The sequence below is a fragment of the Micropterus salmoides genome, unplaced genomic scaffold (assembly GCF_014851395.1).
Source record: "Micropterus salmoides isolate LMB-PRFRI ecotype aquatic unplaced genomic scaffold, ASM1485139v1 Ms_hic_scaffold_20, whole genome shotgun sequence".
In the NCBI taxonomy this organism is placed as follows: domain Eukaryota; kingdom Metazoa; phylum Chordata; class Actinopteri; order Centrarchiformes; family Centrarchidae; genus Micropterus; species Micropterus salmoides.
The window spans coordinates 31056777-31200955 of record NW_024041151.1 but is presented as its reverse complement, the minus strand read 5'-3'; the positions used below and the strand labels follow the sequence as shown (position 1 = coordinate 31200955).

Sequence of the window (144179 nt, the reverse complement as noted above, 5' to 3'; positions counted from 1 at the left end):
AACTAGGGGATTAGGACCAACTATAGGGCACCAACCAGTCACAGAATGTAGTTTAAGCATTACTTTTGTCGTTTTCCCCCTCTGGCCAAGGCTCGCTGTCATCTGGCTCGTTCTTTGGTCAGACCCCCGGGTGCTTAGCACGCTACCTGGCTCCTTGAGCAAATTTTAACCGACGGATTGTCAGGAGTCCCTGACTGACTGGAGGTTGTGGGAAAGACGCTTGCAGTAACTGGTTTGGCGCTCTGAGTTCGGGTTGTTGTCGCTACAGCTCAGTGGAACACACTCCAACTTTATCATTGGAGCAGCGGCTTAGTTCAACCCGAGATGAGGATTGAAAGAACTTTCTGGGTTAAAAGTTGCGTAAAATGGTCGGATAACTTAAAACAACAAAATCAAATAAAACACATACATTCGTCGTAGGTTCGCGAGGCCCAGGGAATATAGGCTAGCAGTGGCGTGGGGTGGGGTAAATTTTTGGGGAAGCCAAGTGAAAGGGGATGTCCTTTTTGGAGGGCAATTATCTAATGCATTGTGCTATTACAGTGCAGGGTATAAATTTATCAAACTTTAAAGATGCGCACTATCTGTTATCAATACACACGCTGAAAGTTGCCTTTACCGAGACTCTCTCTCTCTCTCTCTCACCCACCCCAAATAGCATACACAGCCCGCTGCTTATGGTGCAGGTTAAGAATAAAAGGAGCATTCACAAGCTCAATCAGAAGATGATTGAAGACATTTGCATAATAGCAGTGGTGCATGTATCAAATAGGCCTACATATTTCTTAATGCTTGGCCAAATGTTCATACAACACAACATCACTGAAGACTAACAACCGAACACCAGACGGACAGAGTATAGACAATTATTCAGGTAGCCTAGCCTGGCCCAGTGCCCTGTGGCAGGTGCTGTCTCTGGTGCTCATTATCTATGCGTACACAACCGCAGTAAAAACAATATGGTTACTTCAACTGACTTTTCATTCAGCAGCTAAATCCAGGCAAGCAAAGCAAAACAAACATAACCACACCAAAAATCGCACAAATGGCTGCAGTTCAGTTAAGTTCAGAGAGAGAGATCTAAAAAGGAAGGCCATTCTCCTGTCTGTCATGGTGGCAAAGTGGTCAATAACCAAGTTACAGAATTTCCCACTGGCTTTTCATCCTCCGCAACAACAGTCAGTCGAAGTTTGGCACTACTATCTAGCCACACTGTACGGATATAAGTTTCCTCAGTGTCCAAAACCCCTTTTTTCTCTCCACACACAGCTCCAGTTTTGACGTAGGTCTTCCGTCAGATTTAATCTAATGTTGCAGCTGTAGTGATAGTTTAGTAAAACTATTTATTATAACTAAAAACTCAAAATCTCCATCCTCCATAACCGCACCAGCTAAAGTTCCTAACAGCTCCCGTTATTTCATCTGAATGACGTTGATCGCGTGCTGTGATTTGATTGGCATGAAGCCAGACAGCGGCTCATCCTGACTAATCACAGTTGGGCATTCTGTGGGGAAATAATCAGGTGAGCCAGGGCTGCGTGGTACTTTTGATGTTGATGGTAATTTGTGGTTGGAAAGGGGTTTTCATGCCCTTTTGCTGTCCTGGAGAGTGTCTTCAGTGACACCTTAACGGTGAGACTGGTTTGGATAGTTCCTGAATAACAATCCTTCAGTGATGCATGTCTGATTGTCTATGCAGGTCCTTACCATGGGGATGTCTCTAGTTTGTATATCAAAGGCGAAGGAACCCCCCCCCCCCCCCTTTGGCAGAATCTGATCTTACCTCATCCTTGAGGTGAGAGGCTGGTTGATCCACTACAATTGCAGTAAACTAGCTGGCTCAACTTCCCCCAGGTCTTTTGGCTCATATTACCCCATCGCTGCCATTTTAACAAAACTGTGTCATCCAGCAGTTTAAGGGTAATGTCATGCTAACAATATAACCTCATATTGTAACTTCCTAAAGCACTGACACATTTCTCAAAGCTATCTGTATTTGTTCAGACACAAGAATCAGGACTCCTTGAACATAAAAAAAACACTTTGAAAGGCAAAACAGTTTTTTGAACTTAAATGTGCTTATCACTTATTCCATGGGCCTCTCTCCATCACAGGGTGAGTAAAACAGATGACTCAAAAATGTGTGGTCACATAAACAATTTTGTCTATGGTTGCCGAGAAGCCAGGGGTGGCTCAACTTCTCCATAGGCTCAAATAACCCCTCTCTCCCCTACTGGGTGATGAAAGTAATTAGTTACGTTACTCGTTGCTTTACTATATATTACTTTCACAACCCCCTCAAACAAAGCAATCTCTCCTGAACTCTCGACTTTTTAACTAATATCATATTCATAACATCAGCAAGGATTAACTTAATGCCACCAGATGAAATAAAAAATAAAGCAAGAGTAAATCCTAACTTTTGAACTACTGTTTTTCTGCACATGTATTTATAAGAGCAGTATTCAGTGTTTCCAGCCCAAGCATCACTGGCAGATGCGACCAGAGTTTCTTTCTGAGTTTCACGTTGCTGTGCTGCTTCTGCAGATGCATCAATAAAATAGCGGTTGAAAGCCTTTTGCTGGTTGCACAAAGTTCACAACGGACGACAATTTTCTTTGCATGTTAGACTGTGAGACCATAATCGCAGTAGCCTACTTACAGCCAACTTAGCTTCTTGGCTAACAGCTGACTTGAACAACATAAGGTCACGTCAAGGATGGTGCGTTCAGTAACAAAGTAACGCAGCGTTTTGCTAAGTTTTGTCGGAGCTGACCTCAGCCCTGGAAGCCCGCTGCACAATGTTTCGAGGAAACTAGTCACTCAGTCTGGAAACCGTAGCAAACCAGTGCAAAACTTTTGGAGCTTGAACTTTCCCCTGGTTCACCAGCATGGGAATGTCACCAGAGACACCAGTTTTATTTCGTATAGGCTTCGCCATCTAAGGCCATCGCTGTTGGTTTACATCTGCGTGCGCCTGTGTAGCACTGATAAATTTTGTCTACACCCACCCACAGCGTGGGCCTCTCCTACGTCCGCACCTTGTATTTATACAATGGTGAGACCCAGCCATCAGCTCCCATTTTTCTTCAGCACTGAGCTGCCTAAAGATCAGAAGATCTGCCTAAAGAGCAAAAGATTTCCAGCTGGGAAACAAGTAGAATGATGTCTTCCAGCAAGCCGGCCAGAACGGGGTGAGACGCCGCTACAACCGGTGTCTGCCACATGGGCTACATCGTGCTGGGTGATCTCCAGAACACCTGCCCTGTACAGATACTCTTCACTGACACTATCCTTCTGTGCATCCAGGGGTAACCATTTGTTCACAGAAGGCAGGCTGTGCCATATGAGCCCACGAAAGCGGACATTACGGATGGGGTACACACTATTGCCACTCCTCAGCGAGACCACCGCGGCCCCAAGAAGGACCACCAGCACCACGGTGGGCCTGAGACTGCTGCAGACGCAGCTCCCTACACCGTCAGCTCGGGCTCCCAAGGTGCCAGGGGTGGCCTACTCACGTTTCACGTTCCTGTCATCCCAGAACACAGGAAGTTCCTGCGCCTCTCTTTGCGGGGCGTCCAGTACCAGTAAAACCGCCTGCCATTCGTTACTCTCTGGCCCCACGCACCTTCTCCAAGTGCATCGAGATGGCCTTGGAGCCACTGCGACGGACGGGCATCAGAGTCCTGTTTTACCTGGACGACCTGCTGCTGCTGGCACGGTCCCGGGACGAGGCGTTGGTGCAGACGGCCAAGCTTGTTGCACACCTGTCTTGCCTGGGGTTTCACGGTGAACTGGGAAAAGTGCTCCCTTTTCCCTCCCAGACACTCACCTACCTGTGCGTGGTGCTGGATTCCTCTCCTTCCTGGATGGCTCTCCCAGGAACGTGTGGACTCCATGTTGCTCCGCCAAGGGTGGTGAGGGCGCTTTCGGTCGTGAGGCTTCTGGACCTCGTGTCAGCAGCTCACGTGGTGGTCCCCCCAGACCACCCGCTCATATATCTTGCCATTGAAGATATCTTGAAGAACACTGTTTAAGAATTTAATCTGAGTCCTTATGTCCCCACCACTTCAAACACAAAGTACGTTATTTGGATGATGCTCGCTCATGAGTTTAAGTGTACAAGCACACGCCTGGTTGCAATCTTAAAACCGCACTGCTAGTGGCCGCTGAAAACTACATAATGCCCCTTTAAGTAAAGGATGGGCCATATCCTCCACCACCAAAACCTGCTGCTACCTGAATAAAAAGCCCAAGAAAACCAGCAAATATTTACACACAAGTGAAACCAATTAATTTTTGTCATCAATTATCAAAACTACTGTTATTTCCTGCAGATGGACTCGAATAATCGGGAAAACGCTCTAATCCTGATGTCTGATGGCATGATGGGGGGGGGGGGGGGGGGGGGGGTGTTACTAAATTGAACCTTCTCCTTCCTGATGGGAGTAGCCTATGCTCTATAGATTCACTTTACGGAAATATGTTCGTCACAGGGAAACAGATGGAAGATGGAGGCAATCACGGCCTTCTTGGTGGAGGTTTGAAGCGTCACTCTGTTAGTGCTGCAGACGCCATGGAGGCAGAGAGAGAGAGAGAGAGAGAGAGAGAGAGAGAGAGAGAGGGTGTGTAGTGATTGCGGTCACATAGATGTGGATGGTGCAGCAATCCACCAACGATGTGACGTTAGGGAGGAGGAGAGAAAAAATCTGCGAGTCTGACCAATAAGGCGGATATTGCAGTTTTACCTTTTGCACATGTCGGATGTCGTCATTGGGAAACCACTATCGCACTGCCTCACATCGCATCCCTGTGAAAAAAATGGATAAGCACAGACTGGGAGTCCGGACTGATCCGGTAAGACATGGAGCTTTTTATTTGCAGTAGCCTACCGTGTTGTCGTGCTCTGTACAGGGCTGCTAGACACAGGGAGACTCGGATCAGAATATACATTTAACCCCACTAACAGCAGCCATCGTGGTGGATTGTCTCCCCTAATAATTTCTGTTTAATTTGACATCGCTGCGACGGTCATACAAACTGAGCAAGATATGAATTGTACACTCAATTTTTGGATTTGTGCACAGCAAATCGCATGTAGGCCTATATATTCGGAGCTTGCAAAGCGTGTCGTTCTGTTTGTGACTGCATGTTCTGAGCACAGGGGTGCATTGGCTGATAATGGACAAATGTGTTCCCATCCTCGAACACTGACATCATCCTCATCAGGATCGTGGCTCTAGGCAGCAGCTTTTCATGCAGCAGCAGTCAGGATATACTACGCAGTGTTTCCAGTTCAGCGCATCAATGCGACGTTCGTTCAGACTTGATGCATTACCCTGCCACCCAGATGCATTTAATTTCAAATAAGACAGGCCATAAGCACTTCACTGTTGCAGGGTTACAGAGATTGCATGGGCTGTTCTGTCATGAGAAAACTGTCAGAATAACATGGCCAGATGCTGCAGGGATGTACAGAGGCCACAATATGTGTGCAGATATGTGTGCAGATAGATGTGTGTATTATATACAGCTACAGCAGTCAATTTTATAATTAGAATTTTTGTTTAACATAATTACAAACGTGCATTAATTTACATTTATAGCTTAATTGAATTACTACAATTCAATTACAAATCATTATTTTGTGACTTTTAGCTTTTACACCACTATCATAAATACAAATTGCACCTTTATGGTAAAATAGTTGCTTCTGCCCATATACCAGATGAACAGCCCAAGTGTTCAGTTGATAATAATATGAAATATACAAAAGCGGGAAACCCTCAAAGGAAATTGCAGCAGAGGCCAAACCCAATACAAATCTAATGCCTACAAACATATCAATCAGGGAGTTAGTCACTTCAGTTGATTCTTTTAACTTTTTCTACATTTTCTTATGACTAATTGTGAAAAAGCTGGCTCAATGACCCATGATGTACTTTATGAAGGTAAAATTCACCTCAAAGCCCATAATGACATGCTGATAGCAATGTTTTGTCATAACCAGGTGTGGATAAATGCCTGTGGAGAAGAACACCATTGTAGTTCTTGAGATCCCTCTTGTATGTCACCAAGTCACACACAAAGTCACTATTTCAATCCAATCAAATATTTGTTGTGACATTACAATCTGGACTATATGTTGGCCTGACCAGCAAACCAACTAGTGCACTACGGTTAGGTGGCATAATAATACAATGGTAGCAACCACCCGTAATTCACTGCTAAAAAATATATTAAACCAAGCTAACAGTGATGAATTGACTCTCAGTATAATCTGTTTTCTCACATGTGAGCAAGTGTACATGCACACTAGTATCTTGTGAACATAGAGTAAGCTCTCTCTTATATCTCTGTAAAACTCTTATCAGTCTGCTGTCCGTGCAGTTGTGTCTTTGACTCGTCCACATATTTGCCAATCTTGCATGTCTATAGTCATTTCAGGAGCTGATGATAAAGTCTGCATTAAACACTGCTGCAATAAACCCTGTTTGCAGGGTTTGGTTTCTTCATCTCATCAACAGTAGTGGAAAATGAGAGCAAGAAGTTTATTCTCTATCTTTGTTAGCTATGCCAACTCATAGATCATTACATTTTTATCATCATATTGTTTGTTTTTCTGACTAGTTACTACATCATTTGAAGTTGAATTCCACCAACATTTGCAGACATATTACTGCTGATGCACATTAAAATTTCTCAAAACCAAGATAATGACTTACCAGGTTCCTGTAGCTTTAACGGGACACTCCTGAATATATTACACTGTGATTTTACTTGAAGAAGGTTGATACATCCTTTGAAGTGTAAAAATTATTGCAGACATTAGTTTCCGCTGACTGTGCTACTCCACTGGAGCGACTGTTGTCACAGGAAAAACAGCTGTTTCTGTATTTTGTTTTCTTGAGTATATAGCCAATGTATGCGGGAGTTTATGTACAGGTGCATGATAAGATTTCCTGATATATGAAAATAATGCTTAGTCAGGGATAAGGAATGCCCAATATTTAACTATAAAGTACAAGGCAGATTTATTTATCATTTTACAACACAGGTTAACAATGAAATTAAGTTTTAGTGCCCTTTATGCTACTCAGTAAAAGCAATTTATATACAAAAATTATATACAGTAGATAATAAGTATAAGAATAAGAAATAAAGCAATTTTACACTGAGCAGTGCTGAGGATGAATAAGGGAGTCTCACATCTTTAGGCTCTGCAATCTGATGGTGCGGCAGCAGAAACTTCTATATCTCTTCCCAGAAGGCAGCAGGGTGAGCAGGCTGTGACTGGGTGGGGACTGTCCTTTAGTATCCTTTGGGCTCTGCAGACACCTCACCTCACCAATATCACTGATGCTCAGGAGATGGGTACCAATGATCTTCTGAGCAGTTTGAATCACCCGCTGCAGAGCCCTCCGGTCCTGGGCGGTGCACATCCCATGTTAGTGATGTTTCCAGTCAGGATGCTTTCTATTGCTCTATTTCCATGCTGCCGATGATGGTGGTGTCGTCCACCAACTTCACAACAGAGTTCTCTCCATGTCGGGGGATTCAGTCGTGGGGTGTACAGCGTGAACAGGAGGGGGCTGAGCACACAGCCCTGAGGGGCTCCAATTTTGAGCACTACAGGGACATGCTTCTCTGCAGCATTTTGCAGGTCTGCAGGTTTTTAGTACAAGGCCGCCAGGGATATTATCAGGCCCCGCAGTTTCACTCACATTCACTCTAAGTGGGACTCTTCTCACATCTGCTGTGGATACTGAGAGTGGCCATTGTTCTGGAGGTGGAGTAGACTTTACAGCTGGCCCAGTGTTGATGAGATCAGAGTGAGCATGCTGCTTTTGTGACCTGTGATATTTTTGATCACCTGCCACATATCTTTGGTGTTGAGGTCTCTCTCCAGTCTCTGCTGATGTCTCGCCTGACGTCTCCACTCCTTGATGCCAGCTTTCAGTCTCTCTTGCGGTGCTGTAAGCTTCTTTATCACCCGACCGAAAAGCAGTTTTTTTGGCTCTGCAAAGAGCCCTCACCTCTCCATTCATCCAGGCTTTCTTATTGGGGAATGATTGTATTGTCTTAGTGGTTACCACATCATTAACATATTTGCTGATGTATGATGTCACTGATTATGTACATTCCTCCATGTTGATGTGGTTCTCCTGGGTGGCGGCCTCTCTGAACATGTGCCAGTCTGTGCACTCACAACAGTCCTGTAGATCTGCTGTAGCCTTATCTGTCCAACAATTCCATATGTGGTAAACACTGTCTATCTCTACATTGGAGCGCGAGTTGAGCACCAAGCTTCACTGATGTAAACACAGAGACCTCATCCTCTGGTCTAACTGGAGTCTTGTGTTCTCTGCCTGTCAATTGCAATAGCTTGGATGTTGTGGTACAGCCAGGTCTCAGTAAAGATGAGGGCACAGCACGAGGTCTCGAGGTCCGCTGCACTCGATCCGATCCCTGCACTTCCTTTTCCTACATGGATTAGTGTTCTTCTGTCATAAGTTATATAAAGGCTAACAAATTATAACAAAAATGTAGTGAAATGTAATTGGCCACCACATCTGCATACATGGTTCATTAACTATCAATAACTTGTCCACATCATCCCCTTACCTTAACAAAGTTTTTTTAGCTCAGATATTGTTTAAAATGTGGTAATTGAACATTGTCCAGTATCAATATTCCGTCTGACGATAAGGTTACGGCTCTGTTCGAAACAGAAGTCAGTTGCCTCGCTACTGTAATAGATAGGTTCCTCAGAAGGCGTAACTTTCGAGTGAAGGCATTTCTATGAATATTGGTTTCAAACAACCTTTTATTTATTGTTTTGAAATAGGCTACTAGAGATAGGTAATATTAATGGCGTTCACATTATCAACACTAGTGTTTTCCATAGCCAACTAATACATCCCTTTTCCTTTACCTCAAGTAAACGTAGCTCAAGTTCGGCAAGTAACAGTCACTGACAACTCACAGTTTCACTATGTATCACTAACTACGCTGAATCAATCTTCCTTCGCCATGTCTGTGTGTGGCTGTGTGTGCGTTTCTCTCTGGCAGAGCAGCGATGAAAGGCAGCCTCCCTCAGGGTCCTAGTACCGGACCACAGGAGGGATTTAAATTATGAAGCAGAAGAATGAACCAGAAGTATTATTTTAAGTCAATAAATACAAATTCTATTGTATTATTCTATTGTATTTATCAATTTTCTTGCTTCTCTTTGTTGAGTACATGTCTGCACTGTAAAAAAACCCAAATCTAATAATTATTTTTCTTATTATTATTTGCGGGGGCTTAGGGCCATGTTAGGGTGGCTTCAGCCCGTCTAAAATAGGCCTAACGATGTCGATGCTGACGTCGCAGCCTTAATGGGACAATGGTGGCCATCCACCAACCATCCACTACTCCATCCATCTGGACCATTCAGGGTTGCACGGCATTCATCAAAAAAGACTGTTTGAAAATTATTCTTCATGTATTTCTGAGCGCACTGCAAACATTTCTGTTTGTGAGCATTGGTTAGGGGTAGCCGAATAGTAGGTTTATACACAACTGTAAGTTGTAGTAGTTTTGATTTAATTGGGCCCACCTGGCTAACTAATCATCAAAGATGTCTGAGATTGATTTCAGTGATCCAAAGACCCTGAAGTCACAAAACATGAGTTTGATTGAAAAACTAAATATTAATGTTTATGACCCTTAATTCCAATTTGCATAATAATTGGGAGCGCGGTGTATGGGTAATAGACAGGATCGAGTCAGCATCAAAGCTGCTTTCAAAACTGACCGTTACGGGGACTGTTTGAAGGCATCTTATGAGACAGGAAAAGATCGTTCGATCCGTTCAGAACAGCACTCGATGTCAAATATGACGGCATCACCTGAATGTGTTAATTAGCAGAATGAGACTAAAAATGACTAGAAGGCGAGTTTTTCTCCCCACAGAGTTCAGGCAGCCTCCCAATGCAGAATCAGTGTGCCAAAGTACTAACTAAAGCAACAGGAGTGTTTATCGCTGTGAATATGCAACCCTACTCTGTCATAGAGAATACAGGATTTAAGCATATGGTCAAAGTGCTTGAGCTTGACTACAATATGTTTTCAGATATGCATTTTAGTCGTTGTGTCTGTCCTGCAGCCTATAAATAATAACAAGCTGCAGCTGTTCAGGATTTAACAGATCAGAATCAGTGGATGGAGCATTACTGACATTTGTTATGTCTTTTGTTATTTCTTTGTTCTTATTGACCGTATGCCAGTATTAGAATGCTGTAACTGTTACAGTAAGAATTATGGCTAATGTGTCACTGTTACATTTTTCAAAATAAATGACAAGTTATGTCTACTTTTTGTGTTTTCCCTGCTGTATGTAAACATACCAAAATGTGACCCCAAAACACATACTGAACTGTGATTTCCGTTTACCGTTACATCATTATTAAAAGCAGAGATTGGGATGGTGAAGAGAATTGCATATCTAACAGTAACATCTTTCTTTTTTTAATCATAACCATAATCTTTTCCTCACTTTGACCAAGTGGTTGTGTTTAGAGACTACATTATGTGTGAAAAAGCATTGGAGCAACAAAATCAAAGACATCATTAGACTCATGAGGAAATACCTCAAATGGATGTGGGAAATGGAGGAATTCAATACTTTTTTATTTAAATAGCACTAATTCATAACAGAAGTTATCTCATTGCACTTTTCATATAGGGCAGCTCTAGACCGTACTCTTTGTAATATTATTTACAGAGAAGCAACAATTCCAACCATGAGCAAGCACTTGGTGACAGTGGCAAGGAAAACCTCCCTTTTAGCAGGTAGAAACCTCAAGCAGGTGTGGTGTCCGAACGATAATGCTGCGATGATGTGTTGAGAAGAAATCCGCTTGACACTGTTCTTGATTATAAAAGTTTATTACATCAAAGAATTCAGCATCAATTACAAGCTCTGCAGCAGCTTGGAGAGTGACCCAGCCCGATGGCCACTCTGTCTCTCTGTACATTGAACACAGCTTATATAGGACATGTTTAGGTCTCTGCTAAATACCATATAAGGGCACAGTCCCTTCATACACACTAACCTCTACTCCCCCTACCACTGGGTCAGAGGTCAAATTTCATAGTAGGGTTCACTCTTTGCACACCCATCAATCATTACTTCCCCTTAAGGGTTCACTGTGCCTCTCTCCAGCTCTGAGTCAGTGGTCAAGTTCTATAGGAGGGTTCACTCTTTGTACACCCATCAATCATTACTTCCCCTTAAGGGTTCACTGTCCCCATAAGGGTTCACTGTCCCCAGCTACAGAGCATTATGTTAAACTGTAATGGTCAAATGCACATATGTTATACACCACACAGGAAACAGCATTTTTGAAGCTGAAGAGACAGCTAGCCACCTCACATGTAGTGATAATCTTCCGTCAAGAGGCCGATGAGGCACTTGATACTAGAGGCTACTCCAATGGATAAAGAATACTAATGAGCCAAAAGCAAACTGATAGATCACACAAACCTTTGTGTACCACTGATGTGCAGGGATTTTATGCTTAGAAGGAACGAGACACCCTTGCCTTCATCTGGACATGTGAGAAATGTCTTTTGTCCAAAGAAAGAACCAAAAATGTCAGGTGGGTTTTATTTGTCCATGTTTGCCTCCAGTGTAACACAAGATAACATTCAGCAGCATCTTTTTCCAGAAATCCCAGTCCTGTTTACAGATATCACTGTAAACTGTTTTCACTATAACTACATTCTGCTGAAGAAATAGTCCATATAAAAACAGGGGTTATGTGGATTGTTCAGAGAAACAGAAACAGTTTCTGAAAAGAGATCTTTCTGTTGAAAATTTTAACTGTAATTTAAACCATGGTGTCTGAGATAGTCCTTATAATATCTCCTGCAGGTAACTGAGGGGACTTACGATATATACGATATATTTCTATATGGAAAGTGCAATGATATAACTTCTGTTAAAGGCATGGGCCGGTGAGATTTAGACTGTATGATAACCTTAAGCAAAAAATCATGGTTTCACAATATTGCGGTATTGTGTTTACAGCTCTAAAATGTATTATGTGTTTATTTATAAGCAACAGAATATACCACTGCTGCTAAGAATAATATCAAATAACGCCATTAAACTGATTATTGTTATTTCAGTGTTGGTGCACATAAGCAGAGAGAGAGAGAGAGTCTCGCACACACACACATACACACACACCTGTCTGTTGTATGGTCTCTCTCCATACAACAGTGGAAAACACACCAGAATCAGCAATTTTTTTGTTTGTTTTTTTATGACCGGATATTTAACAGATGTACACAATGGTGGAAGACTTAAACAAAAGTATAGATGTGCCTACTCTGTGAAGTAACGTCAGGGGTGAACCTAGCTGATATTAGCTAGTTAATTAGCCATGTTATCTGAATCAGTAGTAAGCCAATAGTATTTATTTCCCCAGAGCTAAACATGCCAACTCTCTTAGCTTGTTGCAAATGTTTATTTTAAGATAGTGTTACCCTGAATTTAGCGAAGAGTGCTCCTGTAGATGGGATATCATATTTGTTGTATTGCCTCCGTCTTTTTTGACGGGGGAAATGTTCAGGGGTACCCCTCCTTTGTCCATCCTACACACAGGTGACTGACTGCTCTCACCAATCGGAGGGGGAGGGGTCGTGTTACTCTTTGCTGCACACAACCTGTGGGATTCCTGCACTCTCCGTCTTTGATGAGACATTAAAAAAAACAGCTCATACAGCAGGAACGGTATAACAGACAATTTTAGTGGTTTTGAAACCTCGACTTTTTCATACCACAGGATACCTTGAAACCGGTTATGAATTGGCGCTATATAAATAAAATTGAATTGAATAGAATTGAATCTTGATCCTGTAATTTGGGCACTGATATAAGGCAAGGCTGGACTGCCAACTGCTCAAACTGAGCACATGGCCCCAGATAATCATTCATGGCGTGGCAACTCATGAAAATTTGATGAATTGTTTGGAAATGTGCTACAGTCTATCATCTGCTGGCATTTAGACAAAACTAATTATGGGACACAATCACAGTGGCTTCAGCTTTGGGCATGGTGGTATCTACCCATGATAGCCTGTCAATTTTGGATACTGTGATAAAAATGTTGGTCAGTTTTCTGTTCATATGATGGGAAAGACAGGGAAAAATAGTAACAACACAATACTGATATTTTGTGGCACCACTCTTGTAGCCAAATGTTGAAGGGACCTGAATAAGTCAATTTCATATCCTCTCTGGCTTGAAAGACCAAATTATTCGACCATCAACTAACAGCTTCTTTTTTGCGTGTTATAGGTCACAGAACACTAACAAAGCATAGCTCACTAACTAAATTATAATGGAGCTTGCTACCCATTCTAAGCATGTTGCTGAGTATCCTTTCTGATTATTCTTTCATTTGACAACTATGACGTTGATTTTGTTTCAATATTAAATGTGTTAACAGATCAGCAATCTGTGTGGAAATGTGTAATCTGTAAAAATAAAACAATTTACACAAACCAATTTACAAAAAAGATTTATAAACTCAAATTTTTATATTTATAAACAAAAATGTTTTGCAAATGTAAAACACATCTGCAGATTCACAAAAAAATCCACAAAGAAAAAATATCTGTGTATATATTTAATTAATTTAAGAATATCTTCTGACATTTAGAACTTTCAAACAGGCATTTGTAAAATTAAGTTTTAATATACAAATCATTGAAAAGCTTACCGCTCTTGTTAAGGCAATATCCGCGTTGCTGTTTCCACAAACAAACCATACATGCAGACTGAAATTCAACCGTGCTCTTGTGTTGGGAGATGCAGCGATTTACACCAGCGGTGAGAAATAGTATAAATTATGCACTTGCTTTGTTAAGGTGTGAGTAGTATGTGGGGTAGGCCTTTCGAAATAAGTGGGTTTTGAGCAAAGTTTTAAAGGAGGATAGGGACTCTGTCGTATGGATGAATAGAGGGAGGGAGTTCCAAAGGTGAGGTGCACAATAGCTGAAGGCTCTGAACCCCATTGTGGACAGAAGGAATCGAAAGTAGTGGGGAAGAAGAGGATCGGAGAGTTCGGGACGGGGTGTAGGGCTGAAGGAGTTCAGAGAGATAAGGAGGAGCAAGATTATGGAGTGCTTTGAAGGTGAGAAGAAGAACATTAAAATCAATACGGTATTTAACAGGAAGCCAGTGCAGTTGTTTTAGAAGTGGAGTAATGTGGGGCTCTGGTCTACTACACTACTACTACACGCCATTGGGCTTGTCACTTCCATAGAGGCCAGATGGGTTGGCGTTGTTTCATTCTGATCAGGACGCTGGCGTACTGCTGACGACTGCTGAGAACCAACTCTGATCATTGGCAGCTCCATTTTGAGAAGCGTGAAGTTAGCGAAGCCAGCAGCCATAGTTAAGTGCATCCCTGGTGCCAGAGCGGGCGACATTGAGTCTTATTTGAAACTGCTGGCTAAGGATAAACGTAAATACAGTAAGATTGTTATTCACGTCGGCGGTAATGACTCCCGGTTACGCCAATCGGAGGTCACTAAGATTAATGTTGAGTCGGTGTGTACATATGCAAAAACAATGTCGGACACCGTAGTTTTCTCTGGACCCCTGCCAAATCTGACCAGTGATGACATGTATAAGCCGCGTGTTTTTCAAAAGAAAGTGTGCTGTCGAGGATGACACCAAGTCTCTTGACGTGGGAGGAGGAGGGGACAGTGGAATTGTCAATGAGGAGAGCGAAATTTGGACATTTTGCTATGGTGGATTTCGAGCCAACAAGGAGAACTTCAGTTTTATCACTGTTAAGTTTGAGGAAGTTTTGAGTGAACCAGGTTTTAACTTCATCTAAGCAGTCAGTCAGAGAAGACGGAGGGAGCATAGATTTGTAGATTTGTAGGTTTGGTGGACAAGAAGAGCTGGGTGTTATCGGCGTAGCAGTGAAATTGAATATTATATTTCCTATGAACAGAACCAAGGGGAATTAAATAAATTATAAAAAGGAGGGGACCCAGGACTGATCCCTGGGGAACACCACTGGTGACTGGGGAGGGTTGTGATTAAACATTTTTAAGTTGTACAAACTGAGTGCAGCTAGACAGGTATCTTGTGAACCAGGGATCAGGGATGTGTTGATGATACCAATGGAGGCTAGATGGTCCAGGAGAATATTGTGAGAGATGGTATCAAAGGCAGCAGTCAAATCGAGAAGGATGAGTATGGTAAGAAGACCAGAATCAGCAGCCATTAGTAGGTCATTGGTGCCCTTGATTACCAACCAGATTGAAACTGTTCATAGAGGTTATTGTTAATGAGATGATTATGGACCTGCGCAGCAACAGTTTTTTCTAAGATTTTTGAGATAAGTGGCAGGTTGGATATTGGTCTGAAATTATGAAGAAGAAGGTACTTTTATTGTCACATACACATTGCGAAATTCATTCTCTGCACTTTAACCCATCCCTCAAGGGAGCAGTGGGTAGCCGCTGTGCATCGCCCAGGGATCAACTCCAGATTTTTATCAGTGCCCGGTCAATTGCACTGACTGAAGAACCTAGCATGTTTTTGATCGTGGGGGAAACCGGAGCACCCGGAGGAAACCCACGCAGACACAGGGAGAACATGCAAACTCCACACAGAAAGGCCAGGACGACTGGGGTTTGAACCTGCAAAGCCACAGTGCTATCCACCGGACCACCTTGTCGCCCAAATTATTTAGTTCGTTGGGATTTGCACTAGGTTTCTTTATTACAGGGGTAGTAGTCGCAGTTTTGAGAGAGGAGGGAACATGAGCAGAAATAAGAGTGGATGATGCTAGTTGTAAGAGAGGAAAGGGAGGGTAGGCAGATTTTAGCCACGTGGGTAGGGAGAGGGTCAAGCTGGCAGGAGGATGACTTGGATTTCCGGACATTTCTGCATAAGGTTGGGAGTAGGAAACTACATAATAAAGTAGAGGGGGGCGGGGGGCAGAGGTAGGTGGATAAAGTGCACTGTTATGTGAGGTGGGTAGCTGTTGATGGATATTGTCAACTTTGGTTTTGAAAAATGACATAAAATTATCACATTGAGAAATTCAATACAGATGGGGTGGAAGATTATTCGGAGGTTGTGAAATTGTATTAATTGTGGAAAACAGGGCCCTTGGGTTACCTTCGTGAGATGATATCAGATGTGTAGTATTTGGTTTTTGCTGCAGAGAGAGAATCCTTATAGTGCAGCATGTGGCTGTCATACATGTCATTGTGTATGGCTTGGTTGCTTTTTTGTAGAGGCGTTCCAGGCGGCGTCCTTTTGCTTTTAGCTGACATAGAACAGATGTGTACCATGGAGCAGAATGAGTAAAGGACACTGTTCAGGTTTTCAGAGGAGCATGAGTGTTGAGGAGATTGTAGTCCGTCATTATACTATGAGACCAGATCATCAGTGTTGGCTGATTTATCTAAGGTGAGATTGTTAATTCCAATAGAGAAGGCAGGTAGGTCAATGTTCCTGATGTTAACGAAATTATGGATTTGTTTGGATTTGTTTGGAAATGGTGGATTCGTTTTGGGTAGTGGTAAGTTGACATTAAAAGAAATTAACTTATGGTCAAAGATGGACAAGTAAGATGCAGTGCAATTAAAAGTGGTTAGACCAGAGAAACAGATAAGGTCTATGATGTGTCCTTTGTTATGAGTGGGAAAATCAACATACTGTTGTAGTCCAAAGCTATCCAGTGCTGAGGAGACACTCTCCTTTGTGAGAGTGTTGCTACTATTGTCCATATGAATAATAAAATCACCCAGAATAATGACATTGGGGGCCATGGAGCAGATGGATGTTAAAAATCGGAATTAAAATCGGTTAAAAAAGTATTACTGCAAGACTTGGGTGGGTGACAGATAGTGGCTAATATGGTAAGGACTGGCCCATTGATTTGCAGGACTATAGCTTTGAATTAATTGGAGGCAGGGATGGTGACTGGGGACAGTGTCCATTTGTCATTGTAAAGCATTGCAACCCCACCTCCTCAGACGTGCAAGCTAACATGGGCAAATTGTCGAGAACTGGCTTGATTCCCGTCAGTGGTGTAAAATATGTATCCATCCATCCATCCATCTTCATCCACTTATCCGGGTTCGGGTCGCGGGGGAAGGACTCATTCCCTACCTGGAGTTGGCACTCCACCGGTTTCCTGCTGAGAACCATGGGCACAGATTTAGAGGTGCTAATCCTAATCCCAACCGCTTCACACTCACAGCTGCTAACCGATCCACACCCAAAGCTTTTAGCATTTCTGGGTGGATCTCATCAATCCCTGGGGCTTTGCCACTGTGGAGTTGTTTGACTACCTCAGTGACTTCCACCAGGGAAATTGACGAGAATCCCCCATCAGCCTCAAGCTCTGCCTCTATTAAAGAGGGCGTGTCAGTCGGATTTAGGAGTTCCTCAAAGTGTTCCTTCCACTGCCCAATTACCTCCCCAGTTGAGGTCAGCAGGGTCCCATCCTTACTGTACACAGCTTGGACGGTTCTCCGATTCCCCCTGCTGAGGTGGCGGCAGTTCTCCAGAAGCACTTTGGTGCCGACTGAAAGTCCTTCTCCATGTCTTCTCCGAACTTCTCCTACACCCGCTGCTTTGCATCTGCCACAGCAGAGGCCTGCCAGCCTTTCAGGCCTGTCAGTACCTTGCAACCGCCTCTGGAGTCCACCACGGTGTTCGAGGGTTACCGCCCCTTGAGGCATCCAAGACCTTGAGACCACAGCTTCCCGCTGCGGCTTCACCAATTGAATCTTTGAACATTGCCCACTCATGTTCAATGTCCCCAACCCTCCACAGGGATGCCAGAAAAGCTCCGCCGGAGGTTTGAGTTGAAGATCTCACAGACAGGGGCATCCTCCAGACGTTCCCAGTTCACCTGCACTACTCATTTGGGCTTACCGGGTTTGTCCAGAGTCTTCCCCCACCCCCTGACCCAGCTCACCACCAGATGGTGATCAGTTGACAGCCCCTCTCTTCACCCGAGTGTCCAAAACATGGGGCCTCAAGTCAGATGAGATGACAAAGTACAAAATTGATCATCGATCTTTGGCCTAGGGTGCTCTGGTACCACGTACACTTATGAGCATCCTTATGTTCGAACATGGTGTTCGTTATAGACAATCCATGACTAGCACAGAAGTCTAACAACAAACACCCACTCGGGTTCAGATCAGGGGGGCCATTCCTCCCAATCATGCCTTTCCAGGTGTCTCCATCATTGCATACATGCGCTCTGAAGTCTCCCAGCAGAACTATGGAGTCCCCTACTGGAGCCCCATACAGAACTCCATTCAGGGTCTCCAAGAAGGCCTAATACTTAGAACTGCTGTTTGGTGCATATGCACAATGTCCACAGAGTTCCCCCCCCCCACTACCCGAACGCGCAGGGAGGCGATCCTTTTGTTCACCGGAGTGAACTCCAACGTAGCAGCGCTCAGCAGGGCACTTGTGAGTATTCCCCACATCCGCCTGGTGCCTCACACCCAGAGCAACTCCAGAGAAGAATAGGGTCCATCCCCTATGAAGGAGTACAGTTCCAGAACCGAGACTGTGCGTGGAGGTTAGCCCCACCAGATCTAACTGGTAGCACTCCATCTCCCGCACAAGTTCCGGCTCCTTCCCCCACAGAGAGGTGACGTTCCACGTCCCCAGAGCCAGTCACTGCTGCCCAGGTCTGGTCCATCGAGGCCCCTAACCTTCACCGCCACCCATGTGGCAGTGCTCCCAACCCTTGTGGATCTTCCTATGGATAGTGGGTCCAAAGGATGGAGAGGGGGATGCCATATTGCTTTGTCGGCCTGTGCCCGGCCGGGCTCCGTGGCAAACCTGGCCACGAGGCACTCGCCGGGGAGCCCTCCCTCTGGGCCTGGCTCCAGACGGGGGCCCCGGGCTTCCTCCGGGAAGGGTCTCTCCTCCTCTTCCTCGGTTTTTTATCAAGCGTCTTTATGAACACTTCTCAGTCTGGCCCCTCACCAGGAGCACTAGGCTCCAGACAACACAGCCTCCAGGCTCACTGGGGCACGCAAACCTCTCCACCACAATAAGGTGATGGTTCCTGGAGAGGTAAAATATGTAGCTGGATTAATTTCACGTAGCCTAGTTATTCTCCAGTCTGTGGTTTAGATTGTGGTGTAAAATATGTAGTTGGATTAATTTCATGTAGTTACTCTCTTTCTCCAGCGCTCTGTTTTGGCTTTGTTGGTTACCTTCATGAGACAAACAGCTGATCACTAATTGGCAATAAAACAGTAGCTTCCAGCATAGAAGCTCAGATCAGACAGCTAAACCTTTACTGCCGTAGTAGAAAAATGTGTCGTTGGGTTGTAATTTCATGTAGTTATTCTCCAGCGCTGTGTTATGGCTTTGCTACGTGGACAGAAATGTGCCTTTACCTTTGTGAGTCAAACAGCTAATGAAATTTTTTGGCAATAAAACGGTAACAGCAGTGAAGCTCAGATCAGCAGCTAAACTTCACATTTTACTGCCCTGTTCGAAAACATGTATTTATTTTTACTGCTAATGGTGATAGATAACAAGATTTACAGTTATCTCACAGCGCTTTTCATAAAAGAGCAGGTCTAGACCATACTCTATGATGCTATTTACAGAAGCCCAACAATTCCCACCAACAGCAAGCACTAGGCGACAGAGGCAAGGAAAAACTTCCTTTTAAGAGGCATAAACCTCAAGCAGAACCATGGCTCAGGGTGGGCGGCCATCTGCCTCGACCGGGAGAGAAAGAGAGAGAGAGAGAGAGGAACATAGAGAGAGAGAGGGCAAGAGAGAGAGAGGGCAAGAGAGGAACAGAGAGAAAAATTCAATTCAATTTCAATAAAATTTTATTTATATAGCGCCAAATCACAACAACAGTTATCTCACAGCGCTTTTCATAAAAGAGCAGGTCTAGACCGTACTCTGTGATGATATTTACAGAAGCCCAACAGTTCCCACCAAGAGCAAGCACTAGGCGACAGAGGCAAGGAAAAACTTCCTTTTAAGAGGCAGAAACCTCGAGCAGAACCATGGCTCAGGGTGGGCGGCCATCTGCCTCGACCGGTTGGGGGTGAAGGAGAGAGAGAGTGGGGGAGAGAGAGAGAGAGAGCAGGAGAGGAATAGAGAGAAAAAGAGAGGGATGTAAGGAGAGAGAGAGGGGAGGGAGGCAGCCTACACAATATACACACAGAGGTACAGACAGTGAAGGTGATGTTGCTATAGACTAAATGAAAAATGGTACAGATATTTATAATAGTGTTAATGGTAACAATCGTAATGTTAATGATTATAATAACAATAATAACAATAAGACTAGCAACAATAGTCGTTGCAGCAGAGGGTGTCGAGCAGGAACAGGGGGGCAGCAGGTGACCCGCAACCACAGATCCAACCTCCAGAGCCAGAAAACCTGCAGGAAGTGATAGGAGAGAGGAGAGAGACGAGAAAGCACAAGACTACCAGAAAGGGGAGAAGTTGTGTTAGTAACATGCAATAATGGGATGAGGTTGCATACAGAGGGAGAGAAAGTAGAGGAGAGAGGAGCTCAGTGCATCATGGGAAATCCCCCAGCAGTCTAAGCCTATAGCAGCATAACTAAGGGATGGTTCAGGACTCACCTGAGCCAGCCCTAACTATAAGCTTTATCAAAGAGGAAAGTCTTAAGCCTACTCTTAAATGTGGAGATGGTGTCTGCCTCCTGAACCCAAACTGGAACCTGGTTCCACAGGAGAGGAGCTTGATAGCTGAACGCTCTGGCTCCCATTCTACTTTTGGAGACTCTAGGAACCACAAGTAACCCTGCATTCTGGGAGCGCAGTGCTCTGGTGGGGTAGTAAGGTACTATGAGCTCTTTAAGATAAGATGGTGCCTGACCATTAAGAGCTTTGTAGGTACGAAGAATGATTTTAAATTCTATTCTGGATTTTACTGGAAGCCAATGCAAAGAAGCTAAAACAGGAGAAATGTGATCTCTTTTCCTGGTTCCTGTCAGAACACGTGCTGCAGCATTCTGGATCAGCTGAAGAGTCTTAATGGACTTTTTCGAGCAGCCTGATAATAAGGAATTGCAGTAATCCAGCCTAGAAATAACAAATGCATGGACTAGTTTTTCTGCATCATTTTTAGACAGGATGTTCCTGATTTTCGCAATATTACGAAGGTGAAAAAAGGCGGTCCTTGAAATTTGCTTAATGTGAGACTTAAACGACATGTCCTGATCAAAGATAACTCCAAGATTCCTCACAGTGGTGCTGGAGGCCAGGGCGATGCCATCAAGGGAAACTATGTCTTTAGATAATGCGTCACGGAGGTGCTTAGGCCCCAGAGCAATAACTTCAGTTTTATCTGAGTTTAACATGAGAAAATTACAGGTCATCCAGGTTTTAACATCCTGAAGGCACATTTGAAGTTTAGCTAACTGATGAGTTTCATCTGGCTTGATCGATAGATATAACTGAGTATCATCTGCATAACAATGAAAGCTTATGGAATGTTTCCTGATAAAAAGAGAGGGATGGAAGGAGAGAGAGGGGAGGGAGGCAGCCTATACAATATACACACACAGAGGTACAGACAGTGAAGGTGATGTTGCTATAGACTAAATGAAAAATGGTACAGATATTTATAATAGTGTTAATGGTAACAATCGTAATGTTAATGATTATAATAACAATAATAACAATAAGACTAGCAACAATAGTCGTTGCAGCAGAGGGTGTCGAGCAGGAACAGGGGGCAGCAGGTGACCCGCAACCACAGATCCAACCTCCAGAGCCAGAAAACCTGCAGGAAGTGATAGGAGAGAGGAGAGAGACGAGAAAGCACAAGACTACCAGAAAGGGGAGAAGTTGTGTTAGTAACATGCAATAATGGGATGAGGTTGCATACAGAGGGAGAGAAAGTAGAGGAGAGAGGAGCTCAGTGCATCATGGGAAATCCCCCAGCAGTCTAAGCCTATAGCAGCATAACTAAGGGATGGTTCAGGACTCACCTGAGCCAGCCCTAACTATAAGCTTTATCAAAGAGGAAAGTCTTAAGCCTACTCTTAAATGTGGAGATGGTGTCTGCCTCCTGAACCCAAACTGGAACCTGGTTCCACAGGAGAGGAGCTTGATAGCTGAACGCTCTGGCTCCCATTCTACTTTTGGAGACTCTAGGAACCACAAGTAACCCTGCATTCTGGGAGCGCAGTGCTCTGGTGGGGTAGTAAGGTACTATGAGCTCTTTAAGATAAGATGGTGCCTGACCATTAAGAGCTTTGTAGGTAAGAAGAATGATTTTAAATTCTATTCTGGATTTTACTGGAAGCCAATGCAAAGAAGCTAAAACAGGAGAAATGTGATCTCTTTTCCTGGTTCCTGTCAGAACACGTGCTGCAGCATTCTGGATCAGCTGAAGAGTCTTAATGGACTTTTTCGAGCAGCCTGATAATAAGGAATTGCAGTAATCCAGCCTAGAAATAACAAATGCATGGACTAGTTTTTCTGCATCATTTTTAGACAGGATGTTCCTGATTTCCGCAATATTACGTAGGTGAAAAAAGGCGGTCCTTGAAATTTGCTTAATGTGAGACTTAAACGACATGTCCTGATCAAAGATAACTCCAAGATTCCTCACAGTGGTGCTGGAGGCCAGGGCGATGCCATCAAGGGAAACTATGTCTTTAGATAATGTGTCACGGAGGTGCTTAGGCCCCAGAGCAATAACTTCAGTTTTATCTGAGTTTAACATGAGAAAATTACAGGTCATCCAGGTTTTAACATCCTGAAGGCACATTTGAAGTTTAGCTAACTGATGAGTTTCATCTGGCTTGATCGATAGATATAACTGAGTATCATCTGCATAACAATGAAAGCTTATGGAATGTTTCCTGATAAAAAGAGAGGGATGGAAGGAGAGAGGGGAGGGAGGCAGCCTATACAATATACACACACAGAGGTACAGACAGTAAAGGTGATGTTGCTATAGACTAAATGAAAAATGGTACAGATATTTATAGTAGTGTTAATGATAATAATCGTAATATTAATGATTATAACAACAATAATAACAATAGGACTGGTAACAATAGTTGTTGTAGCAGAGGGTGTCGAGCAGGAACACGGGGGCAGCAGGTGACCCGCAGCCACAGATCCAGACTCCACAACTCCAGAGCCAGAAACACCTGCAGGAAGTGATAGGAGGAGAGAGGAGAGGGACGAGAAAGCACAAGACTACTGGAAAGGGGAGAAGATGTGTTAGTAACATGCAATAATGGGATGAGGTTGCATACAGAGGGAGAGAAAGTAGAGGAGAGAGGAGCTCAGTGCATCGTAGGAAATCCCCCGGCAGTCTAGGCCTATAGCAGCATAACTAAGGGATGGTTCAGGACTCACCTGAGCCAGCCCTAATTATAAGCTTTATCAAAGAGGAAAGTCTTAAGCCTACTCTTAAATGTGGAGATGGTGTCTGCCTCCTGAACCCAAACTGGAACCTGGTTCCACAGGAGAGGAGCTTGATAGCTGAACGCTCTGGCTCCTAGTCTACTTTTGGAGACTCTAGGAACCACAAGTAACCCTGCATTCTGGGAACGCAGTGTTCTGGTGGGGTAGTAAGGTACTATGAGCTCTTTAAGATAAGATGGTGCCTGACCATTAAGAGCTTTGTAGGTAAGAAGAATGATTTTAAATTCTATTCTAAGCTAAGACAGGAGAAATGTGATCTCTTTTCCTGAAATCTGCATCTCCATAAAGTTGGTCAGCAGCAGGAAGCATGAAGTGCTCTAAAACTTCCTGGTAGATGGCTGCGTTGACCTTGGACCTCAGAAAACACAGTGGACCAACACCAGCAGATGACATGGCACCCCAAACCATCACTGACTGTGGAAACTACACACTGGACTTCAAGCAACGTGGATTCTGTGCCTCTCCTCTCTTCCTCCAGACTCTGGGACCTTGATTTCCAAAGGAAAGGCAAAATTTACTTTCATCAGAGAACATAACTTTGGACCACTCAGCAGCAGTCCAGTCCTTTATGTCTTTAGCCCAGGCAAGACGCTTCTGACGCTGTGTCTTGTTCAAGAGTGGCTTGACACAAGGAATGCGACAGCTGAAACCCATGTCTTGCATATGTCTGTGCGTGGTGGATCTTGAAGCACTGACTCCAGCTGCAGTCCACTCTTTGTGAATCTCCCCCACATTTTTGAATTGGTTTTGTTTCACAATCCTCTCCAGGGTGCGGTTATACCTATTGCTTGTACACTTTTTTCTACCACATCTTTTCCTTCCCTTCGCCTCTCTATTATTTGTGCTTGGACACAGAGCTCTGTGAACAGCCAGCCTCTTTAGCAATGGCCTTTTGTGTCTTGCCCTCCTTGTGCAAGGTGTCAATGGTCGTCTTTTGGACATCTGTCAAGTCAGCAGTCTTCCCCATGATTGTGTAGCCTACAGAACTAGACTGAGAGACCATTTAAAGGCCCTTGCAGGTGTTTTAAGTTAATTAGCTGATTAGAGTGTGGCACCAGGTGTCTTCAATATTGAACCTTTTCACAATATTCTAATTTTCTGAGATACTGATTTTGGGGTTTTCATTAGTTGTCAGTTATAATCATCAAAATAATATATATATAATATATAATCATAAAAGCAATGAACACTTGAAAAATATCAGTCTGTGTGGAATGAATGTATACATTATACAAGTTTCACTTTTTGAATGGAATTACTGAAATAAATCAACTTTTTGATGATATTCTAATTATATGACCAGCACCTGTATGGCTGAAGGTTTAAAGAAATGTGTTTTAGCAATTGTGAAAAACTGCAATAATAGCAGTATCTGAAATATAAGCAGGTGAAAGGAGCAGCCTAATAACAGCAGGCTATGTCAACACTGTGGAAGTGCCGTAGCAGCTGAGCCTCACCGATGTAAATACGCAGCCGCCTCCTCTCGCCCGGCTTTGATTATTCGCTCTTAATTACTATCGAAACGTCAAACCTCAAAAAATGACATTTGGGCCAGCTCTACTATTTTGCCAATTATTGACACATGTGAAAACCCTTTTTTTTAGTTTGCAGGTCAATCAGAGCTTGACCCCTATACCCCTATGTAGGCCACAGGAAAACATTTGGTTTTGGCTAACAGTGGAGGCTTTAGAGGGTTGAGAATTAGGGTAGGAAGAGGAGTACAAGGTTGTAAAGAAAGAAGAGGAGGATGAGGAGGTTAATAAGAAAGAGGAAGAGAGGGCATGATCAAGTAGGATAAGGGAGAAGGAGAGAACTGGGAAAAGGAAGAGGGAGGGGAGTCAGGAATATAACTGATGAAATCGTCTCGGGTTACGTATGTAACCCTGGTTCCCCAAGAAGGGGAACGAGACACTGCGTCGGTTACGACACTATGGGAACGCCTCTAGGCGTAGCAGGTCTGAACGTGAATGAAATCACTCCAATCCTATTGGTTTGTTGCTAGAACGGTAAGGTGTGACGGAATAACCGGAGGAGTATAAAGCACACCTGTACACACTCATCATTAGCTTAAACTGTGAAGCAGGCGCTTCAGGCGGGGAGAGAGGTGCGGCGGGCCGACGCAGTGTCTCGTTCCCCTTCTCAGGGAACCAGGGTTACGTACGTAACCCGAGACGTTCCCCTTCGAGGGAACTCGAACTGCGTCGGTTACGACACTATGGGAACGAGATACCCACTAAACCGTGCCGAAAACCCCGACTGCCCCAGTGTGCAATAAAGTGGCACGACTAAGAGGAGAGCGCACGAGTGCCAGGTGCTGAAGGAAGGTCAAGACTGTAAAACCGAATGAATGTGTGCGGAGTGGCCCAGCCAGCCGCTACACAAACATCCTGCAAAGAGGCCCCAGAAAGGAGGGCTCGAGAGGCCGCCATGCCTCTGGTAGAATGAGCCCTCACAGCCACAGGTGAAGGCAAACCGCGCACCTGATAGGCCAGGGAAATAGTCTGAACAATCCAGTTGCTAATAGTATGTTTGGGTGCAGGGAGCCCAGCCCTGGGGGACCCAAAATACACTAGCAGCTGGTCAGCCTTCCTCCAACGGGAGGACCTCAGAGTGTAAATACAGGGCAGAGCAGATGAAGTCTCCTGTCCTCTGCCGTCACATGAGGTGGAGGATGAAATGCCTGCAGCACTGTGGACCCTGCCGCACAAGAAGGCACTTTAGGGATGTATCCTGGACGAGGGTGCAGGATAGCCCTAATATTCCCCGGGGCAAACTCCAGGCTTTGCGGGGAAACCGAAAGCGCTTGGAGATCCCCCGCTCTCCTCAGAGAGGTGATAGCAAGGAGAAAGGCCATCTTGAGGGTCAAGTGCTTAGCCTCAGCTGACTCCAGGGGTTCGAAGGGGGCCTCAGCCAACACCCCAAGAACCACCGCCAGATCCCAAGTGGGAACCTTGGACCGAGTCGCAAGTCTCATCCTCTGGGCACCACGGAGGATCCGTGTGGACGGGGCCCTGGAGCTGAGGAGGGTCTCAACAGCTCCGGCTGTTAGACCCGCCTCTAGGTACTGTGCCCCCTCAGGGGCCAGACCCACAGTCGCCATACGGCGGGGAAAGGGTGAAGAACCCGGCCCTGCGCCTGGGACAGCAGGTCTCTCCTCTGAGGGACCCGCCACGGCGGGCCGTCCAGGAGCGACATGATGTCCGAGAACCACACCCGGGTTGGCCAGAACGGGGCTACAAGCAGTAGGCCAACATTGTCCTGGCGTGGAACACCAACAACATCTCGAGACAGTTGATATGCCACTCGGAGTGATGCACCTGCCAGGATCCCCTTGCAAAGCGGCATCCAATCCTCTGATTTGGATGTGCGTCACGATGGCGGGGATGATGAGCATCTTGAACCTGAATCTCCTCAGAGACCGGTTTAGAACCCGCAGATCCAAAATAGGGCGCAGCCCTCCGTCCTTCTTGGGTACTATGAAGTACCGGCTGTAGAACCGGCGTCTCTGTCTGGGGGGAGACACGTTCCACGGCCCCTTTCCTCAGCAGAGTCTGAACTTCCTGTCCCAACACCGGACCTTGCTCCGGGCGGACCACAGTCCAAACCACCCCGTTGAATTTTGGAGGGCGGGTTTTGAACTGTAGTCGAAACCCATCTATGGCAGTGCGCAGGACCCACGGAGAAATGTTCGTCAGGCTCCGCCAAGCGTCTGCAAAGTCTGCCAACGGAACCAGCCCCTCGGGGCTGGTGGTCGGTGTCTCGTGTGATCTTCTGGTGGACCCCTGAAGCCCCAGAACGGCAGGGGAGAGCCGCCGAAGATCCACGGTGAGTGAGTCAGAACGGCGCCTGACTGCAGACCCTCGGGGCAGGCAGTACAGCGTGGACTCGATGGTGGTAGGTGCGTCCCAAACGTGTAAACGGCGGGATAACATCACCCGGGGGGGTGCAGGAGGGGAGAAAGACTCCCCTACCCCGGTCTTGAGGACCTCTTCCCTGAGCTCCGTCGGGACTGGATGACGGTCCTCATCGCGTCTCTCAGAAGGCTGAGGTTGAGAGCGCCGTCTCGCTGCCCCAGCTCCTCGGGGGGGCCCCCGAGAAGCGACACTCTCGCTAGGAGCTCGCAGAGGGAAAGGACCTACGCCTGGCAGCCTCAGCTGCCTTGGGTCCAGACCGGCGAGGGAGGTACTGGCGGAACGCTTCGCCCTGCGTCTTAACGCTCCGTGGTTCTGCGAAGCTCCGCCAGATCTTCCTCAGAGGGACCACCCCTCTGAACCATCTCCTGGAGCAGGTCGGCTTGGTAGGCTTGAAGTACCGCCATGGTGTGCAAGCTCGCACCTGCCTGGCCCGCTGCCATGTACGCCTTCCCCACGAGCGTAGATGTGGTGCGACATGGCTTGGAGGGTAACGCCGGCTTCTCCAGGGAGGACGCAAGTCGAGGGGAGAGATAGCTCGCAAGCGCATCCTCCACCCGAGGCATCCTCCCATAACCACGGTCCCTAACCCCCATCACATTACTGTAGTTCAGTGATCGGGGTGTGGAAAGTCGTGTAGAGAAGGGTCTGCCCCATGATTTACTACGCTGAGCACGTCCGCCTCCTCGGAGTCGGATTGCTGCAGCGTCTCCGGATCCAAACCGCGAGCGGGAGAAGCCGAGAAACGGGCTCCCGAACGAGGAAAGGAAGCGTCGGAGCCAGCGGATGAAGGTCGGGAAAAAGCCTCAGCCGTCCCGAAATCCTCCGACAGATCACGCTGTGAACCCCATGAGTGAAGCCGCCGGGCCGCCTCAGCGGCCTCAGGGCCCGCGCCACGGGGAGAACACATCCGGCCATCCTCAGAAAAGAGAGCCATGCTGTACCTCAGTACCCGCACAGAAAGGGCTTCGCAACGGGCGCAGGCAGCCCCCTCGAGAGCTGCCCGGGCGTGCTCCATCCCCAAACATGAGACACACATCTCATGAGAATCTCCATCCGTGATGTACCGAGGGCAAGGAAAAACACACACCTTCTGTACATCTGGTTGCCGGACATGCTGGTAGACTTCTTCTTCAGGTAAGACACACTGCTTGTAGGACTGGAGCTTTCTTCAAACAACATACAGAGCGCCTGCTGAATAGAAAAAAGCTAATGATGAGTGTGTACAGGTGTGCTTTATACTCCTCCGGTTATTCCGTCACACCTTACCGTTCTAGCAACAAACCAATAGGATTGGAGTGATTTCATTCACGTTCAGACCTGCTACGCCTAGAGGCGTTCCCAAAGTGTCGTAACCGACGCAGTTTGAGTTCCCTCGAAGGGGAACCCCCTGACTATGGTTGACCAGGTCAACCATGGAATGTGCTTGAGGGAGGCTGGGCAACAGATTACACTAACAAGCGGTAAGTAACTGTGGGTGCTGTAAAGCACTGGTTCTGGTTCAGTAATATGCACTGTAATGACAAGGATATGTCGCTACTGTAAAACCAATCAAATGTTTTTACAGAATTACAACAAAACCAGTATCTGGTGGACCAGGTTGATTGTTCACCACAGAGCTGGAAATCCATATTGTATATATGGTCATTGCAAATAACTGCATCACACTCAGAGAGCTATAGGACCACATGCTGGCAGATAACACAGTCAAAGAGTGAGTGTCTGCATTGGGTGTCCCTTTCAAAATAAACTCAATTCATGTAAAACACACATCCATACTTTACACATTTGGGCACCAGTGTGTATGTGAGTTTTATTGTACTACATGCCTGACAAAACTTTATTGCAAACTGCTATGCCCAACACACAGAAAACACAAGGTCACAAGTGTTTTTTTACTATTTTTTACTATAAGGTCACAACTGCATTTTTACTATTAGTACTTAGTTGCTGCTTCGTGTGCTTACTCAAAGACACTTGTGTGTACTGTATTGATGCAAAAACACAATTTTTTCAAAGAGTTTAAAGTGTTTTGCAAGAATTTTTGGCTTCTGAATGGTTTGTTTTTTTGGTGTAGCCATAGTTTCATAAATTCACTGTCATTAAAGTATTTTTATCAATAGAAGGCAGTATTGCGATACCTTTCTATCAGTGTACAGTGCAACGTTATTAGTTAGTTAGAGTTTGTAATTTATTAGGTCACGTCCATCAGAATAGTTCAGGCTGAGGCCTGTACTATGAAGCAAGTTACCCAGGATATTGCAATCAAATCAAAGGTTATAATCTAAATTAGCCCAGGTTTTCCCAATCTAGCCGTTAGTGTGTTCACATAACTGGGGCAGTGTTTGCAGCATATGACCAATTGCAGACATGGCAGTCTACTGGCAGCAGAAGGATAATTTCAGCTTTATTCTTTCAGCTGCAACCCCAGCGGTGTGAAAAGAATTGATTGGTCAGTAGACGGTGCTTTTATACTATAGACTGTATAAAACATGGACATAGTGTCCATGACGTGGTTTCTGAAGCTCAATGTGGGTGAAAATGTGAAAATGGAGCGGGTGCTGAGAAGTTGTGGGCCAGAAAAAATGAAGAATCTAGATGCAGATGCTGTCAAATGTGCAGCAATCACAGATATGTTTGCTGCAGCTTCAACATCTATGCCGACAGGCAGAGGAGCAGGTGTGTGAGAGGGAAGCCAAGGAACAGAGTGAATAGGAGGAGTGTAGTTGAAGCGGTAAGCAGGAGGTAGCATGCATGGAAACGCTGACTCTCAGGGGGGCACAAGGAGGTAGTGCGTGTGCCATGCCATGATGACGGTGATTGATGATTCATTAGTCAAAAACCCTCAAATCTACGCTTACGTGATTGGCTGAAGTGGAAGGAGCCATCTGATTGGCTACAGATAATTTCCTGCATGCATGCATTTTTTAATTCAGCCATGGCAGGGGAGTCTCAAAAAACCCACACAAATGCAATGAAGTGTATAATGTATGTTTGACAGTTTGTACATAAAATGTAACAACATCCAAATATATTTTTACTGAAAATTGCAAATACTTTTAAATACATATATGTGTGGATTTAAATTTAGTTTATGTAAAAACAAGAAAAATTTTGCATGCATCAGAAATACATTTTCATAATCCTTCTGTGTGCATTCATTCATTAATATTGAGACTGACTCCATATAATTTTCATAGTAGGCAGCAAGAAAACAACTGTAACTTTATCTGCTCTTGCGACACTCCAATTCCCCATCTCCCTACTCTCTTCAAGTTGGCACATATATGGCTTGGGAACTGAGCTGCCCTCCTTAAAACTCCCAGTTTAACCCCTTGTTACCCTCTGCTTTAGTTAGCTAGGTTTGCAGAGTGGGAGACCATTCACAGTCAAAATTACAATATAGAATAGCAAAAAATGGTACACATAAGATGTGTAAATGTAAATATATCAGTATGAATTAACTCTGACACTCTTTTTTCTAGGGTGTTCAATGCCAATAGTGCACTGATAGTTCAGTGTTATAGAAATTCCCACAATGCACCATGAAAACAGTGTTCACTATGCTCATTGACCAAGAGTAACACTGCTACAAGTCCACTGTAGAAGTGACATCCATTACTGATAGTCATTCACTATCTCTTGAAAAAGGGAACAGTTTGAGCCATTACCCAGCCCTTAGAATGTTCCTATTCCAGGTGCTACTGATTGGAGAAATGATCACAGGCCATCCTCAAATAAAATTAGATGTTATTTTTAACATTTTGAACAACAGTGTTTTTTTATTGGTTTGACTCTATAATTACAGGAAAATGGAATTGTCACCTTTTGTCTTTTTAAGACTGTGAAGGATATTCTGGAGACACTATTACTGGAAAGTGTAACTAGCACTTATTCCAGGAGTGTCTGTTGAAATCATTCTGACAAGAGATGTTTCAGTATAAACCAATTTAATGCATAGAAAGCTTGAAACATTTGTTCTTCATGACTACAAAATAACATCAAGAACATCAAAAAAACATTTCAGAGTTAGGAAATTATACCAACTAGACCCCAAGTAGTACATACACTCCAACTGGTCTGGCAAGACGCATGTAAAACAAAACAGAATTAATAAATGTTTGGTGTATTTTACTTACAGCATCAGCAGTGTAAGCAAATGTGAGTGGATCTTCCCCACCGTGTAGATAAACAGTCCCTACAGGAATACTAGTTCCTATGCAAGCCAGCTGAATTTGCTTTGGGCTACTGTCCACTCTAAGATGGTGTTTTTGGTATAAATAGTCAAGGGTGGATAAATATGAAAACACCAACTTACATTTTAATGTGGATAAGGAAAATAAAGCTTTTGGTAAAAGGTGAAATAACCTACTCAGACACAGTCATTAAGAAAACAACTTTCTATCTCCTCTAAACATGTCTATGATCACTCATTTTAAATGTCAGTATCGCTTATCACACAGTCTTCAACTGGTACTTTTACTATACTATTTACTATATGGTCTTTTGTGAGATGGCGACATTGGCACAGCAGTCTCAGATTTACTGTACACTTTTTAATAGATAGTGTTCAAATCATTATTTTATACTTGTTATTAACATAATTGCTTTTAATTTAATGACTTATGGTGATTCATGACCAACATGACCAAAAATATATATAATCTTCAACAGATTAGAGTGGACATCTCCATCACTCTTACTATTGCTACAACTATTACTATTGAAATTAAAGAGTAACATTTAGTTTATTTTACACTTCCTGGCTTAGTCATGCTGAGCTATTTACAAGCATGTTAAGTGTGACATTGACACAACAAGAGCACATGTTGGGTTCATTTGAGTCTGCTCTTCAATAAGGTTTGATTAAATCACAGATTCCTCAGGTTCTCAGTTATTATAAAGACATCCCTGGATTTTACAAAGTGTGACTGATAAAAGCTGCATGTGCTGAGAAACTCAGGATGGTCACTCGGATGATACTCTGATGCATGTGTGTCCCAGTGAGTTCCTTCTGCAGAAGACTTGAATAAAATTCACAGAAAGACAAGTGTTTGCCTAAGCTGTCTATTTGAAAACTCGAATTGCCATCACAAATGGTAAAAAAATCTTACTCTAAAAAAAACTTTAAAAGATGCTAGTTGAGCGGCCTGTCCAGGTTGTACCCTGCCTTTCGCCCGATGTCAGCTGGGATTGGCTCCAGCCCCCCGCGACCCTGTACGCAGGATAAGCAGTTGATGATGGATGGATGGATAGAGATGCCAGTTGAGGTTACAGGTGGGGATAATAAGTGATCCCAGCCTCTCGCACTCTATATATTTTATATTTTACAGTCTCCTCTCCATGTTGTGATCAGGTTCAACCCCACTTAGTCTTTTCAACAAGCCCTATTTTATATGTTGTCTTCTTGTCAAGTTGCAACCACGGTGACCTGTCAATCAGGATAGAAGCGAATCGTATCTACTACACTGTGTACATCTAACCAGCCGTGAACTTGTTTTTGGGTGCTGTCTGTGTTTTGAGTCTAAGAGCTTTGACTAAAGTTAACTGAAGCATTTTGGTATCCAAAAAGTGCCTTTTTCTGCGTTGTACTAAAAGATCCATCCATCCATCCATCCATCGTCAACCGCTTATCCTGCATACAGGGTCGCGAGGGGCTGGAGCCAATCCCAGCTGACATCGGGCGAGAGGCGGGGTACACCCTAGACAGGTCGCCAGTCCATCGCAGATCATAGTTAACATGAATTGAAAAGTTAACATGCACCTTACTAACAAAACCTACAGTTATGCGGTTATTATAAAGATTTAAGCTTCACTATCACATGTATAGAAGTACAAACGTGTGTATTTGTGTTTGCGTCTGTGAATGCTGTGCTTTCAGTCTTGTCTGTAGCCATACTTAAGAGTCAGGGAAACAGGGATACTCGTCATTATATAGAACATAGACTGAGTTAGATTAAAGTCAAGAATTTGGGCCTTGACTTTAATTTGGGCTAAGACTTGACAAAATGAAAAAAATACTCGTAACTGGACTTTGACTTAAATACCAGAAACTTGTGAATTCTGATGGTCTCAATGCCCTCCTCTGGCCCCAACAGAAAGACTCTTGGCTTAGCAGCAGCATATTTGGAGACACATGGAGCAGAGGTTCTGACATCATTTAGTGTTTCTCACCAAAATGCGTTGTGTGTAATCCTGCATTGTTTATGTTCATACTTGCTTGCTATCTGTCTTCTCCACTTCTTCTTTCCTGCCTTTGCTGGCGTTGCTATCGGTCTGGCTGCACTACCACAAACAACTGCCAAATAGTGGAACAGTGCAAAACCGTAGTGCATTGCCACATGCTCTTACATGTGATACAAACAACATGAGCTCTCAAACATACTGCTCTATAACGCTTGGTCAAAAACTCACTGATTTTCACTGTGAAGTTGCAGACCTGTAGGCCAATTAGTACGTTGACATCAGGCTACACAGGTAAAGTTGACTTGTGGCAGTCTCAAGAGACACTTGAGCACTCTCAAGATCAGTAATACTGTACTGCTTGGATGCCTTTTGTACAGATTTAGACTCATGTATTTATATTTGGCCATACTTTTGATGCCATTGCCGTCATTGAAGACAGCACGAAGTCAAAACTCATCAGAGAAACTTATTTTAGCCTTCAAAGGAATGTCTTGTTACAGAGAAAGCCATTTGAGAAATATGAGATGGATCTCAGAATAGTTTCATTCTTTCAAAACCCATGAGTATTCTTTGTTTTTGTAAGTGAAGAAGCTGTGAAGCTGTGGGTGCGTTTAGTGTGGGTCAGTTTAGGTGAAAACAGATTACATGTCATTACATACATACATACATTACTTATATTAAATGTCACTGACAGAAATTCTTTGTTTATCTCTCCAGGCAACATCAAAATTAAAGCAACTTGATGGAGAAAACTAGAGGAGTCCCTTTAAGATGACACGCACAGACCCGCCTGACATACTGGTATCAACTGTGCATCGAAATATAAAAGTGGTCCCAATTTCTTCACACTACAAGTCGTTGCAACCCTCCAAACAATGTGATTATATAAATTACAGCACAGTGGATGACAGTAAGAGCAAAGTCAATAAGAGGCACTGCCGTACCTTTGACTATAAGTCATTGGAGTACCCCAAATCACACAAATACTCAATGGAGTCTCCATACAGGAAGGCTGATAGGCATGCAGCCAATCCAGATGTTGCCTGGAATGCCTTGGGCCGACAGCAGAGATACCGCTTTTCTGCTCCGGACATTTTCAGCCATAGGTTAACTCCTCAACCAATGGCTGCAGAAATGGCCAGTGAGGTAGTTGTCCCTGAACAAAAAAGAAGGACCAGGTCAAAAAGTGCCCCTCGGGTCCAGACCAGTCTCACTCCTGTGTCTTTTGAAGGATCTTCATCTTCGGGAAGAAAGGGCAGGGAGTCCCAAAGGGCTCCAAAAGACTCTCACTGGAGACCAGAAGTATCACCGCGTAGGGAGTCTTCCTATGCAGCCACTAGGGCTCATATGCATGAAGTCCATCCCATTAAGTTGCAGCCTCAAATGAGTGACAACACAAAATATTCACCTAACTACGCTGCTGATAATTTTGAGGATGGAGGGCTGGATAAACCAGCAACTAGTCCTCATGTCAGGTGTCGGGTGGACATCAAACCCGATAACGCTGCATTACATCATTCGGGACGGAAACAGGCTACACCTCAAGTGGACATACCCTGGCAGAGGCACCACAGTGGGGGGAGTAGGAGTCTGACTGTGCCACGTCATTTCTCCTACTCTAGAACACCAACTCCGACTGATTCATTAGGTACAGAGAGTAGGCAAGCTTATCAATATTCCCGCAGCATGCCAAATAGTTACTTACAACCAATGGAGATTCCCTTGCAAAGAATGCCATCAAGTGATTACTATGGTAGGGAACGAAGAGCTCATTCCAGTCCTAATGTGCCAACCAAGTTCTTTTATGCAGATGATCCAGGGAGATATGTTACTACTGCTCCTCCTCAACCAAGTTCTTTCTTTCATGATGAACGTTACACACCAGGACAAACATATACTCCAAAAGTGCAATATGTGCAAGATCCAAGGACTCGAATGGTGCATGCTGTAGCTACAAGACCCTCTTATCCCGAGATGGAGACCTATCCATACTCTGTACAGGCAGGGTATCCCAAACCATATGCAGCAAATGAACCAGGGCCATACATTATACAGACACCTCCAACAAGAATATGTTATGGGGATGATCCAAGGTATTATCAAATACAGACTGCTCCGCCAAGGTTTTATTATTCCAGCGACATGTATGCAATGCCACCAGAGCATCATATCCCAGCAAGGGCGTATTACACAGAGGGTCGAAGACATGCTAAAGTCATTCAGGCACAAACAGATGACTGGTATGGCTCAGACGCATCTGGTTATTCCACCAATCCTGCCTCATATGTATCTCAAGTCACTCCAACCAGAGTTCGTCAAGAGCCTGTGTTTACACCCTGGTATGCCAACCCATGTGTAGAACTTCAAAGAATTGGCACAGATTCCAAATCGTACTCAAGGTCCTGGGACAATATTCTTAACTCTCGTGTAGAGAAGGAACAACCTCTACCTGTACAGCGGGGTCAGAGCTATGATGATCTTCTTGAGTCCAGGAAGCCTGCAGCAGCCACAGGTGACAAACCACAACCAGTGGTAGTCAATCTCTCCAGCTCACCAAGACGCTATGCAGCCTTATCAATGTCTGATAACTCATTAATTGACAAAAGCCCAACAGAGACATCAAAGAGCACTACTAGTAAACTCTGGTTTGTCACACCTGAGATAACAATCACTGATAATGACATTCGACCAGGAAAACTTAATAAGGCTGAAGGACGTTCTGCCAGTTGGGACATTCTTGACACCAGAAGCACTGAGGGTCAAGAACTGTCTCAACATGACTTTCGCAGCTCAACCAAAGAGAAGACACGTGACAACTCTTCATTACAGCAAAGCCTTGAACAACTTGATGAGCTTCTGGCAGATCTTGTCACTGATTACAAGCCACCCAGTAGAAGGGCAAGTGAGGACATTCTGGATCAACTAAAGAAGTTAATTGATGAGGAAGAAGCAGTATCTCTGTCCAGAAAGAGCTCAAAGGCAGGTATAGAGGAACCAGCACCTCTTGACAAGCAGCCAACCTCAATAAGAATGAATCCTGATGCTTTTCGAGACATGGACGGGGCCAGTGATGCAATGAAGAGTGCAGATGAGTGCTCCCCAGATCAGAGCCCAGATGAGGATGATACAATGATGTGCTCTAACAACAAATGCCGGAGGACAGAGACCCTGTTCAATGCTTGCCTATATTTTAAATCCTGCCACAGCTGCTACACCTACTACTGCTCCCGTAACTGTCGGAGGGAGGACTGGGACATTCATAAAGAAAGCTGCCTTTATGGAAGAATTGGCAGCACATGCCGGCACATCATCAAACACTGCCGGGAGACTGTTGAAGTCCACAAAGCCTTCTCCCGTATTGCCAAAGTTGGCTACCTTTCTCGAGGTAGAGGAGTTCTCTTCCTTGGTTTTCCAAACCCTGCATCATCCAGTAACTTCCTGCAGTATGGCTTGGATAGTCTACTTATGTCTCCGACATACCTGTCCCTCAGAGAGCTTGAAAGCTTCAAGGACAATCTGGGGGAGTACTGTAAAGAGCTGCAGGAAGCTGGTAAAGAGTACGACCCAAACGAATGTTTCATCTTGAATGTATCCATTGCTGTTGGTGAGCAATTGCCTGATGGGCCATCACCAAGGAACCAAGCTCCAACTGTCAGAAAATATGCAAAGGTAGCACTCGCTTCCTTCAGCCCTGAGAGAAAGGTTCACAAGAAAGAGAGTGACATGGAAACGCTGATCCTCACACCACCCCCGGGAACAGCAGATATCGACAAAGAGGGAGAGGAAGGCAGGAAGGCCAGGGAAATCTGTTTTATTAATATACAACGGGAGTTAAGGATTCGAGGGGTTTTCCTACGCCATGAATACCCACAGGTGTATCAGCAGCTCTGTGAGTTTGTGGAAAGTAATAGAAGGTTCATACCTACAACTATTTATCCTATTGATAAGAGGACCGGTAAACAGTTTATGTGCATGATTATGGCTGCCTCCGAGCCCAGGACGTTGGACTGGGTAGGCACCCCACATCTCCTTGATGACATTATTTAAGTGCACCTTTTGTTGTAAATATATATGTATAGAAATACATATATATTGTTACACATATTTATATATCAATCCAATTACAAACATTTGTAGATAAGTATTTTGTTAAAAATATATAATAAGAATAACGCTTGGCCAGTATTATTCTTTTTCAGAATATTCCTGTCAGGTGCAGAATGAGTACAGTGCATTATTTATTTTAATCTTTTTAACAAGTACATACTTTTTATCCACCCCGAGCCATTTATCTGTATTCTGGTCATTTACTGTTATAAAACATTCAAACATTCTGATAAACTGATATTCTGGTATTAGATTTTTTGTAGTTTTTTTTGTAATTATCAGCAACAACTGTTATGTTTTTTGAAAACTAGTGAGTACATCTAATTTTAATGGTATATCAGGCAGAAAATATTAAACATTATTTTCTTAGCTACTTGAATACTTTCTATGCAAAGTTGCTTCTTGAGTTAAGTACCACAAGTTAAGTTGTTTATATTATATTATATCATATTATACACATCTGTAAAGAAAGTTTATATTAATATTGAGATAAATTATTGAAATATGTGGTGGCAACAAAAATCCTCGACAGGAAAAATAATGAAAACTGAAAAAGTTGTGCTACTTGAAACATCTACAGAAAAACAAGCACAACATTTATTGTTTCTTATGTAGGAAGGATATAGTTGACGTGGATGTACTTATCGTTAATGTTTTCCTCTTCAAGTCTACTTTGGAGAAAGGCTAAATTCAGAAGTTCTTTAATTCTGCTCTGCAGAATTGCTGGAGCACTACTGGACTTGAAAGCAACAATTGATGTTGAAATGGTGCCAGTTACTAGCCACGCAGTAGATGTTGGCCTGTTGGCCTGGTTCAGTTTTAAACACTGTGAATAGTGAGAGTTACCTTCTACAAAAACAAAACTTGCTATAATACCAAGAAATCATGCAATTTCCTATAACACTTAAGTTGAAAAGTTGTATTTTTAGATATGTTTAAAAATAAAAATGTATGAATTAGCAGCAGGATTTATTGTCCTTAGAACAAGGTGAGCCAGATTTGGCACAGTAGCTATATGGTACATAAATGCTTGAAGAAGACATTAGTTGTGTATTTGTGCTGCACTAGGTTTATTACATGTGTGATTTATATTGTCTGTTTTGATTTTAGCAAAACAGAACCATTGTATTGCTCATTGGTTGCAGAGGTTTTAGAAAGAATCAATGCAACTTAGCTATGTTGCATCATCTCTCCAAATACAGTACATTTCTTTATTTTGTTTTTGTAGTGTCCTAAATCCCAAATTTCCTGCCAGCATATTGATGATGATTTGAAACTTACAAACCTAGTCTCACTGGAACTTTATGTATGTTTGAAATACAATGCTAATATCCGAACTACTTAAAAATGGTTTGACTGACTCCATTTAACAACTGACTCAACATATCTTAAAGACGTGAAGGAGCATTCATCAATCGGTCCTCAGTAAAGGTTGAATAAGAAGTTTTCTCCCAGTCAATCATTGTTTTCCATACAAACCTTTTCCCTGTGACATCAGCTTTCCTTAAAGTTTGTAAGAATGAACAGTGGAACTTGAATCACATTTATATATTTGAAACTCTGTTTCACTGAGTTATACTTGTTTGGCTGAAAAGTTGCTGGCTGCATGTGACTGTTTTCTATGCTGTGATCTCATTTTAACATGATGTTGATGATAGCAACTTGCTTGATGAATGGTCTTGTGAAAGTGAAAACTACTATGCTGTGTAAAAAATAAAGAATTTTCCATTTTTGTCAGTCATTCAAGTTTAAAAACATGTCAAAGACAATGAAGAAGAGACCTCACTAAAATGTTCAGATAATCCTGTTATCTTGTATTTTTTATACATTCAACATATGTGTCATATGAGTGTGTCTATTTATAAACCATATCTAATAAATGAAATGGGAACTCTGGTTGAGGCTGTCTGCCTGTTCCTTAGGTGAAGTACAACAACACTGTGTCTGTCCAAGCAGTCAAGTCCATCATATTTCTTCAAAGGAGTGGACAATATCATGGTGTTGAGAGATCTACTGCAGTTTTTAATGGACAGAGGGCATGGCATGCAACACAGCACAGTTTTATTCAATACTTGGTAACCATTCTGTTACCAAGTTGTTCCTGCAAACCACCTCTTGACTTTGAATGATTATTAAAGAAAATGTACAAGCATTAGGTTTATTACATGTGTGATTTAATAAATGATAGAAGTTAAAGTAATTTTAAATTTAAGTAAGGTGTTTCAGCACAATTTGTCAACACAAAAAATCTAAAGCCTCGCTATTGATTCTACAGAGGCTTAAATGTTTATTACACCCCAAATCCAAATGTGTTTAACTTTACCCTGAAGAAGGCTGGATATAATAATCCTCCGGAATAAGTTAGTGATATCCCAATTAGGATATTTTTACTTAGGGGTGTACTCACTTTTGTTGCCAGCAGTTTAGAGATTAATGGCTGTGTGATGTGTTATTTTGAGGGGACAGTAAATTTACACTGTTATACAAGCTGTACACTCACTACATTGTAGCAAAGTGTCATTTCTTCAGTGTTGTCACATGAAAAGATATAATCAAATATTTACAAAAAAGTGAGGGGTGTACTCACTTTTGTGAGATACTGTATGTGAACCCCTAGGCTAATGACTTCCCCAAAAGCTAATTGGAGTGAGGAGTCAGCCAACCTGGAGTCCAATCAAGGTGTTGGTTAGGGCTGCCCTGCCCTATAAAAATCACAGACCAATTTTGCTATTCTCATGCAGTGGGGTCTTAAAAAGTCTCAAAAAGTCTAAAACAAAAAAGTCAAAATATCAAAATCAAAATTTTAGGCCGATGAAGTATTGTGTTCTAGGTCTTAAATAATTTTAAACAGGTCTTAATTGTTCTGTGTCGATGTAACGCTACCTGTAATGCTCATTGAAATGCTCCCACAACGCTTTAGACATGACAGGTGCTGTTACAGTGCCTTGTGTGTGAGCGAGCAAATGTGAGAGAGAGAGCGACAGAAAGTGATGGTGAAAGTTAGTGGAGGAAAAGATTAGCAGTCAGGTGACAGCTCTGTGCCTGTACACATGCATCTTGATAGACATTACAAAGAAAGAACGGTGGGATTACGTGGAGTTGCATATTTATTTATTTGTTACTAATAAGTTTACATACATGCTGTATTGATAAAGCAGGGCCCACTTTGCAAGCGCAGAATAAAATAAGTTTGCTTCACCTCTGCTGCTCCATCCTAGGGGAAACACTGAATAGTAATTTCAGTAATTGCAATGTTGCAGCCATCACATCTTTGAAGCTTTAGCCAGACACAATAACACTGAGGAACAGTTGGAAATAACTTTATTTTCTTCTGGGAGTACATCAGAATGCTTTATTTACAGACATCACCTTTTTCTTCCCTTTTGAGTGTGCATGTATGTGTTTTGGATCAGAGCCAACACTAAGAAGGGAGGTGCTCTGGGTCCTCCACACAGTGACTAGTGTAGTGAACCTACACTTTGTGAATAATAATATTGGGAAATATTAATATCATAAACAATCTTTCAAAAGGGGCAATGCCTAAAAATCACTGTCCACCACAGGCTTTTAGGATTCCTTGGGTATAGCTTAATAATTACAACAATTAGTTACTAGTGATCAGTTAGTTATTGTTAAATCAGTTTTCATCAGTCAGTTTAATCAATCAGTCTCAATCTGAGAGGAAGTTCTCTGTGCATTGACCGGGATTACCTATTAAAGCAGTACACTCACACATTTCTGGGATCAAAGTGGATATTTATAAACCAACTATAGTGAACACAAGTGAGAGTATATAGGGATATAAAGTAAATAAACAACAATGATTAAGCAACAACAAGAATGCAATAAACGGAAGACAGAACAAAATTAATAGGGTTCGATGTAAATGCAGTTTGGCTATTGTGAAAAGAATATGAATCTGAGGAAATACAGGAAACAAATGGACGCAGGTTCTACGGCAATAACTAAGTTTATAATTAGGCTATGGGTTTCAGAGCTAAAGGACATCATGCTTGATCACACAATGTCGAGTTTGTTGCATTGTTGTTTCCTCAGTCGTCTGTTGCTCAAAAAGGCCCACGGCTGGCGGTCCGGTCAGTTTCGTTCACGGCCTCTCAGCGGGGCTTGTCGAGCCGCACGCCTAGAAGCACGGCAAGAACAGGGATTTTCAGGACCTGTGTGTTAAACTTTAATTTAAGAGTAATGTCTATTTGCTTGTGTTTTAATCATATCTCTTTTTACAATATCAACACTTCTTAAATGTCATAAACAGTTATATATTTCTTAATTTCTAAGCAAAGAACTGAACTGTTACAGTTTAACAACACAATTTATTGTAATCATAGCAGATGAATAAACAATTCCCAGGAGAATATTGATTGTTAAATGTTCTTAATAAGAAAATATAAGAAAGTAGTTGAAGCACGGCATCAGGGTAAACAATAAACACAAACAGGAAGATAAATGAGCACAAGGAGATGAAGTTAAGAGCACTTCAAATTAACTTTAACCTATGATTCTTTAGCTTTCAACATAGTTTCTAAACCTGTAAACAGGGTAAATAAACTGCTCAAAATTGAAGAGGAGAGGGCCACTCCCTAACTTAACAAAGACGATTTAACTAAAAGAAATGAAACAAGACATGTTTATAGTGAGAGACACAAATTTGAGGTTGTGTCCTCTTCTCCAGCCAGGACCTTCTGATCAGTTCAACATCAGCGCAGCTCAGGGAGTGGGCAGCATTTGTTGTAAGTGTGTGTGTTTGTGTGTGTGGGTGTATGTTAAAGTCCCAGTTTTATGGCTTCTGACTACTCTTGTGGTAGAGAACCAGGGCAAGAGAAGGGGGTGTCTGCCTTTGATGTGTGCAGGACTGCAGGAGTAAGGCCGGGTTTCCGTGGTTACTTGACCCTCTTGTCCTCCTGGAAAGCATCTGCAAGTGACACCTTTGCAGCCAGAGTGGCCAGAAATGGTCCCAGAATAAACATTTAAGTTTGGTATTTATGCAGGGGTTCTTATCAAAACATCAAAGGCTGTGTCCTTCCTTTGAAGGACAGAAAGGCCAACTCTGTGGGTCAGTCAGATCTGTAATAAAACACAGCTCACCTCACCTTAATATGAAATATGTGTCCACTGGTTGTACTCTACACTAGACACCAATCCTATAACACAAATGAGGAAATGAGACAATTGTTTCGAACGATGTTTCCATACTCTGACATCACTAAATCATTCCCGTGCGGGAAAGATAAAGATGCCTACATTATGCGCTTTGGAATAGGCTTTAGCAAGAAAAGAGTTGCACACGGTAGCTCCACTTTAATCTTGAGAAGCTGCAGAGCTGCAGTCTCTTTTCATTCAACTTGTAAATTTCCAGCTAAACTGAGGCTTTTTGAAGACCCTTTTCTCTCTCTCTTTCTCGCCTGTCATTCACCGGTCTTGTACAGACTTTTACGTGCATTACTGCTACCGACAACTGCATGCACGTAGCGTTCCCCGCGGGTCTATTTCAAGTAGCCGGCTATTTAAAAACGATAACATATTCTTTTGTAGCATGTCTAAGCTATGAATTTTAGTAAATTTATGAGAATTAATACCCAATTAAAAAATATATTAATCCATAAAAAGCTCTCGTTTAAAAAGGGCACCATCGGAGTTGTTATTATCCTAGAGTCTCCGGACCTCTAGGTAGCTTTTAATAATTATACAATTATTCACCAGTGATCAGTTAGTTAATAATTGCTCAATTATCTTAAATCAATCAGTCAGTCTCATATCTAAAGGGTCAATTCTCTTGGCAGGGACGTAGAAATAGTCAACACACACAATTCCTTGGTTACAGTGAATTTATTAACTAACTAAGGTGATATAAAAAGGTGGTTAAATACATCAGGGAAAATAAGCAATAGCTAAACAATGAGAATGTGAGGTTCGATTGTGGGAAGCATTTGACTCATACGGCAGAGGAGAGCTAATGAAAGTAAGCTATGAGTTTAGGAGGTAAAAAGACAATATTAACATTATGGGACATCCCTGATCACATAATGCTTGTTGGGTCTTACTGCTTGTCGACGGCCTGCTTTTGGCCTGTTGCACGGGTCCCACGCTAGCTGCCCGATCCTGGCTTTTTGCTAGGGATTCTCTGGGGTTCTCCGTGTCTGATTGAAGAAAAACCTCAAAGGTTGGCCATCCTCCGTCTGGCAATTCGGCTGTTTTCAGGTTTCCTTCGTTGCCTCTGGCGAGACCACGTGCCTTGGTCTGACCTCGGTGAAAAAGCTTAAAAAGGAAACTTGGTCGTTCCTGAATTGGACCAGTGTAACTTGTAGGACTGTTTAACGGACTGATAACTTTAACAAAACAAAAGTAAGAAAATAAAACAAGTAAAGTTGCTGGAACTGAGGTAAAAATCGATGTCGCGGCACGTCGCGTGTGTAGCTTCAAGCGAAACAAAGACTTCGTTGCGCTGGTCGGAATTCTTAGGGTGTTGCCGGGAGAGGCACGCTGGACGCGTGCCGAAGCGTCCAGAGAGCAGAGCGGAAGACAAGAGGCGAAGAGGAGCAGAGAGTCGCTCTTTTGTGGTCTGGGGCGTGGTTCCCCCAGGGGGCGTTTCCGGTTTCCTGAGGGACTGCCTTTCTAAACTTTTAATGTCTATAAAAGAAAAGAAAATCTATTTGCGCGTATTATAATCAAATATTTTCCACAATCAAACCTCAATGGTCAAACAGTCGTACCATTCTAAGTTAAGCATTTGGTAACAGGGACACAATTGTCAAATTATTGGTCATCATAAATGAGTGACATTTACATACGATGGTATGTATTACTTATTTTGTCCACTTGGGGGAGCTCAGGTTACATGAGGAAAGCTTAGATTAATCCAGAACAATCTTTCCTTAGGAACTGGGGAATTTAGTTACTTAGCCTTAAATTCAAGCTGGCGATTAATAGAGTATAGTATGACATTTCTTTATCATCATTTCTAAAGGAATTGTGTGACAAAGTATTGTGAAAAAGCATTGGTTACACATAAGATGAAGGAGTGTCCTTAATCTTGCTGAAAATAAAAACACTACAAAAGTTACTTATTTAGATTCTTTTCAGCAATAATATCAACAACAGATAGCAACAACATTGTTGTGGTGGCAGCCCGGCTGACAGTGAGTGTCCTGGTTTTTTCTCCTTTTTATCAGTTTTTCTGCCTTTTCCTTGGTTTCCTGTTCTCTGCCTGCCTCCCTGTGTTTTCTCCCCTGTGTGCTCTCTCTCTCTACCTCTGCTCCTGAGCCCAGCCAACTACCTGCACCTGCATCTCATCAGCCACCTCGTCAGCCTGCCACACCTGCCAGTAATCACCTCATGCCTGCCTGTATTTCAACCCGGTTCTCCACACCATCCTCGCTTGATCGTCGTTGCTCCATACCCGGTGCCACCCCCACGTTCAGGCTCTCCTGTTTCTTGTTTTATTCTCACATTTTCCCGGTGCTTTGTCTCTGTTATCTCTAACCCTGTCTTTCTGTCTGTTTCCCTCCCAGGTACACTCACCCTCGTCCTCCGTTCAGTCGACTGGTCTCATCCTTCTCCTCCTCGGACCTCCCCCACGGCGTCCTCCCTGTCCTCCCACCGTTCCTCGCTACCTCGGCCCCAGTGTTCCCCAGCTCCCTGGCCCCCAGGCTCCTTGGTTCCCAGTGCCAGTGTTTCCCCGACATCCTCCTCTCCCTCCACTCCAGTCCTTCTCACCCTTTTTCCCTCAATAAACCTCCTTCCCTCAGAGTGCTGCATTTGGGTCCTCTCTGTCCACACACCACACGACCTCGTAACAAACATGGTAACATTACTACTCAAATAGAGGCAAACGTAATCAAGTAACTAAAAGATTATTTAATTAAACAGTTAATGCTTTGAGTCTTTGGAGACTGCAGTCTTTGTTTACATAAAGTTCGGGACTGTCCTGGATTTTGTCACTTAGGCGTGAAGGGGGTATCCCTTTGATGGGGTAATGAAACACAGAGCAAGGTCAGTTGCCACGGTCACATGTGTGGGGGGCAGTTTAGGGTTTCCTGCCCCCCTCTAAAGGGGAGTTCTGATAGGCTGTTCAGGGAAATGCTAATCGCTGGTTAATGTCCCTTTTGTCAGTTTAACAGTCAGGCACCGCGTTATCAGGCTGTAGAATCAAAGGTGCCAGTTTTACGATCAGGCTGCTCAGGAATAGCATTTAGAGAAAGCAACCTTTCCTCCCCCCTTCTGTTGGGGTCTCTTCAGCCGTCTGTGGAGGGTTGATAATTAATCCCCCTGCTCCTCTCTGGGAGAGGAAAAGAGGAATTTGGAGTAGCTCCAAATTTATTTAATATAAAATGCACAAATCCACACTGTTGTCCACTACACTTTATATGGTTCATCAATGGTGATAAATTATCCGAAAGTTCCGCAAGGTGCGAACAACTTGGAACAACACCGTAAAGCTGGGGCTCTGTCTCTTCAGCAAGTGTTCCTCCACTGCCACTGCACACATACACGCTATGCTTACACATGCGTACTAACGACCTAGGGTTAGGATTTATTCACACTTCAAAAACATTTATTGAAAGTTTTATTCTTTTTACATATTTATTTACAGCATTAAACGCTGAAATGTATATTGTAATAGGCTGTATATTAACTTATTGGGAGAAAATGGCATGATCGAATCAGGCTCCGCCCATTTAAGCTATTATTATATATATATATATAAGCTACTATTAGGGGTCAGCCCTAGTATAAATATAAAATAGGCAAATAGAAAGGATTGTGGGTATGTACAACATTTACATTATTAAGAGTTATTATGGTGAACAAAAAAGGAATTAATAAATAGCAGCAGAGAATATTGCACATTAATTATTCAACAGATTGTATTCCACAAAAATAGATAATAATATTACAGTCCAGTATCCATGTGTCAGACACTTAGAGGGAGGAGTTATAAAGTTTGATGGCGACAGGCAGGAATGACTTCCTGTGGCGCTCTGTGGTACATTTTGGGGGAATGAGTCTTGCACTGAAAGTGCTCCTGTGTTTGAGCAACACGTCATGAAGTGGGTGGGAGACATTGTCCAAGATTACATGTAGTTTGGACAGCATTATCCTCTCTGACACCACCCGCAGAGAGTCCAGCTCCACCCCCACAACATCACTGGCCTTGCGGGTCAGTTTGTTGAGAAGACCTAAGGTTAAGAACTGTTGCCTTGCATGAAGCTGGTATGTGTTACAAAAGTATCTCTAAAAGCCTTGATGTTCAAAAGTCCACGGTAAGGCAAATTGTCTATAAATGGAGAAAGTTCAGCACTGTTACTACTCTCCCAAGGAGTGGCTGTCCTGCAAAGATGACTGCATGAGCACACTGCATAATGCTCAGTGAGGTTAAGAAGGATCCTAGAGTGTCAGCTCAAGACTTACAGAAATCTCTGGAACATGCTAACATCTCTGTTGACGACTCTATGATTTGTCCATTGCTGTCCAAAAAAAACATTGCTGCAAGTCTGAAGTTTGCAAAAGAGCACCTGGATGTTCCACAGCACTACTGGCAAAATATTCTGTGGACAGATGAAACGAAAGTTGAGTTGTTTGGAAGGAACACACAACCCTATGTGTGGAGAAAAAATGCACAGCACACCAACATCAAAACCTTCTCCCAACTGTGAAGTATGGTGGAAGGGGAATCATGGTTTGGGGCTTCTTAAATTAAATTATTTGGCTTAAATAATTGAAACCAATGAAAAAATCTAATTTTCTTTTACAACTTATGAACAGTGAAGTCTGTAGATAATCCTAAGTAAGTTGGATTGTTTTTTACCCAGCCCTGTTTCTGTCCCCTTTCATGTCTATTGTGTATTCTCTTTCAGTCTCTTTCTCCAGGGACCTCAGTGGGACTCGACGGAGCCTCAGACTAGGGATGAGATTACCCCCTGTCACTGTTCTGGGCACTGACCTCCATCAGTACCACATCCCTGCATGCTTTGCCTTCAATTTCACAATCAATAAATCATTTAACTTCCTTAGGCATGGCTGTTACAGCTGTGTGTGTGTGTGTGTGTGTGTGTGTGTGTGTGTGTGTGTGTGTTCAGACAGAATGTAGGCCATGACGGTGAAAGAATGTAAAGCAGAAAGGGTAAAATAGAGCAGTCCTCATTCGTCTGGCTGGGCATCAAGCCCTCTTTTGTGACTGCTGGCAGTCTGGCATGATTGTGGAGGCTCTCATAAGTTCAGCACTGTAGTTCATTCAAGATACCACCTCAAGTGTAGGCACAGTCTATACAAGTGCGCTGAAAGCCCACCAGTGAATGTGTGTGTGTTTTTCACACAGAATGTAGGTCATGTGAGGAAAAGACTCTAAGGCAAAAAGGGATAAGAACACTGAGCCTTTGTTTTGGCGGTTCCCTTTACTGTGGGACCGCTAACTGAATGGACAGAATAGATTTATAAAACTGTTGAATAGCTATATATGTATTTATATATATAAAGAATGTGACATTTTTTTAAACCTGTCCTGCCCCGCAGCCTGGTATGCAGTATGAGGAGTTGGGTACCATGTTGTGCCAGACAGATTTTACTTTAACAAGATAGTTTTGATATACCCCTTTGTCTGTTTTATTATTTATTGATTTGTCAACGGGCACAAACACCACACAAACAGACACCACAGAGAAAAGACAACACCTGCAACACCTGCACGAGAACGGGGAGGGGGGCTTGGGGCAAAAACAAAACAAAAACAAAGACACAACCTGCCGAACAGCAGCAACAAACAGCTAACAGAAACAGTCAAGCAAAATAAATAAACAACACAGCACAGCCATGAGAGCTGGAATAATAACAATTAATTTAAATAAATAACTTATTGAAAAGCATAAAGAATAGATCTACCTGTAACAACCCTGGACAACTTAAACTTGTTTCTGTGTGTCTATGTGTGAATGTGTGTATGTATGTATAAGCTTGTCACATAATGTAGTCGTTAGTGAAAATAGGACGCCACAACAGTGCTGCAACGCACCCAGCGTCAGGCAGGAAAGAACCCCGGCAGCCAGCAGGGGGCGGCCAAAAGTAACAATGTGCCGCTTATGTTTAAAGTGAAATTATACGGAAGTTGTTGTACATTTGTACATAATACCACCTGAAATTGATAGACCACACCTGTAGGTTAGTGACCACAGCAAAAATATATCACTGTCTACAACATAATCTTTTAAAATCAGGTTTTTCTGAAAAATGGTACTTTCGCCCCTGCTCTCCCCTACTGTTCTGTTTTGATCTGATGGGGGTTCCTGAAGCTTCTTGCATGTACTGGATCATTAAGGCAAACTACTGTTTGAGGATGATAAGGGTTGGTTTCATGCGCTGCTCTTGAGGTGATGGAACCTCCACTAAATTGTTGGAATCATGTCATGGTTTGTGAAGTGTTGTGTGGTGGAGTGGAGATAAGGTCCGTGGTAACTAAGGTGCAGTTATAATTGGAGGGTAGTTGCAACACGGGCACCCCACAACTAGAGATTGGAACTTGTAGTCATTTTTAAAGGTATTTAAACATATCTGCATCCATTAGTTTTGGTCTGGACTAATAGATAGATCTGTCTCCCACTTTAAGAATGGGAGGAGAGAGACTGAGCTAAATTAATTAAAGTATAATGCATTATAACCCTTGTGTGCTTCACAAAAATTAAGGAGCCTATGAGATTCATGATATTATCTATATACAAATAAATTTATTAAAGTATAGCGTATTATAATCCTTACGCCTTATAGACTTGAAAGCAGATAGTGCAGAGAGTCTTGCTTTCTTGGAGATGAGTTGTTATTTGTATGAGAGTGGAAGTGTTTTCTGGGGTGAAGGTATGTTGTTGATTATGCGTGACTTGTGTTGTTTTCTGGGGTTTATCTTTTCACATCGCCCACCATTGGGGCCACAGCGGTGCAATCACGTGTAGTTCTATGAAACACCTTAAGCATTATTAGTTACCCAAAAGTTTCAGAAAGCTTCATGTGCCAAGTGCTGTTTTCTGGGTTCTTTTATTTAACAACGGCCGCCATAGGGGCTACAGTACTATAACAACAAATCTGAGCCAACACAACATCTCTTAACTAACAGATTCATCTGAGTTTACAAGAATTTGTCTGCAGCACATATTTGCTAACAATGTAACAATTGTGCTTTAATAGACCAGTTGAGAATCAACTGTAAGAGTTGTATGCAATAGCTTGTCATTATTTTGTCCGGTCACCAGCCCCATCAAACTCAACCGTCCCTTCACTAACGGTTTCAATAGTAAACTGCCATAGGATTGACAGATACCGATTAAAAAACATTATATTCTAACCAGAAACATTTAAGAAAACATAAATTACAAAGTATATTTTGTATTTCATACAAATAGAAGGTTTTTCAGTAATTTTTAACAAAACTCCACCGCAAAGCATCACGGGATGTCTGAGGGACGGCCTTTAATGTTGATAGGCTGTACTACATTGCGGGTGTGTCAGCCTCTGTCTCTTACATGCAGTAACATCTAGTTGCGAGATTGTGATGTAGAGGAGGGAGGGTCTACTGAGATTCAGTGTGGATTTATGTATGCTTTCTCTTAACTGTCTTATAGTGGACAATTAAACTTTCTCAGTAACAAAATGAGTAACATTAGTTTCAAATGCATGCGTGGCTTTCATTCTTGATTTAAACTCTCAGTAACAAAAGTTTCAAATGCCTGCGTGGTTATTTTTCGTTCGTGATTTAAACTCTCAGTAACAATAGTTTCAAATGCCTGCGTGGTTATTTTTCGTTCTTGATTTAAACTCTCAGTAACAATAGTTTCACACATGTATCACATACGCATGATGGGATGTTCCCGGTACTATTTTGGATTTGCCCGTTTGAAAAGAGAGTAAACCAAATGCATTACATCTGTGTTTAAACATGTATTTAGGTTACACAAACAATCCACTCACTTAACAACGATGGCGATGAGTTAAAAGAAATAGCCTGTGCCTTGTTGTAAACAACAATGAAATATGCAGATGAATATGCAGAACAGGGGTCTCAATTATAAAAATGTCCCCACAAACCTCGCTAAAAGTGTACGTCCAAAAGACAAAATGGCTTACGCCATAAAAAATATTCAGACTTATAAAACCGTGCATATGCACCCTTGTAAGCTTGTTCCCTTTTTAAATCACAATCAACTTGAAATGTGGTCTATGTGAGGAAGCGCCATATCCGATCCCTTCAAACGCTTACAACTGTCTATAATTGGTCGAGATTTAACTCAGTGGTTATACTGTCATATAACACAAAACAGATGGCTCTCACAAGATGTTTACAAACGCGTGTGATTATTTAGCGTTCTTGTTTTAAGCTGATTATGCATGAGGAGACCAAAACATAAGGCTCTCAAGGAGACGTCAATCGATATGCATATTATTACGGGGTTGATATTATAGCTTTGACGGGTGCAAGAATAGGATACGTCCCCCACATCATATAAACATGTTTTCTAGTGATCCATCCTTAATGTGTTGTGTATGATTTCTGCGAAGTTTCTCATGGAGGGAGAGAGTAATGCGCCCATCAACCTGTTGAAAGCAGGCGCCTGTCGGCCTGCGCTGAAAGAGCGAATCTTGAATGTAGAAAACATCCGTCTGATCAACGTAATATCAGACACGGGGTAAATCCGTTTTTTATCTTACAAGGAGCAAACGGTAGTGAGAAAACAAAAACAGATGTCTCTCACATGATGTTTGCAAATGCGTGCGCGAGTGTTTATTTATCGTTCTTTTTTTAAAACTCTCAGTAACAAATATTTCAAATGCATGCGCTTTTGCACCATAGGAAAAGAGGCTCCGTGGCTCTCCTTCCTTTATAACCGACACTCACACAAGACGGGTTCCCCTTCGAGGGAACTCGAACTGCGTCGGTTACGACACTATGGGAACGCCTCTAGGCGTAGCAGGTCTGAACGTGAATGAAATCACTCCAATCCTATTGGTTTGTTGCTAGAACGGTAAGGTGTGACGGAATAACCGGAGGAGTATAAAGCACACCTGTACACACTCATCATTAGCTTTTTTCTATTCAGCAGGCGCTCTGTATGTTGTTTGAAGAAAGCTCCAGTCCTACAAGCAGTGTGTCTTACCTGAAGAAGAAGTCTACCAGCATGTCCGGCAACCAGATGTACAGAAGGTGTGTGTTTTTCCTTGCCCTCGGTACATCACGGATGGAGATTCTCATGAGATGTGTGTCTCATGTTTGGGGATGGAGCACGCCCGGGCAGCTCTCGAGGGGGCTGCCTGCGCCCGTTGCAAAGCCCTTTCCGTGCGGGTACTGAGGTACAGCATGGCTCTCTTTTCTGAGGATGGCCGGATGTGTTCTCCCCGTGGCGCGGGCCCTGAGGCCGCTGAGGCGGCCCGGCGGCTTCACTCATGGGGTTCACAGCGTGATCTGTCGGAGGATTTCGGGACGGCTGAGGCTTTTTCCCGCTGGCTCCGACGCTTCCTTTCCTCGTTCGGGAGCCCGTTTCTCGGCTTCTCCCGCTCGCGGTTTGGATCCGGAGACGCTGCAGCAATCCGACTCCGAGGAGGCGGACGTGCTCAGCGTAGTGGACGATGACTTCCGGGTGTTGGGGCGGCGTCATCAGGTGGCGCCCGACTATGACGAGCTGCTGGAGGTGGTGACTAGAGCCGTTGCTAAGCTCAACTTCAACTGGCCACAGGAGGAGCAGACACCACAGGCTAGTGGTAAGCTTGATGAAAGGTTTCTTAAGCACCACGCGCCACCTCCACACCGGTCTCTGCCATTCTTTCCTGATTTACATGATGAATTGAGTAAATCATGGGGCAGACCCTTCTCTACACGATTTTCCACACCTCGATCACTGAACTACAGTAATGTGATGGGGGTTAGGGACCGTGGTTATGGGAGGATGCCTCGGGTGGAGGATGCGCTTGCTGGCTATCTCTCCCCTCGACTTGCGTCCTCCCTGGAGAAGCCGGCGTTCCATCCAAACCATGTCGCACCACATCTACGCTCGTGGGGAAGGCGTACATGGCAGCGGGCCAGGCAGGTGTGAGCTTGCACACCATGGCGGTGCTTCAAGCCTACCAAGCCGACCTGCTTCAGGAGATGGTTCAGAGGGGGGGTCCCTCTGAGGAAGATCTGGCGGAACTTCGCAGAACCACAGACCTGTCTCTCCGGGCCACCAAGGAAACGGCCCGCTCTATTGGTCGATCCATGTCGGTTCTGGTGGCCACGGAGCGTCACCTATGGCTCAACCTCGCGGGCATGTCAGAGAGGGATAAGAGCTGCCTCCTCGATGCACCGGTGAGCACGGCGGGCCTCTTCGGTGACGCGGTGGACTCGGTGGTGGATCGGTTCCAGCACGTTAAGACGCAAGGCGAAGCGTTCCGCCAGTACCTCCCTCGCCGGTCTGCACCCCAGGCAGCTGAGGCTGCCGGGCGTAGATCCCTTCCCTCTACGAGCTCCTACCGAGAGGAGAGGAAGCAGAGTGTCGCTTCTCGGGGCCCCCCCGAGGGGCTGGGGCAGCGAGGCGACGCTCTCAACCTCAGCCTTCTGTGAGACGCGATCTGAGGACCGTCATCCAGTCCCGACGGAGCTCAGGGAAGAGGTCCTGAAGACCAGGGTAGGGGAGTTTTTTCTCCCCTCCCGCACCCCCCCCACCCCCCCCGGAGGCCGACCGAGGTCCCCTCCGCCGTGGCAACAGGTGATGTTATCCCGCCGTTTACACGTTCAGGACGCACCTGCCACCAACGAGTCCGCACCGTACTGCCTGCCCCGAGGGTCTGCAGGCGGACGGCATCCCGACTCACCCACCGTGGATCTTCGGCGGCTCCCCCCTGCCGTTCTGGGGCTTCAGGGGTCCACCAGAAGATCACACGAGACACCGACCACCAGCCCCGAGGGGCTGGTTCCGTTGGCAGACTTTGCAGACGCTTGGGGGAGCCTGACGAACATTTCTCCGTGGGTCCTGCGCACTGCCATAGATGGGTATCGACTACAGTTCAGAACCCGCCCTCCAAAATTCAACGGGGTGGTTTGGACTGTGGTCCGCCCGGAGCAAGGTCCGGTGTTGGGACAGGAAGTTCAGACTCTGCTGAGGAAAGGGGCCGTGGAACGTGTCTCCCCCCAGACAGAGACGCCGGCTTCTACAGTCGGTACTTTATAGTCCCCAAGAAGGACGGAGGGCTGCGCCCTATTTTGGATCTGCGGGTTCTAAACCGGTCTCTGAGGAGATTCAGGTTCAAGATGCTCACCATCCCCGCCATCGTGTCGCACATCCAATCCGAGGATTGGTTCGTCACGATAGATCTACAGGACGCCTATTTCCACGTCTCCATCCGTCCTTCTGACAGGAAGTTCCTGAGGTTCGCCTTCGGGGGTGTGGCTTACCAGTATCGGGTTCTTCCATTCGGCCTGGCACTTTCCCCTCGCACATTCACCAAGTGTATGGATGCAGCACTGGCCCCGCTGAGGCTCCGGGGCATCCGGATTCTCAACTACATCGACGACTGGCTCATCCTGGCCCAGTCTCGAGAGTTGGCGGTTCGGCATCGAGATGTCGTTCTGGCTCATCTGCGGCGTTTAGGGCTGAGGCTCAACGCAAAGAAGAGCGTGCTGGCGCCCACCCAACGGACTACGTTCCTAGGGGTTGTATGGGATTCGACAACGATGCGGGCACAATTGTCTCCGGCACGTGTCGACACCATATTGGCCGCCGTGAGAGGGGTGAAGTTAGGCCACGCCGTCACTATGAAACACTTTCAACGAGTGTTGGGTCTCCTGGCAGCTGCGTCCAGCGTAATACCATCTGGACTACTGCACATGAGACCCCTGCAGTGGTGGCTAAGGAACAAGGGTTTTTCCCCGAGGGGAAATCCTCTCCATCTGATTTGGGTTACGCGCAAGTGTCTTCGTTCCCTATCAGTTTGGAAGGAAACTTGGTTCCTGTCCCAGGGGCCCGTGCTGGGAGGGTCTTGTCGCCGGCTGGTTATTTCGACAGACGCCTCCCTCACGGGCTGGGGCGCGGTCATGGACGGCCGCTTTGCAAGGGGATCCTGGCAGGTGCATCGATCCGAGTGGCATATCAACTGTCTCGAGATGTTGGCAGTGTTCCAGGCTCTAAGGAGTTTCCTGCCCGATCTCCAAGGCCACCACGTCCTGGTTCGTTCCGACAACACAGCGGTGGTGGCCTATCTGAATCACCAGGGCGGTCTGCGCTCGCGCCCTCTGGACAGACTGGCGCGTCAGATCCTCCTGTGGTCCCAGCAGAGGTTACTGTCGCTCAGGGCGATGTATCTCCCGGGGACGCAGAATCAGGGAGCAGACCTGCTGTCGAGGCAGGGGCTGAGGCCCGGGGAATGGAGACTTCACCCCGAAGTGGTGGAGCTCTTGTGCGAAGAGTTCGGCCCCATAGACGTGGATCTGTTTGCGTCTCAAGAGACTACGCACTGCCCGCTATGGTTTTCTCTCGTTCCTCCAGCCCCGTTGGGTCTGGACGCCATGGTACATTCGTGGCCAAGGCTACGTCTGTACGCTTTTCCCCCAGTTGCTCTGCTCCCGGGGGTTCTGGAGCGGGTCCGCCAGGACAATGTTGGCCTACTGCTCGTAGCCCCGTTCTGGCCAACCCGGGTGTGGTTCTCGGACATCATGTCGCTCCTGGACGGCCCGCCGTGGCGGGTCCCTCTGAGGAGAGACCTGCTGTCCCAGGCGCAGGGCCGGGTTCTTCACCCTTGACCCGCCATATGGCGACTATGGGTCTGGCCCCTGAGGGGGCACAGTACCTAGAGGCGGGTCTGACAGCCGGAGCGGTCGAGACCCTCCTGAGCTCCAGGGCCCCGTCCACACGGAGGATGTACGGCCTGAAGTGGAGTGTTTTCTCCACTTGGTGTAGGGAGCGGTCGGTGGACCCTGTTACCTGCCCGGTGGTTCAGGTACTTGAGTTCCTCCAGGACCGGTTCTCTGCTGGTCTTTCCCCTTCCACCCTCAAGGTGTACGTGGCAGCTATTTCGTCTTTCCACACCCCTCTGAGGGAGGGGTCCTTGGGGAAACTTCCCTTGGTTGTACGTTTCCTCCGTGGTGCCCGGAGGATGAGACCTGCGACTCGGTCCAAGGTTCCCCCTTGGGATCTGGCGGTGGTTCTTGGGGCGTTGGCTGAGGCCCCCTTCGAACCCCTATAGTCAGCTGAGGCTAAGCACTTGACCCTCAAGATGGCCTTTCTCCTTGCTATCACCTCTCTGAGGAGGGTGGGGGATCTCCAAGCGCTTTCGGTTTCCCCGCAAAGCCTGGAGTTTGCCCCGGGGAATATTAGGGCTATCCTGCACCCTCGTCCAGGATACATCCCTAAAGTGCCTTCTTGTGCGGCAGGGTCCACGGTGCTGCAGGCATTTCATCCTCCACCTCATGTGACGGCGGAGGACGGGAGGCTTCATCTGCTCTGCCCGGTCAGAGCACTGAGTATTTACACTCTGAGGTCCTCCCGTTGGAGGAAGGCTGACCAGCTGCTAGTATGTTTTGGGTCCCCCAGGGCTGGGCTCCCTGCATCCAAACATACGATTAGCAACTGGATTGTTCAGACTATTTCCCTGGCCTATCAGGTGCGCGGTTTGCCTTCACCTGTGGCTGTGAGGGCTCATTCTACCAGAGGCATGGCGGCCTCTCGAGCCCTCCTTTCCGGGGCCTCTTTGCAGGATGTTTGTTTAGCGGCTGGCTGGGCCACTCCGCACACATTCATTCGGTTTTACAGTCTTGACCTTCCTTCGGCACCTGGAACTTGTGCGCTCTCCTCTTAGTCGTGCCACTTTATTGCACACAGGGGCAGGCGGGGTTTTCGGCACGGTTTAGTGGGTATCTCGTTCCCATAGTGTCGTAACCGACGCAGTTCGAGTTCCCTCGAAGGGGAACGTCTCGGGTTACGTATGTAACCCTGGTTCCCCGAGAAGGGGAACGAGAGACTGCGTCGGCCCGCCGCACCTCTCTCCCCGCCTGAAGCGCCTGCTTCATAGTTTAAGCTAATGATGAGTGTGTACAGGTGTGCTTTATACTCCTCCGGTTATTCCGTCACACCTTACCGTTCTAGCAACAAGCCAATAGGATTGGAGTGATTTCATTCACGTTCAGACCTGCTTCGCCTAGAGGCGTTCCCATAGTGTCGTAACCGACGCAGTCTCTCGTTCCCCTTCTCAGGGAACCAGGGTTACATACGTAACCCGAGACGTTCCATGCTCAAACAAGAATCCCGACATTCTAAAATCTTCCACCGCCCATTCAAACTGAGGCGCCCAACCCTTTCGGCCCAGAAAATCAGCCAATGTTGTTGGGGGAGTCTTCTTTCTAGGAGCCATACTCATTGCAACAGGATCTATAACTATACGTCGTTTTGGAGTCATTACTCCTAATTGATTACCTGTGACGTGTATGATTGTGATGCTGCAAAGATGGCGCTGTTGTTCTGCACGAAGATAGCTCTTTCCGATACGGATTCGTCCCAAAAATCATTCAGTCACACTGTTCCACGCTCTCACGGTCAGATGTAAGTCAAAAAACTAGCCCGCTATATATATACAACCATTGCTAAAGCCACTCCCAAATATCCACTTTTAGAGGATAACACCGGACATCCCGTATACACAAACCCCCCTTTTCACACTCGTCTTCACCTTTTGGTGATCGACCCCCACCACCGCTAATAGAGGATAAGGCCGGACACGCCCTAATACACACCCCCATTTTCACACACCCATGTCTTTGTTGTTCAACCTTGCTATGACCCCAAACTTTTTTTTTATTAATTAATTGTTTCTATTATAATTTTTTTCAATTAATTTTTAATACATTTTTTGATCAATTAGATTTTGATTAATACATTTTTTTATTAATCAAAAATGTATTCACGTGCATGACTGTTACGCGCATTATGCACGTGCACATGCATGCACTTTGCTGGCATTTATTTACTACTGTGATTGTCTCTCAGCTGAAGGTTGTGAGTGTAGGATTCCTTTTGAATTCCTTTAATATTGTTATTTTGTCTGATAGCAGTTAGTGGTTCTATAAAAACAGTGAATAGTGAGGGAGAGAGTGGGAAACCCTGCCTTGTACCCCTCTGGAGACTAAAGCTTGGAAAAGTATGATCATTTGTCCTGACAGAAGTTCTTGGAGAACTGTATAAGATTTTAATCCAGTCTATGTAAGAGTTTCCAAATCCAAATTTATGTAAAGTAGCAAATACAAATTTCCAATTTACCCTGTCAGATGCTTTCTCTGCATCTAATGTTTCCAGGTTATGAATATTGGCGTGTTCTATTACATTAAGTAGCCTGCATGTATTGTTGGTGGAGTGCCTGCCCTTAATAAATCCTGTTTGGTCAGAGTGTATTATACCAGGAGTGACCTTTTCTAGCCTTCTTGCTAGGGTTTTGTAGATGATTTTAAGATCTGCATTAATAAGTGATAACTGAATGGGAGTGTGGCGTCTTTGTCTGGTTTAAGGAGCAGGCTGATATTAGCCGAGTTCATTGTTGGAGGCAACATGCAATTCCTCCTAGTTTGCATTACCATCCTATAGAATATGGGCGGAAGTATTTCAGCAGGAAAACCGTCTGGCCCAGGGGCTTTATTATTCGGAAGATGTAAGAGAGCTTCATGGAGTTCAGCCATTGAAACAGGTGAATCCAGAGCTCTGATTTGTTCGTCATCTAACCTTGGCAAATCTATATTGTTCAGAAATGCATTGATGTTAGAGCTAGATGGATCAATTTGTGTATATAAGTTATATATATATATATATATAAGGAAATGATTAATGAACTATTCAGATGTACATGCATGCGCTTATATGTGATTCAGACATAGGAGAGAACTAAAAGTGACTTTAGACAGTAGGAAAGAGCTAAAAGTGCAGCGTTATAAAACCATATACTGTAGGTTAAAAGCAGGTTAAAAGCAGTCGGAGGATGTTTTGAACATGATGTTGTGAACTGTCTGACAGTATTTTGTTGTGTGATGGTTTCAAACTAATCTCTGGAGGTAGCCTATTTTTTGGATGTGTACCTTCAGAGGTATTTATATTTACAGTACTTACGATAATACATGGTAAAGGTAATTTCCTTGCCTAAAATGTGTAAACTCTGTTCAGTATTTTTTGGTTGTAATTTAATGGAATGTAATGCTGAGAGATGGAGAAATGAATCACTTTATAGTAGTGATTGATGTCTTGCTTAAATGCTACCTGATAAAGTTATAAATCTTTTGGTATAATATTTAAGAATGTAAATGCTCAATTTGGGGTTCAGCATCTTGCCCACACTTTGACATGCAGGCTGGAGGAGCTGGGGACTGAACAGCCGACCTTCCGATTTAGAGGGCAACCCGATCTACCTCCTGAGCAACAGCCACTGGAAGAATCTTGTTGGACAACAGGTAGGTAGGTTTATTGTTAAAACATAACAAGTTACAGAGTGAAATTGAGTTTTGTAACTCCCTTCTGCTACATAGCAGACAATATACATTAATACAGAAGCTTTTATGAAAAATGGAAATGAAAAACAGAAATAAACTATCATCACTGGAGCAGTGCCGAGGATGAAACTTATGTATCTCTTCCCAGAAGGCAGCAGGGTGAACAGGCTGTGGCTGGGTGGCTACTGTCCTTTAGTATCCTTTGGGCTCTGCAGACACCTCACTGATATCGCGTTCAGTAGAGCCCTCCGGTCCTGGGCCGTGCACATCCCATGTTAGTGATGTTTCCAGTCAGGGTGCTTTCCATTGCTCCTCTGTAAAAGCTGACAAGAACTTGGTGTGGCACTTTGGCCTTCTTAAGCTTCCTCAAGAAAAACAGTCGTTTCTGAGCTTTGTTCACCTGCGTGGAGATGTGAGATGACCATGTCAGCTTCTCTGTGATGCTGATTCCCAGGAACCTGAAACTGTTCACCTGCTCCACTGACCACTGTAGACAGGAGTGTGTGTCTTTATCTCCTTTTTGCTGACGTTGAGCAGTAGGTTGTTCTCTGAGCACCACTCTACAAGATATACAATTTCCTCCTGATATGAAGCCTCATTGTTGTTTGAAATCTGGCTGATGATGGTGGTGTCATCTGCAAACTTCACAACAGAGTTCTCTCCAGGTCGGGGGATGCAGTACAGTAACAGGGTGACGATATTGAGTTTTGACAAACAGGGTGAAATCTTATTTGAATAACATTGACTGTGATGGTTTATCTGATTTATTCTGTACTATACTGTATGTGCAGAATGGTTGTAGCTTAGAGGTCAACTCTTTGCTGGATGCAGTTGGCGAGCCAGTCCCAGAGATGATGCACCCTGTATGGGATCAGCTGCTTCGGATCCCATTCAACAGGACTGACACATCAGATTACAGGACACTGGCAGATAAGAAAGATCCTACACACATTCATTATCCTGCCTGGGTGAGATACAAATTACTGAAAGACAATGGACACTTTTTAAATTTTTATTTTTTGTGAAACAGAGTACGGTCTAGACCTGCTCTTGTACGAAAAGCACTCTGAGATAACTGTTGTTGTGATTTGGCGCTATATAAATAAAATTTAATTGAAAGCTCTTGTTGGTGCACTATGAGAGTGTTAAAGGCACTGTAAACCTGCCCACTGTTCTTTAATCACACAAAGTCTACTTCTTTCCCCTACACTACTCCTCAGAACCTAGGTTAGTAAGTTAGCTAAAGTTCTACACTAGTGTTAAATATTCTACACCTGCCTTTAACATTCAAAAACTATGCTACGGGGCTTTCCCCAGTACGTTGAACTATGATGCTGAGTGGCTCCCAAGTGCGTTATAAAGTGACATCAAGGGGTCTTGACCATTGGTCCATATGGGACGACTTGGGAGTGAGAACGGGTTGGGTTGTAGATGGTTCATTTTATATCAACAGTTGTACAGTTTATGCAGCAATGGTCTCTCTTGTTGTTGATGTGTTTTTTATGAACGAATGGCTGAAAGGCATTTTTTAATAAATAATGTGTTCTGTATATCACTTTGTGTTGTGTCCTTTTCCTTTTTCTGTTCAGATGATAACTGATACTTGTTACTATATCCTTTGTAAATGCTTTGTAAGGTATAGAAAGTCCTCACTTTAGATGAGCTCTCAAAGTACTTCCTAACAGCTAGTAAATGCTTTGTAACTACCTGAATTAATCATGAAATACTGTATTAACAAATTTTTAGAGAATATCTTTTGACTTTAAATTTCATTTGTAAATTCTTAATGATGCTGCCTATGTGTTCCCATTTTCCAAACCCATAAAGGTATAACACACAGTACAGGCCGACTCACAGTATTATGACATCTAGGCTACTGTTTTCAGTATCAGCATATTTTGACTAATATCCCCTATCAAATAATGCTCCCACTACAGACTCATTTTATATTGCACTCCATGTGTACTGAGATGGGGAGCATGTTGAAATACTATATTATAATATCTTTATTTGAGAGCTCCGGAGTAGCGTATTCAGATTATTTCGATATTGCTGACGATCAGCCACTGTCTCAACGGCATGCCCGACAGCAAGGCGCACAGATTACTGGGCGTGGAAACAGGCCACGCTTGATGGTCATGCGCATGCGCAGAACAGCTAAGTAGCACAACTCGATAGATAGCATACATCGACAGAACACCGGGAGCTTCAGCGGATTTTGGTTACGCTTTTGATGGTCTCCTCTGGGGCTTCTTCCGCCTGCTCCGGGATGTCCGAGATGGCCAGATTGTCCCTCATACGTGTGCCTGGAGATCGATGATTGTTTCTTATGTCCAACAAGAGCCGTGTTATTCCCTCCGTGAGGGATTTAACCGAGAGATGATGGGCGCTTGTGCAGTGCTTGAAGTGGAAAAAAATAGGTGCCAGTACACCCCGCCCCCACTATCCTCATCCTCAAGGTGAAACTACTATAACATTAAATGCAAAGTAAAATGTTAGTATAATATTAATAAATTTAAAGGTCACACTTTATTTGGATAGTCTGCCTACCTGTCATTCATTTAACTAATGTGAACTTCTGGTCACTAGCATATCTGGCAACCTGCACTAAAGCTGGACAAGTACAGATGTTATAGGTGGATGGAACTGGACTGGACCATGAACTCTTGTTGAACCGCTGTATGGTCTTGGCCACCGTGCTGTAGCTCAGTTTCAGGGTCTTGGCAATCTTCTTATAGCCTAGGACATCTTTATGTAGAGCAACAATTGTTTTTTTCAGATCCTCAGAGAGTTCTGATCGTGCCGTGAGGTGCCATGCTGAACTTCCAGTGACCAGTATGAGGGAAATGTCAGAGTGATAACACCTGCTCCCCATTCACACCTGAGACCTTGTAACACTAACGAGTCACATGACACCAGGGAGGAAAAAATGGCTAATTGTGCCCAATTTGGACATTTTCACTTAGGGGGGGTCCTCACTGTTGTTGCCAGCGGTTTTGACATTAATGGCTGTGTGATGTGTTATTTTGAGGGGACAGTAAATTTACACTGTTATACAAGCTGTACACTCACTACTTTACATTGTAGCAAAGTGTCATTTCTTCAGTGTTGTCACATGAAAAGATATAATCAAATATTTACAAAAATGTGAGGGGTGTACTCACTCTTGAGAGATACTGTAGGTATGAAACATGGAGGAACAAGGAACAGGAATAATAGACACTGAATTAACAGGGATTGATTCCACAAGTGAAATGCCAATTCTGACCGTCCTTGTGATTGGGGGTTGATGACAGAGGTTAAGAAGAGTGATTAAGAAGCGATAGGTTAGAATGGCTTTAGGATTTCCCTTGTGCTTCCCATCAATCTCTAAGCTGCTGAACGGTACATTGAGTTTATTTCACAGGTTAAAATTGAGTATACAAAATTGAGAATTTGTATTCAGGTATTTTGGTGCCCCAGTCTAAATGTTTGTGCTACACTGGAATATTTAAACTTTCTACGGTTCTTCCTGATGATTTTATATATGATTTCATACACCTGTCTAATCAAAGAATCTTGAAGCCAAACTTGGATTTTAAATCTGTCCATCCATGATATCATGGACAACATAACAGATTGGGTAGTACTCCAAAGCACAACTTTCATTTTATGAAGCACCCTCAGAGACTTGATGTGAGGAGAACACCTCACAGTACATATGACAAAAGGTCTGTGAGGATCAGTCTGCAAGTCTGGAGGACGCACATTTGGATTTAGACAGATTTGTTGGAGAGATATCAGGTAGGCAGTGGGATGAGGCCAGGAGACTATGACAGCAGGCCTGTCTTCGCACCTTATGATGAGGTCAGACAACATGTACCAACTACTTTGTCTGAAGCTTTTAGCCACAAATCCAGGAGGACAGCCCCACACATAGCCATGTTTATAATAAGGTGGTATGTAAAAACCAGTGCCCAGTTACACCACTGGCTGCTGAACAAAAGAGAAACCAAATGCATATAAGCCAAAATAACTGATACACATTTGACATAGAAATTTACAGAAGCACATTGTTTACCACAAAGAGAGACATTTCCACACTATTATGAATTTCATACATCATAAAATGACATCTTGTAATTAGGACAAAATGACTACACTTATACTTCAGATGGTTCCTGCATCGAACTATGTAATTTGTCCAGTACAGAGTACTTTTTAAATCTTTAGCAAATTACATTGTTGTTAAGTAGTTGTTGGTGTTTGATTTCCAGAGGAATTTCCTTGAATTTGCTTGTAAAATCGGAATGTACACTTACTTTTTCCTGAGCTTTCGACCGCACCCACACTCTTTCTCTGATGATAGTTACATATGCATCTACAACCGTCACAACATGACTAAAGCTCCAGACATGTTGGTTGAAAGCCCCGGAAAAAGTGTAGTTGAGATTCTTTTTTAAGTTTTTGTTTGAAGCTTCACGCTCAAATTATACAGTTCTTTATGTTCAGCTGACAGATATTCTCTAGGTTACATAGCGAAGTGTTGACAGGTACTCACAAATTACCTCTTAAAAAATGTAATGAAGGCATTGCACAAACGCATGGAAGTAATGGCTCAAGTTAACCCTTGCTCAGTCACTTCTACAGATGATTCTGTTCTGTTTTTGCTTTGTTGCTGTGTGTTGACACATGAGAACTTCGTTCAAAATCAAGTAACATTAGGCTATTTACATTAGCCAAACAGCAGAGAAACATTGGCCGGGTATATAAAGCAGTGAAACAGGTGAACAATCAATAATGTGTATGTTAGAAAGAAGCTGTGTTGCTTTGATTTGTTTGGTTCACAAATACGCACCAACACTACAACGGAACACAGACTGGCCACTAGATGGTTCTAAGAAAACTGGCTGTAAAGAGCGAAGGAGAAAATCTTCCCTCTTAGGGAGGTAAGATATAAAAGTATAGATCAGATCTTTACATTGGAAAAAATACATTCCAAGAGTTATTGCTCACTCTAATTATTCGTCCTCTCTATGCTGTAAGTGACAACAGCCAAAATCCACAGTTCTCATCCTAAACTAAAAGTGCATTCTAAAGTTTAGCTGCAGCAAAATGAGACTTTTGCTGTCTGAATTAGTCAAACTAAATGGTTATCTTCTAGGGATGGGGAAGCATACCATTTCAACAAATCTGAATCTAGCTCCGAATCTGCTTAGGAAATCCAAATCCTTTTGAATCCCTTGTTGAATGTTTTTGGGTAGTTTGTTTGGTGGGGAATGAATACATCACAAAAGAAATAGAACAAAGTCATTATTATTATTATTAAGATTCTAATGTGCTTTCACCACATAATCAGTCCCTGTGACATTCATTAACCCTGTCCTGACAAATCTTTCCTTTTACTGCTCCTCACCGCTGTTACAGCTGCAAAAGTAAAAACATCTCAGTGGAAATAATATTAATTCTACTTCATTCTGCAAATATCAACCAAATAAACTGCATATTTTTCTGCATTCACAAAGTACTGAAGGTGAAATGGTTGTTCCAGGTCTGTATCAGAATGCAGTGCAACATACGTTCTTTACTTTAACATGATGGATGGTACAGAAATATTTAAGCAGGGACTTGTCATTGCTTTCTTGTTGTTGTGCATACACTTCCATGAATATTGCATTTGCAGTTGTTTGGTTGTCTTTGGTGAAGTATATCCACACTTTTAAATGTTTCAGTCAAGGCAGTATCCCATGTCTTGTTAACAGCTGTGTGACTGAGTTAGCACGTTATTAGCTTCAGCATATCATTCCTGCACAATACTGTGTATTTTGTCCCCCACTTTTCACCGTACAATGTTGTCACTTTACAAAGGGATTGCTTTACGGCAAGTATGGACAGAAGGAACAGCAATCGGTTTCTTGCCAATACGCATTGTATGTACCCTGTTGTGACATATGGACTCAATGGAGATTTGACAAGATGTCCTTCACAGTAACCTGAACCCTAAAAAATAAACTGGCTATACCCACCACAACACAAAGACTCAGTCACCCAGTGACACAGGCAAGTTGAGAAAGGTTCACATCAGATATGCCATTTCTCTCTGATATAACTTAAACAGGCTACAGGGGCTTGAGAAAGAAAACTGATGTGTCAAAATCACATCACTGGCAAATAAACTTTTCTGATGTACCTTATACAGTGGCAGAGAAAATAACTGGCCAATTGGAGCTGAATACAGAAATGATTAGTTCCATGCAAACACACTTGTTAGCTTCAGGCTCAGGAGCAGCAACAGACTGCCGGCTTTTTTCTATCTGTATGTATTAATGCACCACATCAAACGTGTAAGCATTTCCTACCTTAACAAACATTCATAAAGGGGAGCATGTTCAAAACTGCATTGTTTACTTGCATGTTAAACTGGCTGTCAGTGTTTTCATTGCCTTTGCTGGAGCATTGCTATTTATTGGTGTGATACTGTTTATCAGTGAAATAGTCTGAACTGCAGACAGGAATGTGTATAGTGCCACTTTCATAGCAATACTAGTTGTAACAAACAAACAAAAAACTCCATAGGATACCTTAAGGCTTCAAAAGACTTATGTCTGAGGGGGTGTGTTGGTCTGATGGACAGGTGTCTCTGCCTTTCATACTCAGCTATGGTGCTTGCTTGACCAACATCAGTTCCACCACGATGCCCAAATGTTGCTTTTCTAGCTTATAAACGGTGTCAACCAAAAGCTGTGTTTTCTACAGTCTGTCAGGTTCACTGTTGGATGAGAAGGAGTTTGAGCAGGGACAGAGGATAAAGACAGCATATATCCAAAGCATTTAGTAACATCCCTGTGTATGGAATGCCATTTATATTATAATATTAAATAAATACAGAAAAAACAGAACCGGACTCAGCAGCAAAGCTAACTGAGCTAACTAGCAAACTGCAGCTACAGTTAGCTGTTATTTTAGCAACAAGTTAAGCTATCTTTCCACCAGGAAACTCTGTAAACCACAGAGAGCTGAGTCAAAGCAGGATGCCAGGGGTGCCAAGCACTTAGCTGTGTCCAATATTTCTGCTTTGGTCTGATTCTGCGAGCTAACCACACCCCATTCATTTAAATATAACAGTAATAAATGTGGCATTAGGAAATAAAAGTCCCCTGATATAAATTAAACTAGTCCTTTGGAAGATGTCCTATTTAAAACTAAACTATATTGTTTAGTGTATATATATATATATATATATATATATATATATATATATATATATATATATATATATATATATATATATATATATATATATATATATATATATATATATATTCGGATTTATATTTATTTATTGCCTAATTTATTTATTTCAGGCATATTTATCTATTTATGTATCTATTTAATATTGACATAAATGGCATGTGTGCTGGGTGATGATTTGTCCCCTAAGATACATTTTACCAAATGATAAGCATCATTTTTTAAAAATCCTAACAACATGCGGTGATCACATCCTACCAAATGACCCTGAATCAACAGTGTTAATACGCTCAGGCGAAAATGGTAGTTAGTACTAACACAGTCTAATACAACATCCCTGCTAAACATCCCACCTTTATGAAGGATATAATTCAGTTTGTGTTGAAGCTGTTTTAGCTGCAGTTCAATTGTATTGTGTTATAAAAAGAGGTGTGAATCAAAGGTGGAATCAACCCCTCTAAAACAGTTCACTGATTAGGGTGCTTTTTCTTTTTAGCTAGATTTACTTAATAAACTGTCAACTGAGTACAGATTCAAGGCAGAATATATTAATGTGTGTTTTAAAAATCCAGACTGGGCTATTTCATTTCTATATCATCATTATTTCATTTCCTTTCTTCTCATGTTGTCACATTTCTTTAACAACAAGATGGAGGACAGAAGCAAAGATTTAGCATGTAGCTTTAAATTGTTTGTTGTGTGTACATTGCTGCCAAAAGTCTTTTTCTTTTTTAGAAAAACAATAAGTTAGTTTTTGCTTGTGGACTCTTTGCTCTTGGAGTTTCAGAGGCTTGCCCCTCGCTTTGCTGAAGCAGAGACATCTTCCTTGTCCGTTATCTCCACTTCCTGTTTGCCCACTGCTGTCTGTGTATGAGACTTTCAGGCCTTGTCTATGTATCTGTCTGTGTGAAGACAGTCAGACATGTGGCTGAACAGCTCCAGTCAGTCTACTGGCCTGTCTTCTTGTCCTTCTGGAAACTGAAGCTGGTCCGGCGGCTCAGTTTCCGCTGCTTCTGGGCAAAGTAATCAGCCCGAGAGGTGCTGGCCCGGGACTCCAGGATATAGTTCACCTGAAAATAAGCAGTAGGAAAAATCAAGACTTTACACCATCAAAAAAATCTCTGCCAAGGTAATATACTCTAAAAAAACAAAAACAAATTAGCACCTGCCGCCCCCGGGTACATTGATGACAGTGGTGGGTGAAATCATTGGGTTATACGCCAACAGACAAATATATAACAGAAACACACATGTAGTAGTGTATTGTGGTGTTCGGGCGCATGCACCTGCGACTCTGTCACGCACACACCAGCTCAGGGAATATCTGTAACAGAGTTTCAAACCAAATACAACAGTCCGGTCCAGTCTGTCCAGAGTTATAGCCAGTGAGCTGCTTACCAGCAACATCTGCTGGCTATGGGGGAGGTGGGACTCCGGTGTTCTACTGGAGAATAACTTGGCTTGTCTATTAGAGGTGTCACTTGGTTTTATTTTCGTTGGCCAACTTGTGTATTTTTTTTGTTTGATTGCTGGAATACAGAAAATGAGGTTTTTGATGAGAGATGGAGTCTTGTGAAGATCTGAACTGAGATAAGGACTCATCAATTGGTGGTTGAACTGTGGGTTTTGTATTGAGCGCTTACTGAATTACTTACTTACTCAGTGTGGTGAACTTACTATTTCTTGTCGTCTGTAGGTAGGCCTACCTGATGATATATATTTTTTAATGCCATGACTTGACTGTCAAATTATCTTGCTCTGAAATTATTATAATTTGATACTTCTTCTCCATCACTGCTCATAAAACAACTAATTTAACTCTGTCCCTTCCTAACCTCCTTCCTTCATATCATGGCTGACATATAGCCTACAGTAATAATACCAGATTAATCGTGCATCGATAATTCCTTTTGTGCATGCAAACATGCAAATGTTTTTGTTTAAATATACAGAACATTGAATGACATTATTATCATTAAATGATGCCTAAATGAGCTCAATGTTATTCCTTCATTTAGTGGCAGACAAAAAAAATTTCAGTGGAACAAAGTGGGGCAGTACATCAGTTATTAAAAAATAATCGCATAGTGAATTGTAATCACAAAATTGGTTAAAAAAAAATCATAATTAGATTTTTCCCAAAATCATTCAGCCCTATTTTTAAGTGTCTATTAATGTGTCAACAACTACAACTGATCCTATGTAGCATCTGACCTGGTTTTAAACAGTTAATGAATGATTGACAATTTAACATAACTCCGTTGTAATTATATAAAATATATCTTTGTATTTTTAACATAAAATACTACATATTTAAAGTTGCAGGAAAAAAAGTACTTTTGCATAAATCGGTCATAAAATGTGATCTGATCTTCATCTTAGTCACAACAATAGACAAACAGAGTCTGCTTAAACTAATACCACACAAACAATTATATGTTTTCATGTTTTTATTGAACATACTGTGTAAACATTCACAGTGCAGGGTGGAAAAAGTATTAAAAAAAGTAAGAAAAAGTATATTGTATTATATTACTGTATAATATTTTTTTTTATGTCCAGACTAAGTCTAAACTAATAGAATTTTCCTGAGACATCCAGCAAGAACTCACCTTTAGCACTATTTCATTGACAGTAGCAGCATCAGACTCGAAGTAGAGAGGCTTGTAGTCATGGTTGCTGAGATAAGTGAGCTTAAATATTGCATGACCTGTAAAACACAGAGGTAAAGTATGTTTCATGAGGCAGAACTGGACAACAGAAATGATGCACTGATCAAGCCTATCACCTCTTCCTGTCTGCAAACTTTGTCTTTGTGTGATCTGAGAGGTAAACCATGAAAGTGTCTGACCTCCACAAAGCTGAGGAAGACAACTGGCTGCAGGGATAAAAAATTGCAAATATTTAAGGCTAGAAATGTTTTGAGCTGACACTAAGGATCAGTCCTTGGGCCAATTATTGAATCAGTATCAGCTCAAATAAACCAGATCAAATGCAGATCCTTCCTTTACTGTACAGTGCTTTGTCCACCTCATCTTGCTAGTGTGTTACCAAAGCCAACTCTAAAATGCAGCAATTCATTGCATGTGAGAGTGAAAACTGAGTGAACGAATGTTAAAAAGAAATGATTAGGGTGCACTGGTGAGTTCCTCTGACTTTTGACACAGAGGTTTGCAAAATACACGGATTAATTAAACTCCAACACTAACAAATATGTATCTCTCCTCTGTGTTGCCAAAAATCACAGTACAAAACATTCAGCTCGCAGATTCTCATTTTTAGCTCGGGCTGACCACCACTTTCACCAGTTAAAATGGCAGATATCACCGGCGGCACATCATATCTGTTGATCATTCTGTGAATATCTTAATGACCGAACAAAAATGGGTCGGTGTGTTTGTGCTCCCAAAAATAATTTGTGTTGCATTAATATTTAGATTAAGTAGCTCGTAAAAAATTGGGCAAATTTAGCAGCTATAGCTAAAATAATTCAATGTGCCAGATACTTAAACAAGGTTTAGATAAAGTACTGTAAGTAAGAACTGAAGTCGGCAGATATGCAATACACCTGGCTCATGTTAGGGCCAAAAAACTTCCTCATCCTTATTTAAGGGTCCCTATTTATCATTTTTGCAGCTGTTCTGGAGCTTTCAATCATTTCACATGGTGCTGATCGTTGAGAGCTGATCATTCAGAAACTCTTTTGGTGCTCAGGAACAAATGGAAATGTAAAGAAAAGGCTCAACTTGCTTCTATGAAATGTCATGCGCAAGTTCTAGAACTTCAAAACCTATTCATAGCCCAACTGTGACCTTTTTTCTGCTGCATGAAGATCATGTAATATGAAAAAAAGTTCAGGTGTATGTTTTTTGTGTTTCGCTTTTTCTTAATTGTAGCATTTGTCCTCATGCAACCCTCTGTAAAAAGTTATGTAGAACCAATCACTTCTAAGCTGTGCTGAGCTGACAATTATATTGTCTTTGTGTGCAAACATGTACTGAGGAAGAAAATGGACTGCATCAGGGACTACAAATATCATGTACAGATGTGGAAAGTAAACCCCTGTTTCTGTGGTCCACTCACTGGGGCTTCTCTCCTCGACAAGGTCACAGGCACAGAGGTGGTCCGAGTCGATAGAGATGGGTTTCTGTCGAATCCAGAACTTAGTACTGGCCTTCTGATTGGTGACTGGATCAATCTCCACTTTCTCTCCTGAAATGCCTGAAGAAACAGTGTTTTTTTGTCAGTTCATGAATGGAAAACATATTTTATTCAGCACTCACTGTTGGACAGAGTCAAAAAGCACAGTTTGTTTTAAATCTTATAATGACAAACGTACTACATACTATTGCACTCCAATATCACAGTTTCCTGCTATTTCCCTAATAATGCAGCGTGTCTCTTGAGATGGCAATGTCACTTGTATCTCATACGTCAACAGCTATTGGAGTTATTGTTATGAAATTTGGTACACACAGTCATGTTCCACTCTTAGAATACTTTGATGATGCCTTGATTTTTCATCTAGCACCATGATCAGGTAAAACTCTAAGTTTGCACCATGAATTTCAAATAAAAGTATATACAAAACGAACTGATCACTAAACTGTTCAGTTCAGAAGGTGGTCCCACACCTACTTTTGGAATTTTGTAGAGCTCAGCAATGGGTGAGGTTTTTCTAATTCATAGTGAATTTGGGGAAGTTCATCTAAAATATCATACAAGCTCATCAATTAGTCATCACTTACTCAAAGCTTTTCCTCATGTGAAGGTGAAACCTATTGTTTGAAAAGAATGCTTGTCCTGTGGCCTGTACTATGAAGCAAGTTCAACATACCCAGGATATCTTTTCATTATCTGGCTTCACTAACCCTAACAATCGAGATCAGGATACGTGGTCACATGAAGCTGGTTATCAACTAGGCGAGTTAACCCAGGGTTTCCCAATCCATACATGAGTGCGTTCACATAAAAGGGGCGGTGTTACATATACAACATATGACTAATTTGAAACATGGACAAATCTACTGGCAGTAGTGGTGTAAAACGTATTTGTATTGAGTAGGTTATTCTACTGTAGGTCATTTTCCACCTTATTTTAGTGTTTATTCACTACTTGAATCTGCTCCCTTTCTCTTAACTTCTCTTATCCCCACACTCACACACACACAAACACACCTGCACCTCTGGTCTCTCACTGCAAACATTATTTGGTGGGTCACCAAATATACTTTGGCAGCTGTTAAAATACCTGGGAAAACACTGTATTTAAGGTTAGCACAAGTTGTAGGCCTATATTTCGAAAATATCACATACAACAATTATATTGTCTTTGAAGATGTTTCATTTTCCATCTTATATAATAATAATAATAATGATAATAATAATCGGGGAAATCGAGGTCTCAACCGAACCATGGATTTGGTGAATCGTTACACCTGTCCATCCAACTCACTTTTAAAGTCACTTTGAAAATCTTATTCATTTATTTAACGCACTCAAATTTTCCAAGCATTGTTCCAAAATAACTTCAGCAACAAAAACCCTTTCATGACATACCAAACTGCTCAAATAGTGGCTGAAAGACTAAAAACTCACTACTTGCGCCAAAATATAAGAAGGTGGGGCGCTAATTAACCACACTCACACTATAATATAAGAAACAAATGCCAATTAAGTAAAATAAATAAATTCACATTAACCTTAATTTGAATATCAAACTACAGGCCTATGCTAATAATATTCAGCCTATTTTAATGGCTGTGTCAGGCTGTCGTTAAACGGACTTGGACTTGACATTTTAAAGCGGTGAGTAGGCTTACTGTCACATCTTAAAAGTATAACAAGTACTGTAGCCTAGAAGGCTTTAGTGCTTAAATCAGTCTCTGTAAGTTAATATTGCTATACAAACGTTTCCCCGCATCATGCAGCAAACATAAAAGCAGCCTATAAATTATTTTTATGTCTTCTACAGTACATGTATCTTCAGCTGGGAAGGATGCTGACCTTTGACCTGGGAACTGGTCTTTTAGGACCATTACTTAGTGTTTTAAAATATAGGACTGCCAACGATATCATTTACCTGCTTACAATCAATTACGTGAAAAATTTCCTGGCAACATTTTTTGTGTAACTTTTGTGAGCTGGAAAATGATTACACATCTGAGTTTAAAGCCTGCAGTAAGCAGTGTGTACCTAGCTGGACATCCGTGGTGAAGCGCAGCTTGTGGATCATACTGATCTTGAAGGACTTATAGTGGTGACTGCTCAACATGTCTTGGACTGTAGTGATGTCAATAGGAGGGTCTTCCTCTGAACTCTCCTCACCCCTGGAGCCTGAAGACAGCAATCAAAGAAAGCAATCAAAAAAAACTAAAATCTAAACTTTAATCTTGATTTAAACCCATTATCTACATTTTATGAATAGAGTTGCACAAAATACAATCACAATCTCAATTCAGCCCTCATTTCTATTTGACAATTGTAACAAGACGGCCAGTCTGCTTTGTTCCCCTATAGGAAAGGGGGGGTTGAGTGTATCACCCACAGAGCAAACCGTCTGCTACACAAAAGGCTTGTCCACTCCTGAAGTGCTGGGTGAGGGAATCCCCCAAATTAACTAACTGTAACTGACTTTACTTTAAGCTATTAAAGTAACACTGTCAAGGAACTTAAAATGGCCAGAAGCCATAAAACTGGTGTCTCCAACACACTTGCAATGTAAATCCTGACCTCGTCTTTTGGTTCACATCATAGTATTAAACTGATTAGATTGGCAGAGATTGTCATAAAACTCTACAGGCATTGTGCTTTGAAGAGGACACTCCCAGGCTCTTCCATTCTACAGTCTCAAAATCTATTGTAACCAATTTGCAAATGTGAAATGTTTAAGGGATATTGTACAGAAAATCAATGTGTTATCAGATCCATTTCTCATGTTTCTAGAATAAGAATTGAATGAACTAAGAATCCAAAAGTAACTAGAACTGCAAGCAGTTGTGATAGGGATTCAAGCCTCCCAATGCCCGCCGTGCCTGACGACAAGGGAGCGGAGGCCGCGGGCCCAGGGAGCGATGAATTTGATTCCTGATGTAATGTGAAAATAGTATGTATTGAAATAACATTTTCCTGCATTATTCAATTTGCAATAAATTAATGTATGTCTATAGGAGTCATCTGATATCAATTAACAGCGCCACCTTGTGTCCAATTGACACCAAATTTCATACAGCCCCTCGGGAAGGCATGCCACATAACGTCCCCAAGTTTGGTGTACATTGGACATCCCTAAGCTAAGATCTGACATCACTTCCTGTTTTTTGTGTTCGGTGTGAAAAATGTTAGCTTATAATTTGCACAATTTTTTGCAGATCAAAATTTCCTTAACAACCTTTTATCAGTTTTGTCCATGCAAAGTTTGGTGTCGATTGGACTTGTGACTTCGGAGCAGTTCATTAAAATAGGTTTTTCAGTTTTCGCGATTTTGCAAAAAACGTCATTGCATGTCCACATGGATCCGGCAGTATCCCTTAAACATGTAGATATACGGTTAATGAATGTCCAATGTAATGCAATGGTAGTTATGAGGCAAAATGTCCTTTGATTGAAAATTCCATTCAAATGAATAGCATTTTCCCACGCTATTTCAGCTTTGATTATAGCGCCACCTGAAGGTCGAATTGCACCAAATTCATCAGGGGCCCATGGGGATCCTTCTGGATCCGGACCCAGCTGTCGTCCTCTCCGGACCTACAGCCAATTTATTACTGAGAATTACTATCTCGTGACGGAGTGTTTCTATTTTAACCTGCGCAGCTTTTCTAGCATTTACTGTACTGGTTTAGCGGCCCAGGAAACACACAGACCAATTGAAATGTTTTCCAATCGTCTCTTGTGATGCTGCTCAGCCAATCAAATCTGTGCATTCCGATATGCACTCTCATACATTTCCAATCCTAGCTGACAGGACAAGCTAGAGCTCACGCTTCTCACTGAACAAGAGAAAGTAGGGAAGTGGTAGCTATATAAGACGGAAAGAAAGAGAAGAGTAGGTATTAAAGCTGTTCATTTGTTAAGATGTGTTGTTTATTATACAACTGGTGGAGACTACCCTTCAATCACTTCAAGCTACACTTTATTTTTTTCTGAAATTAAGCACTTGATTTTAAGATGCCCATTTAAAGAACTTTTCTTTAAATGCAGCCTTTAGTTTACTTAAATTTAGAAATTATTATTAGAGTATTTATTTATTATCCCTCCAGTTTGATCTGAAAACTGACAGTAAATGTTATTGAAATATTATTTGATTTGACAGTAAATTGTTGACTAAAAACCTATGTTGATACAACTATACAGTGAGGAAAATAAGTATTTGAACACCCTGCTATTTTGCAAGTTCTCCCACTTAGAAATCATGGAGGGGTCTGAAATTGTCATCGTAGGTGCATGTCCACTGTGAGAGACATAATCTAAAAAAAAAAATCCAGAAATCACAATTTATGATTTTTTAACTATTTATTTGTATGATACAGCTGCAAATAAGTATTTGAACACCTGTCTATCAGCTCGAATTCTGACTCTCAAAGACCTGTTAGTCTGCCTTCAAAATGTCCACCTCCACTCCATTTATTATCCTAAATTAGATGCACCTGTTTGAGGTCGTTAGCTGCATAAAGACACCTGTCCACCCCATACAATCAGTAAGAATCCAACTACTAACATGGCCGAGACCAAAGAGCTGTCCAAAGACACTAGAGACAAAATTGTACACAAGGCTGGAAAGGGCTACGGGGAAATTGCCAAGCAGCTTGGTGAAAAAAGGTCCACTGTTGGAGCAATCATTAGAAAATGGAAGAAGCTAAACATGACTGTCAATCTCCCTCGGACTGGGGCTCCATGCAAGATCTCACCTCGTGGGGTCTCAATGATCCTAAGAAAGGTGAGAAATCAGCCCAGAACTACACGGGAGGAGCTGGTCAATGACCTGAAAAGAGCTGGGACCACCGTTTCCAAGGTTACTGTTGGTAATACACTAAGACGTCATGGTTTGAAATCACGCATGGCACGGAAGGTTCCCCTACTTAAACCAGCACATGTCAAGGCCCGTCTTCAGTTTGCCAATGACCATTTGGATCCCTACTGTGAAGATGTGGGTGGTAGCATCATGCTTTGGGGGTGTTTTTCTGCACATGGGACAGGGCGACTGCACTGTATTAAGGAGAGGATGACCGGGGCCATGTATTGCGAGATTTTGGGGAACAACCTCCTTCCCTCAGTTAGAGCATTGAAGATGGGTCGAGGCTGGGTCTTCCAACATGACAATGACCCGAAGCACACAGCCAGGATAACCCAGGAGTGGCTCTGTAAGAAGCATATCAAGGTTCTGGCGTGGCCCAGCCAGTCTCCAGACCTAAACCCAATAGAGAATCTTTGGAGGGAGCTCAAACTCCATGTTTCTCAGCTACAGCCCAGAAACCTGACTGATCTAGAGAGGATCTGTGTGGAGGAGTGGGCCAAAATCCCTCCTGCAGTGTGTGCAAACCTGCTGAAAAACATTTGACCTCTGTAATTGCAAACAAAGGCTACTGTACCAAATATTAACATTGATTTTCTCAGGTGTTCAAATACTTATTTGCAGCTGTATCATACAAATAAATAGTTAAAAAATCATACATTGTAATTTCTGGATTTTTTTTAGATTATGTCTCTCACAGTGGACATGCACCTACGATGACAATTTCAGACCCCTCCGTGATTTCTAAGTGGGAGAACTTGCAAAATAGCAGGGTGTTCAAATACTTATTTTCCTCACTGTAGGTCATGGCACCAAATGATAACAAGTTAGTAGTTATGATGTCCTCCGGTTGGCTCTGCCTCAACTGTCAATGATTTACAGAGTTTCCAGATAGCTTCATTTGTTGCTAAAGTAACCGTTAGATTGGTAACTGCTAACCGCTGCTAATTGTAGCTGTCATTTATTAGTTAGCTCAGTTTAGCAACAAGTAAGAAATTCCACACATCACAGAGTTTGAGTGGCCGGAAGACATAAGTGGGGTTAACTGGATAATATTGTCTCCTCAACAGCCTATTATAACAAAAGTTTTTGTACAAGTCATAAAGTTGTGGTTTTGTACAGTACAGTTGGGATTACTTACTGTTTTCTCTGACCAGGCAAAATTCCAGGGTGCTCTGGCTCTCCAGTGTCGAGTCCAGGTCTACTGAGACGTTTGGCTCCGTCTGCTTCTCTAGACGATACATGGGCCCTGTTGGAGAATGATGGAGTCAACATACTTTAGCTTTTCTTTTCTTGTTCAAATCTTAAAGTTGGGTGGGAGACAGCTCTTATCCTTGTTGATGCTGTAATAAATAACATAAATAAATAAGAAATGTCATTAATGTAGGGCCCTATGATTTCTGCAATGTTGAAAACACAGATGGAATCATGGAACTACTACAGCAGTAACTAACAAACCTTCCCAGATCTTGGGCTGCGAGATCCAATTGTCCCCCTCACTATGCCTACTGGGAGATACTACACAAATGATCCTACCAAATATACACACAAATCCACTACACATTTCTCTAGCTGTCGCTAACAACGTGATCTTTCAAGACCGGAAATCCAAGAATCACAGATTAATTTACGTACATAACATATTTCATTAGAAACAGCTTACAAAACATGCAATAAATAAGCCTCTATGGAACCTGGGATCCATACTTAACCTTCTTTAACTCAAATCCACCAAGATTGAGGCCACGTGGATATCCAGACCCCAGCTATAACATCCATTTCACCCTCCAGACTGAACTGGCACATTCCCCCTCCTTCTCTGTTCCTATATTCTATCTCTTTCCCCCCCTTTTACTTTTCTTTCTCATATTTTATACTCATAACTATTATCATACTATTGTTCTACTAACAGAATCTAGTTACTTATATAACTGTTTAGTTACACGGGTATATATTACATACAGGGCTCCAGACTAACTTTTCTTACTAGGAGCTCTATAGCCCCTAACTGAAAATTTTAGGGGCACAGGCAGAAAATTTTGGGCTGCATTTTCCCCATTTTAACAGTGTTACTTATTGATGCTTCGGTAATTGAACCAGAAACTACAATGTGCGGTTTTATTTTAGTTACACTTTAATCTAGTTTACATTTTAATTGAATGGGGTTTAACAAATGCACATAAGATATACCTTTTTTAATCCCTGTGGGGGATATTCAGGTTGTGGCGATGCCATTTAATTTTTGTAAGTGTCTCGGCATTTTTCATGTTTTTAGATGCTGTTGTCCCCACATGTAGTAGACCACATCTAGTGCAGTAGATATAGTTCATGGTGTTTTTGCCAAATCTAAGCCATGTAAACTCCCTCAGCCAGGGGCGGACTGGCACAATTATTCAGGCCGGAAATTTGAATCCATCCCAGGGCACCCTGTTCACGCAAACCACCAGACTGCTAATGTTGGAGACTAACCATATTTGTTGATGTAACAGGTACCAAACTAGGCATAGACGTGACTACTATGTTCATCTGGAAAGTTATCCACATTATAAAATACAAACATTTGTGAGTGACCATTAAAGTAGCCTATCTGAACAGAGATTTTATGGTAGGCTATGCTATGGCTATGGGTGTACCCTTAAATATCAGGAGACCTGATAGATATAGATGATGGCATGATGACAGATGTCATAATTGTTTACTTTGGCATTAGTCATTAGTAGAAAATATGATGTTATTTGTTTAAAAACTGTATATTCACATAGGTTTAGACTATTATCAATACAATGCGTCAATGCATCCTGGCTCTGGATAAATCTACATCTGTCTACTGCATATGTACAACCCACAACCTGGAGGAGGAAGTAGTATAAATGACTGTATTAGTATAATATTATAACATTAAATAAGAAGTATAATGTTCATTTAATAGTATACTGTTAGTAGGGCTACGCTATTTGGAGAAAAAGTCATGTTGCAATTATTGTGGACAATATTGCGATTGCAATGCGATTATAATGGAACAGATGGTCCTATGAGTCACCTTCAAAAACACTTTCAAATTCCATGACTTTGAACTCTGTGAATAAAACATTGCATTTAGGGCTGGGTATCGAGTTCAATACTTTTTAGGCACTGACCGAATTTCCCCAGTACCATTTATTATCAAAAAAATGTCTGGTCTTTCCGTACCAAATTTCGATACCTAAAGGTTCTTGTTAACGTCAATGAGCCAATAAGCATGCAGCATGCCTGATGTGCCCACATCTAAAAGTGATTGTAACTGGCTGTGGTGATGACGTGGAGAAAATCAAAAGTGTGGCTACATTGCACCAGGCTTGATGCAACAGCACACGATGAAATATTTGCATAAGATCAAAATAGCAACATAAGATAAAAGACCGGCAACACGACATATTTGGTGAAGCCCTGGACTGTGCATGGAATAAACTTAAGAGCACAAAGTTGCTTCGTCTTCAACTGCAAGAAGACAGAGCAGTCATCGTCTCAGCGCTCTACTGCCACCGAGCTTGCTTCAACATGACCACCATACTAACAGTGTTGAGCAGCAGCGTCGCTACAAGTAGCGCCGTTACTAGTTTAACTACATTTCTCAGTAGCTTGATGGTAGCGTTGCTGTTTTCTGAATCAAATCAAAGCTCTTTTATTGACTGAGTAGCGTCAACACACGCTACATTTCCCCAAACATTTCTGAAGGATCAGTAAGTGACGTCACCGACGGTGACATCCCGTACCGATCCTTGGGCTGATGTCTGTGTCTTTGCTGCAGGGGAATAAAGGACCACGTGATTGAGTTTACTTTCTATTGTGATAGTTGTTGCCTGGCCACCTCTTCCTCTAGTGAGGAGGAAACTTTGATGTGTAGTGGCAGAAACTTGTTTCTCTCTCTTTCTCGCCCATTGCCATGAATGTTTAGGTTGTTTAGGTTGCAATGTTGCCAGAGCACAAATTCACATATAAACAATAACAAATATATAATTAACAATGAAATGACAATGAATGAAGAATAAGGAATAAAAACAACAAAAACACAATATAGGCCTATGTTAAAATGAAAATATGTCTTGCTTTTTGACAAGCAGTAGAATCTTTCAAAAGGAACAATTATTAAAATTACAAACAATATTAATGATACTAATGTGATAATTAAGTTACTTTATACAAACAACAATAGTTCTCAGTTTGTTAAGATTAAAATTGGTATCGAATAAAGTATCGTTCAGGAACCGGTATTGAAGTTGAGGTATCGTATTGATATCGAAAATCTTTGAACGATACCCAGCCCTAATTACATTACCACTAATTAACCCACCACAGTTTTATTCTTAAGTTCAGAATCCATTCAACTTACTTGTAGTTTTTAAATTGTTGCAGCTGGCAGGCTTCCTGCTCTTCAGAGGCACAAATATTTCTGGCAAAATAAAAGGTGGAGGTATCTGTTTTAACATCAACAGTTACTGGTGTAACAACAGCACTGTTCTCCTGATCTGGAATCTTTAATCAGTAATTTTAACCATTCTACTCTCCCTTTGAGTTTGTCACTGTGGTTGGTGGTTGGTTTCTAATTTATTAAGTACTAACAAAAAAAATTCATAACCATTCATGAACAAAAAAAACTGTAGGCTGTAGTTTTTACTCGCACATCGTAAATCATTTCTCTGGTTCGCACGCATCCATTTTAGGGGCAAATGCATGTGAAATACTCTGATGAGCAACGCATCATTTGTCCTGAACCCCTCGCGCTACTTTTCTTCTTCTTGTTGTTTTATTGGTGAGTGCCGTTGACTTCCCTCCAGAGCTGTTCTACATAGTGACACCGGCTTTACCGGAGGGGAACGTTGCAAACAGCAGGTATAAATAAACGGGGGATTTACGTGGAGATACAGTACGGCCAAAAGTTTGGACACACCTTCTCATTCAATGCGTTTTCTTTATTTTCATGACTATTTACATTGTAGATTCTCACTGAAGGCATCAAAACTATGAACGAACACATGTGGAATTATGTACTTTACAAAAAAGTGTGAAATAACTGAAAACACGTCTTATATTCTAGTTTCTTCAAAGTAGCCACCCTTTGCTCTGATTACTGCTTTGCACACTCTTGGCATTCTCTTGATGAGCTTCAAGAGGTAGTCACCTGAAATGGTTTTCCAACAGTCTTGAAGGAGTTCCCAGCGATGCTTAGCACTTGTTGGCCCTTTTGCCTTCACTCTGCGGTCCAGCTCACGCCAAACCAACTCGATTGGGTTCAGGTCCGGTGACTGTGGAGGCCAGGTCATCTGGCGCAGCACTCCATCACTCTCCTTCTTGGTTAAATAGCCCTTACACAGCCTGGAGGTGTGTTTGTGGTCATTGTCCTGTTGAAAAATAAATGATGGTCCAACTAAACGCAAACCGGATGGGATGGCATGTCGCTGCAGGATGCTGTGGTAGCCATGCTGGTTCAGTATGCCTTCAATTTTGAATAAATCCCCAACAGTGTCACCAGCAAAGCACCCCCACGCCATCACACCTCCTCCTCCATGCTTCACAGAGGGAACCAGGCATGTTGAATCCACCCGTTCACCTTTTCTGCGTCGCACAAAGACACGGCGGTTGGAACCAAAGATCTCAAATTTGGACTCGTCAGACCAAAGCACAGATTTCCACTGGTCTAATGTCCATTCCTTGTGTTTCTTGGCCCAAACAAATCTCTTCTGCTTGTTGCCTCTCCTGAGCAGTGGTTTCCTAGCAGCTACTTGACCATGAAGGCCTGATTCGCGCAGTCTCCTCTTAACAGTTGTTCTAGAGATGGGTCTGCTGCTAGAACTCTGTGTGCATTCAGCTGGTCTCTAATCTGAGCTGCTGTTAACCTGCGATTTCTGAGGCTGGTGACTCGGATGAACTTATCCTCAGCAGCAGAGGTGACTCTTGGTCTTCCTTTCCTGGAGAGGTCCTCATGTGAGCACTTGATGGTTTTTGCGACTGCACTTGGGGACACATTCAAAGTTTTCGCAATTTTCCGGACTGACTGACCTTCATTTGTTAAAAGTAATGACGGCCACTCGTTTCCCTTTACTTAGCTGATTGGTTCTAGCCATAATATGATTTCTAACAGTTGTCCAATAGGGCTGTCGGCTGTGTATCAACCTGTCTTCTGCACAACACAACTGATGGTCCCAACCCCATTAATAAGGGGAAAAATTCCACTAATTAACCCTGACAAGGCACACCTGTGAAGTGAAAACCATTTCAGGTGACGACCTCATGAAGCTCATTGACCAAGGGTTTGCAGCGCTATCAAAAAAGCAAAGGGTGGCTACTTTGAGGAATCTAAAATACAAGACATGTTTTCAGTTATTTCACACTTTTTTGTAAAGTACATAATTCCACATGTGTTCATTCATAGTTTTGATGCCTTCAGTGAGAATCTACAATGTAAATAGTCATGAAAATAAAGAAAACGCACTGAATGAGAAGGTGTGTCCAAACTTTTGGCCTGTACTGTATGTTAACAGGAGAACACCGGGAGAGAACACTAAAATGCGGGAGAAGCCCAGGAAAGAGGAGGGTTGAGAGGTATGCACATTATGGTGGTAGCTAGCTAGCTACATGCTAAAAACCCTCTAGGTGTGTGCAACACAACAAAAAAACAACGCTGATCCGCTGTTAGCTACCATCAAAAAGCTATTATATGGCAATATCTTACTGACTACATTGACCCGCCAATGTGACGGGTAGCCTTCCAACATTTAGCCGCCAAACGGAAAATCCATCCACATCCGCGCTCGCTAAGAGTGTTAATTTCCACCCCTGTGCCCCGGTATTCCATAATACTTTGAAACCGCCCAAGCCTTTTCTGTAAGTTAATCACATGGATACTATGCCAGTAAAAAGACGGAAATCATTATTCCAACACAGCAAAAGTTGGACCTTGACTGAGAATGTGACAGAGAAGAGGAAGAATCTCAATAAATATGGTAAATACTAATCAATACTAATTTAAATGTAAATGAGACAATAGTGATCTCCTGGCTGTTTGTGTGAGGATTTACACTCAACTGTGTGTTTGTGTGTGTGTATATCTAGAGGTTGGGAGGGTTGAGTGGCTTCACGTCCATTTTATACGTCTGCGTCAAGTCTACACCATAGATGAAGGTGTAGACTCTGTGCCGTTGTGAGTATTTTTACTTGTGTCTTGGTATCTGCAATTATACCAACAAAACCCTAGTTGGCGGTAGGATGTCTATGATCTACTGTGTTGAGTTTCTTCTTCTTTGTTGGTGTAGGCTACAATAAACAATGGTGACTGTAACTGAGCAGATCATGTTGGAGTTGGAGGTGATCGATGTTGAACAGTTACTTTTAGTGAAATTACTAAAAAGCAGAAACGGGAGGTGTTGGAGGAGATGGTATGTATGACCCTTGAACCAGTTGAGGCAGAAGACAAGCCACAAATGTGATGCTACCAAGCCGACTATGTAGTTACATTTTTGAGGAGGTGTGCGCCAGGTTATGGTGTAGGGTCTGCGGCTACGCGTAGGCTACAGCCCACCTATGGTGTAGATACGACGCACAAGTATATGGCCTTTAGGTTGCCATGTTAGACTCACCTTCAGACAATGCTATAAAGAGGTAGAAACAGTATTTTGATGAAAAATGCAACTTCAGTTTCATATATTGTCAAGAGCCAGTTCAAACAAGAATAACTTTATAAAAATAAATTTTTCTATGTAGTCCATGGTGTACAAGGGTGTACCTAAACGCACAGTATGAATATGCTATATGAGAGAGAGCCAAACAAACTTAACACATTTAAACACAAATGTATTGATACATGGTTATATTAACTGGAGAAAGCAGTAAATAATCCAAATGTTATTACCTGAGCCTTTCTGTGAACCTTTTCTCTTCTTGAGTGCTTTCTGGAGAATTTCCTTCATTGTTACCTTCAGACTGTCCACGGGAATTAGAGAGAAACCATGAGCAGCATTTCTAAAATGGAAAAAAGTGGAAAAGGTTAACAATGCCACTGTAGATTTATCTCAATCATTCAGACTCAATACAAATGTAGTAAACAACACTCCACTAGACCTGGAACAGTACAGCTGAAGACACCTGGCTGTCCATCTTAATGGCTTCTTCAGTTCTGACTGAATAGACATATGGGCCTCTAGTTGCATAGCAAGTAGCAGTGATGGAAACCTGGTGGGGTGTGTGTGTGTGTGTGTGTGTGTGTGTGTGTGTGTGTGTGTGTGTGTGTGTGTGTGTGTGTGTGTGTGTGTGTGTGTGTGTGTGTGTGTGTGTGTGTGTGTTTTAAGCCCCCAAAATAGGATGTAAGCAAATGTGGAACAAATCTTTGTAGCTACAGTGAAAATATATAATCCTATGTCTTGACCTCTTGTACAGGACTGAAACAATATAACATATGCATATACAAACGCTCCACAAGAAGTCTAATAAAGTGTTTCCATTTCATACAGAAAAAGATGAGAGTACCATGAAACAGCAGGCCAAATTCTGGTAAATAATAAAAATTCAAAAAATACAGAGTGTGCATGATGTGGATATTGGTTGAATATATTATTGGATATTGGATAACTGGTTAATTGAAATTATCAACAGACACACACAGCTGTGTGTTAATTTGTGCCACAGCCATGAAGGCCTGCAGTATATGACAGATTACTAGGACTGGGTGTTCTGCCTTCAGGTTTAGTGAATAAGTACAAAATAGAGCCCAACTGATTTATTGGCTGGTGATATGAGATAACTGCATTTAAATCGGCATCTGCGTTTATAACACCTGATTTATGACTATTAAAAAAGAAACAGAGACAGATCCTTCACTCATGTCATTAGTGTTGCATAGTTTGCCCACCAGAGGGCGCTCTGCAGCTTCCCTGTAAACAACACTTCTGCACCACAAAAACCACAAAAGAAAACAATGGAGAGTGGCTGTGTTGGCAGTGAGTTGGTCATTTGGCATGTTCATTATATGAATTTAATTATAATAAAAAACAGCCCCAATCACTTCTCCTCTCCTGAAAACATTACTTGCTAATGTTAATCCTCCAATTTTTCGTGTGTTTAAGGCTATGCTGCTGACAAACATGATTGAAGATTTATTTCTGAAACAGTGTGGCAGTTCTTGTGAACAGTCCTATCATGTCTCTCTAGTTCATCATTTCTAAATATTTACATTGCTTACAGCATATAACACTGCCCGTTTAAAATGGCTAAATTAGCCACAAAGCTAATGCCAAATCAGTGGAGGAGCGCTAACGTTAATGAGTGGTTAAACTGTAGAGTTTAATTTGTTCTGAATATCTGCAAACTGTTTGTCTGTACTTGCAGTTGATGTGTCTGAAATGATTAAACCAGACCAGACCTATAAATAAATGTGAGCTCAACAAGTATCTAACACGGCTTCTTGCCAGACAAAGTTATCCAGCTCCTCTTTCAAATGTGAAAGGTATTAGTTCTACTGTAGTTGAGTGAAATCTCAAAGTTGCAGGTCCTCGTTGTAGACAGTCATGTAGTATTAGATGCACTGAACAGCAGGTCACTGCATCATAGAGAGAATTAGAGCCATATGATGGTTGAGAAATGGCTTCTTGTAGCTTTGGTAAGAATTAGTGCTGGTAAAGGGATAAACTAGATGTGAATATGCTACATTGAAAGTAGTTATTATAGCAGATTATGTGTAAGGTAAAATACATGTTTATTCTCTCTCACTCTCTCTGTTTACAGATGGCTGAAAAAGTTGCACATTCTAGCAGCAAAAATTTATTGATATGCAATTGTTTACATGTTAAGTTGTTGAGACTGTAATCTATTTTATTAATATTATCCATTTAGGAAAAGGTATTATAGCCCACATACAGAACAGCTTTCAATATCGGCCTGTTCTAAGTGTAGTTTATACAAGAAAGAGGCCTATTATCCAAATAATTTTCAAAATCAATATCGGCTCATTAACTGGCTCTTTTTCACTTTAATATCGGCATCGGCCCCCAAAACCATATAGCCCAGGCTCTAGTTATAAACATGATTTTCTACAAAATATTTTTTTCATTTAACAAATGGAGCCAATAACTGCAAATGTCAAGTGCTTTGTACACATACCACCACATATAAGAACTCATATACTCCACATACTCCAGTCTAAAACCGGCAAATAATTTTTTTTAATCAGGAACAATCTGATCAAAGAATAAGTAAAAAATAGTGATTTTGTTGCGTGGTGGATAATTCGAATCGCTGTGGAGAGTCCGGTCAGGACTCTGGGTTTGCCTTTACAGAGAGAGGCTCCAATAACCAGGCATCCCTTTATTTTCTCTTTAAGGTGAATACAGTACTATCTACTGGCAATGATGAGATTTGTAGTTTCTGAAACCATAAACAGAATACAAATAATACATCAATAAAAGGTATACAGAAAATACTTACAATCATACAATATACCCTTTATCTATGTCACCCGTAATATCCTTATAAGCATAACACATACTTCTGTTTATATATAATTTTTTTAAAAGTATATTCTGACTACACAGTTCTAACATGCATACAGTATCCATGAACAGTGACACTGAACAATAAATACAATCTATAGACTTCTCATTCGAACAGAAATGGGCTGCTACACATTTAACATAGCTTAATACTGTCAACACTCTAATTATACATCTACTTAGTAAATGCAGCAGCAACAAAGCAGAATAAACTTATGGTTTTATGGACGCACAAATCACTCTTGAACTGATAATATACCAAACTCTGGTGTTAAAGTTTCTCCCTGAGCTAGCTTTTCTCCATGCTGCAAACAATCTGGCCTCTCTCTCTTCCTGTTGCTGGGCAGAATAGAGCGTGTGCGCCCCCTACTGGCCAGTGATTGGCTACTCATTCCCTAAAGCCTTCCAGCAACAGAAGGCCTTTTTAACAATAAGTAAACAAGACCATTATCTCACCATACTTTCAATGATAACCTTAATACTTGACAGTTTATGATATGACATTTCAATAGGAAATGTGAAGTTGACGCCCGCTGTGTTGAATTTTGGGTAACTGACAGCATTTTGTTTATGTCGCCATGTTTTTTTTATGCACACTATGTAGGACTCAAGAAATTCCACATCATATTGAGCTCCTGGAAGAAATCCATGCAACATGTCAAGAAATGGATAAGACCGCTAAGACACAGCAACAGCACCTCGAGGACAGAGCAGAAAAGGGTCAACTCTCCCTTGCCCACACTGTACTAAAGTATTGTGGATCGCGGATCGGCCTCTACAGCAATCTGAAGAGCCAAAAGTAGGTGGAACAATAGTAAGAACAGCCATAACTACCTCAAGTGACTGCTGGTGATGGGTTTGTGTGTTTTTGTGTGTATATATATTTGTGTGTACTACTGTTTGTGCAATTCACCTGTGTGTGCCTTGTAATAAATACCAACTTTCACTGTTAAATAACAAGCTATCTCCACAGTGAAAAGGTTTTAGACCAAATTTTTAAAAGTGTCACAATCAATCAGATGTGCCGGTGGCGTTCCACAGCGTATCAGTCAAAAACTATTTTGGCCCATCCAAAATTTTAATCCCGATATGGGCTACAAAATTCAATCACAGCTGCCAAAAGGGCATAAGTGTGTGAGGCTACACTACCAGATGAACTTTACACCTTTTATGCTCGCTCTGATCTCCTCAACAAAGAGTCAGCTGTAAAGTCTACTCCACCTCCAGAGGACCGGCCCCTGTCAGTATCCACAGCAGATGTGAGGAGAGTCCTGCTGAGAGTGAATATGAGCTGGGCCTCATAACAGTCCTGGCCGTGTACTAATAACATATGCCAATCAGCTAGTTGATGTTGTTACTGACATTTTCAACATCTCACTGTCTCAGGAGAGGGTTCAGCCACCATCACTGCAGTACCTAAAAAGTCTGCAGTGTCTAGTCTGAACGACTACCGCCCTGTGGCTCTCACCCCAGTTCTGATGAAGTGCTTTGAGAAACTGGTTCTTCTGCACATAAAGAACAACATCCCAGCCAGCCTGGACCCTCACCAGTTTGCTTTCAGAACCAACAGATCCATAGAGGACACCATCTCCACTGCCCTCCACTCAGCCCTCATATACCTTGAGAAAAACAACACCTACATCAGAATGCTGTGGATTTCAGCTCAGCATTCAACACAATCTCTCCTGAAACTGATCAGCAAACTCAGCACTCTGGGTTTATATACAACACTCTGCAACTGGATACTGGACTTCCTCACAAACAGACCCCAGTCAGTTCTTATTGGCGGACTCACCTCCTCCACTCCAGTGCTCAACACCGGATCCCCCCAGGGCTGTGTGCTCAGCCCCCTCCTGTTCACACTGTACACCCCCGACCTGGAGAGAACTCTGTTGTGAAGTTTGCAGATGACACCACCATCATCAGCCAGATTTCAAACAACAATGAGACTTCATATTGTATTCAATTCATAACCTTGCAGAGTGATGCACAGAGAACAACCTACTGCTCAACGTCAGCATAACTAAGCAGCTGATCATTGATTTTAGGAAAAAGGAGAAAGACACACACTCCTGTCTACATCAGTAGAGCTGAGGTGGAGCAGGTGAACAGTTTCAGGTTCCTGGGAATCAGCATCACAGAGAAGCTGACATGGTCGTCTCACATCTCCACGCTGGTGAACAAAGCTCAGAAACGACTGTTTTTCTTGAGGAAGTTTAAGAAGGCCAAATTCCCACGCCAAGTTCTTGTCAGCTTTTACAGAGGAGCAATAGAAAGCACCCTGACTAGAAACATCGCTAACTGACATGGGATGTGCACGGCCCAGGACCGGTGGGCTCTACTGAGCGCGATATCAGTGAGGTGTCTGCAGAGCCCAAAGGATACTAAAGGACAGTAGCCACCCAGCCACAGCCTGTTCACCCTGCTGCCTTCTGGGAAGAGACAGACAAGTATCTGCTGTTGTACCACCAGACTGTAGAGCAGCTTCTTCCCCTAGACTGTGAGACACTTTAAATTACTCCACCATGTAAAATAGTTTTATTTCTATGAAATATGTATCCACCCATTAACTGTATATTAATTTTTGTTTCGTTTGTTTTTGTGAGTAAAATGGAATTACAACTTCATCTTGTTTTACAATCCTGTGTTGTAAAATGATAGAGCAGTGAAGCTCGTTCATATCCAACACTGTAGTTGTGTTTGACTTCTCTGCTCTTCCCAGGTACTGACTCCATCTTCTATGACATTGACAGTGACACCTCTCTGATAAGTCTAAATGACTGCTTCATGGCCACTCCAGATGTAGGCTCCTTGCAGGTTCTGGGAAGAGATACAGAAGTTTCTGCCGCCGTACCACCAGACTGCAGAGCAGCTTTTCCCCCAAGCTATCAGACTTTATACTCAAATTCATTCTTAGCACTGCTTCATTGTATATCATTTATTTTTGTTTACCATTTTAATAAGTGTTTTTTATATTAATGTATGATGTTTGCTAAGTAGCAGAAGGGAGTTACAAACTCAATTTCACTTTACAACCTGTAATGTGACAAATAAATCTACCTTGTAGGTAACACCACAAGCAGTATGGGGCAGGGAATTAAATCTGTCACGAACTAAAGGAAAACCACGAATGAGACTGCGATCGGAAACACCATCCTACCAGACAACCTCAACAGTTTCTCTGCCAGAATCTGGCAAAGACTGAACAGAAATATCTCCTCAAAATTCCCCTGTACCATAGGGAGACTGTACTCCAGGTGACTCTCAGACACACACAGGTTCTAGGAAGTAGGTAAATTCCCAGGCAGCAGGACCTGATGGACTGTCACAGTGAGTCCTGAACGCCCGTGCGGCGTCTACAGATATTCTAACTCCTACCTCACACAGGAAACAGTCCCACAGACTTAAGTCCTATGACAGAGTCGTGGTTCCTAAAAAGCCAAACACATCCACAATGAACAATTATAGGCCGGTGGCCCCTCATATCACATCATAACCTCTGTGGTTCTAGATATGGTGGATACCTTACAGTTTGCCTACTGGGTGGCTGTCACCATCCCCAACATTGATGAAGCCCAGCATTGCAAAATTTTGATTCTCTTGAACTCCTGGGGACATTTTACAATCTACCTTTCGGAGCTGGATCATGGTCGGGTGTCTCCTCTGAGACAGGATTGCTGGAAATACTGCCAAAGAAGATGTCCTGGAGACTCTATGGCTATTTCATTGTCATTCTACTGCTCATCTCTGTAGCCATGTCCATTACCCTCAGCAACGATAGCCGTATATGGGTTGTGTATTTGAAAATTAAACACAAAATCCCTGTCACCAACATTATCAACTCATCTATACAAAAGCATATTTTCACAACAGTATGTTAGTCAGCCATCATATTACTGGTTATCTCTAAAGCTGCTGAAAAGTTGTAATCTAAATACTGGTATTACCACCATTTACCAGTCCAAGTTTGACAAAGTGGTGTTTGTGGGTGCAGTCTTTCTTGATCTCCACAAAGCATTTGACACTGTCAACCATGATATTTCCTTTCAAAACTTTGTGATTAAATTTTTTCTTAAAGCTACAAATTCTTGGTATGTCATAGAGTAAATATACAAATGTATGCTAACACCACCATCATTATCTACATTCATGTAAAAAGTGCAGAGGAAGTGGCAAATAAACTTACATGATTAATGGAGAAAGTGGCATATGGCTTAATCTCTCCTGCCTCAGCCTAAACGTGGAAAAAAATGATAAAAAGACAGAACATCCAATCCTATCCGGGGGCCTTATTTTTAACCATTCCTTGCGCACAAAAAAGGCCAAAATGTATGTAAAAAAAAAATTTTACGAGGAAATGTGCGTAAATTTTGACCCATGTTTAAGAACATTTTGGACAATGGAGAAACTGGCGACGCAGATGGTGAGGTGGTGAATTGAAGCCACACTGTATAATGATGTCGCTCACACATTTAATTTCACTTAATATGAAATGTTAATTATAAATCCACCATTACAATTTGAAAAGATATAAGCAACATCAAATCTATATTATATTTCATCAGCGCTGTCTCACCATCACATTCCCCACCCCCAGAGCGCAGAGGAGAGGGCCGGACTGTAACTGGGCGGTCACCTCGACTCCCCCGGCACATCTTCACCACCTGCACATGGATTGTGTAGATTAGCAAAGTCTGGAAATACAGCCAGCTCTCGCACAACTGCTCCACTCCATATTCTCATCATCAGTCCTAATATATAGGCGACATAATGTTCACTTGTCAAACCTTCATCTTCAAATGATGTGGGGGATATCACTGATTCATGCCATCAGTTTGGCAAGGTGTGAAGTAATCAGTCGGATTGCTGTAAACATAAATACTGCAGTGACGCTGCATAATGCTGGCTGCACTGGCACTGCAGAGGACAACACCAGTGGAAGGATTAGGAGGGAACAACTGTTCAGGGACAACAAAGATTGCCTGGCCCATGATGATGACCGATTTAGACTGTCTGGAGCTGTGCTCTTGGATCTGTATGCTGAACTGGGTCCAGCAATAGACAGACCAAGCAGTCAGAAGTGCGCCACCCCGGTACAAATATATGTAGGCTATAACCACTCCGGGGTTTCTGGCAGCCGGCTGTTAGCAGCAGGAATTGGCCAACATGTGTGTTTGACATGATCAACAATATCTAATTTTTACCCTTTCTGCCTAAAGCCCCTTTTGGGATTAAGCCAATATCATTCTGTTAAACTCACTGAATTGTCTTTTGTTTGTGACCCGCTGCTGTGGTCATCAAACAATCTGCGCTTTCTAACCTCCACCTCACAAGCGCCTCCATTTCTGTGTCCGGAATAAATATTTGTCTTCCTCTTGGTTGTTGTTGCTGTGGTTCATGGTAAGCCAGCTCATTTATATAGTCCATATAAGGTATGTAGGGGGTGAGATATGTGGCTGATTCACATATGCATATGGTTCAATAGGGTTGTACTTAATTACTCTCTTAATTAATTATGGGTGTGTTTTGGGAGTAACATGCAATAAACCAACAACAGTGTCCTCTCCCTTTCCCTTTAAAAGCCAGGTGCCCTTTTACCTTGGTGCATTTCTATTTAAATGGTGCATGAATAGTATATTATAAAAACCAAAACAAAATACAAATAAATAAGTGTGAGAGAGAGCTCATGTGGAAGAGCGAGAGAGTGAGTGTGCGTATGGACTTAAGAGTCAACATGATCTAAAAACTTTCTTTGATCACGAAGCCTTATGTTACTCTTCAGCTCGGTGGTTAATATATGAAGTGTATCACACTGCAGACTGGTGTCACAAACACAGACAGAGGCTCCTCTCCTATGAATCTCCATTATAATAAACTATGATCATACATCATAGACATATCTGTCTTCCAGGTGATTTCTTTATTGTGTGTTGTATTGATGTATGAGTGTTTTCTGTATGGATTTACTATAATGATTAGAGAGGCTGCTGTCAGTGCTTCCTGACAGATTCTGTCAGAGTGTCGGGAGATTTAAATAATCAATGAAGTTATGCTGCTGTACCTCGTGCTTAAATGCCTAGTGTCTTTCTTAATGGGGAGATGATTCATCCTATTTCACCCTCCGCAACCCACCAGCTATTATTCAGAATGTTCATTTTTAATCACCAGACCCACCCGATCTGCAGATATAAATGTGATCTCGACATCACTGGAACCCACCTATTCATAGTTTTCAGACACGTGACATACCCTGGAGGGCAAAACAACGGACCGAGATAGCGGATCACACCGGACTCCCGCTTAGAGACGCCACAAAAGCTGTTATTTTTTATTTGGATCACCTCTCAACTCAAGAAAAAGATAGACGATGGACACAAACTGCAAGTGTAGCACTTTCGATCCATATACAGCACCTAATGCCATATTTCCACCATTAGAAATCGCCAGGTCCCTGCCAGCGCTCGACTGCAGTAATGTTTACGTTTACCTTGTAGGGAATCCCTCACCTAACACCGCCCAGGCATGTCTCCTCGTCGATTAGTGCATCCCAAAGCACAACAACCATCCAGCATTTTGGCAACGCAAAAAGCAACAAACTCAAAGTAACACTGTATCACTTGCTTCCTGGTTGGCGGGCAGCGGAAAATAACGTCTTTTTTAACCTCCAAGGGACTTGGAGGGTTTTCCTTGGAATGTGACATCACGTGAAAACTATGAATTAATCTTAATACTGCACCACCGACTGACAGGCCAGCGTGACCACCCTGTACTCCACAAGAAATCTTATTAAAAAATAAATAAATCACCCACAGCTTGGCCCCACCTCTTTAAAGCAGGTCATTAAGTTCTGCTCTAAGAACAATAGCCAAGGACTTCAACTAAGAGCAACTGTTTCATCCCTTTAAGATCTACAAAATTTGCCTTTTCAGTCAGCCTTTTCCATTAAAGCCACAAACAAATAGAACTCTCTCTCAGCCCATTTCAGAACTACCCCAGATGTTAATTCTAAAAGGAGAATCATGAATGCAATCATCAATTTACAATTAATCAAACAACCACAACACTAAATACCATTCGCGCCCTCAGACTATGAACACAGTGAACAGTAATTTAATGCTTGTTGTGTGTAATGTGCATGATGTCTGTATTTTTGTACACCTGGGAACTGGGGATGAGCATTTGCTTCTAGCATTATCTCTATATAATGCATCAGATTGTATTGAAATATGTTTATTATAAGTGGTCCCTGTCAAATAAACTTGTAGATAAAAAAACTGCCATTGCCTCATTGCACAACCTCGGGGGAGTCAAATTTGACCAGAGAATACCACAGATGCTATAAATGTGAATAAAACTCTCACAATTCAATGAAAGTAGTGATCATTAATTTTATTTGCAAAGAGCCTATGGAACCATCCGTGAAATTCTTTGGGCAATTAGATGAAAGAAACCCAGACTTCTTATTGATAACATTTGAAAATGGGTCAAATTTGACCTGTGAACAACAGGAAGGTTAACCCAAGTCGGCACCAACGGCTGTTACCACAAGCTTGGAAACCTTAAGAAACCCACCACATTCACATATTGACCCTCAGTGGGTCTTACTTACATTCTGACAAACAGCGACTGTCTGGAAGCGAGGCCAGGGGAGGAGTATTTTTCCACTAAGGCCAGAGTGCTGAAACCAAACTTGTGGATTGGCTCATTGGAGTCTAGTGGAGGGAAGTCCGTGTCCACTTCGCCATCATCCTCAGCAATGTGGAGGCAGTAGGCGTTCACATTCTCACTGTGGAGACATGTGACAGACAGAAGAAGAGTTTGTTACACAGAAACTGACATTAAATGAAACTGGTGTTGAAATGTGTTTGTACTCACTTGAGTTTGGGTTCTCGTCCCTCGCTTGTGTACTGCCAACAGATGAGCCCAATGAGGTCGTGGACGCGGGCGTTGGCGATGGTCACCACTGTCATTGGATGTACTTTCTCCTGAGCCATCTGCATTGAGAGGTAGACGTCTATCTTTTTCGTAGCAGTTGTGCCAATGTGGCCCTAAAAGGTGAAGAGACCGAGAGCACATTATGCAGAGGGAAACCCCGATTACAGGAAAAAAAGGTATACAAAGTAACAACATAAGCTACCTAAAACTTTAGTTTTTTCTCTTAGGTGGGCTTTCTTACAGGATAAATCAACAGTTAATCATAGTATGATGCAAAACATTCCACAACATGACATAAGAAACAACCATTACATTACAAAGATTCTCAGAGGGTAGAGTATACTGAAGTGTGCATAATGTGTGAATTATGTGTGAAGTGTGAATAATTGGTGGAGACGATAAAAAGTGTAAAAATATACCTGCCGTCTAAATTACGGACTTCCTGTTGAGCAAACTCTTAAAAGAAACTCAATGAAACAGAACCAAATCTCATGAAAATCAAATCAGTTTTATCCCAACCATGGCATGTGTTGTTTGGGAGCACTATAGAGCCCCCTGACCACATCCAAGCCCAATCACTGCCCAACTTTGTGTGTGCAAGTTTTCGAGCATCCTCAGCCATTCAAAAATGAGTAACAAAAGTAGAAAAATTATAATAATTAGGGCTGTCAAGCAATAAAAAAAAAAAAAAAGTTTTGTAATTAATTTATCAAATTAATCAAAAATGAAAATGAATTTCATATATCAATATTTGCAGACAACATCTTTTGTCCTGTGTCACCCACTGTAGCCGTCCTACGCTGTTTGAAGGGGGGAGGGATTTCATAGGGCACTAAATATGAGGTTTTGTATTGCTCCATCTCAACTCCTGTGATTGCTCATTAGACATGGGATTGTTCCTTCCACTTTTGAACATGCTGTGGTTCAGCCTCTTATTTAAAAACCCAATCTAGACCCTACAGATTTTAATAATTTAAATGATCTTAAATGATTCTGTCATATATTGGAGAAGGTCATTCTTTCTCAACTCTCCTCATTTGTAACTAAAAACAATGTGCTAGATAACTTTCAGTCAGGTTTCAGGGTACATCACTGCACAGAAACAGCACTGCTTAAGGTACTGAATGATTTGTTGTTGTTTGGTGATACTGGAACCTTAGCACTGCTTTTGACACTGTTGATCATGACATCCTTCTGGATCACCTCCAGCAAAGGGTTGGTATCCAAGGGTGTTGCTCTACAGTGGTTTCAATGGGGCCAATTTTATTTTTTTTTGTATATGCTTCCCTTGGGCTCCATTCTCCGTAGACATAATATATTATACAACAGTTATACTGATGATACACATCTGTACCTACCACTGAAACCAGGTGATTAAAAGTCCTTGCAGTCCAATTTTAACTGTCTAAATCAGGGATCAGGAAAATAAGTCTGGCAGCGGGCCAAATTTTTTTCAAGCCGTTACATGGAGGGCCAGAACAAAGTAAAATTATTTCAAATCTCGGAATACTCGTGTGTACGTTTAACACAATCAGTACTGTGCGGTACTCCCGTTAGGAAGGTTGTAAGATCAATTCCAATTCCAAATAACTGTGGATATTTTTTTCCCCCTCCATGTGCTGCAATGTGTGTGCATTCCGGCGTTTGATCCACATTCATAAACCTATGGACACTTATTTTCATTTTCCTGAGGAAATTCAGAGGAATCCAGTCACACTATTACTGACGGCTTTTTAAGAGGTGTGTCAAGCAAACCAGAGTCTCGAATGTCCGCTTTTATTTTGAAGGCACAATCAGTAACTGTAGCTGTCATGACTGAGATCTATTTCAGCACCAGCTGCTATCAATTTATTTATTTTTATTTTTCTGCTATCAAACCAATCTGGACGCAGGCCTGATATTATTGCTGGCGGGCCGGCTCTGGCCCGAAGCTCACCTATTGCCGACCACTGGTCTAAATGATATTAAGCGTTGATGGCAATAAACATTTTCCAACTAAATGAGAATAAAACGTAATAGAAGAGAAGTAATATTATTTGTCAGACACAATTCGAAAAATCTGGGCCCCTTGTCCATAAATGTGCAACCCTTTGCTAGACATTTGTGTTTTATCTTTGATTCGCCATTGAAATTCAACAAATAAATTCTGATGTTAAAGGCAGCTTTTTCCATTTAAGGACCACAGCAAAACTGAAATCCATTCTCTCTGTTAAGGACTTGGAGAATGTCTTGCATGCTCTTGTATCCTCTTGAGAATTGGTTACTGCAATTGACCATTCGTTATGCCCCGCCCCCCTTAGTTACTGATGCTAAGTCCGACAAACTGTCGGCGCTGCCACTGTCTATTACTGCACTCTCTGGAGAAATATTGTCAAATTTGTTGGAAAAAGCGATCTCAGAAAGAAGCAGACAGTTTTGCAATTGCATTATACATTTGAAGGTTGTATTCAGTCTGTCAAACTGAAACATAGAAGTTAAAGCTTACTGATCACACAGTACAAGTGAACCACCGCATCCCCCGACGACTGAGACAAAAGACAACGATATTAAGGATCAACACTGTTCCTGTACAGCTGGGTAGGCCTCTATTCATTATTACTATTGTTAAAAAGCAGAACAGCGTTTGACCAGATCTTAGAAAAATACAGCCAAAAAAGCTAGAAAACAACTCTTTTTTTCATATGAGTCAACGGAGCGCAGCCATGAAAGTGTCGGACCTCAGTTAGACAGAGTCCTATACTGCGCTGTGATTGGCCAGCTGTGTATTCAGGGCATGGCTTAGCGAAGGGTCAATTCCTTTTACTGTGGCATCTGTCACTTGTCATTATCACAGTTGCAGCTTGTTCAAAATGCAGCTACTAGATTGTTGACTGGTACAAGGAAGAGGAACCATATCCCCCCAATATTGCCTGCTTTTCACTGGTTACCAGTCAAATATAGAGTCAGTTTTAAGGTGCTGTTAATTGTTTTTAAAGGCATTACATGGACATGCTCCATCTTATATTTCAGAACTCCTAACTTCACTGTTCTAGACCCCTCAGATCTAGTGTTAATTTTTGTCAGCCAATTTAAAATTTAGTCTTAGTCCTGAACGGTTCGTGATCGGGCCCTAATGAAAACCTTCTGAAATCACGTCTAGTGTTTCAAGTATGACCACTGACAGATAACAGGACAATGTAAGCTCAGTTTCAGTCCATTATAAACCACATAATACGTGAAGTTTACAATCAAGGCTCCTCTTGCTTTTCTTAATTAGATGAGCATGCAAATCTTACCAAAATATTTTTTAATTTCTTAAAATACAACAGAAACACAAAGTAGTACTGACAGCCATAATTTCAGCTTGTAGTAAAACACTGCAATGTTTTTAAATGGGCATTTAGCATGTGAAAGGACAAAACAGTGGGAAACAATATCCACAAAAACTAATTCTGAAAGTATTTATTATTGCTCACTTGACAGGCACACGGTCTTGTTATATATCACCGTTAGCAGTAAAAAGAAATACATGTTTTCCACCAGGGCAGTAAAATGTGAAGTTTAGCTGCTGATCTGAGCTTCCATGCTTTAACCGTTTTATAGCCAAACATTTTCATCAGCTGTTCAGCTCAGGAAGGTAACGGCATATTTCTGTCCACGTAACAAAGCCATAACAGCCGCTGGAGAAGAACTACATTAAATTACAATCCAACTACATATTTTTTCAGCACAGTAAAGGTTTAGCTGTCTGATCTGAGCTTCCAGGTACCGTTTTATTGCCAATTAGTGATCAGCTGATTGTCTCACGAATGTAACCGACAAAGCCAAAACAGAGAGAGAAACTACATGAAATTAATCCATCTAGTCTACATATTTTACACCACAAGCCAAAGCCAGTGCAAGAGAATAAACCATTGCAACTAACCTTACATGATTTTTCTACCAGGGCAGTAAAAGTTTAGCTGGCTGATGCTTCCATGCTCTAAGCTAACGTTATGGTTTTATTGCCAATTAACGTTACTGATCAGCTGGTTGTCTCGCTAACGTAACCAGCAAAGCCAAACCCACAGGCTGGAGAATAAGTAGGCGCCATGAAATGAATCCATATTTCACACCACTGACAGGGGAAACATGTCAGGGCTCTCTGTGATTATGTCCAGCTTCAAGCTAAAGCTATCAAACAACAGCTTTCATTTGCATCACTAAAGTCTGACAAATTTAAGTTAATTAACTGTCCAGCAGAAAACAGACAACTTCAGCACCGCTTTGAAAACATCTGTCCCATATTATAGCCTTCCATCTGGGAAAATCCACAACATCTGTCATTTCTGCAGTCAGCTGTCTGTATCTGTCCGGACTCGTCTGGCTTCATGGTATAAAGATCCACAGGCTGTCAGGTCTCATGCTAAATAACACGTGTGCTCGTTAATTTGTCCAAATGTCACTTCTCTTCTTACTTCTAATAAAGCAGAAGACTACTACTACTACTACTACTTTATTATTATTATAATTGTTGTTATTATTATTCCCTATTCTTCTTCTATGTATGTATTTAATGTAGTGACATGCGTCTACACTGCCGGAATTATAAAAGCAGAAGAAGAACGTCGTGATGACGAAACGCGCTCTGTAGTGCTATTTGTCCGTTGTGGGCCATGGTAGAAACATAACAACAAATAGCGACCTCCACAGCAGGGGGTGCCCGCGGTTATGTAGATATAAATGTCTCATTCTAAGGTAATAAAAACATAACAGTTCATTATGTAAGGTCTTTATATGCCACTGAAATAATACAAAACATAGTTATGGATCTTATATTGCATTTCTGTCAATAGAGTCTCGGAAATATTACACACTGAACCTTTAACTGTCTTGTTTTTTTAATCTTTTTGTTGTATGTCATTAATTGTTTGGCCTGTTTTAATTTATCTGGGTTAAAAAAAAAATTCTTTCTATTATATAACTTTGTTCAGCCCTTTGGTTGTTTTTAAATGCTTTATAACTTGACAGAAGGTTTGCTGTATTGGATTAATTCAATCCAATAGAGAATCAATATATAAGCAAAGAATAAGAAAATATGGAATAACTCACCTTGCCATCAAATTTGGAGTATTCATTGAAGGGGTTGTTGAGCTGCTGGGGACACTGCTCCAGCCGCAGTGAGAGGGTGGATTTGGTACCTGCTGTTCGCGGCCTGTCTTTAAAGTCCCGTTTTTCAAACAAAGTCCCCAGATCCTCAACTGCATATAAACCACAAGAGCACAAAAAACATGCACCAAACACTTCGTTATTTTCAAGTACACTGAACACAATAATCACTGCTCTTACTGCAGTAACACACCCTGGAAAAAACTGGCCAATACAGAAAGCTCACTTAGTAGTAGCGTATTTAATGGGAGACAGTCGACCACTAATCCAAACTTTTTATTATGAGTATTGGAGAATGTTCTACTGGAATTTTTAGAGTTAAAACTGTCCAGTAATTTATAAGAAAAAAGTCAACAAAACATAAAAACTGTTACCTTTTTCAGAATAAAATATTTTTTAAAATGCACAACACACAGAAACAGTAATAAGTGAAAAAGGAATTGTCGGGTTTTGCTACGCAATTAGTACTGAGTGAAGCTGGTGAGAAACACTACCTGATTGGGAGGATGTCCTCTCTTTCCACTGAATGTTTTTACATTTGATTTGGTTCTGCCGTTCTTTCCTTAACCTTTCAAGTCTTTGGGCTGAAAAGAATGAAGAACATTTAAATGTGAATCACATGCGAACAAGCCCAATTTGCTGAAAAACTGGTGAAACATTACATTTTATTATGAAAATACTAGTACACTTTATATGGTTCAAAGTCATTTAATTTTTCATTGAGCCTGTGAGAGCCACATGAGAAGGACTTTTGTTTTATTCAGTTTGACACACTGACTCTCTGACATGTGATATTTTGACAAACATGACCAAGCTTAAAAAAAAAAAAGACAGTCACACACATAGAAATGTATAGTAGTACACACACCAAGAACTAACAAGTTAACATCAAATAAAACCTGGATACTTTTTGTTCATCCCTCTTATCTTACCAGCAGCCCCAGGTTTCTCACGGCTGTCTTGTTGAAGTCCTGATAAAAGAGCCACCACAGGTCAGTGCTCATCTCAAGTCTGAAAGTCTCAGAGGATTGCAGATTTCTACCCACAACTTCACCAAACTACAGAAGTCAAGGGAGCCAAAAGGAGACATGCTGTCTACCTTTGGACTCCCTCTATCACCAAAACCACATACCTTCCATATAAAACACCTGAATGTAGCTTAAAAAAAAAAAGATTCATACCCCTTTCATTTGATTCAAACTCACAACACATCATTTCCACACCTACATGCCACCTTCAACACAGTATACTAATTTGATAACTGATTTGATTATTTGATGTTGATTAGGACACCAAACCTTGAGATTTAAAGGGCTGACATCAGACCATCACATGACGAAGTCTGAATTCTGAAGAACATTGATTGGGTGGTGACTGGTGTAGAATTGTCTGCCGAGACAGTTGAATGCTGCTGCCACACTGTCATCAAAATCAGCAAAACTGAATGTAAATGTGAGGAATGACAAAAACCAAACATCAGAAAATAGTGGTCAATTCTGAAAACTGCTGATTAATGGCTCTTTTCATAATTGGCATCGGACAATTAAGCGCTCACAAGACCGATTAAACTTGTCTGCACATACAGGCAGCCTTGTTATTGTTGCTGCTATCGATAGCGCTTCCCGTGTGTCAATTTGGCCATTCTACAGGCAGACGTCAGAGTGTGCTGTGAAACAATGGGAAACTATACCTGAGAGAAAACGTTCTGACTTAAATTCCCAGATTTCAAAGCTCAATATATTTATTTGGCCACTCTTTATAACATATAATATTTACTGTCTGTATAATTATAATTATATAAATATTACCCGGTCTGCCAGGAGCATTTATACGTTTCCATGTCCACTCTGTCAAGGTCCTTTTTCTTCATTGGTGTAGGCTACTACAAACAGTGACGACTGAAACTGAGCGGATCATGTTGGATTGATTGATGTTGAACAGCAGATACTTACTACAGAAAATTACAACAACGTAGAACCGGTTGAGGCAGAAGAAGGACAAGCCTGATATGCCAGTGTTTCCCAGAAATAGACTTTACTTGTATACTTATACTTACCTATTAACAGCCGTCCAGGTATATTTGGCAACCCATTTTAGCATTTTGCAGAGAAACACAGAGTTGTTATCTGGTATTACCTTAAAAGACATGGTGGATATTTTACATTACATTTTACATGCGGCGCACCTGCTGCTGTGAAAACAGAAAAATCCAAAAGAAGAGTTCTGTGTCTTTACGGTGACTTTATATACTTCATACTGCTGATGGAGAAAGTCAGCAGAGCAGAAACATGCAGAGAGAGAGAGACAGAAAGATGTGGCGCAAGCCATTGTGTTTGCAGCAAGAGAGCAGAGGTGTAAGAGTGTGTGTGGGGAAAAGAGAACTAAAGGCAAAAGCAGGGTGAGCAGATTCAAGTAACGAGGAAAAAAACGCAAAAAATTAAAAATCGCCTACTTGAATCTGCTCCATTTCCCTTCAGTCCCCCCTCCCCCCACACACTCACACACACTACACCTCTGTTTCAAACACTTCCTCTTCCTGTCTCTCTCCCAGTTTGTGTGTGCTCTGCTGACTTTCTCCATCAGTAGTGGGCTATGTTTAACAAAGTTGCCGAAATGAAACCGAACTTGCGATTTCAAATCACAATTCCGTTTTCAGCTCTATCTTGAGAAATCAACCACATCAGGAGTTTAAATAACTATATTCCTGCATAAAAAACTCTTAAAACTGCATAGTGACACTAGAACAGCAGTATTATAACTTACAGTTGTGAGTCTCGTCTGCCATTTCCGCTTGTTGGCGCAAAATGCATTCTGGGATACTTGGCTATCCTAAGTCCACACAAGTCACCACCGATGCAGGCTCAGTAAAACAGGCGAAGCGAGAACACATCGGGGTATTTGACTGTACTTTTGAATTGCAACAGTACTTCGGCTGCGACTGACGACGTTTCACCACTGCACAAGAACGCAGAGTGAGAAACAGCCCCTTTGAGGGATGATTGTATAATTTCCCTTTGCTTTCTCTTCCACATAAGGAGAGAGGGGATTATTTCCAACCTGTCTGGTTGTCTGACAGCTTGTGTTTCTTGACCCGTCTGACCGGTGGTGTAGTCTACGTGATAGGCAGGTATACACCACTAGGAAAGGTCAAGGATTTCCGTATGCCCACTTAAAATAGCGATATAATATGTAACAACATCGTTTTGTGAGCAAACCTTCTTACATAAAGTCAACCCATCTGTGTTGCGAAGCTTGAAATTAACTAATGTGAATCACTGAATCTCCTGCTGCTCCAGGTGACACTGCGGCTGATGACGCAGATGACGGGAACGTTAACATTACAGAAAAACAAGCCCGATTAGGCTGATGCTATAGAAATGTTACCTGGTGAGTGAAAGTAGCATTGCGTCATAACGTGTGTGTGTTTGTGTACAGTAGTAGAAGTAGCAGTTCCTGGATGCTTGCTCATGTATTTAAGCTGATACAGTACATAGCTACATAGTCTAAGTTTGAGAATGGTTTGTGCTTCAGACGATGTGGACCACTTTTTGTGACCTCTCTTTTAAGTCCTTAATATTTTGTAATGTTTTTGGTGATAGAACTGCACAAATGTGCATTGTTATAACCGCTACTGATAAGACTCAGCTTTCCATAATTGTTAATCATCGTTGCAACTTGCCCTCAGAATCTTAACAATTGCATTGGTGAGTACACAAAGCAACTGATAACAACTAATGGGCTGAGCTATGAAAATTAACCCTAAAGTGTAATAATCAGTAGTTTTCCTTTAATTCTTGTAATCTTGTGAACCTGCACAACCAGCACATGGTTAGGGTCTGCTAAGTGTACCTTGTAAGGAGTATGCACTGGATCATAGAGCAAAGGGAACCAATGGCCTTGTGTTGCAAGGCTCATACCATGTTTTGCCCATCATCTTCATCAAGTAATAAATAGAAAAATCTGGACAATCTCACATGGACTGCTTAATTTACAAAGTATCCTGGCATGCAAAAGGAGCATTAATCATTGTTGATTTGATCTGTGCTACTCACCTCATAGCAATTAATAACATTCACACAGAAAACTGCAATCTTACCCCATGCCTACCACTTCCAGCACGACCTTCAATAGCACACAATTTGACTTGAGTCTCACTAAACCACTGACCCAGATTAGACACACAAACCCCCTCTAATCAACAGCAGAACAGGCTTTCGGGCTGTTCCCACCATAATGACAGGAGGGAGGCTAGGCCTGGAGATGAACCTACCTGTGTTGGAGCGCCGACGGATGCCAAAGTCCCAGCTGGAGGTGATGTCCATGGACTGGGAGAGATCACAGGCATGACTGTCTGTCACGCTGCTGCCTCCCTCGCTCATGGACCCCGACTCTGTAGACCCACAGCTGCTGCCGGGCACCAGAGCCAGCTGGCACTTCTCCAGATCCACATCCTGGTCTATTAGTACCATCTCACACATTCCTGTATCATCACTGGTCACATGAGACTGTCTGATGTGGGCCAGAATGATGGCTGGATTGTCCAAGAAAGCCATTTCCTCTGCTTTATGAAGTGTGGCTTATAGCTCTGGATGATTTCTCTTTTTCTCAGTCTATTGTGTGTACACCAGAGGATTCCCTTCACTTCCTCTCAGTCTCTCTCAGCGAGGGTGTTAAAAGTGGTCGCTGATAACACCTTTTCCATCCCCTTTTCTTGCTTATTCTCTCTGTCCCAAGCCAAGAACAGTGCAAGTACCTGTTTAAAGTTAGATAACATTAATCACATGGTGCAGGCTGGAAATTGTGAGTTAGAAACAAATCTGGTTAAAAAATAAATGTGTTAACATATTTATGATTCGCCAGTGGTTCATATATATGGTTCATTTATCAATCATTTAGGTATGGTATGGCACAACCTCTGTTACGTGTGTTCAAACTTGTACACGTGTTCATCGTGTGGTGGTGATGGAGCAGTGGATAAGGGTACATGGTGTGAACGCTAAACTCAAACGCTGGTGCGGACCACTGTCAAGTAAAATCTGGAGCAGTCTATTTCAGGTGTGAATGCCATTTGAAAAAATCACGGGACACCATTGTACGCGTCTTTTAAAATAGTACTTCTTTATATTACTGTACTATTTAATGCAGGGCTCCAGACTTTTCCACTGGCAGCACTGGTGCTACCAAGTTTCTCAGTTGGTTGCACCAGCACATGATAATTATAAAATTAAATAAAAAGTATAATGTTCATTTAGTGTACTGTTAGTATAATATTAATAATTATGTTACTATATTGATAATAATTTCATATTTGCTATTTAGCTTGCCACTAGTATATTAAATCCAGTTACAGCAGTTTCATTTTTCTGGGTTGTTTTCTTTAAATCCTTGAGCAAGAAAAATGCTCTACATGGGTGTTGAGTTAGTCTTTAATTAGTTAATGCTAAGTGATAAGAGTCAATAATCAGAACCATTTATGCAGAACGAGTTCAACATTTGAAAGTTTGGTGTAGCACATCAAACTTGACGAACTCACCAACTTTATGAAAAGTTTAACGTTTCAACAAACAGCTTGTGTTTAGCTAAATGGCCAGCTAGCCAAAGCTGCCGATGACGCATCTGTCTCGCAGTTATTGTATAAAAAGCTGCAGAAGTGGCCACAGAGCGATCTGCCAACCAGGATTTCTCCCCACGGTTAGCGGTGGAGCGGGGATTACTGTAGGTTGCGGTCTGCATGCTCTACTTTAGAGGCATTTGCGAGTGAAACAGCTTATGATCATCTTGCACGAATGAGACCAGTCTGGAGCCCTGATTTAATGTAATGTTGTTATTTATAATATTTCATATTTATCAGAATATGTTTTATTACCAAGAAGGTTTTCACTGTTTGCCCATTTACCTTGGTGTTTGGCTCATACAATAAGAGGAAATAAAAAGAAAGCCAAAGTAGGCTGCTGCAACGGTCCTTAACAGAAGGTAGAGAATGTGAATGTCAACCAGTAATGCGAGCTCAGTGAGGACAAAAACCTTCCATGGAGCAGAAGGGCCAAAACTCACTTGATCTTGATCTTCAGTATAAATATATAGAATAGAAAAATTACGATCAAAATATTAAAGCGATAGAAAAAATAACCTACTTTTACAACAAATGTAATATATAACAATAGTTATTATGGCTAATAATTATTATAATGTGTCATTTTATCTTTGATAAAGCAAGCACCTTTTTGAACTTTTATCAATGTAGCATGTAGGCTAATGCATTAATTCATTCATTCATTCAAAGAGATACATACGGATTCTGTGAATAAGCTGCTTTTATGAAAAGCCTTTTGCATGGGCAAACGTTTTTCGCATGTTTGCACCAACTTCACGGTTTCATTTTCTTCCTTAAAATGGCTGTTTTATTAAATTATTTAATAACCACTACAAGAAGTTCATGTGCCTGATTTTCTAAAAGCTGCGTGCTCCATGATATCCAGGTAGATTTTTTTTGTCTTTTTTCCCCGCTATACCTACGACCAATAATGGAAAGACATTTCCACCTAGAGCTGAACGATTAATTGCATTTTGCAATAATATCGCAATATGATAAAACGAGATTTTCTAATTGCAAAAGCTGTGATTATGCATTATTATTTTTATTATTATTATTATCAGTCAGGACAGTAAAGCATTCTGCAGAGGAACATCAACTTCGCAGCTACGCTGTACCTTTGCTTGTTCTGCAATGGCCTATTATTATACAATCTGTGGTTATAGAGCATTAAAATCATATTTAGGATTTTTCCATCACTGTTCAAAAACTTCTCATAACATGACCATACTTTGCAGAATGGCACAAACAGTCTCCAAGCATAGCTCGTGAATAGAGGTGTGCGGTATGAATGTCTACGATAATATATAAATTGTTGTTTTAACATGTTTGAGCAGACACTATCAGTAGGCAACGTCACTCACTTTGCAAACAAAATATCAGAAACGCCTCCACGCAGTCACTGCGTCATGCTTGCAGTACACTCGTACCAGAGTTTAACAACCAATAGCAGCAGAAAAATTCAACTGAAGTTAAAAATGAGTGAACAAACACAGTCAGAGTCTGAATGTATAGCACAAGCCCTTATGCATTACAGCGTCAAATCTGATGTGTGCTTATGACTGGAACATATATTATGTAACTGGTTATTTGGAGTAAGTTAGCTTGGAACCGCTGAACTGTCAAAACTATTTTGTTGTTACAATATTGACATTTTGTCACGGACTCGGTGTGTGACTGTCCTGAATATGAACACTGTTGGTCATTTTAACAGATGATATTCTTTATTGTTCTTGTACATTTTTTAGTATCTTGTCAACTTATATTTTATTTTCACTGTTATGCACCAACTCGCCAAAGAAAATCCCTTGTATGTGTAAACCTACTTGGCAATAAGCTTCTCCGACTGACGCTAATTGCAGCTAACGTTAACGCTAAGCTGCAGTGGGATGTCAAGTTTGTCAAGCTGTGTCACTTGAGACAAACCATTACACGATGACTGTTTCATGGTTTAACGTTATCTCTATAAAGGCAGAAGTGCTTTGTATTTGGTTATGGCGTCTAGTGATAATCTTAAACACCTTCCCCGACAACCCGACTAACTAATGATGATTCCCGGTAGCTTGTTTGACGGTGGCTATGCAGCCATTTCTTTCTAGCTATTCGGAAACTTGCTAACTCAAAACTCCTATATCGATCAACATTAGCAAAGTCAGCATTCGCCTCCTAAAAGTAACACGGTCACGTGTATATACTCGGTATTCAAACTGTAAACATATTTAACCAGTGCCACAGGCCACTGCAACTAAGCTCGTAAGTTTGTGTAGGCTAACATCACTGAAGCTTTCTTTGGTTAACATTAGCTAGCTGTAGTTAGCAGCTAAATTAACAAGTAACATTAGCTAACTTAGTTCCATGACTGCGCCCCACCTTTCGAAGTCACATCCGATCAGGGAAAGACGGGTCCACATTACCCCATTGTATCCATTCATATACACAGGAGTAACATATAACTATTTTCACAAATGTTAGCAATAAACTAGCAAAATCATAATAATGCCACTCAATACAATCTGCCGTGCTCCGCCTAGCAGTAAGAGCCCAGTTCCATTTCCGGTTCAATTTCTTCTTCTTCTTCTTCTTCTTCTTCTTCTTCTTCTTTGTTGTTTAACGGCGGTTGGCATCCAACATTATTGGTGCATTACCGCCACCTACTGTACTGGAGTGTGGGCCGGGGGTAAATAAATAAACCATCTAAACGAAAACAAAACAAACAAAACTATGGAAGCCCTAAGCGGCAATCCATACAAATATTTTTTTACTCTGTTTTCCTGTGATTCGGGATAATTATCTTGTGATCTCGAGATAACAAACCATTGCTGAATACAGCGGTCAGCAGGTGCGTTTCTTTAGGATAATTTCAGAAAACTTTTCAGTGTGAGTGTTTAGCTCAGTTTGCAGAACACAGGACTTTTAATTCAAGGATTATGTCTTTGACTCCCACTCCCAATTACTTTTTTCCCCTTCTTTTGTGTGTTTTTTATTGTCCTGTTCAGCAAAGTTTGTATGAAGAGATTCAGGGGAATCCAATCACACATTTCCTCACGGCTATTTCAAAGGTTCCAAAATAGCCTTCAGCAAATGTGTAACATTAAATGGATTCTCCTGAATGAGATGCGCAGGAATTTCCTGTGTTTGGGAATGATGGGTGAATGAAAAATCCATAGGTTGATGGATGTGGACCAATCGCCCTGATGCACACAGTCCAGCACGTGTGTTATTGTTAGCATGTGAAACAGTCTCTTCATAAGAACTTTGTTGAATCGAATTGATGGCTGCCTAGGGCTTCCGTGCAAAAATTTAATTAAAGTTGCAAGCAGCGTTGGGCGAGCCCAAGTGTAGTGCTCCGAGGTGTGAGGAGGCCACGTTGCAGATTCTGGAGCTCTGCATTTGCGGAGCTTCTCAATTCCGACAATGTTCGAGCACATTTTCACATTTCCTAAAACTGCTGATATTTGAAATCTACACAGTTGATTGCTCACCTCAAAACTTGTTAGAAGTGGATTTAGTGATGAAAAACAGCGTAGGAAAATTGTAAAACAAGTTCTGTTGTTGTCTTCTAAAGAGAAGACCAGTTGTTGTTACAGTACTGTTAACGATGAGTCCTCCAAAGTTAGTCATGGAGTTCCTCAAGGATCTGTGCTCGGACCAATCCTCTTCACTTTACATATGCTTCCCTTAGGCAATATTATCAGGAAATATTCCATAAACCTTCATTGTTATGCAGATGATACTCAGTTATATCTATCGATCAAGCCAGATGAAACTCATCAGTTAGCTAAACTTCAAATGTGCCTTCAGGAAGTTAAAACCTGTATGACCTGTAATTTTCTAATGTTAAACTCAGATAAAACTGAAGTTATTGTTCTGGGGCCTAAGCACCTCCGTGACGCATTATCTAAAGATATAGTTTCCCTTGATGGCATCGCCTTGGCCTCCAGCACCACTGTGAGGAATCTTGGAGTTATCTTTGATCAGGACATGTCGTTTAAGTCTCACATTAAGCAAATTTCAAGGACCGCCTTTTTTCACCTACGTAATATTGCGGAAATCAGGAACATCCTGTCTAAAAATGATGCAGAAAAACTAGTCCATGCATTTGTTACTTCTAGGCTGGATTACTGCAATTCCTTATTATCAGGCTGCTCGAAAAAGTCCATTAAGACTCTTCAGCTGATCCAGAATGCTGCAGCACGTGTTCTGACAGGAACCAGGAAAAGAGATCACATTTCTCCTGTTTTAGCTTCCAGTAAAATCCAGAATAGAATTTAAAATCATTCTTCTTACCTACAAAGCTCTTAATGGTCAGGCACCATCTTATCTTAAAGAGCTCATAGTACCTTACTACCCCACCAGAGCACTGCGCTCCCAGAATGCAGGGTTACTTGTGGTTCCTAGAGTCTCCAAAAGTAGAATGGGAGCCAGAGCGTTCAGCTATCAAGCTCCTCTCCTGTGGAACCAGGTTCCAGTTTGGGTTCAGGAGGCAGACACCATCTCCACATTTAAGAGTAGGCTTAAGACTTTCCTCTTTGATAAAGCTTATAGTTAGGGCTGGCTCAGGTGAGTCCTGAACCATCCCTTAGTTATGCTGCTATAGGCCTAGACTGCCGGGGGATTTCTCATGATGCACTGAGCTCCTCTCTCCTCTACTTTCTCTCCCTCTGTATGCAACCTCATCCCATTATTGCATGTTACTAACACAACTTCTCCCCTTTCCGGTAGTCTTGTGCTTCCTCGTCCCTCTCCTCTCTCCTCCTATCACTTCCTGCAGGTTTTCTGGCTCTGGAGCTGTGGAGTCTGGATCTGTGGCTGCGGGTCACCTGCTGCCCCCGTGTTCTTGCTCGACACCCTCTGCTGCAACGACTATTGTTACTAGTCCTATTGTTATTATAATCATTAACATTACGATTGTTACCATTAACACTACTATAAATATCGGTACCATTTTTTCATTTAGTCTATAGCAACATCACCTTTACTGTCTGTACCTCTGTGTGTGTATATTATGTAGGCTGTCTCCCTCCCCTCTCTCTCCTTCCATCCATCTCTCTTTCTCTCTGTTCCTCTCTTGCTCTCTCTCTCTCTCTCACTCTCTCTCTCCCTCTCTCTCCTTCACCCCAACCGGTCGAGGCAGATGGCCGCCCACCCTGAGCCATGGTTCTGCTCGAGGTTTCTGCCTCTTAAAAGGAAGTTTTTCCTTGCCTCTGTCTCCTAGTGCTGCTCTTGGTGGGAATTGTTGGGCTTCTGTAAATAGCATCATAGAGTACGGTCTAGACCTGCTCTTTTATGAAAAGTGCTGTGAGATAACTGTTGTTGTGATTTGGCGCTATATAAATAAAATTGAATTGAACTGAATACCAGCGCTTTGCATTATGGGAAACAGTACGCGAGGTAGACTGGTCCGATGCCTACTGCAGATTTTGCTTTTGTTTGCATACTACATTTAAGCCAAATCAGTACGTATTACTACTATAAGTAGGCGGTTTCGAATACAGCCTGAGAGTGATTTGGGTGATTTTCCACCGGAATGAAATCGCCCCATATGGGCGGGACTCCACGGACCACGACTTGACACTGATTGGACAACGATATTCAGAGGCAAACTGTCACAGCTAACAAACAGTGTGGTCAAGAGCGCCACTTTGTATTGAAAAGTTGGGGACACAGGGGCTCAGAAGAGACACTTAGTTAGCAAGATACCACAATACGCGATATTAGCTTCACCAGAATGAGACGAAAGATCCTTAAACAGTGTTTTAAAGATAACCTCAATGCCAATATTAATGAGTGGGGGGTCTGGGGGCCCTCCCCTAGGGCATTTTGATCTTTAAACACTTAATTTCCTGCATTCTGGTGAAAGTTTCTGCACCAATTTATGGTGAAAATGTTTTTATTTATGGAAAAGGAAACACAAAATTCAGGTAGCACGTCACATTTCAAAATATATAATTGAATCTAGTGCAGTGCTGCTCTCAGGCATTTTGTGTTGCTTTCAGATCTGTTTCTCCTGTAAATCAAATTTTCTAATGTAATATCATCCCTGCTGAGGCAACACATATATAGACATGATTTAGTTTTTCCTACTCTTTTGTCATGTTCACATGGAGAAAACGGAAATCTTAGCCAAAAAGAAATTTGTTCAAGTTGTTGATTGGTGCATGCACATTTTTGGGTCATTTTATAATCAGTAGCTTGTTTGTTTTAGCTTAAGTTACTTTTGAACAATGCACATTGTTTCTTCTGTATTTTAATTGCATTTCATGTTTTCTTAATGTGCAAACCTTTCTAAAGGCATTTTCATTTGTTATTTAACTACAAACTATATTTCAAAATGTTTTTTTTTTAACAAACTATGCTTTAAAAAAGTGGTGGGAACAAAATCAGCCATTTGGCATGGGGACATGGCCCCAACATCCCCAGTGTAAATGACACCTATGATAGTGGTAGAAAGTGTGAGAAAAATACCCTGCCCTTCCCGGTTTGGTGGTGCGTCGCCCGATTGCCTATTGTCCAATGTTGAGAGTAGTGTGTAAGAAAACATTTTTCTGCCACATTTACATCCTATTCTGTGTTCATGAACTAGTATGTTGCTTGAATCAGTGCAGCCAGAGACATCTGATCTTCTAGTACCAGTGCTGGGAGGAAGGATGCTACTGTAGGCCTGACAGAGACGGGGAGGAATGTGGAAGAGCGAGGAAGAAAACAGTGACACATAAATGTTTGGTTTGATTGAATCTGCAGTAGAGACAGACAGCAACAGCAGACAAACAGACAGAGAGCACAGACTCTACAACATACTCAGATGGACAGCCATTGTTTTAACTGCATGTCTAAATTTGTTATAAACGTGTATTCTTTAAAAACTATTAAGCTTTGTGGACCAGTCACATACATTAAATGTTACAAATCTGTTACATATGGTAGGCCTACATATTATTTCACTATCTGTACACAAATGTAGCCTAAGTAGTGAATGTGTGCGTGGTAATGTGGGCTGGTGTGTTTACAGTGCCAGGTCTGAATTCTTGTCCCCCTCCGCCACTGCTGGTTGGTAATCCAGACTTATCATCTAAAAAAATGTTCCATGCTTGAAATGCTTCTTCAAACCCACATTCATCTGTTTTTCTGGAGACATGCATGAAAGAGGTTGCCGTCAGACCTCCACTGCCAAGTTTAATTAGAAATTTTGATACGTCAGAACAAAACAAGATAGCAACAGCAAGGGTTCGCGTTTACACGTATGTTCACACCGGAGGCACCGGGGCGGGACTGGGGGAAAGGCTCTTTCACTGATCACTCCCCCGTTTCACTGATGATCCCATCCTGAAACCGCTAGCTGGAAGACCACCATGCAGATACAGAGCAGCTTATGTTTTGGAATGGTTCGTTGATTTGAACATTTTCGTAAAGATGCGACACTCCCCAAAGCTCTGAAAAGGTTTGAGCGAGGAAAACACAGAAGAAAATACACGACGAGCGGTCGGATTCGCTGGGTAAGTGCACTAACGTTATTCAGCTAAGCTAGTTAGCTAACATTAGCAGCTTATTCAGTTTCCTCAAGCGACACTCAGACGATGGGATACTGCAATGCCTCGTATTCATGGCAATATCTGAAACCGCCTGGTGGGCAACATTTGGCCACCGGGCTGACCAGGAACACCAGCATTAATTTAGGTTAGACAACCTTAACCGTTTGCCGCAGCTGGTGTTTGGTTACACTAGTGTGCTAGCTGGCTAGCATGTTGGCTGTGTGGCATAACGTTAGCTAAACTACCTCCGCCACCCTTTGAGCTACAGTTGACAACCGCGGTCCATATCGCATTAATGCGAAATGTAACTAAATGATCAGGATGTTGAGGTGAATTCAGTATATATCTAGGTAATACCAGAGACGTTTGGTAATACTCAAAGAAATGTATTTATACAAATCCAATTGATTGAATTGTGAAAAGTGTTTATTCTTTAACATCAGTGTTACTTCAAGTGGCATCAGCAGAGAGCTGCTTAACTCCGTGATAATAGCAGCTAATTTGTTTGCTACTAAACAAGATGGCTTTAAACAAATTTTTAAATAGTTTGCTGTTTGTGTGTAGATTAATGTATCACTAATCCATTATCGGTTTGAACAATACACACATCTGTTTTCACTAAAAACAAGCTCAGTTTAACGTTAATGACATGCAAATGTGTTCCACTGCATGGTCCACCTTCTGACATCAGTGAGGACAAACAAGGCTTCATAGACATGAGAACTGAGTGTAGTTTTCTGAGGATACTACCAGCTACTTCAAGTACAGATAAAGCTAATCTGGTAATATATCATCCAATGACAAAAGGTCAGGCCAAACATGTTAAATGAAAGCAAAATGAAAACAGACACATTTGGTTGTGTTAAACCTGGCTGCACTAAATTTTTCTAAACATTTTATTTTAATTATTTTTGGCAACTTGGGCTATATGAGCTGGTTCTGTGCTTGGTATTGGGTGACAGGAGCTGAAGTGATGTGCCTTGTCCTGAACTGAGTTAAAGGTTTAGTAGGTAACTTTTATAAAAATATCTTTTTGGCATAGTTGCTGAAACTGTTACTATATTCTGACAGTAGAATATGAGACAGATAATCTGGGGAAAAGAAACTTGGTGACTTTGGTGGTTGAAAGGGTTCAAAACACCAGTCACACAGTAACAACAGAACCCACATAGGATTGTGGTGGCCTGACCCCATACTAAGACACTTCATGTTGGTTATTTGGTTATTCCTCTTATTTGGTGACCCATCTGTATTTTACACTTTGCCCTGTTTTCCTATTTAGGCTCCTGTCACTTTATGTAAATGTGTCAGGAAACCAATTCAAACTAACATCTGTTAGTTTTATGCCACTGAGATCGGGGCTGAAACAATTTATTGAGAAATTTCAGTAAGTCGATTACTAAAAAGCACCAACACAAATCCTTTGCATCAGTGCTTCGTTTGATCCATATCACTATATAGTGCACTGTTTCGCACGGACAATTATTACTCTTCTATTACTGTCGCGCTTATGTTGTGATCAAGTGAACATGACGTGATTATGATGGCGCTGTTTGCAAAATAGAAGAAGTAGTCCCTTTTCCTCAACAAAATAAATATATTAATAGAAAAATTAAGTGCTAATTTCTTCTTCATTCAAATTTATTAAATCAAACATTTACTGACGATATTTACAACTTGTTATATTGTTACTGAGGAAAATTATATTGCGATAATTATCATGACAATTATCATTGATTTATTGCCCAGCCCTACTGTGTGTTAAGCAGAACAGCATCTGTTAATTTACTTCTGACCTTAGTCAAGAGTATTTTCTATCAACTAAAACTCTGTCGCTGTCTGAGATAGGGCTGCACGGTTATGGCCAAAATGATAATCACAATTATTTTGATCTATACTGAGATCACGATTATTCATTCAAGAAAAAATAATAAAAAAAAATTTGTGTGTTTTGCCAGCTTGATTTTGCTGACATATTAAGATTTTGTTGATTTGGTATGATTAAGTAGGTTATGTAAATAAATTGTTCTTTTTTTTGTCATGCTTTAGCTTTAGTTTTGAGATTTATAAATGTTTGTTAGGCAAACAACAGGACAACTATCTTATCAACAACCGTTTACTGAGCCATCTTGTTTAATACTTTAGAGATGTTGAAAGTAGAGACATCTCCAACCTCTCCAGGTTCTTTATAGAAAGTGTCGGTCCTGCAGGTGCTTGGCACTTTCGTTAGCACCACTCTGTACCGTCATTTCATATGGGCTTGTTTGTGTCCTTTGTCAGCAGCATCCAATCACAAGTGATGAGCACTAGCCAATCACAGCACAGTAGGGTGGGAGTTGTTGAAACTCTTGCAGGAAAAAAAAGCTTGATTCAAACTAGGGCTGCACGATTTGGAGAAAAAGTCATATAGCGATTATTGTGGACAATATTGCGGATTGCAATTCGATTATAATGGAACAAATGGTACTATGAGTCTACTTGCTTGATTATCAAGGAAAATGAACAAAATACTGACATTTTGAAATGTGTTTTTTAACAAAGTTAAGCTATAAATAATATTTATAACAATAATTAGTAAAACAGAACTAAGGGAGCGTGTTGCTCTACAGAGGAGGCGGCTAGAAGGAGCAAATATTGGCCCACTGGCATCCTGGCACTGGCTAAATCTACTAATCTGTCCACTGCAGAGACACTATCTACAACCTGGAGGAGGAACTAGTATTACTATAATATTATAACATTAAATAAACAGTATCATTTTCACTTAATAGTATACTGTCAGTATAACAATAATAGCCTATATTCATTATAATTTCATATAATAGTATAGCCTACTATTTTACAGCTAGTAGAATCTTAAATCCAGTTACAGCTGTTTCATTTCTGTGGGTTATTTATTTAATCCTTGGGCAAGAAAAAGGCTCTACATTGGTCTCTAATTTGTTACTAACTTGTCAATAATAACATTGTTCAACATTTAATGATTTGCTGTAGTATGTCGAACCTTTTTTAATGTCCCGCCCCATCCAGGCTGTGATTGGTCGGTTGATGAAAAGTTGAACAACAAAAGGCACCAATACAGCGTTAAAAGGTTAAATGGCCAGCAAGCCAAACCCAAATCTGTCTTACTGCTTCCCCTGCTGCTGTCGTCTCTGTGTCTCCATCTGAGCAACAGGTGTTGTGCCGAATTGTGCATGCCGGCCGAGAATCGCATGCACCTCGCGGGTGGTAACGCTAATTCATGCTAAGAAAGGAGGTGGATGCAAATCTCAGCAGGTAGCCTCCAACATCTGTTCTGCTGAATTATGCATCCACCTCTTAATGTTCAATTCAATTTTATTTATATAGCGCCAAATCACAACAACAGTTATCTCACAGCGCTTTTCATAAAGAGCAGGTCTAGACCGTACTCTATGATGTTATTTACAGAAGCCCAACAGTTCCCACCAAGAGCAGCACTAGGCGACAGAGGCAAGGAAAAACTTCCTTTTAAGAGGCAGAAACCTCGAGCAGAACCATGGCTCAGGGTGGGCGGCCATCTGCCTCGACCGGTTGGGGTGAAGGAGAGAGAGAGAGAGAGAGAGCGTTGTATTTAAGTTTGCAAACTTTGTATCAAAGGCTTGGAAAAGAAGGCAAGCTAGTTTGTTTAACTAGATTTAATTTTGTCCTGTGTAAGATTGTGGGCTTAGATGTATGGTTATTTGAGTAAATGCGAATACATCTGTGAATGAATATATACATGCATGTATCTGAATGAAAAAAAAAAAAAAAATATATATATATATATATATATATATATATATATCACACTAGTATTATTCTGTTTCTAATTCTTGTCTCTATTTGGTTAGCAATGTATATGATGTACTCTGGACCTGGCTATCTTGTATATAATTTTTTTTTAAATTTTATTTCTGTATATTAATGTTGGTGTCCTGTAAGCCCATGCAGGCTGGGTGTAATTATACGCATGACACAATAATAAAGCTTCATTCATTTATTCATTGTTAAGGTCCTTTTCAGACACTTTGCTGTGCACACTGATCAGACGCGGTTATCACCACATATTTTAGCTGAATCATAAGGAATGGTACTTCTACTGTGTAATAAATCATTAACCACTCTAAACGTTCATAAAATACTTTGAATAATTTATCACCGTTAATGGACCCCACAAAGGATATTATAGTGTTTAAAAGCTGTTTTTGGAGGGGCATGCAATTCTCAGCAAGCATGCAAAACTCGGCATAACACGCCATAGCCATAGCCATTTCTCTCGGTGCTCTGGTGGCCCGTCTGACTATGTTTTGAACAATTAGCGGTGCTGCGGGGTGGGGGGTTATGGTAGGTTGTTATCTTAGTTACTCCACACTGCTCATCAATAATTTTTCTGATTGCAAATAGGCCCATATGTTTACACACTTGTTCTGTTTTATCAAATCGCATACTTTTTGCGGTTATGTAATCGCACATGACAACATTGCGATTGCAATTAGAGTAATAGTGCGGCCCTAATTCAAACGGAGCAAATGAGATGAGAAGAAGGCGCTGTGAGTGACAGGAGGCGGGGCTGTGTGGGCACTGCAGCGATGTTGGTATCAGCTTGCTGTCTGGGAGAAGAGAAGTGCATTTTCAGGATTGATGCCTTGGAAAATTAATATTAAATCTGTTTTGAAATATTCAGAATTGATATGTATCAACTAATCGATATTTTTGACAACACTAATGTAGTGTGGGTATGGAAATATGTATTAGATCATGAGGCGTCATGAAGTGCTCTGTTGTTAATGTGATGTCATGCAAAGGGAATGTTCAATTCAAATTAGCTTTGTTGGCATGAATGTATAGCAACAATATTGCCAAAGCTACATATAAATTACATAAGGACAATTCATTCATTAAATAAGGACATAAAACAGTAAAAGGTGTGTGTGTGTGTGTGTGTTAATAAAAAATTAAATAATAATAAAATAAAATATTAAAAATAAAAGTAAATAAATAAAACTGTGTGTTTAAAAAAATAAAATATATGAAAAATTTAAATAAACTAAGTAAATGACACATTAACGTGTGTGTGTGTGTGTTATTAATGAAAATAAATAGATAATTGTAAATGTGTGTATTAATAGACAAAAAAAAATTATTAATTAGTTAATTTAAAAGAAAATCGGTATCAAGTGCTCACTGTTGAGGATGTCAGTTATACAGAATGACATGATACTGACTACTTTCATATGCACAAAATATTGTGGTTTCTTCCTTATTCAAAAACGACCATATTCCTACTAAGCTGTTTACATGGCAAATGAATATTCCAGTTTACATGTTGTTAATCACGTCAAAATATGGAGTTACTTTATTTCTATTTTAGTGCCATCAAAATAAGCTTTATTGGTAGGCTGTAATTGATCTGTATTGTAGACTATTAGTTGACTGGGTTGAGCTGGAGCAGCAATAATAAGCTACCAGTAACACACAGGCACCATTATTCAGGAACGAGAGAATACGCAATGTAGCCATCAGCACATCAGCCAAACGAAAAACACACAAGCTTCACAATAGCTTCATCAATGTCTTGAGGCTTTTTCTGGCCAAAGCAGAAGAATGACTTTCTAGCCAAGAAATTTGATTTCACACTGAGCATCATTTGCTATGCAGAGAAAGTACAACGTTTGCTTGAAAATGGTGTTTACCATGAAGACACTCCTCAAGAGTTTTGTCGAGAGCTGGACAGAGGTGGCGTCTCGTAAAAAGCTATGCAGGAAAAACCCTGGGTACAAAAACAGTTTGTTCCTGCAGCTGGCCTCATCAACAAGGCGCAGGCCCTTCCACTAAACGGATTTCCCACATAGACACGTTACATTATTGGACAGCCTCCACATCTTTGTCAGTGAGTTAGGTTACCTCACATTCGATTGGATTATTATCTCTGTAGTTTGGGAGTATTTTAGACAGACACTCAACATGGTTTTCTGTAAGTTCTGCAAACTAGAAATGGTGCCCAAGCCTAGCATCATCTAACATTCAGCCGTTTGATGTTTCCTGTTTACTTTATTGCCACGTATGTGCAAGAGAATGGCTTAAACTTACGCTAGAGACTTTGTTAGAGTAAATTAGTTGTGAGGTACAGCCCTACTTGGCAATAAACTCAATTCTGACTCTAAAGTAAACATCCCAGTAATGTGCAGTAGAGGGAAATGTGGGTTTTAGCTCACCTCCAATGTAGGTACACTGACTTTGATCAAGGAAATTGTGCAAATTCCACCGTTCAGACCAGTTTCCAGGAAGTTAACCTGTCACTGCCTTTTTTGTTGCAGAACAAAGATGCCTGAGGTTCGGGACCTTTCTGAAGCTTTACCAGAGATGCCCATGGACCCAATCACTGGAGTCGGAGTTGTAGCCTCTAGGAACAGGGCACCCACTGGATATGATGTGGTAAGTCACTGAACAAAGCTCAGGGCAGATTGACAGCTGAATGACCTTGCAAAATAATTCAAATTAAATACATTCCAAATGGCTATTCCGCCAGTGTATGAGTGAGTGTGAATGTTAGTTTCCGTTTGAGCACTTAGGGTCAGTGTATGAATGTGTGTGACTGGTGAATGCAGATGTAGTGTAAAAGCGCTTTGAGCTATACAAGTACGGAGCATTTACATTTACATGACCCTGGAACCATAACCCAAGATGACTAAAGGCTCGTGCAGACTACACGGCTTTCAGCGTCATGTTGTGTACGTGACTGATCGGTGTCAGGGGGTCACACACTACAGGAGCTGACAAGGACTCTGTCACCCGATGCTGGTCTCCAAACCACATTTTGTCAAGTTAACACACATGAAGTATGAAACGGGAAATGACGCGAAGCACAGCTGGTGTTTGTTATTATAAAGATGGCAATTATAAAGACAAAAAATCTGGGTGAAAGAATGGATTAGCACATGCAGATAGCAGGGATCATCTGAGCTACAGAGAGAGCTGGAGGTGAGTAAAAAGTGTTTTACAGTGAAAAAGTAGCTGTCTGCTCTCATTGGCTGGATGTGGATGTCGAGTTGAAGAAGAGTTAGAGAGATGAAGAGTTACTCTTCCAGATATTTGGCAAATCGGGCTAAAATTGTGTAGTGTGAAGGTAAATTCATAGGAGGGTTCTGAGCTGCTTAAATGTTTTGAAAAATTAGCTTTAGCCACAGCACTGTACTGTGTTTTTTTTGTTTTTTTTTTACTTTAAAGTGATGCTGATTAAGTTGTAGCAGTTTCAGCCAGTGTATTCTGGGTTCCTTTAATTCCGTATTCTGGTCTGGTGATTTATAGACATGGCAGCAATCGCATCGTAGGATATTGGTCCAACATTTCTGACACTGTCAGGATTTTGGTGCAGTCTTTGGTCTTCAGAGCTCTAAATATGTAAATATGTGTTACAATGAGAACTAGGACCTCTGTTCTGGATTAACGTCAAAGAATTTCACTTAGTTTCTTTTACAGTTAGGACATCCCAAAATTACAACATGTGAGGGACCTTTTAGTTTTGAACACTTTGCTTCTGACTGGATATTGTAACCAGATGTTTATCCACATTAACTTGCTGGTTCACTTGCCAAAATGGCTTATAATAAAAACAGTCAAATTATCTGCCAAACCTACTCACACCTATTTATAAGAATATTGATACATTTGGAACAGAATCACTGCAGGTTGTGCTGATTAAGTTCTGACAATTTTAAAGAAAGACAAGAAATGTGCTAATGATAAAACCAGCCCAATAAGAGGGAGTTGCCCTGTGCATTAGGGAACCTGAACTGAACATAATGAGAAAACTGTTCCCAAGTTCTGAACAAGGTTTTTCACATTTTTTCCATTTATGTTGCAAATTTTTTACCATTGCGTAAATTAAATAATCAAAATGTGCTTTTTACTCAGTCTTTCCATCCGGATTTGGAGAGACTATGGTGGGGGGGTCTGAGGCCCGAGAGGGTCCAGTAAAACGGATGTTGTCACATGTGTATCCTCACGCTAAATTCATCAAGTCCGGCCCAATTTGATAAATAATGTTAGAGAGAGAGAGAGAGAGAGAGAGAGGGGGGGGGGGGGGAGGGAGAGAGAGATGGAAGGACAGGGGGAGGGAGAGAGAGATGGAAGGACAGGGGGAGGGAGAGAGAGATGGAAGGACAGGGGGAGGGAGAGAGAGAGAGAGAGATGGAAGGACAGAGGGGAGGGAGGCAGCCTACACAATATACACACAGAGGTACAGACAGTAAAGGTGATGTTGCTATAGACTAAATGAAAAATAGTACAGATATTTATAATAGTGTTAATGATAACAATCATAATGTTAATGATTATGATAACAATAATAACAATAGGACTAGTAACAATAGTCGTTGCAGTAGAGGGTGTCGAGCAGGAACACAGGGGCAGCAGGTGACCCGCAGCCACAGATCCAGACTCCACAGCTCCAGAGCCAGAAACACCTGCAGGAAGTGATAGGAGGAGAGAGGAGAGGGACGAGAAAGCACAAGACTACCAGAAAGGGGAGAAGTTGTGTTAGTAACATGCAATAATGGGATGAGGTTGCATACAGAGGGAGAGAAAGTAGAGGAGAGAGGAGCTCAGTGCATCATGGGAAATTCGCCGGCAGTTTAGACCTATAGCAGCATAACTAAGGGATGGTTCAGGACTCACCTGAGCCAGCCCTAACTATAAGCTTTATCAAAGAGGAAAGTCTTAAGCCTACTCTTAAATGTGGAGATGGTGTCTGCCTCCTGAACCCAAACTGGAACCTGGTTCCACAGGAGAGGAGCTTGATAGCTGAACGCTCTGGCTCCCATTCTACTTTTGGAGACTCTAGGAACCACAAGTAACCCTGCATTCTGGGAGCGCAGTGCTCTGGTGGGGTAGTAAGGTACTATGAGCTCTTTAAGATAAGATGGTGCCTGACCATTAAGAGCTTTGTAGGTAAGAAGAATGATTTTAAATTCTATTCTGGATTTTACTGGAAGCTAAAACAGGAGAAATGTGATCTCTTTTCCTGGTTCCTGTCAGAACACGTGCTGCAGCATTCTGGATCAGCTGAAGAGTCTTAATGGACTTTTTCGAGCAGCCTGATAATAAGGAATTGCAGTAATCCAGCCTAGAAGTAACAAATGCATGGACTAGTTTTTCTGCATCATTTTTAGACAGGATGTTCCTGATTTCCGCAATATTACGTAGGTGAAAAAAGGCGGTCCTTGAAATTTGCTTAATGTGAGACTTAAACGACATGTCCTGATCAAAGATAACTCCAAGATTCCTCACAGTGGTGCTAGAGGCCAGGGCGATGCCATCAAGGGAAACTGTATCTTTAGATAATGCGTCACGGAGGTGCTTAGGCCCCAGAACAATAACTTCAGTTTTATCTGAGTTTAACATTAGAAAATTACAGGTCATCCAGGTTTTAACATCCTGAAGGCACATTTGAAGTTTAGTTAACTGATGAGTTTCATCTGGCTTGATCGATAGATATAACTGAGGATCATCTGCATAACAATGAAGGTTTATGGAATATTTCCTGATAATATTGCCTAAAGGCAGCATATATAAAGTGAAGAGGATTGGTCCGAGCACAGATCCTTGAGGAACTCCATGACTAACTTTGGCGTGCATGGAGGACTCATCGTTAACATGTACAAACTGAAATTGATCTGATAAATAGGACTTAAACCAGCTTAGAGCGGTTCCTTTAATGCCAAGGAAATGTTCCAGTCTCTGCAATAGGATCTGATGGTCAATGGTATCAAATGCAGCACTAAGATCTAATAAAACCAGTACAGAGACAAGTCCTTTGTCTGATGCACTGAGGAGGTCGTTAGTAATTTTCACCAGTGCTGTCTCTGTGCTATGAAGAGATCTAAATCCTGACTGAAAATCCTCAAATAAACTATTGCTCTGTAGAAAGTCACACAGCTGTTTAGCAACTGCTTTCTCCAGAACCTTAGAGAGAAATGGAAGGTTAGATATAGGTCTATAGTTGGCTAAAACATCTGGATGAAGTTTGGGCTTTTTCAGAAGAGGTTTAATTACAGCTACTTTAAAGTACTGTGGTACATAGCCTGTTGATAGAGATAGATTGATCATATCTAGTATAGAAGTGCTGACTAAGGGTAAAACTTCTTTAAGCAGCCTAGTCGGGATGGGGTCTAAGAGGCAGGTTGATGGTTTAGATGAAGAAATTATTGAAGTTAGTTGGTAAAGATTGAGGGAAGCAAAGGTCTTGGTGAATTTTGTTTCTAATAGTTAGAATTTTATCATTAAAGAAGCTCATGAAGTCGTAACTACTGAGAGCTATGGGAATACTTGGCTCAATAGAGCTGTGACTCTCTGTCAGCCTGGCTACAGTGCTGAAAAGAAACCTGGGGTTCCTATTTTCTAATACGTGTGCACTCCAAATTTAGGTGTGCCTTTTCACAAACGAGTGACAGAAACACTCAAAGCCGGTCAGACTGTTTGTTGCCTTTTCTAAGAAGTCAGCCACAGATGGAGTGGATGTGCTGGGAGACAATTCAGCAGTACAGCGTCTGCAAACGGCAATTTTTGCGTCTTTCTTGGACACTTCAAAATGCTTCAATACTGCCGACATTTCAATGTAATTGTTTGGTAAAATGTATTTGGTTTTTTTTACTTATTAGGCTGAACAAAAGAGTGCGTTTTTTGCTATTTTCGGACGATTAATTTCAGTGGCCGAACATTCGGTGCATCCCTAATGTGCATCTTTACTATGTAACATGAGCAGTTCAGTAAGAGTTTGATTGCTCCTGAGGATTTCACTGAAACCAAAAGCAGCTGCTGCTGTAGCACTTCATCGTGGTTTACTGCAGGAGAACTGTGACTAACTCTGACTTACTTTTTTAGTCTTTTAGTTATTATTATATCATAATAGATATATCATAATTTCCATGATCATGTTTAATAAAAAATTTAGCTTTAGCTTGTTAAAGATATCGGATGTTTTTTCTTTTCTTTGGAAGGTTCACAAAAAGCTCTGAGACGGATTAACATATTTCCCTGTTATTGTTATCTCAATTTGATGGCCCCTTCTCCCTTGACTTATCTGCCTCCAGGTCTCTACAACAACCGACGGCCTGGATGCTGACCTGTGGAAAGATGGCCTTTTCAAATCCAAGGTGACCCGCTACCTCTGCTTCACCAGGGTCTTCTCTAAAGAAAATGTAAGTTAACTCACCTAACGCATGTTCCAATCTCAGCTCATACATATAGCGTTTGAATGAAGAGGTTCGTTCCCTGCTCTTTTACCATTTCTCCTTCTTTTTATCATTTGTTCCTGCCTTCTATCCTTCTCTTTAGAGCCATTTAGGCAATGTTCTGGTGGACATGAAGCTGATCGATATAAAGGACACTCTGCCTGTGGGTTTCATCCCGATCCAGGAGACTGTTGACACTCGTAAGTTATCGAGTCAACCTCGACAACACAGCTGTGATCTAACGTTAACAGAGCTATCCTATTAGCTAGGCTCTTTACATGCTTGATAATAACTTTTTTTTAGGTGGATCTTTACACTGACAGCTTTATGTTGTGTGCAGCAGTGTTCATGAGAGAGAGGGAGCGAGTGAGACGAGGTGCTGAGCGAGTATGTGCTCTACACGCAGTTCTGCAATCAAATACGATTTTAAATAGACCTAGTAAAAAAAATCCAAAATCAAATGTGGCGGTTGGTGTTGATACTGTGTCAGGCTGCCACAAAAAATCATTGTATGGAGTGATGAGGTAAACGTGCTCCGGCTCGGGGGAGTGGGGAGGGGGGACAATCATGCTCAGGCCACGGTACAAGGCAACCAGGCCTACTGTGAGTACGTCCTTAGTTCTGGTCCGGTCCGAGTATTTTTAGTATTATTAGTCTTCTGGGCTTACTACTGTGGGATTGCTGTCACACAGTGTAATGTAACTAATGAACTGACAAAGGACACACAGGAGGAGTATTAGCAGCTTTTGACCTATCAATCAGAGTAAATACTTGTGCTGTACATACACGTACGGTAACATGGGCATACGATAGATCACTTTCACATTACCGCAAATGGACCATACTAACCAGCAAACGCCCCAGGGTTTGTTTTAACTGAACCAAATGTGTTAGGTGTGAAAGCACCCTCAGTGTGTCTGTCTCTTGTGTGTCTCACAGAGGAGCAGGCCTTCAGGAAGAGGCGACTCTGCATCAAGTTTATTCCACGGGACTCCACAGAGGCTGCTATCTGTGACATCCGCATCTTGGGACGCTCCAAGCAGGCCCCCCCACAGTACACCTTCATAGGGTGAGCCGTTTGTATCACATGATGGGGCATTAGGGTTGATGAGGACTTGGCTAATAGTTGTCTGCAGAAGAGAATCTAAATAAGGACCAGACAATAGTTTATTATCCAGGGCTGCTCCGTTCGCTCAGCTAAGTTTATCAGGGGAGGGGGGGAAATCGATTCTTAGATGCATCACTGAATCGATTCACAAATGTCAAAAATTCTTAATCTAAATATTAATTGGTGGAACAGTGCGCAAGTGAAGCGTGTCTGTGGCTTGCCCATAAAGGTGGCGGCCCACAGTGCCCAACTAACACCAACGTTCTAAAGTTGGCAGTGATTGGTCTGCAATCTTTAGAATGTTCAGAAAACCAACTGCTAGTTCCACACTGCCCAGACAGCAACTGACAAGACAGACTTTTGTTTCTAACTATTTCTTTTTTAGGTCACAAGGTCGAGGCTACAGTCACTTTTTTGGGAAGTGAAAAGATAATTGTTACTGCTTGTATTAGCCCTGTATTATTTCAACAGGTTAAAAGGACTGTGTGAGCTACGTAGTTTTCATTCATGTGACATGCGTGGTGACCTGAAGGGCAGAACAACAGAGCAGGCGGCTCCCCGTAGAGAAGCAGCAAAAGACATTAAATTTCCCTACCCACAATGATTTGGATCACCTCTCAACTCAAGAAAAACAAAGATATGGACACAAACTGCCTCCTCGTCAATTAGTGCAGTTGACAGCACAACAACCATCCTGCATTTTGGCAACACAAAAGTAACAAACTCAAAGTAGCAGTGTATCACTTGCTTCCTAGTTGGCGGGCAGCTCCCAGGGAGCGTTCCTCTTGCGACATGAAAACTATGAATAATCTGTCGAAGTGTGCCGAAAACCATGTTAATTTTAGGCTATAGTCCATTTTCCAAATATAAACAAGGATATTAAACAAAGTATACCAAACACAAATTGCATATGCTAATATTATTGCCTATATAATCATGTAAATGTCAGGCCTGATTACGCTGTAAAATGCAAACACTTCAGTTGTGATTATTCCATTACAAAAAACAGTCAAGTTTCACAAAGACATAGCTTTGCTATAACCACGGACATAAAGTGATGTTTGCGCGTTATGACTGTTTGATCAGCTGGTGACGTATAGAAACTGGGCGATGCAGCTTTAACGTGGCGGCAGTCAGTTTTCAGTGGACGATCACTTTTTGGAATGACACCTAAGCTCTAACAATCCTTCCTCTGCCGCATGTTTTGATTCAGATTGTGCATGAAGAGGAGGGGCTTTTCACAGACGGGTCCGTCACCTTGCTAACCTACATTGACATTACAGAAAGTCGGGCACACTCACGTTCCGGTCAGTGCTAGCGGGCATGTTTTACTATTTTTACTAGCTTGTTTCTTATTTCAGCGTTTTAATTACAGTGGGGCCAAAAAGTATTTAGTCAGCCACTGATTGTGCGAGAGAGGTCTGTAATTTTCATCATAGGTACACTTCAAACCTTGAGAGACAAAATGAGAAAAAAAATCCAGGAAATCACATTATAGGATTTTTAAAGAATTTATTTGTAAATTATGGTGGAAAATAAGTATTTGGTCACCCACAAACAAGCAAGATTTCTGGCTCTCACAGACCTGTAACTTCTTCTTTAAGACGCTCTTCTGTCCTCCACTCGTTACCTGGATTAATGGCACCTGTTTGAACTCTTTATCTGTATAAAAGACACCTGTCCACAGCCTCAAACAGTCAGACGCCGAACTCAACCATGGCCAAGACCAAAGAGCTGTCGAAGGACACCAGGAAGAAAATTGTAGACCTGCACCAGGCTGGGAAGAGTGAATCTACAACAGGCAAGCAGGTTGGTGTGAAGAAATCAACTGTGGGAGCAATTGTAAGAAAATAGAAGACCTACAAGACCATTGATAATCTCCCTCAATCTGGGGCTCCACGCAAGATCTCATCCCGTGGGGTCAAAATGATCATGAGAACGGTGAGCAAAAATCCCAGAACTACACGGAGGGACCTGATGAAAGACCTGCAGAGATCTGGGACCAAAGTAACAAAGACTACCATCAGTAACACACTACGCTGAGAGGGACTCAAATCCTGCAGCGCCAGGCGTGTCCCCCTGCTTAAGCCAGTACATGTCCAGGCCCGTCTGAAGTTTGCCAGAGAGCGTATGGATGATCCAGAAGAGGATTGGGAGAATATCATGTGGACTCAACTCGTCGTGTTTGGAGGAAGAAGAATGCAGAGTTGCATCCCAAGAACACCATACCTACTGTGAAGCATGGGGCAGGAAACATCATGCTTTGGGGCTGTTTTTCTGCAAAGGGGACAGGAAAACTGATCCGTGTAAAGGGAAGAATGAACAGGGCCAAGTATCGTGAGATTTTAAGCCGAAGCCGAAACCTCCTTCCATCAGTGAGAGCCTTGAAGATGGAACATGACATGATCCCAAACACACCGCTCAGGCTCCATAAAAAGCATTTCAAGGTCCTGGAGTGGTCTAGCCAGTCTTCAGACCAAGTTTGTAGAGTGAGTTGAAAGTCCGTGTTGCCCAGCGACAGCCCCAAAACATCACTGCTCTAGAGGAGATCTGCATGGAGGAATGGGCCAAAATACCTGCTACAGTGTGTGCAAACCTGCTGGAGACTTACAGGAAACGTTTGACCTCTGTCATTGCCAACAAAGGTTATGTTACTAAGTATTGAGTTGAACTTTTGTTATTGACCAAATACTTATTTTCCACCATAATTTATAAATTCTTTTAAAATCCCTCAAGGTGATTTCTTGGATTTGTTTTTTTTTTTTTTTTTTTTTCTCATTTTGTCATAGTTTGAAGTGTACCTATGATGAAAATTACAGACCTCTCTCATATTTCTAAGTAGGAGAACTTGCACAATCAGTGGCTGACTAAATACTTTTTGGCCCCACTGTATAGCCTACTTCATTCTCCACCTTATTTAAGTGTTCAGTAACTTCTTGAATGTGCCTCCTTTACCTTCAGTTCTCGTTTCTCTACACTCACTGACCTAACTTTACCTACCTCTGTTGCAAACACATCAGCGTGCCCCGCTTCTTTCCGTCTCTTTCTCTCCCTCACTGTGTGTCCTCTCTGGTGACTTTCTTCATCAGTAGTCAGCTACGTTGTATAAAATAGACGAAAAACAACACTTATCATCTAGACTTTTACACCCGCTGTTCTGTTCACAGCAGCAGCAAGGCCGCATGTTGAGGAGGCGTGTTGACGATATAGCCTTTCAAAACAAAACCAACATGGTAGGTAACAAATGACACCTGCACTGGTGTGTTCACTGTCGCTTTACCTGGTTCGTGCTTGTAAAATATCCACGCGTCGTAACACAATAGATTGCAACTCTCTGTTTCTATGAGAGATGCTACAATGCGTCGCCAAATATTCGTGGGCGGCCCGCTGAAGGAAAGTTAATGTGTGGGAAATACGGACTAAAATGATGTTTTCCCTATTACAAGCCAGGTCTTCAGCAGTGTCAACTGGCACTGAGTCTCCCTCCATGTTGTTGAAGTTTATGAGCTAGAGTGGCTGCGCGCAGAGGGAGGCTGTGCGGTGTGGGACGGAGACAAGCAAACGCTGGAAGGACTTTAGGGAAACATATTAATTAACTCAACATCAAACTCTTTCGGTAAAAACGGTATTGCTTAATTTTATATCTCTTGAAATTAGATCAGTATACCGATATACCGTCCAGCCCTACGCTGCAGAACAAATGACCACAGAGTGTAGTTAAAGTCTGTCTGTTGTTTCCCAACTGCTGGAAGAGTGAAGGTGGTGGGCTCCCCTGGGCTTCAGACTCCAGTCTGGAAGCTGATTAGGAAAGCTAACAGTATGTTAGGTTTTTTTTGGCTGCTATGTAACATTTGCTATATTTATAGTAACATTAATTAGCCACATGTCATTACTACCTACTGCTCTTTTATTAAGGACAATCAGTACATGCTTAGACTAAACCCTGTCCGGTACACGTACTTTACATCCTGATTGTTAAATTATATTTCAGTTTTCTGATCAGAGATGGTCTCTCCCCTCTTTAAAAAAACAAGCCTAGACCCATCTCCATAAACAATCTTCAAGTTAATCTTCTATCAGACAGGTTTCCTTGCCCTTCACAGCACTGACTGCCCTCCTGAGGTTGAGCAGTAAGCTTCTGTTGACTTCTGATTCAGGTAGCTGCTAAATCCTGGTCCTCCTGGACTTGAGCTCTGCCTTCAACACCATTGGCACACTGTCCTCTTAAATTGTCTGGAACACCACATAACGATTTCCGGTGTTGCCCATGAGTCGTTCACCTCCTACAGTATTTAACTGATAGAAATTTCTCTGTTAGTATCGATGATTTTGTGGCATCCTCGGCTTCTACCCACTATGACTCAATTTCAGGTCCCATCCCAGCGGGAACCTCTGGGTCTGAAAAGCAAAGCCTTACACATGCATTATTTCTAATGGCCAGCAGGGGGCGACTCCACTGGCTGCAAAATGTCTGATTGCATTGGAGCTTATGAGCCTGCTTCTCACCTGATTTATTACCTCATAAAAACATTTCTAATGAGTTTATGGCTAGTTTCAAGTCGTCTTAAACGCTGCATGATGTTCATTTAGTAAAGTCCCATTCAAGTTGTATAACAAAAAGACACAGAACTTAACAGATAATTAATTAAAATATGGTAACATAAAATAAAATGATATATCCAGTTATGTGTAAGGTACACCCAGAACATTCCTCAGTGCATTTTTTTAAATTTGCATTTGGGGAGAATGTAAACCGCAGCAACAGATGAGAAAATGGTTTCAAAAAAGTCTGAGACAGATGATGAAGCAGGGGAGGCTTTAGGGCATGGCTACCTTGTGATTGACAAGTTACTACCATGGCGCTGCAGAATAAGCTTTTTAGGACCTCATCATTGTGATGAGTGGTTTCAGGATATAGCTAATCCTTTTTATGCCTGATGTAAATTATGTTTTTGTAGAAATCTGATAGAGTTGCCAAAAATCTGGTACACATAATATTTGGGACAAGAGTGTTTTCTGGCACAGGGCAAGTTTAGAAGTGGAAGAAAACATTTATTAAATCATATTTATGTCATATATAAATAAAAAATCCGAACAGATCAGTGTCCTGGTTGTGCTCAGAATAAAGTCTGTTAACTGTCGCATTTATACACGAGCTAAACTTGCAGTCAACAAAGTCCACAAAGCAGCAGGATAAAAAAGATCCGGATAGCATTTCCAGCCTTAATTCCTCAGAGAAAGTATAAATGAAACAGAAAATATGGGCTGTACCATGTACTCACATTTTGAAGGGCTGGAGCCTAAGACTAAGTGGACATTTATGTGAAGCCTGTAACTTTTCCACATTATCTCTTTTCAGCTCTGTTTTCTTATTAATGCTTATGAACTTGTTTGACAGAGAGCTCAACAACATGGGAATCTGGTATCGAATGGGGAACGTACCTCGGGCCCAGGACTCCACAAACACACCAGCCACCAACAACATCCAGAATATGAACTCCTCCTCCAGCTCAGCCCCAGTCCCAGCTGCTCCTATGCCCAAGTATGTCCACTCTAATGATGCATTTGTACATGTGTGCTAACGTGTCTGATTTTATCATCACTTAACACACATAACTCACATGTATGTTGACTGTCCTGTCCTGTTGAACATCCTTTCCTCAATGTAAGGGGAACATATTTAGATTTAGATGACAGTGAAGTAGGAAAAGGTCTCAGCTGAAAAACAAATTAAAATTGCTGCCATGTTGACAAAAAGAAAGTTGTCTGCTATGAAGTTGACACTGTTGTACACTGTTTTCTTGGAACTGTCAAGTCACTTTGAATACCTGTTTCATCAGGACATTAGAGTTATCCAAAGAAGGTTGAAGTCAATGGCAACTGGTATTGGTTGAAGATACTAGTAAACGTTTCATCCCTCATCCAAGAGACTTCTTCAGTTCTGAAATGACCAGCAAGGCAACTCATTTAACCTTTGTGGGATCGTTAGCTAGGATCATCAATACCGCTGGTTCGTTAGTACTCCTGGCTGTGGTAACGACAGTCGTCATGGTCGTTAGAACCACCCGTGGTCAAGTCTGAACGAACATCGTTGGCATCTTCACCTGAGGCCAAGAGGAAAAGCTTGTTTAATTTCCTGGGAAATAACATAGTTATTACATAGTTCTTAAGCTAGAAATTGAAGAATTATGAGTTTTTGAGTGGCTCCTAGGCAAAGCAGTGCATCCCAAGAAGGAATTGTTTTTGCTCTAGTGAGTTCAAACCCAGCTTGACGCGATCTTGCAAAACAAGTAGGCTAGCTTTTTTTTTTCCATATGTGGCCCATAATATAGTGCTCACTTCTACAAAGTTGATATGAGATGCGATGTGACTTAGAAAGAAATAGCCTTATATAAAATTAAATATAAAACTGTAATATTGACTTTTTGTTTCACACAGGGCACAGACACGAGTCTCGCTGGAGCCCTAACACAAAGGTGTGATGCAGAGTTGTGACACCCTGTATTTCTTTAAAGCATAGGTTAAAATTTTTTCAGGTTTTAAAACTAAACCTCCATATGGTCATATGCACAAAGAGTTTTTGCTAGCTGTAATACAGAAGGAGTATGATGTTTGATGTTTGTTGTGGCTATCAGCTGCCTGGAATCATTTTCTCTAGTTTCGAATGATGCAGATTTTTTGTGATCCCGTAATCCACCTAACAGAACATAAAGGTAATGTACTTCCTCATCTTTTTCCATTCCTCTGCTCCTGTAGGTCCAGAGCTCAGAGGAGTAATTCTAGGGGGGAAATCTCTAAACAAAATGATTATTAAGGCTTTCCAAAGTCCACTCACTGATGACTGAACATGGACGTGCAGTAAGGGACAATGCATAGATTGAGTGTTTTGTCTCCATTGAAGTGACCGGATGCTTTTTTATTTTGTTTTTTACCAAGGCACATTTCCATGACTCTCCCAGCCAGCTTCAGAGGGAAGAACACTACCAGACCGGACTACGAGCACCAGAACTCCAACCTGTATGCTATCTCAGGTCAGAAGCAGTTTGACGGTCTTTTTCTCAACATCCTCTTCACAAAATCACAAATGTCTTGTTGAAATGTACAAATCAAACTCGTGCCACACATGGTGAATGCTGTATGTTAAAATGTACTTCAAAATTAAAATCAGGGTGTCTAGTATTAAACACTGATTTTAGTTCAGTTGTAAATAAACTATTAAACACGCTGTAATCAGTAGATGCAGCAAGCCAGCAAGACTGGCTCTCCTTAATCCTGTTGTCTCCTTTCCAACTTTCTTTAGTAGCAACAGTGGTATTTTTAATATATATATATATATATATATATATATATATATATATATATATATATATATATATATATATATATATATATATATATATATATATATATATATATATATATATACTGGACGGTCGGTACAAATGAACGTAGTTATGGAAGTGAAATACCGTAGATTTGTGACTGAAATATTTATTAATCCCCACAACCTCGGATCTCTATTCCTCTATTCCGGTTCACCCAGCCCTTTTGTAGCGCTCGTGTGATTAAAATAGGGCCTAAAATATTGTTGTTGTTTTTTTATAAACATGTGAATAAATGTTTTTCTGTTTTTCTCTGCTGCTGCTATAAAATGCACATTCATGAGCATTTATGTGAACTGTCTCTTTCAGCAATGGACGGAGTGCCTTTCATGATCTCTGAGAAGTTTGCCTGTGCCTCGTCGGATGTAAGTTACCCAAGCTGAGTCTTTAGTCTTCAGGGCCCATTTGTTCAAAAAGTTTAATCTGGATCAGCATGATTGGAAATCCCATGTTCCACTATGCAGGATCATGTAACCCCTCTTACTTTTGTGCCAGTTTTTCAAAGCAACATTGGATTGGATAACCCTGATACAGACTTTTCAGGACTACCAAATCCAGATTACCAGTGCTCTAAATGGCCATAACCAACGTGGGGACAATAAAAAATGAGACAATACAAACAGTCCCTTCCTTTTTCAATGTCTTCAAACAGTCAGACCCCTCATCTGACCCACAACAAATAAATAAAAAACAAATAAACATCATTCACAAATATATTGTGGATATTTGGAACACGTGTTTTAATCTGTACTTCCGCTCTTTCTGTTTCTCGTTGAAGAAGTGACTTCTAGTCATCATCATCTTTGTTTGGTAAAGAACTCTTCCGGCCTCTTTTCTGAGCTCCTGTGGTGGTGAAACCTGAAATAAATCCAGAAACATGTCGGCTGGACTGGTCCCACTAATGTTGCTGCTGGAATGCAGTAAGGTACAGCAGTTCAGCTACAGACTGTAGCACCGTCCAGCCGAGTTTCATTTTGTGCCCCAGTAAAAAGACATGAAACTAAAATCCTAAAATCCACCCTGAATCTATCCTTCTATTGGGATCAGGATAATCCTGATATAATATATATATTGTTTTGGATCAAAGGGATCCCAATTCTACTAAAAAGTTTGAACAACATTCAGTCCAGATCACAAACAGGATTGGATTAGGAGATCTGATCCGATTTCAGAATCCTTTTCTTCTTTTGAACAACCCATTTTCAAGATTTGATCCAATCCCATAGCCAAAATCCAATCAGATTACTTTTGAACAACTGGGCCCAAGTGTGTGACAGCTTTTATCCTCCTATAGCAGAGGTGTCTGACTGTGTGCTGTAATGCCTCTGCTCAAGTTCTGTACTGCTGTTCAAAATAACCAGTGTAAAAACAAAAGACAGGGCTGTGGAGGCAACACTGGAGTTACTGAAGTTGAACTTGTTTATATAACTGAACAACTAACTGACTATCACTGCTCTCCATATTCAGCTGCAGCAGGTGGATCTGATGGGCATTACAATCAAGTCACTGGCTGAGATTGAGAAAGAGGTGAGTAGACAGCTATCAGACAGGCAGCCTGCTGTTTATCACATTATGTATCCTCTTTATTTGCGGGTCAAACTGAAAATGTTGATGATACCTGTAGGACTTTGCTGTAGTAATATTGCTATAAACATCCAGGTTGTTATAAACAGGAATTATCCTGAACTGCTGTGCTGTGACTTGATGGATGTGTGGGAAGTAGTAGTAGTAAAGTGAAAACAGATGATGTGAGATCTGATGGTGTCTTGAATCCTCCATCTTCCTTACATTGCCTTTACGAGCTCAATAAATAGCAGTGTTCCTGTAATTACACACCGTGTCCACCAGAAGCCAGTGTGGTCCTTGGTTTGATCTACTGTATTATTAGGTGCGTTCAAGATGACGGCGGCTGACTTTTGCCGACTGGATAGTCTAATGTGGGCTGCAGGCGGCTGCAGTGGCGGGGAATAAAAATGGCACCGTCAAGTTGGACACATTCTACCTGTACAAGCTTATTGTGAGCTGAGATCAATGACTGATCTTGATGCATTTGCAAAGAAAAATGCCACGAGACCAGGCAATAGTGTGGTTCCACCTTTGTGCAGCCGCAGAAAAGCAACAGCGGCTGCAGGACTCGGCGCCTGCAGCGAACCTTGCTCCTGCAAGGTTTTAATGCATGCCTTATGTTAAGTCCAGCATGCATCACGTGCACAGCACCGCTTGAAGTCAAGCACACCTGTTGTCAGAGATGTTTGGACTCATTTTACTGATGCACTCATGTTTGATAAAGTCAATGCAGGGTTGGATCATTTTACCACAGTGTATTGCACAGTAATGATGTTTGTCTCCCTCTGTCAGTATGATTACAGTTTCCGTACAGAGCACAGTGCAGCAGCTCGTCTCCCTCCCAGTCCAACACGGACCTCTTTAAGCTCTGAGGCCTGATGATCCCCTCCTGACCTCTCCCTAACAACACTCTCCCCTTATGGACACCAACAGGAGAGACCTGTACACAACTACTGAGGACCTGCCCACAGCAAACAGTCCCAAACACCTGTACTGAGAAAAAAGGAACAAAACACTACTAACAACACTGATGAGCTGGCTTGTAAAATGAGATAGAATTGCCCATTGTTGGACAAAACAGACCTTTCTTGGTCAAGGAAATGGAAAGAAATCTCACCTGTGATTTAAAAATAATGTGTATTTTGTCAAAAGAGGAAGTGTTGTTCAATGTAATCCAAATAGCCCCACCCCATCTGAAGGACTTAACCACAAAGATAAAAGGATACTTTATTCTGATGGATCTGATGGACCTGTTAGGCCTTTGCTCCCTGAAATGGAATGAGAGTCTGGGAGCAGCCATCATATTTACCTTCCTGGTTTATGAAACGCCTCTGCTCTGTCATGGCACCAGGAGGGTACGCCATCCCAGGGTTGGAAATACAAAAGGAAGCTTCATATCATGGGATGTTTTAGCGTGTACTGGACTTCTTGATGAAGAAGTATTGTCATTGTTCTCTAGATGTTACTGTAATATACTGGTGTGACTGTGAGTGCACCTTGGGAATTTCAGCGCGATTTCTGTTTGCCACATATATTCACTGTCTCTGTACCTGAGCCAGCAGCTTGGCTAACTTCCACCACAGCCACTATCACTGTTTAAAGGTTGACACACACACCACTGTTCTTAAGATTTCTGTCAAGTGTTACTATTGTAATGTCTGCTATTTTTTAGGGCTTGGTTTCGTTTTTCCAAATTAGTGATAATAGAACACCTGAGTTTTAGTAACAATACCAAAACATTACTTTTGTCCATACCTTACTTTGAATAACTACTAATATACCTTTTTTAAAATATATATTTTATGTGGAAAGAAGAGTTCTCCATTTTAACTAACACTCCTCCTAAACATGTTCTAAAAAATGCATTCAAATCAGCACAACCTTTAGGGATCGGTTTAAATGATTGTGGAATCAGCAGTGCAACTCAGGCGGAGCTGTGAGCCAGTTACTTTTGGTCACACTCTCAGTCATGTTTCAAATGACGGCGTCAAACGAGTTACATATGCAAGTAGGGTTCTATCAGTTCTGTCTAGCTCTGTTACACTAGCTTCTGCAACACTATACAAGCTACAGTTTACTGTTCACGTGGAGTATGCAGACCTTGAGATTCCAAGTAGAAATCTGCATGATCCTAACAAAGGGAACCATTCATCCGACTAAACCACTGCAGCTCTCACTTAGATTGTCTTGAGCTTACGGGACATTGTATTCACAAAAACAATGGGATATTAAATGAACAACAATATTAGATATTTTATTTGTTTGTTTTTTATATTATCATCCACATGTTGACGTAAACACACACAGCACACTATTTGTTGCCGAGTTTGGGTACTTGACAGTTCTGGATCCTCCATGCCACCGATGCATTTCAGTCCATACTGAGAGAGGTTGACTTTGCATACCCAGCTTTAGTTTCTTTACATCATCTGAACTGTCATTGTCAATAGTGTTTAACACACAGAAAGGTGTCACAGATTGTTGGCTCTTCTTCATCATACATGTTGTCAAGCAAAAGTGCTCTTTTTTTATTTGATGTGAAAAAAATGTGCCTACAGATCGTATGTATACGCTGTAACAGTGGTAGGCCTTTGATTCAGTTTGTTTCCCTCTACCTTTCTAAACAGACTTTTTTTGTAGCTTGAATCTGTTTTAGGAGTCAGAAAACGTTGATTTAGCCGTTGTATTTTTATTTTATCCATTTGACATGTGAAAGAAAATTACCAACTCAGAACCACTACTAGAGTTCAGTTCTAATGAGGCTGATGGGACACCAAGCAGGGGCTGGGAAGCAGTGCAACCCTGAACCAGACTGATTGTTCATTTGTCCACAGTCAGCCACACAAGCACAGTATTTCTGTTCTTACATTTCTTGTTACTTATGAGCGTACATATATACCTACTGATATTCCAGAAATTCTCAAATACTGGCCAGGCCTAATCTCCACTTTTTCTAAATATGTTTAAGCATTATTTTGTTCTCAGATCTCTTTTTGTGTTACTATAATATTGTCTTGAAAAGCACCAAGGATGATGGTGAAGGACAGTGCCCCTGATTTATTTTGTTTATTACACTCCATTTGTTTCATAAGATGGATGTTCAAAGAAAACAGTTTTACTTGCTTGCATGTGTCTCTGAACATTATCAAGTCATAAATGCATGGACGAACTTTTATTTTAGATTTTTGTTTGTCTAATTTATTAGTCATTTCTGTGAGGCGACCACGTTGTCCCTAAGACTCTTGTTGTTTTCAGAAGTGTAACATATAAAATACATCAGTTGCACTGCTGATGTGTTTGATGGGGGTAAAAGGATTAACAGCTCCCGCCCATGTGAAGCAGTGTGTATTATAGCTGAGTGTGTCTGCCTGCTCTGTGATGAGCTACACATGTATCGTTTCTCACATGTGGTGTTTACTTCCAGCCAGTGTTGCTGAAACATTTAATAGTGAACTAATGTCTGCATTAACAACAAATAACAACCCTGCCTGTCTGTTAGTTTTTAAGGTGACATGAAATGTCACGGGTTTCAATAGATAGTTATTTTTGTAGGTTATTGATCAACAGTCACAGATTATGTCTGATAAATAGATTTTAGTCATTAAGAATGAACATCAGTTGAATTTGTATTACAAGCACATTTTATTTAACATCATTGTATTAAACTAAAATCCTTGAGTAGGATTTTATTTTGGTAAGGATAGTGATGTCACTTAACTTTGAACCTGATCAATACGGGATTTTTGAGGCCGAGACTGATCAAGATTTTTTAAACCAATATTTTTGATAAAGATCTCGTAAATCCCCCCCCCCACACACACACCTTGCTTGTTGCATAATGGATGGTTGGCCTTCAGTGAGCAGGATGTCTGTGCAGAGTTTGACATAGGAAGGCTGTTTTCACATTTATCTGCTGAAGGAGGAAGGTTTCTCCTCTCAGTTAAAGATTTGTAAGCACCAAAGTGATTTTGTGACATCCCACTAGTTTGGAAGCCCAGTCATGGTCCAGGATGCTACTTACAGAGGTGTGATGTGGGAACTTGAAGCCTACAGCACACATACAGTGAGAATGATAGAAGTAGGAGGTGTGCTTTTCAGAACTTTTAAAAGGGTTGAAGGGTTAAAACAGTTGGGCTGGGGTTTTCACCTTGTGAGTATGTGTATGTGTATCGTCACAGCAACGCTTCCTGTAGTTTGAACTACCACAGAAGCGGTTGTGAGTGTTTTACCTGGTGTCTGGACAGATGTAGTCACGAAACCTTCCAGGTGTGTAGTTGAAATTAAAATGAAGGCCAAGTTCAAAGATGGGCATCGTTGAAACAAGGGAAGTAAGAAAGGGGCCATTGCCCCCCCACCCCTTCTTTATGCCCCTGGCCCACATTCACTGTCTAAAGGTTCTATCATTCCCATCCACTTTAAAACATTAGTATGTGTTCATACATCAACGCGTTAGCATCACCACTGTGCAATATGCAGTCCCGATACTTTACAGGTGTGTAGTACATGTAGTAATGACTACTGAGTACTCATGGTTCGGAACATCAACTGGCATCGCTGCTGGTGCGATCCCGTTGCAACATGGTCTCTAGTTGAAAAAACATGTCAGACATGATGTATTAAACCTTGTAAGGAGGCATCTTTAAAAAGGGTTTAACACTGTAAAATGTCCTGCTCACTACAGACCTCTCACTTTTCTTTAATAGTCACATACTGTCCAATCATGTTTTTTTTTTTTTTCAACCTCAGTTATCTACATTTCTATCTGCGTCAAAAATCCAGTATCAGTCATGCTCTAATCTGTACACAAGAAATATTGAAGTGATTTTGTGTGGGATTTGGCATTTTTTATTTGCTGCCTCAGGTGGCGGCATCAAGAACGACTCTGGAGGTGTAGGACAGCTCTACACCCTCATGCCCACCCCCAGCACAAAATGAATGGGCTGGGGGTACAAACAAAAACCTGTGCCTCCAGAAATGTATAAAGCATGCTGTAATGCAGGGGTGAAGGTTTGGTTCTAACCTTGTTTTGTGTTCACTTGCTCTGTAACTCTCCTCCATACACACACTGACACAAATAGCTTACTCTGTGAAACATTTACTTCATTCAGTATGTATTTGTTATACAGTTTGCCTAAAAGAGGATGTGTATCATATGAATAGATAAAATTAAGATATGATTGATTTTCACAATAAACGTTACAAAAAAATAAATGGCTAATAACCTGCAGGTAAAGTGCTTCTTTGTTTGCTGAACCTCACTGAAGCTCATTTGACTACACAACTCAGGAGTTTCTTGAAGCTCAAAAAATGTTACTTCATAACAGAGACACTACGCTTTACCATTAACTTATATTTTAACCATCTCTTGGTATGTATATTTAATCAGTTCATGAACGTTCAGACATTTCATCAGACAGTAACATCAGCCACACTGTCACACCTGGCTGCTGCTCCCAGGACTCCCCTGATGAAGTGATGCATGATAATCACTAACAACCTAATCCGTTGGATGAGCTGTGGCTGATTTACCCTAGATATACTGTCCATAATTTAATGACCTATGCAATAATAACTCCTGATCCTCTCCTGAAAAAGGGTAGGGGTAGGAATGGCTTTGGTTCAGTACATTTTAATCCTACATGTAAATTGAACAGAATAGCTAAGCTGTTGCTTAAACTTCTTAAAAAAGGTCCTGGTTTGTGTTTGGGACACATCTTGTGATTTGTCACAAGTGAACCAACACCTTTTACCTGAAAATTCAATATAATTAGTTGATTGATGTTATATTCAGCGAAGACATTTTTAATTCTGCACTGTTAAACTACCATAAGATACCAATCAGTTCAAACATCACTGTTCACTACTATTGCCAGTGCTGCAGCCAGCTGACAATGTAGTGGATTTTTCTTCAGGTCAGGTATCCCCATCTCTTGCTCTTTCAGTCTCAAGCTCTGCATAAGGTCTTACCAGTAACGCTGTCTGTACTAAAAATGACAAGATTGTTTGAGATCAATAAAAATATTGGTTGGGATGATTCAGCAGCACCTTGACCTTGATCGCCTTGATCAACAGAATATGAATTGCCAACAACTTTGATACTTAATCGTTTAACTCAAATGCCAAACATTCACAGCATGCTGCTTCTCTCTGTTTCACATCATTATAACGTATTGTCTTTGAGTTTTGGAATGAGAGCTTAAGACTTTTAAGAAAGTATTTTTCACTGTCACTAAACATTTTATTGACAGACTGATCTATGGGGAAAATAGCTGTTGGTTGCAGCCTTCTATTTAGAGACCTATCAGCTGTATGATGGTGTTATGATGGAAAGATTCAATTAATATGGACTGGCATCTTCTTCGATATTCGACATGGACTGAGCACAGGACATATATCCCAGCACTTTAGACCAGCAAGGCCAGTGCTCTTGGAGCTCTGCAACATACGATGTTGAGCAGGAGAAGGTCCACTCGGCCCCACCGTCCCTGCCACTGGAAGATTCAACATGATCGCAAGTAGTGGATGATGTAAAATACCAGTCTTAACAAAGTCTCATTTGGAGCATTAGAACAAACACAAGGCATTAATTTACCACCTAATACATTCCCCAACTCGACACTTCCAATCAATTTGGATCTCAAGAAGGACTTACTTTGACATGGAAATGATCTTATCTGTAAAGTCTAGACTTACGTTACATTAAGTTAAATTATGCATTTAAGAACATTTTTATAAATGAGGCCCCTGGGATTTCACCACAATGGTCTTAGACTTAAGCGAAAAATACAATCATCCATTAAATGGCAGTTATGTGGAGAAAAACACTTTGTTAAGGAGAGGTCAGAAGAGAATGGACAGACTGGTTCAAGCCAACAAAAAGAAGAAACTCAAATAAGTAGAGATCAAGTGTATAGAATTTGGCAATTGTGTATGTTTTTTTGTAATCTCTCTATTGTTTATAAATAAATCTTCATTGTATTGTTGATGATGGTGGTAGTTTGCTGCCAATTACTCTAAAAGAGAGCAATATATTCACAGTGCTTTCATGTCATCTCTGTAAAGATGCTGATCTGCAGTTACTGGTTGGCCATATTAGTGAAGTATATTTTAGGGTCCTCTCTGATGATTAATGGGGCACTGACTTGTATTGGTCATAAATGCACAGGCATCACGTAAGTGATGAAAGCTGGTGCAGAGGAGCTGCAGCTCCTCTAAATGACTGGAGTCAGTTTTGCAGTATGAGCAGTAGTTATTTAGGAAATTTATGGAGTGCAGGGAAATGTATTGTCTCATTTTACTAAATAACAAAAATGCCTGTTGTGGGCCCCTCTGTTCAAATGGGCATGACGCTCTTGTGGATAGCCCTGTTGTCCATGCTAGCCGTTGCACTGAAGGAGTAATAAGTGTCCATTGAAGATCGGCTGGACAAGTAACTCATATTCTAAAGCTGACAGTTGACCATAAAGGCTTATCCTTGTTCTCTCAAGTGATGGAACTGAGTTTAACACCATTGCTGAGGATACCTAGACTTAGACTGACATTGGTCTTCATCAATGTTTGAAGGACAGTCTATCAGCTGTGGTCAGTCTTTCACTGTTCTCCACCTTCATCATGTTTTGAGCATGATACTGTTTATAGAGTGAATGCCTTACTGTATCTCATTTCATTCATCTCATGCCTATTGCTTGTTAAACAAGTGTTAATATGAGTGTAAAGGGGTGGGGGGTCCTCAACTTTCAGTACCTCCTGAATTTTCATGAAACCTTTAAATGACACATTGTTGTGGCGTGGTCCTTGCTGGTGAATGATTTTTCGCTAGCCACTGTCTGAGCTGAGTACGTCCAGAATTAATTATGCTAAACTGGTTATAGTTTCAGCATAGATATCACAGCATGTGACTTGTTCATTTCATGAAGAACATTCACATTCAACACGCTGAAACAAGGCTCAAATTGTTGATTTCTACAGCAGTCTGTTGCACACAACTACCCAGAGTGCTTTGAGTTGGAACCACCACAACTAAGACGGATGCCTAATTTTCCACAACCTTTCCATCTGCTCAGATACATCACACAACCAAAGCTGTGTTTACAAGGATGTCAGCCGCTGCTGGTTTTCTAAGAAGCTGTTTTACGGCTGACAAAAGTTGCTTGTTAAAATCATATTAATGACGCAAGTCAATGTGTGGGGCACATGTCATCAAAGTGTCTTCACTGTGTGTTTACACTCTTATCTTCATGTATATGTGTTGCATTACATTTACAGGCAGTGAGCATTTGATGGTTAGAAGATCAAACCTCCTCTTTTCTTAGCATCTGTTTAACACAACAGCTGCTGGCAAATAAGCAGAATGAGCTGATAGGCCTAGCGTGGCACCATGAGCTACAAGGAGCACACCTTGCCGGCAGCCACACCAACATGTGCCCTGTTTCTGCTGAACGACTGTAGCTACGCAAGTGTGGGCTTGGCTAGTAATGTTGCTTTAATCTTCAATTGAAAAATGTCATGGTTTACAATTAAAAGTATTTAGTATTACTTGCACATAGCCAATTATAAAAGTCTTTGATGATGTGTCCGCTCTGTAAAAAGCCCTCACCTCTCCATTCTCCCAGGCTTTCTGTTTGGGGAATGATGTTATCATCGTAGTGATCACCACATCATTAGCACATTTGCTGATGTATGATGTCACTGATGATGTATATTCCTCCATGTTGATGTGGTTCTCATGGGTGGTGGCCTCTCTGAGCATGGGCCAGTCTGTCCACTGGTTTTAATCACCTGAGACTAAGTAGGTAGGAGAAGCAGGGAAATATGGTCTGAGTGACTAAAATGGGGACGAGTAGATGGCAGAAATGTTTGTAAAAACATGGTCCAGGAAATTACTTCTGCTGACGGGGGTGTGGCCATGCTGAGGTCTGTTTGATCACCAGCTACAATAAAAATGAAGCTTAGAGTAGGTTCAGTCAGGAAGACTATCTGATGCTACTCATTTATTCACATTTTTCTCTCTCACTCTTTCTTTGCAATTAGCTGACTATGGGCATTTACTCTTTCTCAACTTACATCTTACATCTTATATGACTAATCGCTGCCACCCGACTGCACCCCATTAACCTCCAGTTCATCAGCACCCAGGTCTGAGCTCAGCAGAAGCCTGCTCCTCTTCGCATCCATCCTGATCTCAGCCATTCTCTCCATCACCACCACCACTAGTGTTCTGACTCCATCAGGGTGTATGCTGTACTCCTCATGGCTTTACTACCCCTTAAAAAAAGAATCATTAACCCTAATCACCAAAGACTATTCACATTTCTTTCTTTTTAGTGTATACATCAATAAAATGATTTGTTTTGTCATGTGACTGCTGACACCTTTTTGTTCCTGTAGGGTATTTCTTACTGCGCTCTGGGGGAATGTCTGTTTTGACCACAGGGTGTCAGGATTGGCTACTGCATGGAGGTGGACTTCCATCCTGCTCTTCACTGAGAGAATCTCCCTTAAAATAGAAAGGGATTGGTATGATTTTATATCTGCACACACACTAATACCTTGTTCAAAATAACTGAATCTGATGAAAATGATTTTAATAACTAGCCTACCTAATTCTTCAAATGGAACATATTTATATAGTGTAGGCCCACATCTGTACTGGAATAGCCAATAACAGCTGTTAAACATGATCCTAACTGTAGATATTTTTCAGTATACATTAATTAATTAATGAGGTACTTTATTTTGAAATTAACATGTTATCACATAGCCTACCTCATGTCACACATTTAATTCTTATTTTACTTATTTTAACAGGTCGCCATAATGTGGCCTAATGGCTTAATATTACTGACATTTTTAAAATAATTTTTAATTAGCTGGAATTTTTTTAATCAATGCTTACACGATTATTAATGTTATTCAGTGTTTTCCTTTCATGATTTTAATTATAATAATAAATACAATAATACAGCCTTTTTTCAAATGTAAAAAAACAACCAATTGTGTAGCTACCCAAAAGTCACAGCTTCACAGGTCTTCTTGTTTCCTTTTGAAATCAATTTTATTTATTTAAGAGTCTGATCATTCCTTTAGAGCCTTTGAGGAATTGTTGAGACAGACACAAGGGGCTAGAAAAACGATAGGCTTCTCATCTCTTTGTTCAACTGAAACCAGACCCCCCACCCCTTTTTGGGCTTTCTGTTTAGACCTGTGAGATTTCTAATAATGCCAGTGGTAGCCTACACAACATAAACATGGATATAGCCATTAATATACTCTACACTAGTACTGTATACTACTGTTATAATAGGCTACTGACTAGAGGAAAGCTCTATATAGAATGTGTCAATGTGTCAAAGCTGACCCGCACGCGTCTTTTAATATTTCTAACCCGGTTAATAAAAGCCTCATATATCATCAGGATTTCTGTGTGCGAACTAACGAACAAAAGAGCCGACAGCTGATGCATATTGCTTTAGATGCAGTGTTGGCGACGGATCATTTCAAACTGCCGGACATCATCTGCCTGTTTAGAATACAGCGATAATATTTTATGTTGAACGTGAAACTGTATTGTAAAAACAGACGGGGAAAAATGAAAGTTAAAGCCTTTAACAGTGATGTTCGTCATGCAAATTCTAAATCAGGCTGCAAGTGCACGGATGGATCCACAGGTGAGCTCATATAGCTCAAACCCATGCCACCTTATTTCAGTGAAATGTGGGCCTACAGATAGGGATAGGCCTGTGGAATTTG

The 144179-nt window shown here is 41.7% G+C and overlaps 3 protein-coding genes across 4 annotated transcripts; 2 read left to right on the top strand and 1 right to left on the bottom strand.

The window, feature by feature from the left end:
* Positions 1-4687: 4687 nt before the first annotated feature.
* On the top strand, positions 4688-39608 carry ajm1 (apical junction component 1 homolog). Its single transcript, XM_038733021.1, has 2 exons — positions 4688-4860; positions 34323-39608. The coding sequence occupies exon 2, from the start codon at positions 34377-34379 to the stop codon at positions 37650-37652; it is 3276 nt and encodes a 1091-aa protein (XP_038588949.1). The 5' UTR covers positions 4688-4860; positions 34323-34376; the 3' UTR covers positions 37653-39608.
* A 27290-nt stretch (positions 39609-66898) lies between these two features.
* On the bottom strand, positions 66899-107176 carry mapkap1 (MAPK associated protein 1). Of its 2 annotated transcripts, XM_038733437.1 has the most exons (13): positions 106985-107176; positions 103292-103774; positions 99516-99605; positions 98965-99113; positions 93835-94007; positions 93569-93745; positions 83328-83437; positions 79812-79871; positions 76584-76691; positions 72625-72765; positions 70513-70650; positions 69042-69139; positions 66899-67499 (listed from the first exon to the last, which is right to left on the bottom strand). In XM_038733437.1, the coding sequence occupies exons 2-13, from the start codon at positions 103572-103574 to the stop codon at positions 67377-67379; spliced, it is 1650 nt and encodes a 549-aa protein (XP_038589365.1). In that variant the 5' UTR covers positions 103575-103774; positions 106985-107176; the 3' UTR covers positions 66899-67376. The 2 variants fall into 2 exon arrangements, with proteins under 2 accessions (XP_038589365.1, XP_038589366.1); XM_038733438.1 differs by lacking the exons at positions 79812-79871; positions 106985-107176 and having other exon boundaries at positions 103292-103574.
* A 4652-nt stretch (positions 107177-111828) lies between these two features.
* On the top strand, positions 111829-138651 carry mvb12ba (multivesicular body subunit 12Ba). Its single transcript, XM_038733663.1, has 10 exons — positions 111829-112107; positions 118461-118578; positions 123234-123341; positions 123478-123574; positions 124314-124443; positions 129881-130024; positions 131419-131513; positions 132174-132229; positions 133332-133391; positions 134223-138651. The coding sequence occupies exons 2-10, from the start codon at positions 118468-118470 to the stop codon at positions 134307-134309; spliced, it is 888 nt and encodes a 295-aa protein (XP_038589591.1). The 5' UTR covers positions 111829-112107; positions 118461-118467; the 3' UTR covers positions 134310-138651.
* Positions 138652-144179: the final 5528 nt, after the last annotated feature.

Bases quoted from the DNA above. Each gene is read 5' to 3' on its own strand.
- ajm1 (XM_038733021.1), top strand. From the start codon at position 34,377: ATGACACGCACAGACCCGCCTGACATACTGGTATCAACTGTGCATCGA.
- mapkap1 (XM_038733437.1), bottom strand. From the start codon at position 103,574: ATGGCTTTCTTGGACAATCCAGCCATCATTCTGGCCCACATCAGACAG. The intron at 79,872-83,327 runs GTAATAACATTT...TTATTTTGCCAG, and splicing joins AGGTTCACAGAAAGGCTCAG to AAATATTTGTGCCTCTGAAG. The intron at 69,140-70,512 runs GTGAGTGGACCA...TGTGTTTTACAG, and splicing joins TGTCGAGGAGAGAAGCCCCA to GTCATGCAATATTTAAGCTC.
- mvb12ba (XM_038733663.1), top strand. From the start codon at position 118,468: ATGCCTGAGGTTCGGGACCTTTCTGAAGCTTTACCAGAGATGCCCATG. The intron at 124,444-129,880 runs GTGAGCCGTTTG...CTTGTTTGACAG, and splicing joins CCACAGTACACCTTCATAGG to AGAGCTCAACAACATGGGAA. The intron at 132,230-133,331 runs GTAAGTTACCCA...CTCCATATTCAG, and splicing joins TTGCCTGTGCCTCGTCGGAT to CTGCAGCAGGTGGATCTGAT.